At 39.9% G+C, this 144,179-nt stretch overlaps 1 long non-coding RNA gene across 1 annotated transcript; it reads right to left on the bottom strand.

Annotated features, from left to right (window-relative positions):
- Positions 1-69,051: 69,051 nt before the first annotated feature.
- On the bottom strand, positions 69,052-139,029 carry LOC127682670 (uncharacterized). The gene is made up of 3 exons (XR_007977414.1): positions 138,949-139,029; positions 69,370-69,436; positions 69,052-69,183 (listed from the first exon to the last, which is right to left on the bottom strand). It is a non-coding gene; the product is annotated as an uncharacterized LOC127682670 (long non-coding RNA).
- Positions 139,030-144,179: the final 5,150 nt, after the last annotated feature.

The following is a 144,179-nucleotide window of genomic DNA, read 5'->3' as shown; positions in this document are numbered from 1 at the left end:
TTGACGTTAAGAGATATTAAGGAATAGTGATTATTACTTCCTGTCATTTTCGATGTTATTTTTATATTTGAGTGGTTATCTTCTTTTGGGTTTGAGGAATGAAGGTAACTATGTTGCTTTTTCCAGGGTGATGTTTCCCTCCTTGTATTGGAGTTTTTCTCCTATTATTCTTTGTAGAGCTGGGTTCGTAGAAAGATATTGTGTAAATTTGGTTTTGTCATGGAATATCTTGGTTTCTCCATCTATTGTGATTGAGAGTTTTGCTGGGTATAGTAGTCTTGGCTGACATTTGTATTCTCTTAGAGTCTGCATGAGATCTGCCCAGGATCTTCTTGCTTTCATGGTCTCTAGTGAGAAGTCTGGTGTGATTCTAATAGGTCTTCCTTTATATGTTACTTGCCCTTTTTCTCTTGCTGCCTTTAATATTCTTTCTTTGTTTAGTACATTTGGGGTTTTGATTATTATGTGACGAGAGGTATTTCTGCTCAGGTCCAGTCTGTTTGGAGTTCTGTAGGCTTCTTGTATATTCATGGGCATCTCTCTCTTTATGTTGGGAAAGTTTTCTTCCATAATTTTGTTGAAGATATTTGCTGGCCCTTTCAGCTGTAAATCTTCACTCTCATCTATACCTATAATCCTCAGGTTTGGTCTTCTCATTGTGTCCTGGATTTCCTGGATGTTCTGGGATACAAGCTTTTTGCATTTTGCATTTTCTTTGACTGTTGAGTCAATGGTTTCTATGGTATCTTCAGCATCTGAGATTCTTTCTTTCATCTCTTGTATTCTGTTGTTGATATTTGCATCTATGGCCCCTGATTTCTTCTCAAGGTTTTCTATTTCCGACGTTGTCTCCCTTTGTGATTTCTTAGTTTTTTCTACTTCTGATTTTAGATCCTGGATGGTTTTGCTTAGCTCCTTCACTTGCGTGTTTAGTTTTCCTGTAATTCTTTAAGAGAATTTTGTGTTTCCTCTTTCATGACTTCTGCCGTTTGAATCACTTTCTCCTGCATTTCTTTAAGTTTGTGTGTGTGTGTGTTTCTTCTTTATTGGCTTCTGTCTCTTGAGCCTTATTCTCCTGAATTTCTTTAAGTGATTTTTGTGTTTCCATTATATGGGTTTCTAGCTTTTTCATGTTCTCCTGTATTTCTTTAAGAGATTCATTTATGTCCTTTTTGTGTTCTTCTGGTAGCATCATGAACAGTGATTTTAAATCCAAATCTTGTTTTTCTGGTGTGTTTGTGTAACCAGGACTTGCTGATGTTGGAGAGTTTGGTTCAGATGCTGCCATATTGCCTAGATTTCTGTTAGTAGCGTTCCTGTGTTTGCCCTTTGCCATCTTGTTATTTCTGGCGTTAGTTGGTCTCGTCTCTGGCTGGTGTTTGTGCCTCCTGTGAGGCTGTAGGGCTATTTCTGCAACACTGGATGGCTGGGTTTCCCCTGTTACAGATTGCTGATGTGCTGTCCTCCTCTTGGGTGTCCCTGCAGCCCTAGTGTGCCTTGCCCCAGATTGTGTCTGTGAATCAGGTGGTGTCCGTTTACTCCTTCAAGGAGTGTTGATGGTGTATGCTGTGGGACCCTTTCTGAGTGCTGATCACTCTGCTGGGCAGCTGATCTCCCAACCGGGTTGGTGCACACAAGGCTAGCCTAGCTGCTCAGGCCCTGAGTCTAGGCAAAACCTGGCAGGCCAAGGCCCAAGCAAAGTTCCCCTTGGGCTATGACTGTTAATTGGTTCTGTCAGGTGGCCAGGATGGTGGCTTGCGGTGCGCTCCCTGAAAGTGCAGGGAGAGTCTGCTAGGCTAACAACCTCCTGGCTGGGTTGGCACACAGATGGCCCCCCAGGCAGCCCAGGGCCTAGGGTCAGTCCAAGGCCTGTCCGACTTAGACTCCAGCTATGTCTGCCTCGGGCTATGACTCTTAGCTGACTTTGCCTGTTAGAACTCTCTGGCGTTCCATAGCCAAAATGGCGGCGCACGCACAGGGCCGGGCAAATAACCTCCTGGCTGGGTTGGCACCCCGATGGCCCCCGAACAGCCCTGGGCCTGGGTGAAGGCCAATGCCTGTTGGGCTTAGACCCTCGCGATGTTGGCCTCGGGTTATGTTTGCGTACCTCAGTCTGTCTGATCTCTCTGGCGCTCGAGATCCAAGATGGTGGAGAGACTCTCATAACTGACTGGGGGAGGCAGAGTTCTGATGTGGCTTCTGTGTGGTGAAAGGTGCCGTAAATCCTCCGCTGCTTGCAGCCTGGCTGGCCAGCGAAGTTCAGTGGTAGCGGGCGCAGGGTCTGCCTGGACCCTGTCACCTTGGTTCCACTGCTGATGGCCCTTCCGCTGGACCAGCTGCTGCTGCTGCTGCAGCTGCCCTTTTTTCTTAATCTTGTATCCAGCCACTTTGCTGAAGATATGTATCATCTGTAGGAGTTAACTGGTAGCACTTTTGGTGTTGCTTAAATATTGTATCATTTCATCTGCAAATAAAGTCACTTTAAATTCTCCCTGTCCAGTCTGTATCCCCTTGATCTCTTTTAGTTGTCTTGTTGCCCTAGCTAGAACTTTAAGGACTATATGAAGTAGATATGTAGAGCATAGACAGTCATGTCTTGTTCTGGATTTTAGTGGGATTGTTTTGAGTTTCTTTTCTATTTATTTTGATGTTGGCTATTGGATTGCTATAAATTACCTTTATTATGTTCAGTTATGTCCACTTAAGGGATGTTGGATTTTGTCAAAGGATTTTTTAGTATCTAATGAGATGATCATGTGTTTTTCTTTTAGTTTGTTTATATGGTATATTACATTGATACATTTTCATATGTTGAACCATCCCTGCATTGCTAGGAGCTAGAAGGGATAAGGACACCACAAGAAAACCCACAAAATCAACCAACATAGGTCCATAGGGGCTCACAGAGACTGAGCCAACAGTTAGAGAGTCTCCATGTGTCTGACTTAGGTCCTCAGCATGCATATTATGATGTGTAGCCTGGTCTTCTTGTGTGACTTCCAACAGTGGAAGCTCAGGCTGGCTCTGACTCTTTTGCTTGCTTTTGTTGAAATAAAAAAAATGTTGGATGTTGCTAAAAGCCTTTTCTGCATCTATTAAAATGTTCATGTGATTTTCCTTAGATAATATAGTAAATTTACTGATTTGTGTATGTTGGACCATCACTGGAATGAAGTCAACTTGATCACTTTGAAGGATCTTTTATAAAAATGTGGTTTTGTGTGTTGGGGGCATGCATGTACCATGGTAGTATGTGGAGGATGGAGTCCAACTAACGAGTCAGCTTTCTCATTCCATCAGTTGGATTCTGGAGTCAGTGCAGGTGGTCAGGGTTGGTGGCAAGTACCCGTGTCAGTCGCGCTGTCTCACCAGCCATGTGTGACTTCATTTCAATGCAATTACTCCTTTCCTTTCTTCATTTAGATTGCATGCGTCTGAGAGTTTTAACTGCATGTATGTCTGCGAACCACATGTGTGCAGTGTCTGAGAAGGCCAGAGGATCACATTGATCCCATGAGACTGGAGCTAAAAAACATTGTGAGCCAACATACGGTTGCTGGGAAACAAAGGGGTCTTCTGGAGGAGCTGCCAGTTCTCTGACCTCAGAGCCATCTCTTGTTCTATGGTTTCTAGTTTTCTTTTTCTATTTTATCTTTGATTTTGCCATCAGGGTAATAGCAGTTTCATAACAGAAGTTAGAATGCTTATATTCCTATTAAATTTTGTGGAATAATTTGAGAAGAATTGGTGTTGGTTCCTTTTGAAGGCCTAGTAGAATTTTGCAGTGAAGATTCACCATTTAAAAAAAAACACTAAAAATATGCATATTTAATACTATAGTGTTTATATGCTCTAGTTTCTATCATTTTTGCCCTCCCCTACTCTCTTTTCCCCTTCTTTAATTCATTATTTTTCATTCATTTCCCCTTCTTTTAATTTTGAAGCAGATTTCCATGTAGCTCAGGATGTACTAAAGTTCACTATGTGCAGAGGTTAGCCTTGAACCCCTCAGCCCTGTCCAGGACTAGAGTTAGAAATATGCAGCACTCTGCCTGGATTTTTTTAGCTGATTTTTAAGTGATATTTATCATTTTCAAAGCACTTCACAAATACTTAACATTTCTTGCTGATTACAACTCTAGGAGGGACTTTTAAAAATTGCCTTTTTGCATAAAAGTTGAATCATTTGCCTGGACTCTTGACACTAATTTAAGCTACTATTTGCCTCTTTCCCTCCCTCCCTCCCCATCTCTCTATCTACACACACACACACACACACACACACACACACACACACAGTGTGTGTGTGTGTGTGTGTATTACCATTTTATTTTTCAAACAAAGCTGATTAGTCTGTGTCTGATATTTTCTCATTTATACAGTGTGAACTTCCTTTTCAGTAGGAATTATGAAAAAAATTACTCAATATCATAATCCCTTTAAACAGTGAACATGTGACAAGTTCCTAGTTTTTCTGTTTTTTGTTTGTTTGTTTGTTTTTGTAAATCGATTTGTACTTTTCTTCCCACCCTCCCTTTAAGGTGATCTTTCAGTATCATTTTTCCAGATAAGCTTTATTTCCTCACAACTGGTGAAGTGGGGCCACTCTGGCTTCTCAGGACGGCTGGGCACAGATAAGGGGACAGATACGTCCTTTGCTTAAACAGACTGAATGAAAAGATGATTCGTCATGCACTGATAATTACAGCACAAAAGACATGTGACTACATTTAAAGCTCCATTTTCCTTTTTAAGACCAGAAGCTTCCTAACCTCTTATAAAAATCCATTCACCTGATGTTAAAAGCTTCGTTCCCTGTACCGAACGTCCCGTCCGTCCCTCTCTGACCTGGAGCTTATAATGGCAAGTTCTTAGAAGATGATGCAGCCCCGGCCACAGCGGAAGCCTTTGTTGTTCTCACTTATCCTTGCACGCAGACATCTCTGAATAGACAGGCAGGTGCTGCTTGGTAAAGAGAAAAAGAAAAAAGAAATCTGGTCCCCACAGTAAATGTGGATAGCACTCTGAGCATATTTACATGCTTTTTCTTCCTCCCTTCTTTCTTTCCTATTTTTTTTTTTTTTGTAAAGGTAATGTTAGATAAGTTTGGAATTGTAGAATCTATAGCTCAGCACTCACCCTTCAAGATCGACTGATTCTACTATTTTAAAGCTGTGCTCCGTTATTAATTCATGTAAGTTGTTAAGATGCAGACATCCCAGTACATGGCCAAACAGTGGTTTCAGGGAGGATTCTGGAGGTAGATGGGAGGCTGTGCCTGCCTGTATATCTCCATTTCTCACTATCTGGAGAGATTCTCTACAGTCCTTCTTTGCAGACACAGCAAATTCATTGGCAGGATTAAACACTTTGGAGCTGGATTGCAGATGAAAGTGTTGTTGCCTGCATATCAATGCCAGCCACAAATCAGCACCAACAATTGTCCCCATCATTAGCAAAGCCTGCGGCCAGGAGTGGTCTTACTCTTCAGCCTGCTGGTGCTCTCCTCAGATTTCTTTGACAAGATTGCCTCCCGTTAGTTACCTTCTCGATCTGTTCTGCCTTATCGGCACACAGGCTGACAGACTTTTAAATTCACATTTAGAAAATCTGAAAGCAGTTTGGAAACAAAACAAAACAAAACAAACACACCCAACCCCACTGTTGGAAAGAGTAATGCATCAGCCGCCTCCATTTACACTGCCAATAAACAATGTTTAGCCACTGGGAGCAAATAATATGATCCACTTAATTTGAGGAGTCCTGGAAAGGAGACCTGGATTCTGTTTGGTTTAAACATGTGGAATTGGCCCTCTCCATCATACTTCTTTTAAATGGCTAGACATTATATGAACTCCCACCTACATAGGAATAAAAAAAAGGGTTAATATTTGGCAGGGCTTTGGTCCTCTGAGATGAAAGGTGCTGAGGGAATTCAAAGGCCATTAAAATTATATGCATGGCAAATGCCGTTATCATTCTGTTCAGACACATGAAGCAGCTAGCTGCATGCACAGTAAAAAGTAATAATGAGAATGAATTCCTGTTTAATGAGTATTTATCACATGCTGGCCATGTGTGAGCTACTTTATAGTAGCTTTGGCTTTTAATTCCCACAACACCGTGATTATTTCTGTTTTATGTGCACACGACTTGTGTAGGATCACACAGCTTAAGGTCACATATTTAAACCAAGGCCCACTTGTCTCCAAAGCCTGTGCTCTATACCATGGTGTAATTTGCAGGCTACTGTCAAGGTCACATTTTCTGCAGCCATCTATAATAATCTGTGTCCTAAATCACATATGTTCTACACTGATGCTTTTGATTGGCTATTTCTTCCTCACCAAGAAAGCCCTAGGTACAGATACCTTGTTGATCTCAATAACTACATCTATTCCAACAAAACAAAGAAGACCTTAACATTTTTGGGCTCTTAACAGACATCTGGAAACCAACCTGGTGGTTCCTCAGAAAATTGGAAATAGTTCTACTTGAGGACCCAGCTATACCATTCTTGGACATATACCCAAAAGATATCCCACCAAGAACATGTGCTCCACTATGTTCATAGCAGCTTTATTTGTAATAGCCAGAAGGTGGAAATAACCCAGATGTCCCTCAACAGAGGAATGGATACAGAAAATGTGGTACATTTACACAATAGAATACTACTCAGCTATGAAAAATGAGGACATCATGAATTTTTCAGGCAAATGGATGAAACTAGGAAATATTATCTTAACTGAGGTAATCCAAAAGGACATGCATGGTATGTACTCATGATAATTGGATATTACCCCAAAAGTACAGAGTGCACACTATACAACTCAGACTGTAAAAAGTTTAACAGGAAGGAAGGCTCAAGTGAGGATGTTTTAATCCCACTTAGAAGGGGGAACAAAATAATCACTGGAGGCAGAGTGAAGGAAGGACCAAGATTAGGGAGAGGAGGGGGAGGGGAAAAGGGGAACAGGATCAGGTAAAGGAGGGGAAACAAGAGAGAAGCCCAGAGGGCTAGGAGAATGAATGGAAATAAGGAGCCTTGGGAGGTGTGGTGGGATGTGGGGGGATCCTGTAGAAAGTACCAGAGACCCGAGAGATGGGAGACTCTCAGGACCCAATGGCGGTGACCTTAGATGAAACGCCAATCGGTGGGAAAAGGGAACTTGAAGAATCTACCTCCAGTAAATAGACAGGGCCTCAAGTGGAGTTATTAACCCACAGTCAAACTTACTCAGAACTATTCTTGTCTAAAAGAACTGCAGGAACAAAAATGGAGACGAGACTGAAGGAAAGGCAGTCCAATAAGCAGCCCAACTTGGGATCCATCTGATGGGGCCAGGGGAGGAGGCGCACTAAGGCCTGACACTATTACTGATGTTGTGATCAGATGGACCAGATGGGAGCCTGGCATGGCTGTCCTCTGAGGGGCCCTACTAAGCAGGTGACTGAGACAGATACAGATACCTATACCCAACCAATGGTCTAAAGTTGGGGACCCCTATGCTTGAATCAGGGGAAGGATTGAAGAAGCTGAAGGGGAGAGCAACCCTATAGGAAGACCAGCAGTCTCAACCAACCCAAAGCCCAGGGAGCTCCCAGAGACTGAGCCACCAACCAGGCAGCATACACGGGCTGGTCCGAGGCCTGGTACATAGATAGCAGAAGACTGCCTGGTCTGGCCTCAGTGAGAGATGTGCTTCATCATGGAGAGACTTGACACCCTAGGGAAGGGGGATGACTGGTGTGGCGGAGTATCCTCTCTGAGGCAAGGGGGAGGAGGAATGGGATGAGGAACTATGGGAAGGGAAATTGGGAAAGGGAGGGCAATAGCTGGAATGTAAATAAATAAAATACAAATAAACAAAGCAAAAGAACAACAAAAACCAGGCGTGTTTTCCGCTTTGCCTTTTGGGTTTTAAGGAGAGACATTGTGTCATAGCCCTCAATGCCCTAGAACTCACTCTGCATCTCAGGCTATGTTTGAACTTTTGCCAGTCTTCTTGAGTCTTATAGGAGTTTGCCACTGGGCCTAGGTTAAAAAAATAGTAAGAGTTGTAAGGATTTTAAAAGACCTTTATGTGAAATTAACAGTCTGCTTTCTTCCATCCTAGCAACTGGAAAGTTAGCAGACTTGAGCTGTCATTTTCTAGACTCAATGTATATAAGTACATAGGGCATTCAGGCTCCTTTCTTGTTGACTAGGGATGAGTTTGATACAGTACTTATAATCAAAAGGTCTACAACAGAGGGAAAATAGTTTATTATCACCGCTCAAAACAAGCTGGTATTGACTAATAGGGCACAAAAGTCATTATCTTTTAAAATTGATATCACAGGAAATATTTTTTGTTAGAAATAAAATAGCTTGACTCAAAACTTGCTTTATTCTGGAGTCAAAGTCCATTTTGTAGATGGAATTCTTTTTATTAAAAGATTTATTTATTTTATGTGAGTACACTGTCACTATCTTAGACATACCAGAAGAGAGCATCAGATCTCATCACAGATGATTATGAGCCACCATGTGGTTGCTGGGAATTGAACTCAGGACCTCTGGAAGAGTAGTCAGTGCTCTTAACCATTGAGACATCTCTCCAGCGCAGCGATTCTTAAAAATAAAATAAGTTTCTGCACCAAACAAAAAAGCCTTTCTGCTAATTAATGACATCTGCATGGATAAACTACTTAACCCTTGTGGGCTGCAGCTTCCTGGGAAGGCTCGACAGCAATTCCTGTCTCAAAGAGCTAGATGGACCGAGAGCGGAGGTCCTCCAGACGTACCTCGCATGGAGCTGTGGGTGCTGGTTTCATCCTCCCTTTCTGTACAGGACCCATTTTTCCTCTTTCTGAAGGAAGGATAGATGTATCTTAGTAATAGTTATAAAAACAAAACACACTTGAGGCTACCTCTATAGGCGATAATTATACTTTATTTTCTTCCTTGTGCTATTTAGGATAAGTAGTACTTAGGCACAGTCTCAATGAGAAAATAGAGTTGTTTTAAAGCAAGGGGTTAGCCTACATGCCAGTCCAATTTCATAGGGAATATGGGACACTCAGGGGCTCTGCTTGGTATTTCCAGGTTTGCTGCAATGAACATAGAACTTGGCAGTTGCTAGGAACTCATTTTTCATTGAGCCCAAAGTAGGCCTTTCTTTGTACATGAACTTGCAGTTCCTCCAGGAACCTATGAGTAAAAATTGAAGAAATTAGAATATGAGTCCAGATCACCAACATCGCCTCTTTCCACAGGCGTTGGCTCCCCAGTCATTATGTTCACAAGGATCCCCTGTTCACCTTTCTGCTCTCTTTCTAGGAGTTCCTACCAATAAATGGTTTAAATGCTCATTTCCTTTCTGGAGTCTGTTTCTCAGAGAGAATTGATAAAATTCATAAAAATATTGCTAGATCAGATAGTGAGTTAGGGCTTATTCATACTCAACTGGAGACCTCAGTCTGGTGCTGCTTACCCTCTCAGAGAGGATTTGTGGAAACATAAGGATGGGAATCACACTTGCAGGTGTACAGAATCACACTTGCAGGTGTGCAGAATCAGTGTTTGGAGGATGTGGGACAGAGAGCAGAAATACTGCTGCCCAACGAGAAAGGGAAACCAAGTAAGGCTCATTAACAAGTAAAGGCTGTATTTGAGAGGCAGAACACCTGCTTGGTAGTTTATATTGAGGTCCTTTTCCCCTGTGTGAACAGCTCTTCTGAAGAATAGGCAGGACCTGAGAAATAGACTTCAAATACCCTTACCAGGAAACTGATGGAGATGCTTGGAAACACCCCTCTTACCAGTTGAATTCTGTCGTCACCATGAGTATTAAAGCTTTACATTTGTGGTCCGTTCTTCCACTGTACGAGTTGCCAACCTGCACATGTGGGAAATCATCCTTATGACTTTCAGCCACCTGGCATTTTTGTGACATTTAAAACTGTCCAGGAGTTAGGATCACAGGAGAATATATCCTGTGGTGCTATAGCTGAAATGCTGCATGTTGCATTCCTACTACAGGACGGGAAGTGCAGCCACCGGAAGTTCTCCTTGTGGTTTAGAGACACCCATGTTCTGGCCCATTGACCTTGTTCCAAAGGATGTGCTAGCATTTGCAAGATAGAAAGGGCTCTGAAGCAGGTCTGGGATACAGTGTGTTCAAAGTTCTTGAGCTACTGATTGAGGGTGCCAGCAATGTTCATGGTGGGCAAACGTGAGTTTGTAGGTGACACTTAAGGAAGAGATTTGGAATTCTGGAGCAAGATCATGTCATCTGCAGTGGAAAGTTATGTGTATCTGAAAAGGAAATCCTGAACAGGATTGAATCTTACAAGAGATAGAACTCTTGTTTATGAGGTGCCAGCTGAGTTATGAGGCATCGTTATGAGTTAATTTCTGTTTCACTGGTCAAGTTGCACATATGGATAGGACTGGCTGCAATCTATCATTGAATAGAAATGAAATCCAGACACAACATCAGCAGAGTACACAGGAAAGTTGCATGAGCAGCTATCTCAAATACCCATGTTCCACATCACATTGCATTAATGATGTTCCCAAAGATTGCACTGGTTCATGCCTGAGGGTGTGTCCTGTCCTATCACAGAAGGAGAAAGAAACCCAAGCTTAGTTGGTGGATGGATTGTCTCTGTGAAATGGAAACTTACTGTAAAACTATTCTATTCATGTCAGGTACAGCTCATCGATAATATTTTAATAAGCTCGACATTTTAAAAGTTCAAATATTTCTTTCTTAAGATTTTTAGCAATGAAAGTAGAATTTTAAAAATCCAATAAACTTATAATTTAAGTAGGTTATAGTTATATTAGCATGCTTTCCCTCCCTGACCACCTAATTTAGTATAATCAAGTTCTTAGAGCTTTATTTAAACATTTCCATCTGTCTAGCAACTGGAGTCCATCTGGAATAAGGTATTTTTATCAAATTCTATGGGTAACTCAAACCAGGATCATTGATCTGAAAAGAAAATGGTGGTGTTTTATAAGTTTCACACATGAGCAAATTGCTCTATAGCTGTGCAATGAATAATAGTGTTATTTGACTATACACTTAGGTGAAAGTCTTAGAAATTATATAGTTGAATATTTTGCATTATTATTGCTATTTTCTTTGCATTTCTCTTTGGGAAGGACTTCTTCCTTATACTTTTTCTTCACTTTTTGTCCATACTAGACAATAAAAGGACAGTCTGGTCTCTAAGGGCGTGATGACGAGAATGCCTCCCAAGGGGGATCTATAAGCTGGAAGTCATCACAGCGTTCTTCAGACCAGTGACTGCATCTCTGGCTAGAGAAGATCATCCCACAACATGGGGTTCAGGATAACTGGGTCACACTGAAAGTAGTTTCATTAGTCTCTGTCCTTATCAGCATATGAGACCAAAGTCTGGAATCTTAGTGCTGTGCTGTGCTTGATTACTTCTTCCTATCTCTACTGGCTGGTTTTGTGTGTCAACGTGACACAGGCTGGAGTTATCACAGAGAAAGGAGCTTCAGTTGGGGAAGTGCCTTCATGAGATCCAGCTGTGGGACATTTTCTCAATTAGCGATCAAGTGGGCAGGGCTCCTTGTGGGTGGTACCACCTTTGGGCTGGTGTTCTTGGGTTCTATAAGAGAGCAGGCTGAGCCAGCCAGGGGAAGCAAGCCAGTAAGAAACATCCCTCCAGGGCCTCTGCATCAGCTCCTGCTTCCTGACCTGCTTGAGTTCCGGTCCTGACTTCCTTTAGTGATGAACTGCAACGTGGAAGGGTAAGCTCAATAAACCCTTTCCTCCCCAACTTGCTTCTTGGTCATGATGTTTGTGCAGGAATAGAAACCCTGACTAAGACACTATCTAAATGCTGAAGCCCTTGGAAGGCATTTAACAACATATGCCTTAACTTCTCCATCTGCAATACAAGTGGATCCAGTAGGTTCTGGATATTGTCTTCCAGTTCTGATTTTTAATTTTGGGAGAGTTTTAGACTCAGTTAAGGCTCACTGAAATGACTATTAGTCAAAAGAGCCTACTTTCGATCACTTTCTTAAGTTACATACATAGGTCAATATATGCATTGTGAGTCTTGTTTAGTGTCTCCATTGTTCATGCGCTATTCACTCTCCAACAAGACATGTCCCATTACAAAGTTTAATCTTGTTTTTGTTTTGTTTTGTTTTGTTTTTTTTCTGGCAGACTTTGAGAGATAGTAATCAACTCGATAAATGATCTATGCTGACATGTATGTGATATAGCTCACATAGAAACTCTTGAGAGATGATTGAACAGGATTTCAATGGCACTTTCTATTTTCTATACTTTACCCAGCTATAACAGTTGTCTTGTCTCACTGCTTGCCTAAGTTTTTTTTTTTAAACTCTTTGCATTTCTGGTCATTTTTTTCCAAGTAATAAATTACATGTTTGCAAGGAACTACTTCCTGATATTTGCCTAAAACCTGTGTCTTAGTTGGGGTTTCTATTGCTGAAAGGAAACACCATGACCAAAAGCAACTTGGGGAGGAAAGGGTTTATTTCATTCAGGGCTCCTCATAACAGTTCATCATTCAAAGCAGTTAGGGCAAGGACTCAGACAGGGCAGGGACCTGGAGGCAGGAGCTGATGCAGATGCCACGGGAGAATGCTGCTTACTGATTTGCTCCTCGTGCCATGGTCGCTGCTTCCTTGTAGCACCGAGTACTACCGTCCCAGTGGTGACTCAACTCACAGTGGGCTATGTCCACCTGCATCAATCACTAATTAAGAAAATGCCCTATAGATTTGCCAACAGCTTGATCTTATGAAGATAGTTCTGCAGGTGAGGTTCCTTCCCTTCAGATGTCTTTAGCTTGTGTCAACTTGACATAAAGTTAGTCTGCACAACTGGCTTTGGTCACTTCACCCTAACATATTTCAGTGTTCAGAATATCCACAGACTTGAGGGCACTTAAAAAGATCTCCCCGGTGGTTGTTAAATCACCTTCTTTTGAAAATATACCACGGACATAATAAATGTCTTTCTGAGGACTGGTGCTTGGAAGGCTTGAGAAACCAGAACAGTGCTGCTGTGACCTTCAGAGGCACGCGGATGAGATGGAATTACTTTGTGGCTCATAATTCCTCCGAGAGTGCCTTTCCTGGAGGAAACAGTAGATGCTGACTGAATATACAAAGAGACTAAATTAGAACAGAAAATATATTTTTAAAGCTCATTGCTGATGGTGATTATCAGGCAATGCTATCATCTCAAACATTTCCCTTCCCGCCGATGTTATCTTGCCTCTCTCTTAATTTGGGAGATTTTATCATGTCTAACAATGGTACTGAGGATTAATATCTGGAACAGTTTCACTGGTTATAAGGCACTGAAACTATTATAATTTGCACTGCCTAGGCCCTCCTCCTTCTTGAGAGAGACGTAGACATTTGCCTTTTGTTTGGTTGTTGCACAGAACAGTATTCCTGCCTCGGCTCCTAAGTAGAAACTTCACATGCGAGGCTTGTTTCACAGTTGATTCCATCCTTTGGCTTCCTGTTTTCACAACGTGCCAGCCAACCAAATGTATCTGTGGTTTTAAAGCACGTGCCAATGGAACAGATATCAGGCAGAAAATGCATATACACATCCCAAAAGACCTCTGTTAAAATCAGTAAGATTGCACAAGGCAGGAACCTCGGGAACCATTCTACGAGAAGTGAATGGTCAGAAATTAGTTCATTCAGTGTAGTGTCTGAGCCTTAATAAACCATTCCTTATCTCTTTGGGCCAGTGGGTAGCTTCTAATTGGTAAGGGTCCAAGGTAAGGCAAACACACGGAGGGGAACCTCTCTGCCTGCCTTTATACATCAGCGAGATAGCCCTATCATACATCAACGGACAGCCTTCAAGTTGACAACAGGAAAAATGTGACTCAGCTCTTACAAAGGGGAAGTCCTGTGCTGGGCGCAGACAATGGCTCTGTCATTTTACTGTGTTGCTGGGCTGTCGTCTTTGTGAAGATATGCAGGGCCGAGGACTCAGCCTTCTCCTTTGGGACAGAGCATGTTAGCATCTAAGTTGGAGCAGAGCAAAGGAAACAGCAGGAAACTTATGATCAGGATGGTAAAATGATACCTTTACACCAGTTGTACTTCATTTAGGGATGAAAACAGGAAAGAGCCAGCACTGAAACAAAAGCATAAAAAAAACCCAAAAATCAAAAACCAAAACCCCCACCTCCTTTGAATGATGGAGTTTGTAGAATAATAAGGAATGTATTCTGTGAAAGAGTCACTTATGTTTTTTTTCCTCTGATATTTATGTATTTGCAATTCCCTTTGTAGAAGTACCAGCCTGCTTATTGATGTAGAACACACATCACATGGCACTAAACACTGTCTACATATGGTTCACATGTTATCTTGTGATCCATATCAGAGTTTTGGGGGAGACTTTTATTTGAGACTTATAAAGCTGAAGAGAATGTGTTTTTTTTCTCTGTTATCTGAGTACTTCCAGCTTACACAAAACACCACCACCAACTGGGTAGACCACAACTATGGTGTTCATATCAGAAACCATGCTGCTAACTTGAGCCGCTTTTTGTGTGTGGTCCTGTGTGTGCACCCATTGACACTGCTTTTCTCTAGTAGATGACCAGCTCTTAATTGCTGCCTCTAGGCATTTTGTCATATCACCTTTCCCCGAGTCTCATTTGTGTGAGTCTGCATTCTCTTCTGCTTCCACAGGTGAGGAGACTGTGGTGAAGGTGCCCATTAGGCCCCCAGTGAGACACTGAGATAGATATTAACAGCAACGAGAAGATTACCAAAACTTTTCAGGTCTTTAGAATTTGGTAGGAAAGACATTTACAACAATGGAGTAATCATACATGAAAACATGGCTTCTAAGTTTCAGTCTTTCGAAAAGAAAAATAGTGTTCATTTTTGACTGAATTGGTTAGACTCTAGAGAGTAACAGATCTATTTTACTATGATCTTGTAATTTGTGGTTATTCTGGTATGGGTTCTTGTGTAGCCATGTCACTGTAGCTTGTTAAGGACAGTGGCCCCTCCCCTTCTGTTACCAACTTCACCTTTGTGTCCTTGGTACAGAATGCCTGAATTGTGTCAGTCATGTTGGTATCAGGCTTAGATCACTCAAATTTACTAAAGTGGAGAATATTTAGGAAGTAGGGTGAGTTGGGAGTTTTTGCTTTGTTTTGTTTTTGTTTTTTTGTTTTGGCAAGGTCTGGCTTGGCTGGTCTGGAACTCTTCACAATGCTGGCCTCTAACTCCTAAAACTCTGCCTGTCTCTGCTTCTTCCTCTCCAATGTTGAGATTAGAGGCACATTGCTGCCAGGCCCCACAATGCTTATCTCTTTTTTCTTTTCTTTTCTTTTTTCTTTTTCTTTTCTTTTTTCTTTTCTTTCTTCCTTTTTTTTTGTTTTTTTTGTTTTTTTTTTTGTTGTTGTTGTTGTTTTTAGAGACGGGGTTTCTCTGTATAGCCCTGGCTGTCCTGGAACTCACTCTGTAGACCAGGCTGGCCTCCACCTCAGAAATCTGCCTGCCTCTGCCTCCCAAAGTGCTGGGATTACAGGCGTGCGCCACCACTGCCCGGCAATGATTACCTCTTGACTTAATTCTACCTACAGATTTCCAGAACCTTCCTTAACTCTCAGATTGGAGAGAAGGCCCCTGCTCCTCACCGTTCCCCACTCTTCAGTGTGGCCGAGCCTCTCCTTGCTCTGTTCCTGTTCTCACTCTTCATGTCCCATCGCAGTAACAAAATGACTACAGCTTTACTCACCAAAGCCATTGTGTGAGTCAGAAGCAAATACTCTGGCAAGTTAGGAAATTTACCACATCTTCTGAGCCCTATGGTAGCAAGAATTGCAAACCTATAGAGCTGGAAGAAGAACGTTATGCATGCCTTCTTAAATACCCACTTGGCTAGCCCCATTGCTTGAAGCAAAAATGGTCAAATTTCACCTTGTCAATAGTACTCTGACCATTCTCTTTGGGCTGAGAACTGCCCACACTATATACTGGAACTCCCAAGCTCATTCTATTGTTTCTCCCTTTCCTATGGTATATGTCTTCTAACCAAGGCTTATTTTCTTGTGTAGCTTTTCTGTTCACGCTTTGTACTTGAATCTAAGGAAAAAGGATCTTAGTTGGCTTACTAATACATCTTAAGCTCCAAGGAGTGCATTCTGCCTGCATGAAGCTCAAAATTTGTAGAAACAAATTAACTAATCCCCATCTATTATAGTCTTCCCTTTCCTAGACCTCTGACTGGAGCCATACAAATCAAAATGCATTTTCATGAGGCCCAATAGAGAATTATTCCCAAATACAACCGAGTTTTGTTCTTACCCTGTGTAACTGATCACAAATGAAATATGAAGGCACCGTTCAAATAGACTCAAGATGTTTAAAATGCCTACTCAGATACAGGTCTATGATGGGTGCTGGGAGACAGGAATGAGTTTGCTGTTACTTCTGTGAAGAGTTATTAGGAGGCAGGGATAAAACATGCCCTCTAACATAGTTTGATGGATACTAAACTAGGAATAGAAATTCGGAACAGTATGATGGGAAGCTCCATCAAACAGACTGGTTCTATTCTACAAACACTGAAAAGCAGACTGCAGGGAAGTGCTGATGAGGAGGGAGGGAGTGGTGATGAGAAGATACCTCAACTGCATGAGCAGTTTCCCCTTTCCCACCAGCTTAGTTTTCTCTTTAGGACTATTTCCTGCTTCCAGGGTTCCACACCGAGCCATCATGTAGAGTGGAAAGAATAAATTGGTGACCCGGGGCTCATCTGTTGAGGCTCTTACATTTTAGTTCTCCTTCCCTTTTCCATACCAGTTGCTCTAGGCTTGGGTTTCAGGAGCCTGTGTGATGTTTGTGCAATGTTCAACATTTGCTCAGTGGTGTTCTGAATCAGCTTGGCTTCCTCCTGATAGCGTCTCCCAGGTCTCACTTTACTTCATGCCTTCTCTAACTGCCTGTTTTGTACTTTCCTGGTATTGCCTCACTCCCAGCTTCCTGTACCTTGACTTATCTTTTTTTTTTTTTTTTTTTTTTTTTTTTTTTTTTTTTTTGGATGAAAGGCAGTTGGCAGATGAGTCACCAGTACAGTCATTATGACTTTTCTTTGATGCTCACAAGAATTGCAGATTCCTGGCCTCAACGGTTTGTGCTTCTGCCTCAGATGAGTCATATAGTTTTAGGTAATGGATAAGAGGCTCTGTTTTCTCTTCTCGATGGTTCTGAATGTTCTCCAAGGTTTGATGAGTGTTTCTCCTAAGAGAAATGATGGACAGGATGCAGCCAGGCAAAATAGGAAGAGAGTACAAAGAGAAAGAAGGTATACTAGGGAGTAGTTCCTTCCCAGAGGGAAGCTGTTTGGTGATATCCTATTTTTAATGGTTGCCAAAAGATTGCTCAATTGATGATTACTTTAAACCTTTAAAAGCCTCCAAACACTTCAGTGGGTGAAGGTTTTAAGCAGTTCTCAAGTATCTGCTCTATTTTATTCTCCCTGGTTTGAGAAAGACAGAAACAAATTAGTTATATCTCCCATAAAACCATGAATAATTTCTTAAGATAGAGGCAGGAAGCACAGAAGGAAAATAATTAGGTTTCCAACTATGATAGGTTAGGAAGACATTTAGGTTATAGTTGTCCTTTCTACATCTTGGAACATGGGGCTTCGTGTACTGTGTTAGATGAGTCAGAAAGTTGTGGGCTAGAGAAGGAACACAGGGGTTGATTTGTTTCATAGTGTGAGGTACAGCATGGAAGCTGGCTATCCTATTTGCTTTCTACTGCTGTAATAAACACCACAATCAATAGCAAATGGGGAGAGGAAAGGGTTTCTTTCATTTTACAGCTTACAGTTTATCATAAAGAGACATCAGGGCAGGAATAAAAAACAGGAACTTGTAGAAACAGAAACCATGGAGGTAGACTGCTTACTGGCTTACTCTCCAGGCTCAGGTTCAGCTACCTGTCTTATATCCTAGGACCACCCGTCTGTGGGTGGCATCACCCACAGTGGGCAGCATCCTCCCACATCCATCATTAATCAAGTTCTCTGTAAACTGGTCTGCAGGCTGATCTGATGGAGGCGGTTCTTGAATCCCTCTTCCCAGATGACTCCAGCTTGTGTCAGGTTGACAAAAATTAACCAGCACACTGTTAATCCAGTCTTTATGTCTGTGTGTGAGGGGGAACATTCTGTTCATGAACTACCTACTAATGAAAAGCATTGAAGGGCAAATTAAGCAGCTGAGATCTTTAAGCTCAAGGCAGTGGGTAGACCTTGCACTTCCTGAGTTTAGAAGAAGGGAAGATTCGTGAAAATTGCACTGAATAAACAACATCCACAGAGGATAAGTTGAGGACTCTTAAATGCCTCTCATTCTCCCATGATTTTACTCCTCTTATATTGGGAATAATGCCCATCAGTGGATTTTTGCCTTCAAATTCAGGTAATAAGTATTTTTATACTGTTTTTAAGCAGTAAGTGAGGTAAGGAGAAAATAGTAAGCATTTTCTCAAACTTTCTCCTTTTTAAATTATTTTTTTATGGTTTGAGAACATCATACATGCACAGTATACAATTGAATGCAATCTATGCCCTTTCTCTTCTAATTTCTCTCATATTCCCATGCATATTTCCTTCCTACATGTCAAAACATATTTTTAGTGTTTACTCATATGTTAATACTGTGTTGACCTAATTTTCTCCCCTTCTTTCTTCTCATTCTGTCTCTTCCTGTGTGACTCTCATGCCTTCTCAACTACATGGACTCTTGTGTGTTAGTTAATTATCACTGTTCATATCTATTATGAATACAACCCAATGCATCCATTCAGTGTTGCTCCTATGTGTATGTATTTAGAGATGGCCACTGGGATTGGATAAGCTATCAGGGGTCTTATCCCTGATCTTCTTCTCTCAGCAACCATTAACTGCCAATTCTTTTTCATTTAACAGTGAGCCCTTTTGAGATTTCCCCCATCGACCATCACAAACAGTCACAACTGGTCAAAAATGCAGAGAGCAACTGGCCATGTGGCACCCATTCATGGTCAACATATGTACAGCACAAACCCCTCAATCTAAAACTCAATCAACATTGAGGAAGAGAGGGCAGAAAGATTTTGGAAACTGAGGACCAGGACATCTGCTGCAAGATGGCGTCTTCTACATATGACAGCAAAAGGGCACATATGTTTTTTTTGTTTGTTTGTTTTGTTTTTTTTGTTTTTGTTTTTTTTGTGAACTTACCAAGTCTACTTAGTTGCTGCCTGTGGGTCAGTGGATGGACTTTGACACCTTGGTTTGTAGCATGCAGGTGTAATTTTCCAAGTTATAGTCTGTGGATTATTTTCCTCTCTACACCCAAACCTCAGAGGTCATTGTTTACACCAACACTTAACCTACTTTATTAATAGTGTTTATGACTGCCTGAAATCATATGCTATTTTAGTCATTGCTATCCATGTCTACCATGGAGAGTGGAATCTCTTAGAGTTCATGGCCTTCTCAGAAACACAGAGTAGAGAAAAACAGAGCATAGCTTATGCCATGTGCTCTGCAAACACCTTAATAAATGAGATTCCTTGATGTGAAAAAGATTTCTGTGGACAAATTCATTTGGAGGATGTCGAATTAATCAACCATTAACATTTTCATCTACTGCAGCTGTCAACATTTTTTTTTGTTTTTTTTTTGTTTTTTTGAGACAGGGTTTCTCTGTATAGCCCTGGCTGTCCTGGAACTCACTCTGTAGACCAGGCTGGACTCAAACTCAGAAATCTTCCTGCCTCTGCGTCCCAAGTGCTGGGATTAAAAGCATGCACCACCACTGCCTGGCTCAAGGAACATTTTAATGTATAAAATATTATGAGTGTCTGTATGGAAGGAAAGTATTTTGTGCGCTGCTAACTATTTGATTGTTCTGGTGGTATCTGCCTGAGGTAATGAGTGTATTCCAGTGGAAAGTCAAACTACAGGAAATAGAGGAAGTCATGGTTCTCCAGCAGGAAGGCACACCACATCCTCTAGGGGGTTCTTCATTGGAGTCCCTAAAATCCAGGTTCAGGAGAACTGGCTTTGGGCTGAGATCAGGGAATAGAGAAGACCAGGAGCAGGAGAGGAGTAGTGAGAGGAAGGGCTTACAAAGATGGCTTTGCCTTGCCTTCTCTTGAGAGAGAGGAAAAGGCCACACAATGGGACAAATACAATTTAGAACACAGAACTTTGGGTCATGTACTAAGAGCATATATATTTTCTCCCTTAAGTAAATGCATATATACTGAGAGTTGTGAAGCCATGTGGGGGATATGGTTGTTTTGTACAAACTAAGGACACTCACATAGCCAGCAATCAAGGCAAAGCAAAGCAAAGCAAAACAAAACGCCATTTTGCAGCATTACCATAGACCATGACTGATTTTAGTCTTACCCATGGTATTGCTTATTTATCTTTTAATTTGTTTTTTGTTTTTGTTTTCATTTCAGACTTTAAAATTTTTAAATTTGTTCCATTTTGTACTTGATTTACGATTTGAATGTCTTGGGATAAAAACAAGCACTGCTTTTCTGTCGTGTAACAGGTGCACTCAGAACTACATATTTATACATTTCAATTTCTGGCTTTTGAGATGGGACTCATGCTATGTGGCTTAGGATGTGCTCTGTCTCCTGTCACTCTCCTGCTTCAGTTCCCCAAATCCTGGGATTATAAGCACATGCAATTGAGCATGGCTTTGTTTCTAAGTAATTCTTATCCTTCATTCCACATAATTTATTTGTTTAGACAGGCTCTTACAGTGTAGCCCAGGCTAGCCTCAGACTTGTGCTCTTTCTGCCGCAGCCTCTTAAATACTAGAGTTAAATACTAGGTAAATACTAGGTAAGCACTATTGCAATTGGATTTGCTTTATGTATTTTAGTGTTACTAGATTTATACAAATTTAGATTCCTTCCCCCAAAGTTTTGTGATGCTGGGAATCAAACTCAGGGAATTTGGGGCTAGTGATTTACCACTGAGTCACACCCTAATGCCAAATTTTAGGATTTGTTATCATTTTTATGTTAAGACACCACTTTAAAATGTTCTTCCAAAGAACTAGTAATATATTCTCCATTTTTGCTATGCTACAAGTTGCAATATTTCCTCCATATCCTTATAGCTACAATGTTTCCGCCATATCCTTATAGCCACAATGTTTCCCCCATATCCTTATAGTTACAATGTTTCCTCTATATCCCTATAGTTACAGCGTTTCTTCCATATCCTTATAGCTACAATGTTCCCCCCCATATCCTTATAGTTACAATGTTTCCTCCACATCCCTATAGTTACAATGTTTCCTCCATATCCTTATAGCTACAATGTTTCCCCTATATTCTTAGAGTTACAATGTTTCCTCCATATCCTTAAAGTTGCAATGTGTCCTCCTTGTTCTTTTAGTTACAACATTTCTGTTACAAGAAGACCATATATGATTGTGATTTTCATCAAATGTTGTCAGTCTTTGATTTTCAATTGTAATTAACTACTCTCTTATTGCTTTATCTAGCCACATACTTGTTCATGCCTGGTGTCTTCTGTTTCTTTTCCCATGTATGTTTTTTGATTTTTCCTTTTTTCTTCATGGCTGACCCTTTATGGTTTTATTTGTTTGATTTCTGAGACAGTCTCACCGTGGAGTCCTGAATTTGCTATATAGACCATGGTGGCCTTGTACATACAAAACTCTGTCTTTTGAGAGCTGCAATTAAAGGCATGCCTTGTCACACCAGACAATTACTGCCCCCTTGATTATTACAATTGTTACATATTACACATATCTTATGAATGTAGGATTCTTATGGGATATGAACTTTGTTTCCTGTATCATTTAGCCACCATATTTTATAATTGTTCCCATAGATGATATAGAATATATATAAATAAAAGTTTTGACACATTCTAAACAATCTTAAGACAATTGAAGACCTTAGTTGTATTTGACTCCTGCCTTTTGTGTAATTTTCATCATTTACTTAAATTTTGCATGTGATCAAGACTGCACAATGTGTTAGTGGCATTTTAGGCCAATATTAATTGCCACCCACATTTCCATCTCTCTTTTTCCTTACATTTATTTTATAATACATGTATTTATTTTAAAACTTCATAGTGTATTGTCACTGCACATATAATTTTAGTTTGGCAGACATCATGGCACTGTTCCCTGGCTCTCATGGCCTCTGCTGAGGATGCAACTATCATGCAAGTCTCCTTTAAAGAAAGCCAGACATTTCTACTCCCCTCTCTGCTTCAAGATTTCGTGTTTCAGCCATTAGCATTTAGTTTTCTTTTTCTCCCCCTCAATATTTTGAAATACAGGATATTAAGCCTGGAAACTTGTTCATACTAGGGAAATGCCTTACTACCAAGTTGGATTCCTAGGTTTAGGATTAGAAAACAAAATAAAGCCAAAATGTCTATAATTCTACTCTGTAACTGCCTTAGAAAGGGCTGCATACCAAGACCTGACAATGACAGTATCAACAGACACCTTAACTTAGAAGGGAGAAAAATCTCATAGGGTTCCACTGCTAGACAAAGAGCTACTGGGTGACTAATGACTTTGAGTGCTTACACACACACACACACACACACACACACACACACCAAAAGTGAACTCAGCAGGTTGTATTTATATATTTGTTTATATATGTGCTTTTAACAATAATAATCAAAGAAAAAAGTATCAGTTTAAGAAGTGGGGCACAGGAATGGCAAGGAGAAAGGAATGTAATTAAATTTTAATTATTGAAATTAAAAATGAATAAAAAACTGAAATGCTGATGGATAATTAACATTGTTCAATCCAGAAAATTCTCTGAATCTTTAGATTGATGTCTTTTGCTGATTTTGGAAAATTCTTTACAATTAAAATGTTGTCTTTTCACATGATTACTAGATTTCCTTTATGCTTATGGGACTCTATGACACATGATTAGGAAAATTTTAATATATGTTGCTATCAGTTTTGGTTAAAAAGTCTCCATTTGCAAGGATATTTTCCTTTTCTTGATGTATATTCATTTTTCAGTGTGTATGTGTGTGTATGTGACATGTATATATGTTCAGGTTTCACAATGTGTAAATGGTTCTGTTACTTTTTTCTATTGCTATTGCTACTATTTCTTGGATGTATGGAAAGTACTAAATTAAATAATGGGCACTACATAGGAGCAATTCTAAGTATCTAGATCATATCATAAAGGAAAGGATAATTTTATCTGTAAGCAGTTTTAAATGTAAAAATCTGTCACCTAATTAAAATAGGATATAAGAGGGCTGGAGCTATATGATGGTGGTTGAGAGTACACATTAGTCCTGCTGAAGAGCTGGCTGAGATTCTCAGCACTTTGGCGTTCATGGGCACCAGGCACATATAATGCACAAACAGACATGTGGGCAAAATACCTGCATACATTAACTAAGAATAATAAATCTAAATAATAATAATAATAATAATAATAATAATAATAAGGTCGCAAGGTCTTGTGAGTTGGCTCGGCAGGGAAAGGCATTTGCTCTTGAGCCTGATGACCTGAATTTGATCCTGGGATCCATACATTGGAAGAAGAGGATGCACTCCTGTGGGCTGTCTTCTGAGTTCCACAAGCACATTGTGGCACACGAACATGCATCTCTCTCTCTCCCCCCCTCTCTCTCTTTCTCTCTCTCTCTCTCTCTCTCTCTCTCTCTCTCTCTCTCTCTCACACACACACACACACACACACACACACACACACACAAATAAAAAGCAAATAAATGGGAATAGGATGTGCAGGATCTTGAAGCTGGATCGTTTGGTGTGAGAGTTCCTTTGCCCCTGTCTTGGTGCCCTCACCATGTGCCCTGTAGTGTGTTCATCTTAATATCCTGGCTGCTTGCTCAAAGTCTTCCCGCCTGGTTAGTCCTGAACTTCAATGCTTGTTTCTTGTTTTCTCCAGTCCACAAACTACTCCAGTGACTTCCTCACAGGTGTTCAGGGGGGGTCTACTGAGCGCTGAACCCACATCTTTGGGGTGCACCTTTCACTGAAATGTTGACCACTCAGACTCTAGTTACTTTCAAGACCTCCAACTTTAGGTTGTTTGTTTGTTTCTTACATTTCCTTGATGATGTTTGGTGTTTTATTGTTTTCTCCTAGTTGCCTGCAGCGGTCTGAACTTTGACAGGGTTCAAGAACATGCAGAACAACAAATTGTATTTCTGTGGCTCTTTATACCAGCCTCCTCATGTCCCTGTTGCTTCTGCATCTCCTTTAGGTCATCTGATATTATCTGAGGTTCTTAGTTTCTTAGGGGTGATCTAATGTAGCTTCTCTATTATACCAATAAATATATTCTTTTTATCCTTGTCATTGATTTATTGAACATTTACGTATGTGAAAGAATTTGAAATGCACTTGAATATAGTCACTCATTTATTAAGAAGATATTTTTTTGATCACAAGGAACTTTTTGAACATAGAAATTACTGTCCATAAACAACACATACATCTGTTCCTGTGTATCTTTAAATTTTTTATTTACATTTATTTCCTGTGCATTGGTGGTTTTTATTTATTCATTCATTTTTTGTCTATATGTATGAGGGTGTCAGAACCTTTAGACTTGGAGTTATAGACAGTTGAGAGCTGCCACGTGGGTCCTGGGAATCGAACCTAGGCTCTCTGAAAGAGCAGCCCTTGCTCTTAACCACTGAACCATCTCTCCATGTGTTTCTGTGGCTCTCTTCTTTATACCAGCCTCCTCATGTCCTGGTTGCTTCTGCGTCTCCTTTAGGTCATCTGATATTATCTAGGGTTTTTATCTGGGCTGTAGGGGGTGTCACTTAACTACAACCTTACAGCCTCGGGAATAGAGAAAGCAGGACCACCATTGGCTGTTCTGGTGATTTTCATTTGTAACATGACACATCTGGAAGAAGGAACCTCAGCTGAAAAAATGCTTCCATTTGATAGTTCTGTGGACTTGTGCATTTTCTTAACCACTAATTGATACAGGGAAGCTCAGCCCATCATGGGCAGGTTGACCTGGGCTGTAGAAGAAAGGGATCTGAACGTGAGCTTGAGAGTGAATCAGAGAACAGTATTCAGCCATGGGCTCTGCTTCTCTTCTCTGCTCCCAGCTTCCTGCATTAATTCCTTGGATATTTGGCTGTCATTTGAAATCAAAGGATGAAAAAAAAAAAGAATCCTTTCTTCTCCATGTTACTCTTGGTCATGATTTATCACAGCAAAGGGGCAGCAGACTAGTACACTGGCTGCAGAGTAAGTTTGAGAGACAGCCCGGGCTTCCACACTGCTAAAGCAATAACATTCTGTCGATCTATATTTAAAGACGAAATAACTGAATTACACAGAGATTCTTAGCTTCTTGAGGGTAACAGATTTCTTAAGTTGCCTAGGGTCCAACAAGTGGTTAGAGATGACAGTAGCTCTGCAGCCCCCCCCCCCCCCACACACACACAGCCTGCAGGATGCCATATGAAAAATACAGAATGGTTACTTGAACTTTCCCAAGACCAAGAATCTTGAAAATAGTGAAAATAGTCAAGTTTATACATCTTGAAAATAGTGAAAAAAAATGTCTATATGAACTCAAGGTGCTGTTTGTAAAATGGGAGTTGCCTTTTATAACTAATGTTGTAGACAAGTGTCTGGCGTGGGCTTGAGACTTCGAATGGATCTACACATTTTCAGGACCCAGAAGTGAGGTGAGGGCTAGCCACTGGGAGGAGTAGCATCGTTTTTTTTTCCCCCCTCCTGGAAGGCTCTCCATTGCGTTTTCTGGTGCCCAAGCCTCCTTGTTGTTTCTGGATCTATTTTCTGTGATGAGAGGCCTGGATGACTTGCCTCTAGAGCAGCCCTCAGGATGTGCATTCAGGTTTTGCCTTTTAGCTTTGCACAGGCGGGAAGCCGGGTCTATGCCACTTTCCACCATTGTGACTGCCCCCCATTTGTAATTCAGCTGTTCAGTAAGTCCATAAGTCACATTCTTTGCAGTTGAGCTCTCCTTGGCTCTCTAGGCACACACAGTAAATTGTTTTTTAATCTGGCATTTATTCTCACTTGACTCATTTTAAAAGTCTTTTTCATTTTTTTTCTTCTGTTCATTTATAACTCTATTAGCTTGGAGACACCACTCATTTTGTAAGCAGGCTTTAAACGCATTTCATCTATCAGGATTAATTTTGCTGTATGCACCACCAAATAAATACATTAAAAACAATTGTAACACTTCATTAATCAAAATGTCAACTTCCACAGGAGTGAAATGTTCCCCACCTTAAAAATTCACTCTCTTTGCTTGGGAGTGCCTGTCTATTTAGCTAAAATGTAGAAAGTGATGTAAAATTCCATCATTCTGTTAGAATCTGTGTGCAAGACTTAAAGATGTAATCCATTATAATTAAGGCTAATTAATTATTATATGGTCAAATGAGCAACAAATGCACATGCAAAATCTAAAATGTTAATTCTTTGAAAATTGGTTAATCAATTGTGCAGTCAAATGAGCATTTGTTCCAGCATACAGACGTTTGCTCTTCTACAAGGGATTAGTATGAATATAAAACACTGAAGTCAAACTCTGTTCAAGCTGTGTCTGATCCCCAAGGAAAGAAAATAAATTAAGATGAAATGGATCTGGATTTTAAGATCCATACCAGTTTTTGTAATAAATAATCTTCAAAAGAAAAAAATGAATGTGCATAACAAAAAGAAATCGGGACAGATCACTTACTTCATCAGAGGTATTTAGCCTGGGTATAATTAAAAAGAGATCTCTCCATATTTAATGGTCTACCACTTACATAAAAACCCCCGAAGGACAATATCCAAATAGAATTACTATTTTCTTAAAAATAAAACTAGACTCATATAAAGATAAAGATGAGCTAATCCCCCAGCTTGTGATGTGATTTCTAGCAAATTTCTTTTATCCTCTAATTTTCCAAACAACCTATATTAAAAAAAAAAAAAAAGAGCAAAGTCACTCAGAGATGACCAGTGTCAGGAGCAATGAAAACCTTAAAGAAGAAGGAGGGAGAAATAATTCATTAAAAGAGGCAGAAAAAGAATAGCTGGGTGTATGGAGAGGGCTTAAGCCAGGGGATGGGCAGCTGTAGGCTGGCATCCTAGCAACAGGGATGGAGAGTGGGCCTTCAGGTGAGTGCTGTCAGCAGAGTCTAAAAACAGAGTTAAAGTGAAGACAGTCAGCATTAGGAGATGAAGGAGAATGAGATGCCGGCAAAAGGACACAGGAGTCATGAAAAAGATACAAAGTTTATTTTGTTTGTTTGCTTTTATTTGTAGTTTTTACTCTGCTGTATTTTTTCTTTTCTCTTTTTATGGTGGTTAAGTTCATAACAATGTAATTGGTAACAAAGATCTTAAACCCTACAAGAAGCTCCAGGTGAAGCTTCAGAAAGCCAATCTAACTACACTCGAGTTCACGGAGAAGCATAGAGTTTGAAACTGGGCAAGGGTTTCGGTGGTTTCCTTAACCTCTTTGTGTGATGTTTTTATGTGAGAGTTCATGATGATAAAGTTATTTTATGAGCAACGTGTTGCTCTTGCAGAAGACCTGGGCTTGGTACCTAGCAACCCCATGGCAGCTCACAAACCATATGTAATTCTAGTTCCAGGGGCTCTGAAGCCGTCTTCTGACTTCTGCAGGCACCAGCACACTTGTGGTACACATACATACATGCAGGCAAAATACTCATACACATGAAAAATTTAGACATTTTTTAAAACTTCTTAATAAAAGCACTGAAGTTGGTTCACTCAGCCCTGTCCTTCCCTTTGGTTTTCTTGTAAAACTTTCCCTTAGCGTTGCTTGTAAATTGTGCTAATTCCTCCCAAGCAATTGCTAACTCATTTTGCCAAATGAAATTAAGCCCTGAGTTTAAGATCAGTGGGAAGACCGTGGGTCCTTCCTATTCTCTAGTAGCTTCAGTGGCCCATGTTGTGTAACCCCACATCGTGTTTTGTAAGAAAAATCTAACTATCTGCAGTAAACTCTTTTATCTTTGTTGCTGTTATACTTTACAGGATAATTCCCAACAGACAATAATTCTGAGCTGTGGTCATTGTGAAACACAGACAAATTGAACAGAAGATAAATAGAAGTTCCTAGAGAAAGAAGGGCTAGATGTCTAGGCCAGCCGTCTCCAGTCAGACTAGAAATACTATTCAGTTGCATTCATTCTTTAGCAAGACCTGATGAATATGGAGACCTTAGATGTTAGTAGAGAATATTCCAAACTGATAGTTTTCCTCAAGGGAATTAAGCACATAATGAGAGAATGTGAGATCTGATTTTGTGTGTGTGTGTGTGTGCAACTCTGTGTGAGTACATCTGTGTGTGTTTATGTTGTGTGTGCATGTGTGTCTTGTGTATGTATGTCTATGTTTGTGTATGAGTGTGTGCACTTGTGAGTATGTGAAAGTCTGTGTGTGAGAGGGTGTATATGAATATGTGTGTGGGAATGTGTGTGTATGCACATGTATCTTGTGTGTGTCTATGTGTATGTGAGTGTGTATGAGTTTGAGTGTGTGAGTAGTGTGTGTGTCTGTATATGTGTGTGAGTGTGTGAGAGAGAGAGAGAGAGAGAGAGAGAGAGAGATGATGATGATGATGATGATGATGATGATGATGATGAAACTCTAGGATGAGCAAAGACCATCCTGGAAGCCAGTTGCAGGAACACTGTAATGAGCTGTACCACTTGCAAAGCTGGATCCACACAGGCCTGTTCCATTTCTGTGCTCACTAGGAAGATGGCTGCCCCCTCTTCCTTTTCTAAGAAAATACATAAAAATAACCCGTCCCATCCCCTAATGTTCAAGGAAAGAAAAAACATGCCACCATCATGGCCAAAAGTAGAATTTGAGCATTTATCTTTAAGTGTGATTAGTTTCAAATAGAAAAAGAAATTAGTTTTGGAAAAGCACAGCTTTACAGCATGCATCATAGTATTTTGGTTTTTTGTTTGTTGTTTTCTGTAGCACCGTAGGCTATAATATATATAGCCTATATATAAATATATATATAATATATATATATATATATTTAATATAAGCACTAATCACAAGGACATAAGTTGTCCTGTGCAAGAAAGGAAAAAGATCCCAAATGTCACATCTTCAATTCTAGGACAGAGTACAAAGTGTATTCGTGTATTTTGATACATGAAACAGAATCTAGAAGTTTATAAAAAACACACATAGCATTTGTAGGAACAAAGTTTTTAATTATTGAAAGAATAAAACTCATTTGGATTAACCAAATTGTCAAACATGTATGTACAATTAAGACATTAAAAAATCTGAAGAACAAAACAAAATAAAATAATAAAAATTAAAACAAACACTGCAGATCTTAGCTAGAAACCAGTCCAGAGAGGAAAAGCAAAAGTGGAAAATAGCAAAGATTAGTGAAACCATCAAGAGAATAAATAGGACAGAACGACTGTGTGTTCTCCTTCATATGGGGTTGAAATTTTAATATGAGAAACATGAGATAAAGGGAATGATTAAAGATACTGTGGCTGAGAACTTTTCTAGAAATGACTCAAGATTTCAGTACAAATGCACAATTTCAGTCAGTTGCAAAAAGAGCAGTTTTAAAATTTTACAGCCAGTGCATCACAATAAAGCACAAAACCCGTTAGAAGCAGCCAGGGAATTGTGCTCTTATTGAACAATATGCTTTCGTCCAGTTGACGCACTGAGATGCAAAACTGTATGGAATTTCCTGCCCATCGCAGAAGGTCCCTCTTCTCAGACCTGTATAGTTAAATTAACTCTCAAGTTCGTCAAATTTAAACTCATCTGGAGTTGAGCATGAGGACAGGGCAAAAGCCAACTCGCTACATAAGCAAGCAGCCCACTGAACCGTCTGTTATCACAGCAAAGTACTCTAAGCTCACACTTTTAGTTGTGTGACATTCTTTCCAATAAGATAACTGAGGAAAGAAAATCCCAGGATTCATGAGTGGGTGGCATTATCAGGCTGGTACCTGTTCCAAAGGACAGCAAATGCAGTACGTCTCTATTTTGTGACCTTGAAAGAGAGAGACAGCATCCATTAGACAGAGCTTTAAGTAACACATTTGATTTTCTGTTTTGGTTGGAAGAGTCTGCATGTGTTGTGGTAGACAGTTCATCTGGATAGTCAGTGGCTTCTGGGGATGGAGGTCTCTGAGCAGAGACAGAGAGGTATGGAGTAAAGGCTCAGGAGTCAATGGATGGCAGCAAGCACCAAGTTCAAAAGCCTTCATGTGATTTATTAAGTAAGACCCACCAGAGAGCAATCACTTCAGGAGAGACACTAAAATATAAAGCAGAGGAGAAAAGTTGTCTGTTGATATTAAATAAATAAATATAAAGCTATTATTTGTCACCTGTCACCCTGGAACTAGAACAATAGGCTCCTGAGCAAAATGGCCTTGAGAGGAGGAAGCAAGTTCTACATGAGGCCTTCAGCTTGGACTCCCACTTAATAAAGCGAAGCTCGCTATTGCTGCCAATAATGATAGATTTCTGATCTCTCAGCAATGGATCCCAACAGTGAGCCTTTAATAGGATACTATTTCTTGCTATACCATAAATTAGTATTTTTATTAAAACATTTTTACTTTTTATAAAAATAAATATTATTAATTTATATTATTATAACTCACAGTTATATAAATACATATAATATGCATTATATGATATATAATGTGTTGTGTTATAGTATACTATTATATTTATAAGTATAAATATTATAATTAAACTATATTATATTTTTATGTTTTGCTAGTATTTACATTTTATTAAAAAATTTAAAAAGCCATAGGTGTGTGGGTTCATTTCTGGATCTTCAATTCTATTCCATTGGTCCACTTGTCTGTCACTGTGCCAATACCATGCAGTTTTTAACACTACTGCTCTGTAGTATTGCTTGAAGTCAGGGATACTGATTCCCCCAGAATTTCTTTTGTTGTTGAGAATAGTTTTAGCTATCCTGGGTTTTTTGTTATTCCAGATGAATTTGAGAATTGCTTTTTCTAACTCTGTGAAGAACTGAGTTGGGATTTTGATGGGGGATTGCATTGAATCTGTAGATTGCTTTTGGCAAGATGGCCATTCTAATTATATTAATCCTGCCGATCCACGAGCATGGCAGATTTTTCCATTTTCTGAGGTCTTCTTCGATTTCCTTCTTCAGAGACCTGAAGTTCTTGTCATATAGATCTTTCACTTGTTTGGTTAGAGTCACACCAAGGTACTTTATATTGTTTGTGGCTATTGTGAAGGGTGTCATTTCCCTAACTTCTTTCTCAGCCTGCTTATCCTTTGAGTATAGGAAGGCAACTGATTTGCTTGAGTTGACTTTATAACCAGCCACTTTAGTCATTAGGAAAATTCAAATCAAAACAACCCTGAGATTTCACCTTACACCAGTCAGAATGACTAAGGTCAAAAACTCAGGAGACAGCAGGTGTTGGCGAGGAAATGGAGAATGAGGAACACTCCTCCACTGCTGATGGGGCTGTAAGATGGTACAACCACTTTGGAAATCAGTCTGGCGGTTCCTCAAAACTGGACATGACACTTCCTGAGGACCCTGCTATACTTCTCCTGGGCATATACCCAAAGGATTCCCTGGCATGCAATAAAGACACATGCTCCATTATGTTCATATCGGCCTTATTTATAATAGCCAGAAGCTGGAAAGAACCCAGATGCCCCTCAAAGGAGGAATGGATACAGAAAATGTGGTATATTTACACAATGGAATACTACTCAGCAAAATACTTAGAAACAATGAATTCCCAAAATTTTTAGGCAAATGATTTGATCTGAAAAATATCATCCTAAGTGAGGTAACCCAGTCACAAAGAATACACATGGAATGCAATCTCTGATAAGTGGATATTAATTAGCCCAGAAGCCCTGAATACCCAAGGCACAAATCGTATAACAAATGACTTCCATGAAGAAGTATGGAGAAGGTCCTGATCCTGGAAAGGATTGATCTAGCATTGGAGGGGAATATAAAGACAGAAAAAAAAAGGAGGGAGGTCATTGGAGAATGGATGGAGAGAAGAAGGTTTATGGGACATAAGGGGAGGGGGGATCTGGGAAAGGGGAAATCATTTGGAATGTAAACAAATATAGAAAATAAAAATATTTATAAAAAAAATTTTAAAAAGCAAAACAAAACTTTCAGTCTCTTGTGTGCTGGCCAATTATTCTTGGACATTGTTGCTGTTTCAAAGTATGGTTGATATACCCAGTGACATACCATTGAAGAAAGCTACTTGTTTTCTTCCTAGGAGTTACAAATAGCTTCTTGATTAGGGATAGATTTAGTAACCTCTTCCCCTTCTCCCCTGCTGTGAGTTTTGTCTGGTTTAAACTTGTACAGGACTTGGGCATGCTGCTACAGTCTATGGGGGTTCATTTGAATGAAATCATTTCTTGAGACACTAACTAGTGAATGGTAGCTAGTTAGGTATATATCCCGCAGCATTTTTGGATGAAGTGTAGGTCATTTTCCTCCCTGGATGACTGTGCCAGTGATAACTGGAAAATGTGTTGGGCTTTCTATTTCACTCCCCCCTCCCCAGACAGGGGACTCTCCATCTTCTATCTGCTATGGGTGAAAATAGAAACCCTGTGGGGAGAGAGATTGACTTTTCTCAGCCCCCAAGGGGCCACATTTCCCCTTATTTCCAGACTTACAGCTATAATGCAGGATCAACCCATAGAAACTAAAGGTGGAAGACTTCCCACAGCACTAATGATTGATGGTAAGTTTCAGTTCCTTAAGTGATGTCCTCCCACAGTGTGTGAAATGGTGCTCCAAAAGGTTGCATATTATTTTTGTTATGACTATCAAGAAGAAAAGTACACAAAAGGAAAAGGAGTATTAACAGCTTTGTAGAAGCATGAAGACTCAGTAAACTATGTGTGTATGTTAACACATGTGTGAGGTTTCTGATTCAGGCATGGGCACAATATAATTAATCAGTGATTAGTGAAGTTCTCAGATCTCATCAGAGAAGTTTGTGAGGTGGACAGGGATTAATGAAGAAACTCATAGCTGTTCAAAATGTAGAGAATCAGTTTCAGCAGAGTCAGACACAAATGGGACATTGTGGTGGTTTGAATAGGTTTGGCCCCCATAGACTCATGGGGAGTGGCACCATCAGGAGGTATGGCTTTGTTGGAGTAGGTATGGCCTGGTTGGAAGAAACAAGTTATTATGGGATGAGCTTTGAGGTCTCTATGGTCAAATTCCACCTAGTGTAGAATTCCAGACCCTCTTCCTGACTGCCTGAGGAAGACAGTCTCCTCCTGGCTGCCTTCAGATCAAGATGAGGAGCTCTCAGCTCCTTCTCCAGCACCATGTCTGCCTGCATGCTGCCACATGCTTCCTGCCATCTCAATAATGGACTGAACTTCTGAAACTAAGTCAGACCCAAGGAAATGTTTTCTTTATAAAAGTTGCCTTGGTCATGGTGTCTCTTCACAGCAATGAAAGACTAACTTAGACAGACATCTATATCAGATCCCCTGCTCAAGGCTCAGGGTCATCACAGATGAGGGGATGGTAAGATTGTAAGAGCCAGATGTAGTAAGGACAAGAGAAAACTGGTATTTTCTGGATATAATAGGACTGCTGCTCTCATGAGCTCGCTGCAGCTGCGGTTGCCTGTAGAGGACTTGAGCAAAATAAAGGCATCCAGCATTCTATCACTGGTCTCAGGGGGTGCTGATGAGCCCCAACCCTAAGAGCTACTGGGGGAGTTGGCAGTTGATGGCTTGTGGGCTCTGGTAGTCAACCATGCTCTAGCGGTGGTCCCCACACCCATGGGTATATATATGGACAACACAAATTGGACTTCATGATGGGGCGGGTGGTGGTGGTGGGAAAGACAGACAAGAGAGAGAGAGAGAGAGAGAGAGAGAGAGAGAGAGAGAGAGAGAGAGAGAGAGAGAGAGAGACAGAGAGACAGAGAAGGGGAGGAGGTGGAAAGGTCAGATAAGAGGTGGAAGACTGAAGGCTCAATTGGATCAAAATACATTGTATAAAACTTCAAATAATAATAAAATATTATATCAAAAATGAAGAACAAAGAACAGATCTGACAACTGTGGATAGGCCAAGGATTTAGACAGTTACAATGATATAAACAGAAGAGGAAAATAAATTCTAGAAATTATTTTCTTTCAGAAAAATAGTACAATTACATAAAGTTAGCTCAAGAAAAGTTGTAATGGGCTATTACTGAGTGTTGATTACAATAGAGGCAATAATATTATTTAATTTTTGTCAAGAGCTAGTGGTAAGTTCTAAGGTGCAGACTTTTTTGATGGATTAGTGGTTGTTTTAGAATGTGTTTCTTGGTTATAGGCCACACTTCTGCTTTGTCCAAATGTCTCAGAATGTTTTAGGTATGCGAGACATCTTGTATAAAATATCAGACCTCATTAATTAGGTAATGTCTGGCTTCCTGAAGGACAGGATCATTATTTTTGTAGACAGCAGGTGTGTGTACTGTCTCTTATCAGTATCTGGATTGTGTTAATAGTCCTTATCTATTATATTGCATTTATATATGCCTTTTTTACTAGTTCAGAAACTTTTTGATGGCCAAGTTGACTTGAAAGCTACTTAGATAGGGTTGGCTCAGAGCGCTCACGGCTCTAGCAGAAGACCCAGGTTTGATTCCCAGCATGTGAGCATAGTGGCACACAACCATCTGCAATTCCAGCTCCAGGGGATCTGACCCTTCTCTTCTTTTCTCTACAGAATGGTGCAAAGACATGCAGGCAAAACACCCATATACACAATGATTTACAAGTAAATATATTATAAAAATAGAAATCTGGTTTAATAAATATGTCCAATGGGATTTCATTTTATTTTATATGTCTGCAATAGGAAAGAAAACTCATCATAGTATCTTTGAAATCATTCTGAAAATTATTAAGTATACCATCCTAAAGTGTTTTATTATTGTTTATGATAACAGCATGCTTCTATTTCAGTAAATCTCATTGGAAATTTTGCTTCCTTTTTTATCCTTTTCTGTTACCATTATCTGCAATTAAGAGTCCAGACTCATAATCCAGGTTCAGCTGCCTGAGTGCTCTCCTACAAAGAACTGATAATGCTGAGGTAGTGACATAATGCCCCGAGGAGTCAAGGTTGGAGAGGGCTCAGTGGTTAAGAGCATCTGCTGCTTTTTTTGAAGGACGTGAGTTCGGTTCCCAGCACCCACATCAGGTGGTTCCCACTAGCTGGTAACTCAAGTTCCAGCCTACCTGATACCCCTGGTTTCTGAGGACAGCTGTACTATGTTTTGGGGGCATGGCTTTCATTTGGTTTTAACTACCCCAACCCATTACTATCTGCCAATATTATGAGCAATGCCAATATTGCCAATATCATATTTATGTAGTCTTCTCAGAAATAAAATTTTGAAAGTGTAACTTAGAAAACAACATGTCTGATTGGTGTTGGTGGCTCAGGCCTTTAATCCCAGCACTAGAGAGGCAGAGCCAGGAAGATCTCTGAGTTGGAGGCTAGCCTGGTCTACAGAACAAGTTCTAGGATAGCCAGAGCTACACAGAGACCCTGTCTTGAAAAGCCACAAAAGAGAAGAAAAGAATACATTAAAATAACATACACAACAATGGATTTATATTTAAAAACCCAAAGTTAGTTTTTTCTAGCTAATGATATGGGTTATTCTTCATATTGGTATAAAACACTCAGGGGCCAGGCAATGGTGGCACATGCCTGTAATCCCAGCACTCTAGGAGGCAGAGGCAGGCAGATTTCTGAGTTCGAGGTCAGCATGGTCTGCAGAGTGAGTTCCAGGACAGCCAGGGCTATACAGAGAAACCCTGTCTTGAAAAAAAACAAATCCAAAAAACAAAACAAAACAAAAACAAACATGCAGGGCTATATTTCTTCCAAAAACAACTCACATTATCTGATTTTTTTTCATGTAACTCTTTAGTATAACACAGCAATTATAGCCACAAACAATATAAAGTATATTGGTGTGACTCTAATCAAACAAGTGAAAGACGTGTATAACAAGAACTTCAGGTCTCTGAAGAAGGAAATCGAAGAAGACCTCAGAAAATGGAAAACTCTTCCATGCTCTTGGATTGGCAGGATTAATATAATAAAAATGGCCATCTTACCAAAAACAATATACAATGCAATACCCATCAAAATCCCATCCCAGTTATTCATAGACTTAGAAAGAGCAATTCTCAAATTCATCTGGAATAACAAAAAACCCAGGATAGCTGAAACTCTTCTCAACAGTAAAATAACTTCTGGGGGACTCAGTTTCCCGGTCCTCAAACAGTACTATAGAGCAATAGTGTTAAAAACTGCATGGTATTGGTACAGTGACAGGAAGGTGGATCAATGGAATAGGATTGAAGACCCAGAAATGAACCCACACATCTATGGTCACTTGATCTTTGACAAAGGAGCTGAAACCATCCAGTGGAAAAAAGATAGCCTTTTCAAGAAATGGTTCTGGCTCAACTGGAGGTCAGCATGCAGAAGAATGTGAATTGATCCATTCTTATCTCCTTGTACTAAGCTCAACTCCAAGTGGATCAAGGACCTCCACATAAAATCAGATTCTAATAGAAAAACTATTAGAAACTAATAGAAAAGAAACTTGGGAAGACCCTGGAGGATATGGGCACAGGGGAAAAGTTCCTGAACAGAACACCAATAGCTTATGCTCTAAGATGAAGAACTGACAAATGAGACATCATAAAATTACAAAGATTTTGTAAGGCAAAGGACACTGTCAAACGGACAAAATGGCAACCAACAAATTGCGAAAAGATCTTCACCAACCATACATCTGACAGAGGGCTAATATCCAATATATTCAAAGAACTCAAGAAGTTAGGCTCCAAAGAGCCAAATAACCCTATTAAAATGGGGTACAGAACTAAACAAAGAATTTTCACCTGAAGAACTTCGAATGGCTGAGAAGCACCTTAAAAAATGTTCAACATCATTAGTCATTAGGGAAATGCAAATCAAAACAACCCTGAGATTTCACCTTACACCTGTCAGAATAGCTAAGATTAAAAACTCAGGAGACAGTTGGTGTTGGTGAGGATGTGGAGAAAGAGAAACACTCCTCCACTGCTGGTGAGAATGCAAGTTGGCACAACTACTCTGGAAATCAGCCTGGCTGTTCCTCAGAAAACTGTGTATAACACTTCTGGAGGACCCTGCAATACCACTTCTGAGCATATACCCAGAGGATTCCCCAGCATGCAATAAGGACACATGCTACACTATGTTCATAGCAGCCTTATTTATAATAGCCAGAAGCTGGAAAGAACCCAGATGTCCCTCAGTGGAGGTATGGATACAGAAAATGTGGTATATTTACACAATGGAGTACTACTCAGCAATTAAGAACAATGAATTCATGAAATTCTTAGGCAAATGGTTGGATCTGGAAAATATCCTAAGTGAGGTAATCCAATCACAAAAGAACACACATGGAATACAGTTGAATAAGTGGATATTAGCTCAGAAACTCTGAATATCCAAGACACAATTCACATATCAAATGACTCCCAAGAAGGAGGAAAGAGAGCTCCCTGGTCCTGAAAAGACTTGTTCCAGCATTGTAGGGGATTACCAGGACAGAAAAGTAGGAGAGGGTTGATATGAGAATGGGCAGAGGGAAGAGGACTGAGGAAACCTATGGGTAGGGGGAACCGGGAAAGGGAAAATTTTTTTGAATGTAAACAAAGAGTATTGAAAATAAAAAATTATAAAAAAGAAAAAACCACAACAATTATATACATGTATATGTGTTTGTGTGTGTGTGTATTTTTTGAAGCAGATACTAAGATTTTTGAATAAGAGAAAAATATATTGCCATTACATTTGAACCACAGGGTTTACCTTTGTTTCTTTTAAATCTACACTAGAAATTCACAATTTCTGGCTGGTCTGTTTGGCTGTACTTGATTCAAGGCTATGTGACTATATCATTCTCTCTCTCTCTCTCTCTCTCTCTCTCTCTCTCTCTCTCTGTGTGTGTGTGTGTGTGTATGTGTGTGTCTTCCTTCCTTCCTTCCTTCCTTCCTTCCTTCCTTCCTTCCTTCCTTCCTTCCTTCCTTTCATCTTGAGATGGGCTACATAGCCCATCTGAGCAATGGAATTAAAGGTATGAGCCACACCACACTTGACTCAAAGTGATTTTCTCACATGGAAAAATAGCTAACTAAGCTACTGTTATTTCCCTCAATCATCAACAGAATGACAAATAATTGATTTGGGATGAGAAGGAGGTCTTTCTTACACTGGAACTTTTCTTTTAAATCGTATCTGTCTCTTAATGATGAGCACAGAAATTCCTCTAGCAATTACAAACTCCTATAGATGACTCTCATAACTTACAGCTTGCCAGGAGCAGCTTCAAAGTCATATGTGTGTAATTCATTCTCTTGGCTCAGTTCCATTAAATGTTCACCCTGGTTTGACAAGTCCCTCACCAAGAATGTATGTGTTCCTCCAAGCCATGCAAGCTCATGACAGAGCACACCATGGCCTCTTTAGATTCATTTGAGTGGAAGCTGAGGATGTTTCTGGATAATGTAATCCCACTGATAAGCTTCACACTTGTTACGTAACCACTGGTTCCAGGTATCATCCTGTATATCAGAGTTTTTCCTCCCCATCCTTTATGCTAATGCTTCCGGAGCTAAGGGAGAACATGGTAGTCAATGAATTTGAAAAGAAGCAATGGGTGTTCTCCTCCTCTCTCATATAGAAGAACCAGGAATCGAGTTGCATTTGCTGATGAGTGGACATGGCAAACACTGAGGGGCAGGTCAGAGATCAGAGCCATGTAAAACTTAGAAATATGGGACAGTTTGAGACATAGTAAGAAAAAAAATGAACTACCCTAATATCTTCCTCCTTGGTGTTCCACACAGGGGAGGGGCTCTCTCTTCTGTAGGACAATAGGTCAAAGAGTTCTTTCAAAAATTTATCATCAAGCATTTGAGCAGTCCTGACTTCTGGAAAGTCTCACAGTCCTCACAGGGTGGCAGCCCTCTTAGATGAGTAGCCTGGTGTCTGCATGGTAGGCTGGCTATTCAAAAGGAGTAAATGTTATTTTCCAGTGAACACCCAAAATATTGTAGCAAGGAATCACTTTGAGAGTTAAGCACCTGTTTGCCTTTGGGCTGTCCCATGTGTCAGAAATCCATACATGTTCCAGGTTTTAGATTCCACAGACTGGACACAATGCACTGGATCATCCTGTAGCTTCTGGTGACACCACTTTGGCTCAGCTGAATGACTCTGACTGGAACCCACTGGGTGCCCTGCACTATGGGGCAGGGGTATCGTGATATGGAAGGAAGCAGAGGGTATCATATGAAGGAATTAGGAGAGCAGGAAAATGGCTTAGCCACCTGTTGTTTTCTGCCAGTGCCAGAGCTGAAGGAAGATACCCTCATCGGTATCTTCCCACCTTCCTTTTGCCTCTCATGCCCTAAGCGCCCATTGCTGAGGTGAGGAGAGAGTACCAAGGTTCTGCTCTTGTGATAGACATGGTTGATCGAACCTTGAGCAATGCTGGGGCTCTGGCTATGCCCTTGCCCAGTGTCCTAACAGCCAAAGAAGGCCACCAGAAATAAATGAACCAGGGCCAGCTGTATTCTGCTCCTGCATGGGAACTAGACATATGTCCTATCTAGAGCTCAGTGACGTAGCTCTGAGAGGCCCACGCCCAGGCAGGATTTCCCCTGGAATCAGTAGAGAGGAACGCCACAGATTCTTCCACTCGGTCTACAGGGTTCCTGTTGCTGGCCACCCCATCTTGTTCTCTGATCATGCAAGCGTGAATACCACGAAGTGGTTGCTGTGCTTCTTATAACCCTGCTTCCGCACACTGAGTCAGGGTCTGTACCATCACCTTGCCAGGAAACAAGAATTTCAGACATTTCATCATTGTTGGTACTGGTAGTACCAGAGGCCTTTGATTTCACACACAGGACTTTTAGCCAGGGGAAGCCTGAGCCCAAGGAAACACAGTTATCCAACAAGAGCGCCACTCCAATTGCGTGAGTGTCCACACAGGAAGAAAACTCCACACCCCCTGCTGTCCACACAACCTCACTATGTGTGGCTGAAGCTTCCCCAATATTCCTCAGAGTGGTTGGCACCCTCAGTGGCAACACACATAGAAAGATGTCCAAGAGAAACACCATGCTGCTTGCCTGCCTGCCTTTATTTCTTGCTGGGGAGAGTATCTATCCTGTTGCTATTGTGGCTGGCAAGAGAACCCAGTCTTTTATTCCAGTCTTCCAGAGCAGACTGAAGAATGGCAACTCTCTAAAAATTTTGTTGACCTTCAGCATCAGATTCGAACTACTGAGGGACCCAGCATTGTGGACTGAACAGCTACTGGCTTGTCCTTCTCTCCAGGATGCATGTGGTCACTGCTAGCCCATCCATCCCTTATCCTGTAATCTAATAAATCTCCCTTTATAATAAATACTCATCCAATTAGTTCTGCTCTTTTATAGAAGCCTGCCTAAGAAAGACACCAATTAAAAGCACAATAGCTATGCAGTAAACTGGAAAATTTTAACCGCGGTGTGCTCTGTGGCCGGCAGGTTCCAGACATCTGCCTGGCTCTGTGTCCTCAGTATAATAGGCTGGGTAGCACCACACCTAGCACTGGGGATGGAAAGTCAAGTCTTTGTGCCTACACAGCAGGCACTTTACTAACTGAGAAATCTTTCCAGCCTCTCCACACCTGGCATTTTTATTTGAAACAGAACCTTACTATATAACTTTGACTGACCTGGAATTCACTAGGTTGCTCGGGACGGGCTTGATGGTGTACTGTGACAGCCACTTTCTGTCTCCCAAGTGCTTAGGTTACAGGTGTGTACCACTGTGTCTTGCTACATTTGGTGACTAAAAGGACTTAGTGTGTAGTGGGTACTCATGGCCCTGGCTTATTACACAGAAGAGCAGCAAACACAACAGCAAAGGGAGAAGGCTCACAGAACCATGCTTAGGAGAAGCAGGCAAAACCTTCAAATGTCCTGTCCTGGAGGAATTGCTCACAATATGAGTATGTCCCTTAGCAATGGGTCTGCCAGGCCTCTTCTGGTCCTGTGATCAACCAGGGCAGCTCATTAGAATGACAGCTCCCACGCTTTTGGTTTTAATCTAGTGTTTGATTATGCAATTCCCCTCTGCCTAACATCTGGATTCCAGACTCCCAGGAGGAAAGCAGATGTGGAGGATAAAACCACACCATACACAGTTGAGACACAGGGCGAGACACTTACTAGTTCTAGCAATGATGGGACGCTCTTCAAATGAACATTCCTAGACATCCAGGAGCCAGCCAGAGGAGCAGGTCTTTAAAAGGCCAGCCACTGGATTTGCTGTCTCAATGTTTTGTGTGTGTGTGTGTGTGTGAGAGAGAGAGTGTGTGTGTGTGTGTGCACGTGCAGGTCACCTTTATTACACACCACATAGATGCAGAACACAACCCCTCTTTTAAACATTCTCAAGGTCTTATTTCTTCACAAGCAAAAATTCTAGCTTCACATAACCCTATCTGCTTTTAAATAAAGTAATCCCAGGACCATTGCTTGTTTATAAGGAAGGATGCCAAGGCACCCCAGACTTCTATCCCCACTCTCAAGAAAACAAACCAGTCTCCATGTGATTCCTATCAGAATGAACATGGGGCTTCTATTTATGTAACATTCACAACCATCTATCTCCTCACAGCTGCCTCAGCATGAGAGCAAAATTTAAAAAAATAAATTGGATACAAGCTTACAGAGCAAGCTTAGTTTTCAAAATTGTGTTCACTGTATATGTAAAACATACTAGTTTCTTGCCTATTGTCCAGTAATTTAAAACACTATTTCCAAAAGAAATAATCTGTGTTCCTCTTAACTATGAAGAATTTACTAGTAAATATTCCTTTGTGCAGGCCACTCTATAGAACAGGAGGCTGCAGGTCAGAAGAGCTCTAGGACCACCCCCCCCCCACCCCGCACCTTTGCTTTGTTTAAGTTTCCTATGGAAGTGTGAAGACAATTAAAGGCATCAGAATGCTTGCTTAACTGTATGCTGAGGATTTGTCCAGGTTTTCATAAGGTTTCATAATTAGTTTCAAAGATGAGTATGAAATCAAACGGACGAATTGCCAGGATCCTTTGCATGGTAGCCATGCTTCCTGGGAGAGTGAGGTTTCCATAACCGTATTCACTCATTTGTTACATGGTGTAGGGACAGTCCAATCATCACTTTCTGAGTGGTAAGAGATAATGCAGTTAGCACACAGCTCTCAGACCTGCACTGGCTCATAACATAATCTCAATAAATTTCGGCTTTTACTTTAGCAACACAGCACATCAGTTGTTATTGCAACCATCTGAGCATCATCAGGGAACTGGTATTTTTTGTGTGTGTTTCATTCCTATAATCCCGGCACTTCTGTTACTGAAGCAGGAGGATCATCCATGAGTTTAAGGCATATATAGTGAGTGAGATCCTGTAGGAAGGAAGGAAGGAAGGGAGGGAGGGAGGAAGGGAGGGAAGAAGAAAGGAAGGAAGAAAGAAGGGAGGGAGGGAGGGAAGAAGGAAGGAAGGAAGGAAGGAAGGAAGGAAGGAAGGAAGGGAAGAAAGAAAATATATTTGACATTGAATCTCTTTTTAGATGTCATCTGTAATTTATGCATGAAAACCTTATCTGTTCCTATTAGTTCAAAAATAATTGGCACAAAGACCTACTAAGTTTAAGTGCTGTGACTGGGCAGAAATTCATCTTTTCTAAACCACTTACACTGTCTATTTTTTTCAGCTACATGGTCCTCTACCTTCAATCTGAGTCTCACCCTGGCTTGCTCTGTTCCAAGTGTGTCCTTATGGTGACTCTCTTGGCAGCCTGCTCATCAGGCCTCCTGGACCCTCTGCCTTGTAGCCACCTCTTGGTCTCTCCACCTGATCTCTCTAACATCTTTTCTCCTTTCCTCATGGCCTTCCTCTACTTCCCTCTCCATGACCCCTGACTGGCACTGGAAGTTCAGGCTTCCTATCTCCTCTGACCAGTCATAGACTGATGAGCTCTTTATTAACTAATCAGAGATAATTGGACATCATTCTTTACATAACACTGATACAGAAGATGGTTCAGTAATCATGACAATGATAGTGTCCTTGCTGTAACCAGATCTCTAGGCACAGAAAACATCTGAGTATATAATGCACCAGACCAACCTCCAACATTTAGGTAGACTACCACTGTGGACAGGACAATCAGAAGCTGCCCTATCAGTGCAAAAGAGTTTCACAGGCAATGAAACAGGTGATATAATTAATACCTGGTAACTACCACAAGAGCAAAAGTCAGAAGCCAATTGAAACAACTCATAAGTCACTAGACTATATCACTGGGATAGACATCAGCTTTGGTGTCTAATCAATTTAATTTTTTATTACATTATATTTTTGTTCATTCTTTGAGAATTTCATACACAGACACCATGATCATATTCACCCTCAATTTTGTACCTAACTCCTCCCAAATCCACCCCTCATTTCTTAAGTCTTTCCCAACTTTGTGTCCTTTGAACAAAGTTTTATTTACTTATTTTTATAATATACTGAGTCCAATTTGTGCTGCTTATATACTCTTGGATGAGGAGCTGTGGACTTTAGTAGGTCAAACTACTGGGGTCCAGACTCTCAAAGAAACCTGACTCTGTCTCCTCCAGAATTCATCAACTCTCTGTAGTTCCTCAGCTAGGTATGGTCATGAGACTCTCTTCCTCAACGTTCCAGGCTGGAATGTTGGCTGCCCTGATTATGTGTGGTTTTTGTGAAGGTGCCAACAGCTGCCTTGAGTTTGTGATGGTAGACATGTCCTATGTAGAGACATGACTCTTAAAATCTATCTGCCTCTCTTCTATGATGGTCCTTGAGTCTTGAGGTATGGGGTATGCTACACTCAACATCTATGGTTGAGTACTTCACGGACATTTAATTTCTACACCTTGACCAGTTGTGTTTTGTGAAAATAGTCACCAATAAAACTAACCCTATAAATAACACACACATACACACACACACACACACACACACACACACACACGCACGAATATATTTTCTCACATAAAAGAAAAGAAGTGAAAATTATGTTTTATTCATGGTGTTTTGGTACTTTATTCATCCCCCCCCCCCGTAGATCCATAAAGTTAAAATTTTTTGAATTTTTTGAGTTCGAGTTCTCTCCATGTAGCCCAGACCATTCACTATTTAGATATCACTCTGTGGTATCCACCTCACAGAGATCCTCCTGCCTCTGCCTCCTGAGTGCTGAGGTTAAAATTTTGCACCATACTTGCCTCCTTTGAAACTTGAAATTTTTTAAAAGTTTAAAACATTCAAAATTTGATATAGGTAAATGACTTCAAAGGTAACTATGCCTATGCTAATAAGAAATTACACATCTCTTCATCTCATACAGAAGAAACAGGGTCTAAAGAGAACTCTAATGCCACCTGGATCTTGTAATGACAGGGTGTAAACACTGTTGTCAGCTCCTAGATTATGGCTGAGATAACTAGCTGGATGCATTTATCTTCCTGCAGACCCTAAGAGAGGGAGAACGAGCTCAAACCCAGCAGCTGCACTTTGACTTTGGAGCATTTTAAACTTAGGCATGCACAGTACAGGGGAGGAGACAACTATGTGACAAAGGGCTCAGAAAGACTATATTTCCATGGAAGCCAGGCAGGTATCATTCATTTGTCAGCGTCTCCTCTATAGCAGGCAGGTACTTGTTAAAAGCTGTTAAGACAGAGATATCACCATGGCTGATCCATGTCTGTGACCGGCTGTTGATCTAACCTCTATTCACTCCTCCTTGGAAGCTGACTCCTTTTTTCTTACCCCCTTGCATTTCAGATATAGTCAATGAACTCCAATCAGGGTGACTCTGAGCTCTCCAGTGTCTACACAGCCTCGGTCATTCTACCTCTCTCCTATTCACTGCCTCACACCAAACAGATCTATCTCATGGAACCAATGACCCACACCCCCTTTTCTGTCTCTGCTACCCTCATGCCACTAATTTGCGTCTTCTCTAGCTCAGATTCCAATCCCATTTCTGTAAGAGACTGCCCAGAAGCCTGGCCTTCTCAGTCAACTCCGTTGAAACCCGGGGTTTTCCTGTGATTCATTTCTTCATGTTAAATTGTCACAGATGTCGGTGGGTTTTGAGTATAGGGTATTCTTGAGAATTTGTCCTACTTTGAACTGGGTCAGGATGGTGTGAGCTCTGGCATCTATGTTACAACAATGAATAAAAAGTTGTCAATATCCTTAAGATGTTGGTTTTCTCCACATAAGCCAGCTAGCTACTGGACCAGAGACAAACATTGCATTATGCAAACCAAAACCAAAATCAAAGCAAGCAAACACAAATCAACTGAACAAAACTCCCCTGAGACGTAAGAGACTCTTAAGTAATGTGTCATTCAAAACTGATTGATGTACAGAACTGGTGTAATTTAAACTAATAACAAAACAAAAGAGAAAATACCCAAAATATCCTGCTGCAGGCATTTGGGCAAGTTGGTGATGTTTTAAGAAAGGAAATTTTAGATCTGAATTTTCTAATCACTTTCTTCCGACTGGAGGGCCATAGACAACCATTTCCTCCTTTGGACAATTTTTTAAGACTCAATCCACAAAGGCTCTGGTAGGGATGTCCACTGGTCCCAAGTCATTAGCCTCCAAGTTCAGTGCACACCAAATATGTCTAATCTTGATCTACTTTCAAAATATTCTAATCAGAGTTAGATAAAAAATAAATTGAGTCCTGATTCTGGAATCATGATCTGGGGTGTCATAAAGTCACAGTTGCTCTTGTCATAATTCATGTAAGGGCCTTTGGTGGTCCACACTATAATAAAATTTGGGGTACAGAAATTTATTGGGATCAACCTCCATTAAAAAGAATGTGGAAAGTGTATGATCAGTGCTGTGTGTCTAACTAGTCTCAGCCAAGTTGGGGGTAAATGAGACGCATGAGAATCCTGCATGGTCCCAAACCCAATGGTGCATCTCACTTGGTCACCTCAAGTATACAATTCTGGGTAAGTATGGGGTATCCTCTCCAGGAAGAGGGGTTCTTTTCAACTGAGGCAGAGAGGAGCTTTCAGATAGCAGCTGTGGACTGACTGAATTCTCACAGTGGGGCAGATGGTACTTTCTGAAGGCACAGATTGGATAGTGCACCCACCATATCTACCCCCAACAACCATGGAGAACACTGTCTGCAACAAGTGAGAATGAGCCCTATGAACTGAAATAGTGAGAGCCTGGGACTGGAAGAGGAAGTCCAACAGCAAGCCTCAGGCTCATGTCCAGGTGTACCTGGGAACAGAGCTGTCTTCACTCTCCTTAGTTGAGCCAGCATCCTCTCTTGGATTAACTGTATTAGCCATAGTAGCCATATCAGAAAGGCACATTTAACAGAATGGTTGTTTTAAGAGTGTGAATGATAGACACCTCACTTTGTAGGTGTTGAGGAGACTGGATGAGAGATGAAGACAGATACAGTTGTCATGAAAATAAATGTTACATGAAGGAATCAGCTGGCTGTAAAGATAGTTTTTGTTTTCTTTTGTTTTTAAGTTAGGGTCTTACTATATATAACTCTTGCTTTCTTGGAACTTACTATGTAGACCAGGGTGGCCTCGAACTCACAGAGATCAATGTGCCCCTGTCTCTGCTTCCTGACTGCTGGGATTAAAGGTGTGCTCTACCCCTGGCCTCCTCTATGCCTGGCTTCCTAGAGACAGATTTAAAGGGGAATCAGAGCAAGAACTTTCAGACAGCTGTATAGCTTTTTGTTAGGTAATAAGGGAGGGTAGAGAGGCTGAGTAATTTGTAAAGAATAGTGATGTGTTTAGCTTGTGGTTCAGGGGGCTCAGAAGTCCAAACAGGATTCAAGCATCTGAGAAAGGGGCTCCTTGTTGGAAGAGACTCTAATGAGTTACAGGATACCACAGAATGCTGTGTCCTAAAGGGGTTTATGAGAGATGCCAAAACTGACCTCTGTTCCAGTCCTTCTCTGATGTTTATTATTCCACCTCTTGATGATGAATCCAGGAATGGCTTAATCCATCATGAAGTCAGGCCTCTACCTTATGACCTGATGACTTCTCCAAGACCCCATTTCTAAATATAAGATTTTGAAGATGAAGTTAATAACATATGGATTCTTATCATAGAACTTAAATCATAGTTCAGTGGCTATTTATGGAGGTAAATTTAAGTCAGAAATTTTCTTGAGTCAGGATAGAATGAGTGAAATCATGCTGTTTAATCGTTGCATAGTTGTAATGCTCATCTTGACTACAAGAGTACACTTGCCAAGATGACTGGGTTATTTTTCAGCTGGCTTGGTACCTAGTCCCTTGGATGGCAGTAGTAAAACTCCATAGCTATGTGTAATCATGTACAACTAAATAAAAGAAAAAGGAAACATATGCAGTATACATTAATAATACACACTTAGGAAAGCAAAGAAAACCATTGGTCTATCATGCCTGCAACACCATTTCTTTCAGTTTTGCCTTTCTGACTACAAACTCACTGAAGACACCATTACAAGATGGCAGGTCAAGGCAGACAGGTGATGCAAATATTTAGCCTCTGTGAGCAGCCATGTCATTAAGCTACATGAATTCCCCTGCACTGGGGCTGTTGCTCATACAGAACAAGCACCACAGCTGCCCTTTCCGACTTCAGAGCAGACACCACACAGGTGGAGTGCTTTCCCACAGGAGCACAGCGCAGCCAAGATCACTTTCATATGCTCATGCACCTAATATGACTCCTCCCAGCACAGCATTCTCTTAGCTGCAGTTCATTAGTTGGACTTGCCATGGGAGTTGAAAGTAATAAGCTATCTCCTTTGTTTATTCCCTAGCATTTTGTTCTTAAGTGAACGTGATGGGCTTTAAAACAGGATACAAAAAGATTCCCAAGTATCTTAGTTAGGGTTTTACTGCTGTGAACAGACACTGTGACCAAGGCAACCCTTAAAATGATAACATTTAATTGGGGCTGGCTTACTGGTTCAGAGGTTCAGTCCAGTATCATCAAGGTGGGAATACAGCAGCCTTCAGGCAGGCATGGTGCAGGAGGAGCTGAGAGTTCTGCATTTATCTGAAGGCTGCTAGCAGAATACTGACTTCCAGGAAGCTAGGATGAGGGTCTTAAAGCCCACAACCACAGTGACACACCTACTCCAACAAGGCCACCCCTACTCCAACAGGACCACATCTTCTAATAATGACACTCCCTGGGCCAAGCATATATAAACTATCACACAGAAGGTAAAGAAGTATAGTTATGAAGCAATGAATCTGCCATGGTAGAGAAAACGGGTTTGAATTCACTTTCTACTTACTGTACGTGTGATCTTGGGCATTATCACCTAACTTTCTTGACACTTACATTTTCATCTCCGTGGAGAGCTGACTGCGCCTTTAAGATGGCGCTGCCTGAGCCTGGCCACCTGGAGTAAACAAGTCCGTATAAGGCTGGGGGCGTGGATCACTTGGTGGCCTGATCTCACGCCTTGTGGCTCGACCAATGGCAGAGTGAAACGTCATCTCGGACCATGGGCCGTCCTAGCGAGGGTATATCAGTCGCACTCAAGGGAGATTGGGGGCACACTCAGCAAGCTGTAACTTGGCATTCATTCTGAGTAAACTCTCTCAGGAAGGAACTGGTGTGCTAGTCTTTCTTCCCTGCTGGTCAGGGAGATCGGCGCGGCACACATCTCAATAGCTAAATAATAGCATTTTTTGTTTCAGAATCACAAATCCTTAAAAGTACTAGATATGTTTGCTCCAGACTTTGGTACATGTTAAGTAGTCAAATGAACTCAACATCATCTGGAGGTAATTATCTTGTATTATTACCTTAATTTCTGCGTTTGTAATTTTTTTTTTTGGCTTCCCAACAGTCTTGATTTCATTGTTCCTTGTATTTCAAATAGGATCTTGCAATACTGCCTGGTATTGTCTCAGTTAGGGCTTTATTGCTGTGAGGAGACACCATGACTACAGCAACTCTTATATAGAAAAACATTTAGTTGGTCCTGGGTTACAGTTTAGAGGTTTAGTCCATTATCATCATGGCAGGAAGCATGGTGGCATGCAGGCAGATGTGATGCTGGAGAAGGAACTGAGAATTCTACATCTGGAACTGTAGGCAGCAAGAAGAGTGGGCAACACTTGGTCTGGCTTGAACATTTGAAATCTCAAAGCCCATCTCCAGTGACACACTTCCTTCAACAAGGGCACAAGTACTCCAACAAGGCTATGTCTCCTAATGGTGCCATTCCCTATGAGCCTATGAGGCCATTTTTATTCAAACTACCACACTCAAAATCCTAGGATCAAGGGATTGTCCTATTGCAGAAGCTAGAGTAACTGAGACTAAACACATGTGCCACCACATCTAGAGTGGTTTATCTTTTTGGAAGAGAAGATTGATTCCATGCTAGTTTAAAAAATAGTTTTACTTCTACGACAATTTCATATATGTATATAATGTATTTTGATGATAGTGAGTCCATTCTTCCATTTTATCCCTCTTCCTCTCCCACAGAAATCTCTTTCTTCCCAGCATGCCTTCCTCCTACCTTCACATCTTTAAAAAGGAAAAATCCACTCAGTTTAATTAGCATTGCTGTCATGTGGTGGGTGTGGGATATTTACTAGACCATGGGTGATGTATCAGTGCGTGACATTATTTTAAATCCTTTTAAATTCTACCAGAGGATTGACCCCCATAATAATTACCATATGAATGACTTAGTCAATTCACTTATAAACTTTTAATTACTTCCATAGTTAAAAGATGGGTTTGCCTTGGTTAAAATAGTCATCAGATACAGGCTGAAGACTTTTCCATGAAGATATACCTCAAAGATCTGTAAGGTTGAACTGACCAAACTTCTAAACTCTTTGTCTATGCATCTTAGAGCGCTTTCTGTTTCCTGTTGTTCTGGTTGCTGCTTAGAGAGAGAGAGAGAGAGAGAGAGAGAGAGAGAGAGAGAGAGAGAGAGAGAGAGAGAGAGAGAGAAAAGAGGGCAACATGGCAAGGGCTTGGGGGATAGACAGTTTCACAGGAAGATGCTAACAAACAGGGAGGGAAAAATACCAGAAAACTGGAAATTGTTAAAATAGGATTGTTTGGGAATTGTCAGAGTTAGCAGAAATGCATGCCTCAGTAGGAGAGCACAGACTGGTTGAGGAAGATTCAGAGCTCAGGCGATCAGCTTCAGGCTTCCAACTACTTTCAAGTATATTTGATTCTATATTTTAAAAGTTAACTTTAACAATTTTTTAAAATAAATTTTTAATGTATTCTTTGAGCACTTCATAGACATGTTCAATGTATTTCAATTATAATCTCCAACTCTTCCTGGATCTTTCCCATTTCCCCCTCCTCTTCTTTTGCTCTTTTCTCATTTCCTACTGAGTTTAAATAGTGCTGCTCCCTGTATATGAGTTAACACAGGCCACAGGGACATGGACTGTTCTTTGGAGCATAGTTAACGCGCCAGGGATCACAGTCCTGAAGAAAACTGGTTCTCCCCCCATTGATGTGTCAGTAGGTCTTCAGCTAAGAGTAGGTACTCACGTGTCTGTGCCCATGCACATTGGAATGTGGATTGGCTTACAAATTCAACTAGCTGGGAAAAAGACTTTTAACATATAGGACATTTTGTGATTATGAATCAAAATTCAATTCTATTAAATATTTTTAAATAAATACACTTCTAAATGAAGTACAATAATTTAAAAAAAAAAATCCAGAGAAAAGCTTATTTTTCCAGATTTAAGGACCAGAATTCCTTGCTTTAATGACAATAGTTGCCATGGTTCCCCCTCTCTCCCTCTTCCTTCTTTATCTGTGCCCTCCCTTTCTCTATTCTCCACATTGCATCAAGTAAAAATGTTCAAAATGTAAATCTTGGTTCATTGTTTAAAATACTCTCAGCCAGCCATTGAACTGATCACAGGGTTTCCACTGGAGGAGCTAGAGAAAGGACTAAGGAGTTGAAGGGGTTTGCAGCACCACAGGAGGAACAACAGTATGAACCAACCAGTACCCCCAGAGCTCCCAGGGACTAAACCATCAACTGAACAGTACACAAGGAAGAACTCATGGCTTCAGATGCATAGGCAGCAGAGGATGGCCTTGTTGGACATCAAAGGGAGGAGAGGCTTTTGGTTCCTGGAAGGCTCAAAGCTGCAGTGTAGAGGAATACTAGGACAGGGAAGTAAGAGTGGGTTGATTGAGAAACAGGGGGAGGGAAGATGGGTTATGGGATTTGTGGTGGCGGAGGAACCAGGAAAAGGGACAACATTTGAAATGTAAATAAAGAATATGTCTAATAAAAAATACAATGATGAAAAGAAAATACTCAAGTACTTCAAATTCTGCACCAAGTTCAAACCTCCTACCATGGCATATTGGGCCCATAAAATCTATATAATATTCTGTTTTATTTTATCATTTTATCATCCGTGTTATCACTCACTATTCTTTTTTTTAATTTTCTCTATTATTTGTTTACATTCCAAATGATTTTCCCTTTCCCGGTTCCCCACTCCCCATAAGTCCCAAAAGCCCTCTTCCTTCCACCCGGTCTCCAATCAACCCCCTCCTACTTCTCTGTCCTGGCAATCCCCTACAATGCTGCACCAAGCCTTTCCAGGACCAGGGCCCTCTCCTTCCTTTTTCTTGGGAATGATTTGACATATGAATTTTGTCTTGGGTATTCAGAGCTTCTGGGATAATATCCACTTAACAGTGACTGCATTCCATGTGTGTTCTTTTGTGATTGGGTTACCTCACTTAGGATGATATTTTCCAGATCCAACCATTTGCCTAATAATTTAATGAATTCATTGTTTTTAATTACTGAGTAGTATTCCATTGTGTAAATATACCACACATTCTGTATCCATTCCTCAATTGAAGGACATCTGGGTTCTTTCCAGCTTCTGGCTATTACAAATAAGGCTGCTATGAACATAGTGAAGCATGTGTCCTTATTGCATGCCAGGGAATCATCTGGGTATATGCCCAGGAGTGGTATAACAGGGTCTTCCAGAAGTGTCATGCCCAGTTTTCTGAGGAACCGCCAGACTAATTTCCAAAGTGGTTGTACCAACTTGCAATCCCACCAGAAATGGAGGAGTGTTCCTCTTTCTGCACATCCTTGCCAACACTTTCTGTTTTCTGAGTTTTAATCTTAGCCATTCACCTCTGGTGTGAGGTGAAATCTCAGGGTTGTTTTGATTTGCATTTCCCTAATGACTAATGATGCTGAACATTTCTTAAGGTGCTTCTCAGCCATTCAAAGTTCTTAGGGTGAAAATTCTTTGTTTAGCTCTGTAACCCATTTTTAAGAGGGTTATTTGGCTCTCTAGAGTCTAACCTCTTGAGTTCTTTGTATATATTCGATATTAGCCCTCTGTTGGATGTAGGGTTGGTGAAGATCTTTTCCCAATTTGTTGGTTGCCATTTTGACAATGTCCTTTGCCTTACAGAAACTTTGTAATTTTATGAGGTCCCATTTGTCAATTCTTGATCTTAGAGCATAAGCTATTGGTGTTCTGTTCAGGAACTTTCCCTCTATGCCCATGTCCTCAAATCTTCCCCAGTTTCTTTTCTATTAGTTGCAATGTGTCTGGTTTTATGTGGAGGTCCTTGATCCACTTGGAGTTGAGCTTAATACAAGGAGATAAGAATGGATCAATTTCTAACTCTGTGAAGAACTGAGTTGGGATTTTGATGGGGATTGTGTTGAATCTGTAGATTGCGTTTGGCAAAATGGCCATTTTAACTATATTAATCCTGCCAATCCACGAGCATGGCGGATTTTTCCAGTTTCTGAGGTCTTCTTCAATTTCCTTCTTCAGAGACCTGAAGTTCTTGTCGTATAGATCTTTCACTTGTTTGGTTAGAGTCACACCAAGATACTTTATATTGTTTGTGGCTATTGTGAAGGGTGTCATTTCCTTAACTTCTTTCTCAGCCTGCTTATCCTTTGAGTATAGGAAGGCAGCTGATTTGCTTGAGTTGATTTTATAACCAGCCACTTTGCTGAAGTTGCTTATCAGCTGTAGGAGTTCTCTGGTGGAGGTTTTTGGGTCACTTAAGTAGACTATCATGTCATCTGCAAATAGTGATAATTTGACTTCTTCCTTTCCAATTTGAATCCCCTTGACCAAAATGTGGTATATTTACACAATGGAATACCACTCAGCAATTAGAAACGATGAATTCACAAAATTTTTAGGCAAGTGGTTTGATCTGGAAATTATCATCCTAAGTGAGGTAACCCAATCACAGAAGAATACACATGGAATGCAATCTCTGATAAGGGAATATTAATTAGCCCAGAAGCTCTGAATATCCAAGGCACAAATTGCATAACAAATGACTCCCATGAAGAAGTATGGAGAGGGTCCTGATCCTGGAAAGGATTGATCTAGGGTTGGAGGGGAGTATAAGGACAGAGAAAAAGGAGAGAGGTGATTGGAGAATGGATGAGGAGAAGAAGGTTTATGGGACATATGGGGAGGGTGGATCTGGGAAAGGGGAAATCATTTGGAATGTAAACAAAGAATATAGAAAAAAAAAAGAATGGATCAATTTGCTTTCTTCTGCATGCTGACTTCCAGTTGAGCCAGCACCATTTGTTAAAAAGGCTATCTTTTTTTCCACTGGATGGTTTCAGCTCCTTTGTCAAAGATCAAGTGACCATAGGTGGTGGGTTCATTTTTGGGTCTTCAATCCTATTCCATTGATCTACCTGCCTGTCACTGTATTTGCTTTGTAGTACTGCTTCCCCAAGAAGTTCTTTTACTATTAAGAATAGTTTTAGCTATTCTGTTTTTTTTTGTTTTTCCAGATGAATTTGAGAATTTCTCTTTCTAAGTCTATGAAGAACTGGGCTGGGATTTTAATGGGGATTGAATTGAATCTGTATATTGCTTTTGGCAATATGGCCATTTTTACTATATTAATCCTGCCAATCCAAGAGCATGGAAGATTTTTCCATTTTCTGAGGTCTTCTTCAATTTCTTTCTTCAGAGACCTGAAGTTCTTGTCATACAGATCTTTCACTTGTTTGGTTAGTCACACCAAGATACTTTATATTGTTTGTGGGTATTGTGAAGGATGTCATTTCCCTAATTTCTTTCTCAGCCTGTTTATCCTTTGAGTATAGGAAGGCTACTGATTTGCTTGAGTTGATTTTATAACCAGCCACTTTGCTGAAGTTGTTTATCAGCCGTAGGAGTTCTCTGGTAGAGTTTTTTTTTGGGGGTCACTTAAGTATACTATCATATCATCTGCAAATAGTTTGACTTTTTCCTTTCCAATTTGTATCACTTTGACCTCCTTATGTTGTCTAATTGCTCTAGCTAGAACTTGAAGTACTATATTAAATAGGGAGAGAGGGGGCAGCCTTGTCTAGTCCCTGATTTTAGTAGGATTGTTTCAAGTTTCTCTCCATTTAGCTTGATATTGGCTACCAGTTTGCTGTCTATTGCTTTTACTATGTTTAGGTATGGGCCTTGAATTCCTGTTCTTTCCAAGACTTTTAGCATGAAAGGATGCTGAAGTTTGTCAAATGCTTTTTCAGCATATAATGAAATGACCATGTGGTTTTTCTTCTTTGAGTTTGTTTATGTAGTAGATATCATTCCGTATATTGAACCATCCCTGCATCCTGGGCTTCAACCCATTATTGTTCAGTAGGTTCCAGCCACTCTGAATTTTCTGCAGTCCCTATGAACAAGAGTGGCAGAGGTCTATTGAACTTCTGGCTTTCCCAAGCCTTTTTCTTTTCCTTGATTATTTCACTCATTAGCTTTGGTGCTAGAACAAAACATTTCAAAGACATTCTTTAGATCTTGTTTGCTGGTGTGTCTTGTGGGAAAGACTAGCTGTGTTTGGTGTAGTTATTCCTGTATTTCATTGCCTGTGCTTCTATCTCCCGATACTCCAGTTTCTCTGAGCTCCTACCCCGAGGACAGGGACCACATATATCCCCCTACGCTCTGTAGGACCCAATGCACAAAAACTATGCAGTAAATTTTGGTAATAAACAAATGTCTGCCGGAGTCTTGGTTGTGAAGAACCAAGCTGACTTCAGGTACTCGGCAGTGGCACTAGAGGTCAGGCAGCCAAGCACCTGACAGGGATGACAAGGGCTCTCTGGTTATATTGAGTATTTGGGGACATGGTTTTGAAGAGACATAAAGACGCAAGAAAAAAATTTTTTTAAAAAAATATTTATTTATTATATGTAAGTACATTATAGAAGTGTCTTCAGATGCACCAGAAGAGGGCATCAGATCTCATTACCGATGGTTGTGAGCCACCATGTGATTGCTGGGATTTGAACTCAGGACCTTTGGAAGAGCAGTCAGTGCTCTTACCTGCTGAGCCTTCTCTCCATCCTGCCAAGAAGATTTATATAAACATTTTATTTATTTTACTGTCACTTGACTAAAACCAGATAGTTGCTCATTTCATAATTTTTTTAATCTCAAGTTCCTATCAAAATAACTAATTTTCTCAAATGTAGGACAGTTTCTAACACTAAATAGTTTACAACACAAAATGGGTAAATGTGTTAGTGATGGGCCGGCACTGTCAACTGATGTGGATTCCACATTGTCTTTTCCTGGTTAACATTGTGCAGAGCCAGTATTCATATTGACTCCTCTACTGAATTCTATGGGTTTAAATGCTTATAAATATATTTATAGGATTGAAATATAAAATCAACTAAAAATTAAATATATATATAAGATTTAAATATATGTATAAAGACTGTTTTTAATTTTGCAGATGATCCATGCAGTAAAGATGAAGTATTTGTCTTATTACACGCTTCATGCCATCGTAGTATCATACAACTCAGATGCATTAAAGATACTTAGTCATACCTCCTGGGATTCTGCCAAACAGCTCTTGGCTGTAACATGGTATTGAAGTCATCTTGAATTTCTTTCTCTTTGTGACCTAGTGGTGGAAATAGTAAGAATGTACCCATTCCAACTTTTATTTTACCCCATTTGAAAAGAAGTCCTGTCATACCTCAAAGGAGCCACCAAAGTATATACTCATCAGCCTCACTATATTCAATAATCTGTTCCTCACTGAACTAATGAAGAAGCACAGTGGAGACAGCTGTTTGTTGGCTTGCCATTGAATCTTCTCATGTGTAACACAGGGCCCCGCAAATATCAAACTGGAACGATTTAAATCCCTGGATAAATGCACTGACTGAACATTTTTATTGTGGCATGTTCAGATTTTTGTCTAGAGTAAAAATCTCTCCAATATTCTGGATAGAAAGATGTTGGCCCCTTGCCATGGGAAAGGTATGGATGAGGGCTGGAAGCTTCCTTTTCAGCAGATCTGAAAAGGCAGGACAGCAGGGTAGCCACTGATTATGAGCCTAGTTGCAGGAGCACTTCAGAGAGTTGTTCTCAGGAGGGCGGCTGTGGCCACTGGACACGTTTGCTGATGATCTCAGAGCCTGCTTATAGCAGGTGATTCCTGGGAGATGTGTTGGCAGCCAGGCAGTGCAGCCAACAATGATCTCATCTGCCTGCCAACAGCTGCTCCGAGAAAAGTGACTTCTCTTCCAAATGTTATGAATGTCTCATTGGCACAATCTATTTTTGAATGATACTGAGATGGGATTCTGGGAAATGGAGGTTTTTTTTTAGTGTAGATAACTGAGTGTAATAACAGTTGATAAGCTGCAATCCAGCCTCAGAGCATTAGCTGGGAGGTGTTTGTTTGTTTCTGATATTTCTAGACAGAGAGCAAGAGAGTTTTACACACACACACACACACACACACACACACACACTTGCTCAGGGTCTTACTACGTAGTCTTGGCTAGCCTGGAACTTCCCATATGGACCGGACTGGACTGGACTGGAACACACCTATCTCTGCCTTCTGAGTGCTGGAATTAAAGGTATATGTCTTTAGGTTATAAGGAAGGTTAGAAGGAAGCTCTTTACTGAAGTAAGACTCAATCTACAGCTTCCGTGAAGTGAAAAGAGCCACTCTCCCATCCCTTTTTCCGTCCCTCCTCTCTTTCATTTTTCTTCAATGTCATTATCATTATTCTTACCGTTTCAACTTAGAAAAATTTAAACTGTAGTTACAGACGTGGTGAGCTGCCTTATAGGTTAAGGGAACTGAACCTGCGGCCTCTGCAAAGGCAGCACTATTAACTGCCGAACTCTTTCTTTAGCCTTCTCTAGTTAAAGTTTTCTGAGCCAGGTTCCCATAGCTCACAGCCCAGAACTCCGCCCCCTCGCCCCACACACATTCTTCTATATCCATTTCCATACCTTGCCACACCTGGCACGGAGGAGTTTTTTTATTTTAGAAATTTGTTTCCTGTGCCTGATACTCATGGAGGAAATGGCTGGCTTAGCAACACAGCCCCCTCCCACACCAACAGCACAGCGTTGTTTCTGAGAGGCAGGTACCTGGCTTCTTCCCCTGCTTCCCCTGTTTTCAGCTCGAACTGGATCCTGCCAGTGATGTGCAGGGAGTGATGGGTCTTCCTCCTGAGATGAGGTGGCTAACTGTTGGGCATTCTACTTTCCACAGCATGTGTGAGGCTGAGTGTAGGGCGTCTAGAGATCCACTCTAAAGAGATCCCCAGAGGCCACAGCGTCACTCACGGAAGCATCACGTGGTCACTTGGGCAGAAGGTGCTAATCAAGAGTATCTGATGGACCTCTGTAGGAAATCAGTCTTCAAGTATACATGCGAAAAGTATGGGGATTGCTTGTTAAAGTAGTTGGTCAAACCTAGCTGAATAAGAAATATTTGAGAGTAAATTCATAAAGTCACGTGACTTCCATGATCTCATAATAATGGAACCGTCTGTCTATCCACAGATGATGCATAAAGAAAATGTGGTATATATTCACAATGGGATTTTTTTCAGTTGTAAGTACTAGCATTATGTCTGCTTTACGAAAGTAGATGGAACTGGAGATGAAGATTTAAAAAAAATAAATTAATGATTCCATTTGTTTACATCTCAAGTGATAGCCCCCTTCCCATTACCCCTCCACAACTCCCCCATCCCATTCACCCTCTTCCTCCTCCCTTTTGCCTCTATGAGGGCACTGCCCCACCCACCCACCCACCCACTTCTGCCCTACCTCTCCATTATCCTCTTATGCTGGGGCATCAAACAGGACCAAGGGCTTCCCTTCCTACTTATGTCAGACAAGGCCATCCTCTGCTACATATGTATCTGGAGCCATGGATCCCTCCAGGTATACTCCTTGGTTGGTGGCCTAATCCCTGGGAGCTCTGGGTAGACCAGCCAGCTAACGTTGTTCTTCCTATGGGGCTGCAATCCCCCTCCTCTCATCCAGTCTGTCCCCCAGCTCCTTCACCGGGGTCCCCCAGCTTCTTCACCGGGGTCCCCCAGCTTAGTCTGATGGTTGGCTGCAAGCATCCTCATCATCATTGGTCAGGTGGTGGCAGAACCTCCCAGGGAACAACCATACCTGGTGTCTGTCAGCAAGTGCCTCCTGGCAACAGCAACAGTGTCAGGGTTTGGTGTCTGTAGACAGGATGAATCCCCAGGTGGGGCAGTCTCTGGATGGCCCTTTTTTCAGTCTCTGCCCCATTTTTTTTGTCCCTGTCTTTCCTTTGGACAGGAACATTTCTGGGTTAAAACCTTTGAGATGGGTGGGTCCCCAATCCCTCGACTGAGGACTGTGCCTAGCTACTGGAGGATGTCTCTACAGGTTCTATCTCCCCTTCACTGTGAATTTTGGCTAAAGTCATCCCCATTGGGATCTGGGAGCCTCTCTCTTCCCTGGCATCTGTCTGGGACCCTCAGTGGCTATCTCCAGTTCCTCATCCCCCACTGCTACATATTTTTATTCAATTTCCTGACCCTCTGTACTTCTCTCCTGTCACCACCAAAACCTGATACTGCCCCCTTTCCCTCTTCCTCCTTTCTTCCTCCCAGGTCGCCCCTCCCTTCACATCCCATGATCATCCTGTTCCCCCCTCTATGCGGGACTGAAGCATCCACACATGGTCTTCCTTTCTCCTAATCTTCACATGGTCTATGGATTGTATAGTGAGCATTCTGAACTTCCAGGATACTGAAAATTATTCTCAACAATAAAAGAACTTCTGGGAGAATCGCCATCCCTGACTTCAAGTGGTCCTACAAAGCAATAGTGATATAAATGGCATGGGATTGGGACAGAGAGAGACAGGTAGATCAATGGAATAAAGTTGATGACCCAGAAATGAACCCACACACCTATAGTCACTTGATTTTTGATAAAGGAGCTAAAACTGTCCAGTGGGAAAAAACACAGCATTTTTAACGAATGGTGCTGGTTCAACTGTTGGTCAGCATGTAGAAGAATGCAAATTGATCCATTCTTATCTCCTTGTACAAAGCTCAAGTCCAAGTAGATTAAAGACCTCCACATAAAGCCAGATATGCTGAATCTAATAGAAGAGAAAGTGGGAAGAGCCTCCAATACATTCGCACAGGGGAAGTTTTCCTGAATAGAACAATGGCTTATGCTCTAAGATCAACAATCAACAAATGGGGCCTCACAAAACTGAAAAGTTTCTGTAAGGCAAAAGACACTGTCAATAGGACAAAACGGCAACCGACAGATTGGGAAAAGATCTTTACCAACCCTTTATCTGGTAGAGGACTAATATCCAAAATATACAAAAAACTCAAGAAGTTAGACTTCAGAGAGCCAAATAATCCTATTAAAAATGGGGAACAGAGCTAAACAGAGAATTCCCAACTGAGGAAACTCAAATGGCCGAGAAGCACCTAAAGAAATGTTCAACATCCTTAGTCATCAGGGAAATGCAAATCAAAACAACCCTGAGATTCCACCTCATACCAGTCAGAATGGCTAAGATCAAAAACTCAGGTGACAGTAGAAGCTGGTGAGGATGTGGAGAAAGAGGAACACTCCTCCTTTGCTTGTGGGACTTCAAGATGGGGCAAAACCACTTTGGAAATCAATCTGATGGTTCCTGAGAAAATTTGTTCTACCCAAAGACCCAGCTATACCATTCCTGGGCAATATACCCAAAAGATGTTCCAACATATTACAAGGACACATGCTCCACTATGTTTATATCAGCCTTATTTATAATAGCCAGAATATGGAAACAACCCAGATGTCCCTCAACAGAGGAATGGATACAGAAAATGTGGTACATTTATACAATGGAGTACTATGCAACTATTAAAAACAATGACTTCTTGAAATTCGCAGGAAAATGGATGGAACTAGAAAATATCATCCTAAGTGAGGTACACAAAAGAACACACATAGTATGTACTCACTGATAAGTGAATACTATCTGAAAAAGTCAGAGATTAAGATTTTTAAGGGAATCAAGTCAGGTCCAGAAACTCAAATATCATATGCTCTTTCATTTGTGAATACCAGGTTTTCTTTAAATACATGAAATCACGTATGGATATAGAGTGTGGTATTGAAGCAAAGCTGTCTAGGGGAGAGGACTGGGCTGCTAAGAGGGAAGGAGACAAGGAATGGGGGAGGGATGTGGAGGAGTGTACTTAGAGTACATGTTAAAGTTGTGAAAATGTCTTCATGCACAAGAAATGTACATATGTAAAAGCATACATTTACATGAATGAGAAAGAGAGAGACTTGCAGTATCACTTGAGTGTCCCGGTAAGCAGACTCCATTGTTACAGGGTGTGGGTGTCATTTTCCCCCCCTGATTTATTTGTTTATTCACTTTACATCCTGATCACGGGCCCCCTCCCTTCTCTCCTCCTAGTCTCACACCCCTACCCTCTCCTCCTATTTCCCCTCACCTTTTCCTCTGAAAAGGGTAGGCCTCTTATGGGTACCAACCTACCCTGGCACATCAAGTTGAAGCAGGACTAGGCACATCCTCTCTGTGGATGTGTGCTTAAGAGCTGTTTGCATGGCCACAATATAGTGAGTATGCACTCACTAATAAGTGGATATTAACCTAGAAAACTGGAATACCCAAAACATAATCCACACATCAAATGAGATACAAGAAAAACGGAGGAGTGGCCCCTTGTTCTGGAAAGACTCAGTGAAGCAGTATAGGGCAAAACCAGAACAGGGAAGTGGGAAGGGGTGGGTGGGAGGACAGGGGGAGAGAAGGGGACTTATGGGACTTTCGGGGAGTGGGGAGCTAGAAAAGGGGAAATCATTTGAAATGTAAATAAAAAATATATCAAATAAAAAAAATTTACAAAGAAAAAAATATTGCTCAAAATCATGGCAGGCAACCATGACAACACTGTCCAAAATTAAAGACTGTAACAACTTTCTGATGAAAATTTGAAGAACAATCACTAAAGGGGTTAATAGGAGCATGCTTCTCCTCCCCCTCTGTCTCTGTCTCTGTCTCTCCTTCTCTCTGTCTCTGTCTCTCTGTCTCTCTGTCTCTCTCTCTCTTTCTCTCTCTCCTTTGCTTTTAAAACCAGAGACCATTTAATTAGGTTTGATTTCCTGAGTGAATAGTGGTATTCTGGTCTTTTTCAGTAATTAGTGCAACAAAAGGATTTTCTGAGGAATTTTGTTTGCAGTGACCTTAAGCTTCAGATGAAAAACCACAAATGCTTCTAGGGGCAAGCTTCCAAACATAAACATAAAATCAGCTTGGGATATTAGTAAAATATCTCTTTTCTCTTTTTTATTTATTTTTTCATGTGACTGAATATTTTGACTGCATGTATGTCTGTGCACCATGTGTGTGCCTGGTGCTGGAGGAGGCCAAAAGAGAATGTCAAATCCCTAGAACTAGAGTCACAGGCAATTGTAGCATACCACAACAGTGCTAGGAATGGAACTGTATCCTCTGGAAGAGAAGCCAGTGCTCTTAACCACTAAGTCATTTCTACAGCCCAGTGAAATGATTCTCTATATTCTCTTATACAACTATACTTGCTGATGTGAAAGTGATTTTGTATCATTATGTGGTCATCATAATTATTTATTGAATGTCTGTTATTTCTATATACCACCAGGAAGAAATACTTTTGAAATATTTTCATTATTTGAGAATTTCAAACCTGCATATAATGTATTTTGACCATATTCAATCTTACTTTTTCCTCATCTCTTCCTAGATCTGCCCTCTCCACTTCCTCAAAACTTATATGGTCTTATTTTTATTTATTCTTCTAATGCACTAAGTCCAATTCATGCTGCCCACAGTCTTACTGGTGTGGTGTCATCCACTGGTGCACAGTTGACAGACTAAGAGTCACACCTGTAAAGAAAACTGACCCTTCCTCGTCCAGAAGTCATAAGCTTTTTTTTTTTTTTTTTTGGATTTGGTTTTATTGAGACAGGGTTTCTCTGTATAGCCCTGGCTGTTCTGGAACTCACTTGGTAGACCAGGCTGGCCTGGAACTCAGAAATCTGCCTGCCTCTGCTTTCCAAGTGCTGGGACTAAAGGCATGCACCACTACCGCCCCAGTGTCATAAGCTATCAAGAGTTCCTCAGTTTGGGGTGGGAGCTCAAGAGCTCCTCCCTTCTCCTTGCTAGGATGTTGACTGACTTGATCTTGTATAGCTTCTGAGCAGGTAACCATGTCCATTGGGCATTCGTAAGTGTAGTGATTCTGTAATGTGTAGAACATACTGTTTTGCTTTCGTCCTTGCAAATCTCTGGCTTAAACTATCTTCTACTTTCTTTCCCATGATTGTCCCCGAATCTTGGGAAATTACTGTCATATAGATATCCTACTTGTGTCTGGGCACTTCACTGATGCATATTCTCTGCACTGTACCTACTGTAAATTTCTGCATTAATTGTCATCCAATGCTCTAGGATGTCTGAGGGCTGTACCAATCTTGGGGTATTTAGATACAGATTTAAAGGCCAGTTAATTTCCATTTAGTAGAATAAGTGTGGTAGATTCACCCCTAGCGTCTGTGAATTCCCCAGCGATGGATTCTTGACTAGACTTACATTACCAAACATATGTTTCATCCTGTGCCCTTAAATGACACTGTTGCACCCTTAAGCATATCTTGTCATGCTCCCCCAAATGCTAAAATCATTAAATAAACAAATAACCCAAATAAAAAAAATAAGGATATAAAACTAAACAAAGAGCTCTCAAAAGATGGAAAACACAAATGCGTAAGACACTTAAAAAATGTTTAACATCCTTAGCCATCATGGAAATGCAAATTAAAACTACTTTGAGGTTCCATCTTACTCCAGTCATAATGGGCAAAATCAACAGACAGACAGACAGACAGACAGACAGCCATGCTGTCAAGGATGCAGGAAAAGGAGGAATATAGATTCATTGTCAATGGGCATGGAAACTGATATAGCCAATATGAAAATCACAGAGATAGCATTGATCTACCACAGGATTCAACTATATCACTCTTAGGAATAGACACCAAAAACTCTGTGTCTTACCGCAGACATATTTACTTATCAGTTTTCATTTATAATACTAGATATTTATAATACTAGATATTAGAAAGCGACTAGGTGTTTCTCATCAGGTAAAGGGTAATGAAAATGTGACACATTAGCACTGTGGAATATCATTTGGCTGTCAAGAAAAACGAAATAAGAAGGTAAATGGATAAAACTAGGAAAAACAAAAACAAAATGATCATCCTGAGAGGAATAATCCAGACTGAGAAATGCAAATGTTGCATAAGTTTTCTCTGATATGTGGATTTTCACTTTTAAGCTTTAGAAATGTGTGTTTTATTTAGAGTATCTACAGATGCTAGGTAGCTAGTAATGAATCATGAAGGAAGAGGGACCCTTCCAAGGACAGGTAAATACAGTATGGTGTTGTAAAGATATGAAAGGGAAACTGGACTGAGAGGGTTGATTGGCAGAGGAGAGGGCGGAGCAGGGTAAAGGCAGGAGATGAGGAGTGAAAACAAACACTTGCTGATTTTTATCTTACCTCATAGGGCTCACAGCTGAATAGTGCTGGTGGTCCCCACAATCCCAGCAGCCTACATAGCACCTTCCAATAGGATGAAATGTAGCCAGCAGGGACAAAAGCCTCCTGGCCAGTATTAGCTTGAGTTCCCACGTTCTGCAACTAAAGTTATACTGTGACTTTAGCAAAAGAATATTTTTCCCCTTGTTCTTTTTTTTTTCTGAGAGTGCTTATTTTATCTGCTTGTTTGATTGTTTATTTATTTAAATTTATATATATTTCAAGTGCTGTCCCCTTACCTGATTTCCCCATCTCCCAGAAACCCCCTGTCCTATGCCCCTTTCCCTTGCTTCTATGAGGGTTTTCCTCTACCCACCCACCAACTCCTGCTTCCCCACCCTCAATTCTCCTACACTGGGGCATCTATCAAATCTTCATAGGACCAAGGACCTCTCCTCCCATTGATGCCTGACAAGGCAGTCCTCTGCTACACATGCGGCTGGAGCTATGTGTACTTCTTGGTTGGTGGCTTAGTACCTGGGAGCTCTGGAGGGGTCTGGTTGGTTGATATTGTGGTTCTTCCTATGGGGTTTCAACCCCCTTCAGTCCTTTCTCTAACTTCTCCACTGGGGACCCTGCACTCAGTGCAATGGTTGGCTGCAAGCATCCAACTCTTGTAAGGCTCTGGCAGAGTCTCTCAGGAGACAGCCATATCAGGCTCCTTTCAGCAAGCATTTCTTGGCATCCACAATAGTGTCAGGGTTTGCTGACTATATATGAGATGAATCCCCAAGTGGAGCAGTCCCTGGATGGCCTTTCCTTTGATCTCTGCTCTATACTTCAGCAAATAAATCTTGCTACGAAGTTACAGTGGCCAATTAAGACAAATGGCAATAGATTATATTGTTTTGGAAGGGGGGTGGTCTCTGGGACTCCCTTGAGCAACTACTTGAGGTGATGGATCCTATACTTGGTGGTATTGTGTTCTATTATTAAAAAAACAATAATCACCTGCACAGAGTTGACATTTCAACATGCCATCGGGGATGGGGAGGGACTCCTGGGTCTTCAACTACTCCTAGGCGGATGCTATAGACAGCTAATGGATGCTGTAAGCAGGGGGAGTAATATTCCTCAGGGCTATAGTCACTTGTAAGTTGCACTTGTTCAAATACATAACATCTTATTCGTATTCATGCAAATATAAGGTTCATGTTCTATTGCCAGAAAAGGAGGGTCACAGGAACCTAAGGGTTGAGGAGAAATTGAAGAGTTGATGCTAGATGTCACTATTACTCTAGACAAAGGATTCTGGGTAGGTAGCCAGTGGTAGGTCCCCAGGAACTTTCTGGTACACACAGGCTATACACAGACAGGCTGCACACAGGTCACATGGAAATAGGGACATAGACCTACAGGCAAACACACAGCAGGTTGGTGAAGGCAAAGTGGTAGGCCTGGGCCTCTGACCTCAAGGCTAGGTTTTGTATTGAATCCTACAAAGTGGGAGCTCTACCAAAACAGTTCTGGCACGGGTCACTCCCCCTGCCCTGGCTGGGTCTATTTTCAGCCCTGCAATTTCAGTATAGGATAAGAGCTACAGTCGTGTTTCAGAGGTTTGGACCATCAAGAATGACAGGATGTCCTTCAGCTGGATGAGGAATCAAGGGCTTTAATGAGAACACTGGATTCCAGGTCCGTGTTGTGGTGGGCTCTTGATGGGGACAGTATTTTAACTGTGGGAATGACTAGATTTACATGGTGTAGCTTATAAGAACCATCTGGGATGGAGTGGAGGCTTGTGAAACCTACACAGCCTTAAAAATTAAACCTCACAGCACATCCAGAGTTACTTAATGTGGGGACAATGGGGATAAGGTATTTCAACAGGGATATGGTCATATGTTATAAAGCTCATGGCAGGGGATGGGGTGGGAGTAGGGGAGGGGGAGGGGCAGGCGTCTAATGTGATTTCAGATGAGAGTTTGGGACCAGGAGAGTAACACCAGTTACGGAAAGACAACAACATATGGAATGCTCCTCTGTGCAGTGGACCCAAAATATGTACCCTGGGGACAAGTGCAGACTGTCAATCATGTGGGTAGTGCATCAGCTATAGGCATTAGCATGAGTGGCTGGGGTGACAAGCTGGTGTCCTGTGATAGAATGCTAATGCCAGCTTCCCTCTAGACTTCCCATGCCTAATCTAGAAGTTTCCGCCTAGTTCCATCCAGTGTACTTAATGCTCTTGAGGTGTGGGAGGAGAAGCTAATGAAATCTTCAGAGCATCGCACTTGTGCCTTTACTATACCTTGCAAAGCCACCATCCAATGCCTATCAGTGACCCGCTGGATTGATATTCTCAGTCCCTTAAGCTTATTCCTGGTGGCGCCTTCTCTGTGGAAGAGGAGAGCTAACCAGCAGATAGACAGTCTCTGCAGCTGGGTTCCAGATGTAAGCAGATTCACCACTCAGATGTACACCCATGAGATCAGAAAGAAATATGCGGCCTGGCCATGCTCCTGGTTCTGGCAAACCTCACCCTGACTACCTACCTTTGTGGTAGTCTTAAGTATGAGGTGTCAGATGCCAGTTTTTTTCTTTTTTAGGGAGGTTCCAGGTCACGGTTCAATACTTTCGTTCACAGTCCGTAGTTGATCACACTCATTCTGAAAACAGCACCTGCAGCTGGATTATCTGGTTTTCTCATGACTCTAACAACCATCTAATCATGTTTTAAAAAGTCCCACTTTACTGGGATAGGTTTATTATCCATTGCACTTTGACCTGGGTGGATGCTAATGTACAAGTCTGGTGTGTGTGTGTGTGTGTGTGTGTGATGTAATTTTGAAAATCTGCTACCATCCTGCCATATTTTCTTGAGATCTGTTTATGCTGTATTTTTAGTAATAAAATCTCAGAGACTTGCAGTCCATGCTTTCTTGTTTCCTCTCATTGCTGCCTCTGGGAGTCTGCTTGGGGAACGAGATGGCAGATAGCCTGATGTTTCCTCTGTCCTTTGTCATCTTCAGAGCTGTGCTTCTGGTGCATATCCTACTCATTGCTTAAGGAGCAGACAGGAGCTTCTTAGAACATTCTCCTTTACTATAGACTTTGAATGAAGATTTAATTGTACATTCCTCTGGTGTTCTTGACATTATGAGTGAATCTTTCTTTTTCTTCTCTCAAAAAATGTTCTTTGTTCAATTTGGACAGTATCCATTTTACTACTGTTCCTCACTCTGTCCTCACTGGGTTCAGAGTGAGACTAATAAGCAGACAGATGCTCTCTCTGTGTTTCCTGTGTTCAAATCTATGGTATGCAATAGAGTCTGTAGAGAGGATAGGAAGTTCTACTTACAGCAGAACTTTCTTTTGAGAGCAGGAAAGAGAGAAAGCCTGGAGACGTGCAAATACAGTGACCATTCCCATTCAAGGCTTTGGATTCTATATAGCTGACGGAAGCCATGGAAGAAATTTTAGCCAGTGAGCGACAGACTCAGGTTTGTGTATAAGATGTTTGCATTTTAGAATGGCACAGAGTAATTGCCTTTCAGTCACATAAACACAGGAAGTGTTTTAGCATTTGTTAATGTATATTTTCATTCTTCTAAAGTAAGGAAATTATAATTAGAGGTAACTGTAAACAATTCGGCTAAATATAATCAGTAAGTCAGGACCAAAGGAAAATCTGTAAAAATTAATGTTATTGTTTCTTTGATGCACTGTGTATTTATCTCAGGTTTACTATGGAGGCCCTGGGCAGAGCAGCTGTTAACCTCAGCACAGACAGGGATGATGACAGTGGACTTGACAATGATGTCTTTGTATATCCTAAATATTAACCCTCTGTCAGATGCACATAAAGACTCCCCCCCCCCAATTCTGCAGGTTGACTCTTTGTCCAAATGATGATATCCTTTGTTGTACAGCCTCTGCTTAGTTTCACATGGTCCCATGAGAAGCTTCTTTATGCAGTAGGTGGCAGTTAGCACAGGGTCTCACAACTGGTCATTGTACAAAAAACCAGAGGCCTCAGAGTGTTTATCCCTGAATGGGAGGTCTACATCACAACTCTCTCCATCAAGGCTAAGAGAACTTGGAGGAAGGTGGGAATGGAGAGGCTGTAAAAGCCAGAGCTGGTGGATGACTACAAGGAACAGTGCTTTCCAGACACAACAGGAAAATGGCACATATGAACCCTTGGTGATTGTGACAGCATGCACAAGACCTGTGCACACTCATGCCAGACACAACACCAGCATGGAGGTGTAGAGCTGGATGTGACTCCCTCCCCCCCCCCCAGCTGAGGAGCTCTTGGCATTTGGTAACTTCTGGGAGAGAGAGAGAGAGAGAAAGAGAGAGAGAGAGAGAGAGAGAGAGAGAGAGAGAGAGAGAGAGAGAGAGAGAGAGAATCACTGTTCTTTAACGGTGTGACATCTGGTATATTGATCATACTCCAGGGTGGTCTCCACACTTGAAAATATTTTGGAAATACAAACTAGACTAGATTTGCTTTTCAAGAGAGGATGAGAGAGATCATGACATTGGGTGGATATGAAGGTAGGTGTAGATCTGGAGACAGCTGAGGTGTAGTAAATATGATCAAAATACATTGTATGAAGTTCTCAAAGAATTAATAAAAATATTTCTAAAAGCAACAACAGCAAAGAGCCCTAAACATTTTCCTTAGAATGCCTTTGAAAAGTTGAGGTTTAAATAGTTAAATGTAACTTTTTGACTTCTTTTTTTTCTTTTTTAAAGAAAGACCTCATCTTTTTAAAAAATATTTATTTATTAATTATATGTACATACACTGTAGCTGTCTTCAGACACTCCAGAAGAGGGCATCAGATCTCATTACAAATGGTTGTAAGCCACCATGCAGTTGTTGGAATTTGAATTCAGGACCTTTGGAAGAGCAGTCAGTGCCATGGTAACACAAAAATCCCTTAAAGAAATACAGGAGAACATGGGTCAATAGGTAGAAGCCCTTAAAGAGGAAACACAAAAATCCCTTAAAGAAATACAGGAAACCATAAACAAACAAGTGAAGGAATTGAACAAAACCATCCAGGATCTAAAAATGGAAGTAGAAACAATGAAGAAATCACAAAGGCCAGGAGTATGAGCTCACCTTGGGGCTGGATTTAAGACTGTTATGAGCCACCTGATGTGGGGGTTGGGAGCCAAATTTAGATACTCTGCAAGAGAAGTAGGTGATCTTAACTGCTAAGTCTCCTCTTCAGTCCCCTCATTTTTATCTCTTAACAAGAGACCCGTTGCTAGACATCAGGCAGGGTTTTGTTGCTAAATGTGAATGCTGGATAAGCAAAAGCAAAGAAGACATTGATGCGTCAGGCAAGCCTTTTCCCTACATCTTTCTCTCACGAGTTGTTACTTTTGTGATTCTACTAATGCTGCTCAAGAGAAAAAGACTTTTGAAAAGTCCTCATGGATGATGGGATACTTGAGGGATAGTTAGGCTTACAGAAGAAAGGGGATAATAGCTTAGTACTTAGAAGTACTAAGAAAGCTGAGAGATGTGTCTCAGAAAGGTTCTTCTGAGCAAAGAGGGAGTTCATCCTTGCTTGGCAAATGAAGATTCTCAACTGACCTAAGTCAGAACTGCTCTTTTTGTAAGCGTCATTGTGGACACATGAGCTTTGAGCATATGTAGTTCAAGTGAATGAAGGCAGTTTCTCCTGAGTGGTGGCAAGCTGAGAATCACTTAGTATAACCTATTTCACATTGATATAGAAAATGTAATTTTGGCTATTTTTATGTTCCAATCGTATACTAGTTCTCTTTTTAGCTGATCAACACTGTTGAAATGTACTTATTTTTAACCTATAAATGTTAAATATCTACTCATTAGATCTGAAAGGAATTCTCAAAAGGGGCAATTCAAATGGCAAGAAAAAACACTTAAAGAAATGTTCAACATCCTTAATTATCAGAGATATGAAAATAAAACACTACTTGGGGATTTCATGTTACACCTGTCAGAATGGCTAAAATCAATAAAATAAATGACAGCTCATACTGGGGAGGAGGTGCAGTAGGAGAAACATTCCTCCATTGTTGGTGGCAGTGTAAACTTTATAGCCACGGTGGAGATCAGTGTGGTGGTTCCTCAGGAACACAGGAATCAATCTACCTCAAGAGACAGCCATATCACTTCTGGGCATACACTAAAAGGATGCTTCATCCTATCACAGAGACACTTGCTCAATCATGTTCATTGCTGGTCTATTAAAAATAGCCAGAAACTAGAAATGACCTAGCTATGCCTCAACAGATGAATGGAGAAAGAAGATGTGGCACATTTACAACAATGAAATATCGCTTAGTCATTAAAAAGGAAATAAAATCATGCAATTTTCAGGTAAATGATGGAACTAGAAAAAGACAATTCTGGAGTGAGATAATTCAGACACTGAAAGAAAAATATGATATGTAATCACTTACATGTGCATATTACCTGTTAGGTCAATGATTACCAAGCTACAATCTATAGAACCACAGAGGTAGAGTAAGGGACTGGTGGAGGGGAGGGAAAGATAGATCTCCTTAGGAAAGAGAAAGAGAATTTATAGTTCTAGACCTGAGACTAGAGACAAGATAGCCCAGGGACCGAGGGTAAAGGCAAATACTGTGTTGTACTAAAGGAACCCAGTAATAAAATGACTCCTAATGACTTTCTGGTATACTCATATGGATGGTGGAGTGCTGGGATGGGAGAATCAAGCAGGGAGGAAGAGACAAGAGGGGAACAAAGGAGGGAATACTGGGAGAGACAGCTAAAATCGAGGGGTAGCATGGATACCTAATACAGTAGAGAGTTTCTTAAAATACATACTTATATGAAGGTGATCTAAATGAAATTGTCAGATAATGGAAAAGACAGAGCCCCAACTGGCCATTTCTTGTCACCAAATGAAATTTCCAGTATTGGTAATGGTTTACATCTAATAGAGTTGTTGGCCAAAGGGGTTTCATCGAACTCCCAAACAACCCAGACTATCGCCAAGGCTGTAGATTGCTCTCCACAAACTGCTGTCAAGGCCTCATTGCTGAAAACAACATCTATGTAACTCTTTGAACATGGAGAAAGTCAAACTGATACCTACATTGAGCCTTCACCCCTACTTGCTAGTGTTTTTGGTACAGGAGGGCATTCTGCATGCTACCGAGGAGAAATGGAAAGAGCAACTGCATTGGTGTCCTGCCTGCAAAACACACCAGTGCAATGGTAGCACAGAGCCACCAGTGTGGGAGTAACAAACCAATGTCTGATTTGACTGAAGGTCCATATACAACACACGAGGACCTGAGACTAGAGACTAGATAGCCCAGGGACCGAGGGTAAAGGCACTACTGTGTTCTACTAAAGGAGCACAGCAATAAAGTGACTCCTAATGACATTCTGCTATACTCATAGATTAGCGCCTTACTCGGCCATCATCAGAGAGGCTTCTTCTTGAAGCATATGGGAACAAATACAGAGACTCGCGGCTAGATATTATGCAGAAAGTGAATAATATCTAGCTCTAAACAGGGTGTCTCCACCAAATATTCATCTCCCTTCCACCCCCCAGAGCTCAGGGAACCTTAAGGAAGCGGAGGCAGAAAGAGTGTAAGAGCCAGGGAGGGTGAAGGACACCAAGTAAACAAAGCCTTCTATTCACAGCAGGACAGACGTGCAAAAGGAACTCATAAGAACTCTGGCAGCATGCACAGAACCTACACAGATCTACACCAGAGAGGGTCCAGCAGCTGAAAGGAGAGGTGGACAGATAGATAGATACCCTTAGCCTTAACCCAGAAGGGTTGAAGAAAAGGGTAGCATTTTTCCCAATTGACAATCACTTGTAAATGAACATTTATTTTTCTCCAAGAGAGTCTCATTGGGAAAACAAACTACATTCAAGGGTAGGCAGCACTTGAACGTCAATAGAAAATAAACTCAACAGCATCTATGTTGATTTTTCATTTCAGGTTTTTAAACATGTGAGGTTTAAAAAAAGTCTTTCTTTAGTTATATTTTAAATTTTATTCTCTCTGTCTCTGTCTCTCTCTCCCCTTACAGGCCTTTTCATATATATTATATTACTTATAATATATTATATTACATATATATATATATAATTATATGAAAATATATTTTCAATAAAAATAAAATTGCATGATTCAGGGATCCATAAAAGGTTCAGAACTCACAGTGCCCTCCCCAAGGTTCTCTAGGTAGTGACTTGTTGCTGGAGACAGAGTAACTCTTCAGGAGGGACACCTGCAACTTGGCCATCAATAGCTCATGCTGCCGTAGGTAAGGTCAGTAAAGCCATTGGTTCACAAAAAGAAAACAATTCTTTTGGTTTTAATTTAAATGTAGAGAGACTGATTCACAAGTGCACAAAGAAAATTTAAGAATTTTCATAGAAGAAAAGAAGCTGGTAGCTTTGACTCTTTTGAAATCTTATAGAAACCATTTTATCTGTATCTTAGAACTGCAAGCGGAAAAGCTGTGTTATAAATTTAAGCAGTTTTTTAAAAAAAAAATACTTCATATGAATTCTTGATAATGAGATATGACAGTGAGGATATAATTTTCTTGAAAAAGTGTGTTTTTCCACAGGAAAATTTGCATGAAAAGCATCTTCATATTTTTCTCTGAATGTTATGCTTTCCCCAGAAACCAGTCATTTCATTTTAGTATACGAAATCAACATTCTTCTTTTTCTATCAGCTGTTGATGCTGGGACACTTGAACTTGAAACTCCATTTCACCCTATAATGTTGAGGTGAGCATGCTTCACAATGAGGCAAGCCATCCTTTGGACTGGGAATTAAAGTGTTGACTTAGTATCAAAACACTGAAGAAGAAGCAACATCGCTACAGGATGACACAAAGAATCCAAAGTGAGAAGATGTTCAGCAAGAAAAGACACAGTGAGGACCAGGCCCTGCAGGGCTGTCATTCAAACTAGAAATGACTTGCAACAGCTCCTGTGAATAAATGTCCTTTAACTCTCTCAGCTTTTAACAAGAAGGAGTGTTGCTGTTTCTTTTTAAATTTCACTGACAATGTAGATACACTCTATTTTTTTTCTAATAGCTGGCCACTGCCTTGGGTCATTGAGCCTGAATTTCTAAATGTGGTATTGTTTTGTATTGTTTTATTTTTCAAGATTTTAAAATGTATATTTGACTTATACATGGAAACATAAAAAATTGGGTAACAGAATGTTTCAATACATTGTAGATGATTAAGTTGAGTTAAATGTGTCTCTTTTCATTTATCTTTTGATGAAAGTTTCAAAAAATCCTCCTAGCTTTCAGAAATACACAATAGAAATATTTCTGTACAATAGGTACATTTCAGAATGTAAAATCTGCCTACGTCGCTATACACCAGAACTACTTCTACTTAATCTAAAACGCTTCTTAATTTCAATTAAGGTCATTGAAATTAAAACATGCCTGTGCACTAAAACATGTTCTTTCGAGAAACAGGACTTCTTAGTTTCTGTTCCTTTGTTTTGCTCAAGCAGAGTTCTGAGATTTTTCTCTATCCTTTTTATAAGCCATCTTCAGTTTATCAGCTGACAGTCATCTCTTTCTAATTCTTTCTCCCCCACTTTCCTTCTCCCTTCCCCTCTCTTTCTTCTCCCTCCTTCCCTCCCCCCTTCTCTCTTTCTCTCTCTCATCAGGGTTTCACTGTATATAGCCCAGGTTGGCCTTGATTTTCTCAGTGCAGTCTCTTGAATGATAAGATTTAGCAAGCATGGATCTTCATAAGGAAGGCCCTAAGCTTTCGTTCGCCCTAATGCTCTTGGACTTTGTACTTCTATTATTTTGACATTTTTTTTCCTCCTCTCAAAATTGCTGCTTTCTCATTTGCTTACTGTCTCTTTCCTCTTGGCTTCTGTTTCCAGTTGGATCATCTTCCTTCACTCAGCTAAGCAACCCTGCTCCCTCACGGTTTCACAGCCTGGGTCTGCCCACTCCTTCACAGCGGGACTGCTGTTTGAGATCTTGAAGGCTTGGCTCTTGCCTGGAGAGACTTCCAGTCTTCTATTAGCCCTGCCAAATCCCTGTCTGCATGTAAGATGCAGTGTGAATTTTGCCTCCTGATGAAATGTGGAAATGGCTCTGATGGACCTTGAATTCTTGGCATCTTGAGAATACCAGTTACTCTTCCCCAACCAAACGAGACCAGCCTTTAAAATTAAAGGACATATTTCTAGAGAATATGGCTTTGCTTTGCAAATTTGGCAAGCTTGCCCTGCAATGACTTTTAAATCTGTGTGAAGACAAAGGAAATCATTTTGAAAAATTTCCTTTGATCTCTGAAGTTTCTGAAAGCTTTGTATAAACACTAGAACTTCAACGTTAACACTGTTACATTCCTTTACAATTTTTAAAAGCTTTATTATCATGTAATAATTATATATGGTAGTATGTATACTTAGTATACATATTACTTTCTGTCGAAAGAAATACTCAATTATCTGCATAGAATTGTGCTATTGTATTATCTGCAGCAATGGTGGAAAGATGTGAGGTTACTAATTGGGAATATAAATTATGAATCCAGAATGAAAATTAGGTATGAAACTATTTGGATATTAGCAAAATATATGTAGTAAAAATGAAGCAGGCAGTAAGTATTTCTCTCTTACTTTTGGTTGAATTACACTTGAAATATCATGTTTACTTTTGTAGATCTTGGGTTTGGAAAAGAGTTAGACATTTGAGTATTTCAGGGGAGGATGCAGGATAAAGCTGTGTGAGCAACAGGTAAAGTAATTTCTTAGTCTGCCAAAAAGTGAATTTACTAGGGCCTAACCAATGATTTCTAATCCCTTCTGGACTCTTGTGTGGAAGATACACGCCCTCATGCTATAGATCTGAATGGGAATGTTTATAAAAAATATAAAGGGGAAAATTATGCAAAACGTTTGATCATGAAAAAGTTTATTTCCGATGACCTATGAGTTCATGTAGATTTAGTAGGTTGTTATTTCCACTTAATTCATAATTTAGTAAGTGGACCTGCTAATTATGTTAAAGCAATATCTATAATTGTAGCTCATTTACTTCTTGGTTCCAGTTTCCTTTGTATGTCCTTTGTAATAAGATATGTTACCACTGTGCTCTCTAGCAAAAAATTAAAGTTATGTCGTTAGTGCAGTCTACTGAATTAAATGTTTTTAACTGTTCAGTGAAGGTTGTTATGGTGAAGACCTGAGCTAATTGTATAATATTCTTGTTTATACATATATAAGTTTAATGATTACTTCAATGCATCCAGATTTTCATCTAAGAGCCTATTTCTGGTTTCTTAGTACTCACAACAATCAGAGAAATGAAAGTAGTTATTGCCATGTGTGGAATAGTTGACTAACTACTCTTGTATGCATTTTTAATTTTATTTTTGTGTGTATGTATGGGTACTTATTTATACATGTATGTCTATACATGTATGTGTATGTATGTATTATGTGTGTATGTATGCATGTTTGCATGCGTATGTGTGTATGCATGTGTATATATATCTGTATGCATGTATGTGTGTGTGTAAATGCACATATAATGACATGTATATGGAAGTCAGAGAAAGACTTTGTGGAGTTGCTTTTCTCCATCCATCTTTATGTAGGCTCTAGGAATTGAACTCATGGTATGAGGCTTTCACATAAGTGTCTTTACCCACTGAGCTATCTTCATGGACCCACTGACTTACTTTTGGAAATGGGGACTTTTTGGTGATTCAGCCATGCTTGTTAGCTAGCACTCTCCAAGGACACTCTGTCTCCCCAGCATGAGGCACGACAGGACACACAACTGTTTCTGGATTATACAGAAATACTGGGATCCAATCTCAGATCTTTGTGCTAGCATGGCAAGTATTTTACTGATGGAGCCTTTTCTCTATTTCTTATTCATGACTTTTAAAACTTCACAAAGAATTTTATAATTGTTTACATTGAAAAATAAAGCATCAAACAATATCCAAATAGATACAGAGAAAGCATTATATATACACCCATTTATTTAATCTTTTTGAGATTTATTCATTTTTATGTGCATGGGTGTTTTGGGATATCATCACATCCTCTGAAACTGGAGGTGACAGTTGCAAGCTGTCTTGTGGGTAGTAGGAATGGAACAGAGCTTTTCTGACAAAGCACCAAGTACTCTTAGCCATGGAACCATTTCTTCAGCCCTGACTTTTCAGAACCTTAATTTGGTAATGTTAGTTTCATGGTTCTGAGATCTTGATTTAACCTATCTGGTAATTGCTGACCTTCCACAATCTTTCCCCCAGTGGTGAAGAATGTACTTTACAATGGACTGAAAACCTATTAAATGTCCCTTCCCATGGTATTTGGCATTCCTCAATAGCAGTGGTTCTGCATTTCATCCTGTGGTGTGTATCCATTTGGTACATTTATCCGTCAAATTCCTGATGATTGCAGATCAATGTAGTCAGTCAGTTATCCTGTCTCATGAAAGCTATTCAACAACATCTCTTTCCACTTACTTCACTTTCCTTCAAATCTCTGGTGTCCTCCAACCTTGGCAGTTGGGATCCTCAAAGCTTATCTCCATCTTTGATGACATCCTCACCTTCCTCCACCTCTGCACTTCACGCTTAATTTTTCTAGTTTGGCAGAACTCTTTACTTTTCCCTGATTTTGAATCCATCCATTTAGTTCAGGCTTTCACTGTCTGGCATGGCTGTTATATATGGCTGGATCTAGCCTCCTCAGAGTGTCAGACCTCCAGTCTCCAGAGCAGCATGCTTTAGCCTAGCAGAATGATATCTCCTGTACAAGGCCTCATGAACCTGCCATTTAATGCCGCACATATAAAAGTCAACCAGCTCTAACATGCCAACTGTTGAACTTAAAACTTAATATCATTTTGGGGGGTGTCTGAAAAGAATAATTTGATTATTTTAGTGTCTCTGGATGACATTTGAGAAATTCCTTTGCTGGCCTAAGAACAAATTTCAAAATGGTGAGAGAAACCTCATTTGAGGCTAGAGTCAATAGAAAGATGCAAAACTGGTCCAAGTACTGAGATTAAAAGACTAAGGGATCAGCCATAAGTGGGACACCCCTCCAACAAGCTCAGGGGATGTTATAGATGGGGAAAAGAAAAGAACATCAGAGCTCAGAATGGGGAGGGTGCTGTGAATCACTGTCCTCTGGACCACATTACTACAGTACATAGGATCTCACAGAGCTGTGGTTCTCTGTATAAGACATATACAAGACCAAGCCAACCAAAATCCCAATATAGATTAGCTGATCTCAAGACTTCACCCCATATCAAGGGGCTATGGGCAGTGCATAGTTGCTGAAGATGGGAGAATTATTGTTTATTGAGCATGTGATCACTAGATAGATTTTTCTCCATGGATAGCTTTGTCCCCATGCAAATATGGACAGAGTTAACAGGACTTTGTGGTTTATCAAAAAAAATACATGAAGTAGGAAGGCAACTTATTGGGGAGCATTTTGTAATTATAGAGGGGAATGGGTGGATATGATAATGTCATGCATATTTGTGTAAAATTTCTCCAAACAAAAGAAATGAAAAAATGCAAATATAAGATAAAGTAGAAAAATCGTCAATATGTCAAATTTATTATTTTTCTGTTTTTGTTATTGTTGCTTAGACTAAATTTAACTATTAAAGGATTTTGTTTTTGCTTTTGAGATAGCATCCACCTCATTATGTAATCCAAACTGACTTTAACCTTGTTATAGTCCTTCCCCAGCCCTTGAGTTCGAGGTTTAAAAATGCTCACCAGCATACCTGGCCTTTAAAGTTTCTAATAAAAGGGTTAACTTAAAGAAAGAATTACATACGTAGAGACATTGTCCAAGTGATATATAAATAGCTATCACCCATATACATTTTCTGGGACCTCCTAGGGAAAATTCTTGTCCTCCTTTGAGGTCTAATTTAATTTCACAAATTTCCATGAAGTCTCTGGTGTCAAAGCAGTTGGAGGGAAGGCAACATAATGATCTAGAACACACGTTATGAACACTGGTAGTGCATGAACTCAAAGTTTGGTTGGGCAGTGCTGGTGTAGATGTTAAGGCGGAGTCGGGACAGACATGGACAGGACCTGGTGTAGATGTTAAAGCAGGGTGGGGACAGACAAGGACAGGACCTGGTGTAGATGTTAAGGTGGGGTGGGGACAGACATGGACAGGACCTGGGAGAACACTTCAGCTGTGTTCAGCTGAAGTCTTCCCGGAAGTTGAACAACTGAAATAGAGGGACACCATCATTATGACTGCGGAGCATCATGGCAACAGCCCTACTATGCTTCTGTCAGCCCTTCTATGTTTCTGTCTTCTGTTGCTATCACCATTTCATCCCTATCTGTCATCCTGTATCTCTGAATGGAGCCCAGGCACCAGGAGCCAATCTGAAGTTAGCAGGGAGTAAGACACACATAGACTGGAGGCAAGAATTAACATGCCAAGTGCCAGAGACAGGCGTAACTTGTGTGATGCCTTTTTTACACCTGGAAAACCAGTTCTCCAGCACCTCTGACGAGGAAGTCCAAAGTAGCAATTAGTGTTATTTATCTTCCTCCCACTCCAGAAGCCTGGGCCGTTCCCACAGCCAAATGCACAGTGTTTGTTTGATTTTTCTCCCTCTGGGTCTTGAACTCTTCAGTTGCCAAAGAATGCATGGCAGTGTGTCCCTCCACTTAACAGGGTGCCAGTTTTGAGGAATGGTTCCCTTTCCTCATCAAACTGGATCAGTAATGGTCAGAACAGGTTTCACAAATTTCTTATAAAATCACTGTTCTAGTGGTTTTTAGTCTTGCTCGAACGTGAGGCAATCCAAGTGAAATCAATGTATATGTATTAGTGACAATGCATGTGAGGCTGGGTGTCAGCTCTGCCCCGAGCAAGCTGCAGGGTGGGGTGCAGCCTGATTCCTTCACAAGTAATGTGAAAAACTGGGTTAGACAGCATTATCTAGTTCTCCTGAACTAAGTAAGTGTGAAGAATACCTTTGTCGTAAATTTTACTGCAGTGCTTCCTCTTTGAACCCCTACTCATTCAGTGATGTGAGTTCTATTTAATAGAGGGGTGGTTAGGTTCAATATAACTGTGTACAGTACTCTTGGCACCAACAAAAATATGTAATAATTTTTCTTAGTTCTTAGTTTGAGTAAGAAGTAGTCATTCTTTTGCTGAGTTAGGGCAAGAGAGACACGGTCAATGAATAATGGGCTGTAGTAATCTTTCGTTTGGCTTTGTGAACATCTAAACAACAGTTATGACATTCGAGCTGAGATCAGAAGGAAGTTAGCAGTTTATTCTGCTGACTTGGGAAGGTTTTATGTGAAATCTCATGCTGAATGTCTCTGGCATGAGGCAGCTCACAAATATAGATCCTCCAGTCTTGGTTCTTGATGATACTGCAAGAAGTTTCGAGTGTATGGTGTTCTCCAGAGAACTGAAAGGCACTCTGGGTACATATTCCTATTTGTGTAGTGGAGAAAGTTTGCAAGTGACATTTTCATAGAGGCTTAGCTTTCAGTTTAAGGATACTTTGTATGCCATTTCATACGCTCATGTGACAAGTGCCAAATGCTTTGGGGTGATAATATCCACTTAATCATTTCATATATTTTAATGTAAATAGGAGACACTTGGAGATAGTCTCTTCTTACAAAAACATGGAATTGGTAAAAGATCCAGATGCGATCTCTTGCGGACCTCTTTACTGGTGTTGAGTGTATGATGTTCAGCTCAAACAAGAGATTCACTCCAAGAACACAGGAAGCACAAAAGGAAACTTTTCCCCTTTAAAAAAATCATATTGTAAATGTTCTAAAATAAGTTTTAGGGGAGAACATATCAAGAGCAAGAAGAACAAATCTGGAAACCTCCTCACACTTCCTTACTTCAAAATATACTCCAAAGATATAGTGACCAAAACAATATAGCATTAGCTTAAAACCACATATGTAGATCAGTGGGACATAAAAGAGAACTCAGAAATAAATCCATGCATTTATAGTTCATCATTTTCAATGACTAGGCCAAGAATACACAAGGAGCAGTATTGCAAAAACTAGATGCCCATATGAAGAAGAATGAAATTAAGTGTCATCTCACACATATATAAAAATTAACTCAAAACAAACCAAAGACTTAAATTTGAGACTAGAAATTTGTATGATCATAAAACCATAGGAAAAAACCAAAAATAAGCAAATGGATTTTATGAAACTAAAACACTTCTGTACACTATGAGACAATATACAGAATGATCAGGACACAATGATCCAGGAAGAAAATATTTTAAAACTGTGAAGGCATTATTTAAAATACACAAAATCCTCACTTCAGCTCCATTCCTGGACAAACATAGAGAGAGGACCTTAGTACCTCAGGTTGTCCTCTGACACCTCTATGCACACATTCCTACATGACACACAAATATAAATAAGTAAATGTAATACAATATTTCTTCACTTTCTTTCAAACTACATCAGCAAGATCTTGATCTCTTAGAAGGATAAATAAAAGAAGACTCCTTTTTGTTAAATATAAACACAGTATTTTCACCTAAATAACAAAAGGTAGCACATCACCAATATTAGAACAATTTCTACTTAGAATAATTTATTTACTTTCAGCCGCTTTACACGTCTCCTTTTCTTTATTTCAATGGATAACCAAAATTAATTGAGTAAGTACCAATGCCAAGAGATGGTTAACAACATTTTGGTCTGTTTCTTTGTGACTCCATTTTTTCTGTTTAAATGCATGTACATGTATTTACTTATACAAATAGCATCATATATTTACTTATAGTACCATATATTATGCATGCTTATTGTATATAAACACACACATATTTCATAATCTATTTTTATTGCTTGGCAATAGACGTCTTTTATGATAAAAATGTCATTATATATAATTTATGATGGTTGTATTTATTTTATTGAAAAGTATAAAATATTCATTTAAAATATTAAAAAAATCTTAATTCGATCACCTAATGATGACTTGAAAATTGAGCAAAGAACCTGAATGGATCTCAAAAGACGTCATCCATATGGATAAAACCTGTGGGACATCCACTGAGGACTCTGAGTTTGACCTTTTAGCTCATGCAATCCTGTGAAATAATTCAAAGGACAGTAATTTTTATTTTGTAGATGAAGAAACTGGAAGGTTGCGCGTTCAGCCCAAAGCCATTGTATTAGTCAGGGTTTTCTAGAGTCACAGAATGTATGGGCAATCTCTATATAGTTAGGGAATTTGTTGATGACTTACAGTCTGTAGTCCAACTCCCCAACAATGGTCAGCAGCAGCTTGGATTGAAGTCCAGGGATCTAGCAGTTGCTCAGTCCCACGAGGCAAGCAGGCAAGGCAGGCAAGGAAGAGTAAGTAAGTCTTCCTTCTTTTAATGTCCTTAAGTAGGTCTCCAGTAGAGAGTGTGGCCCAGATTAAAGGTGTGTGACACCATGCCTTTAATCCCAGATGACCTTGGACTCAGAGTTCTCCTTGTCTTAATGTTCTGGGATTCATAGCCACTATGTTTCAAGATCTCCATGCCAAGATCCAGGTCAGAAACTTGTATCTCTCAGTCTCCAGATTAGGATCACAGTGAGTCTCCCATTCTATATTGTAGTTCATTCTAGATACAGTCAAGTTGACAACCAGGAATAGCCACTACAGCTATACACAAAGTGAATGTAACATTTCCTATACTGCACAGAGGCCTAGAAATTGTTCTAAAATTGGTGATGTGCTACATTGTTAAATTATCTATGTGAACATACTGTGTTTAAGTTAAAACAAAAGGAGTTTTCTTTTAACTATCTCTCTATGAGGTCAAGATCTTGCTGATACAGCTTTGTGCACACTTAGCACCTGTATCAACACACACATGTACACATACACACATACATATGCACACACATGTACACACATTTATTCACATACACATACATGCATGCCCCCTTACACACACAAGCACACACACACACACACACACACACACACACACACACACACGCAGGCAGAGAGGGAGCTGTGAAAAACAGAAGTGTTTCTGGATCATAGCAATAGCCTCCTCTCTTAATAGCAATATATCTATGAGTTGAGAGTTACAATCAAATCCTTGGGATATAAGAATGTTGCTTTGGTTTAGAAATTGGGATTTTGACTTTTGATTTACTTAGTAAAACCAATATGGGTGAAATACTATTTTTTTTATAGTGCTTATCCTTAAGTGTGCTTTTTGTGCCCTTTAAAAATGCATCCCAGGGAGAGCCAAGATGGCAGGTTAGAAGCAAGCAGTCTCTATCAGCTTCTCAGTGGCTCAGAATTGAAATAGCCAGAAAACAGCTTCTTACTGTTTGACTAAAGGAATGCATTTAGAGAGATTCTTTGTATTGAAACAGAGGGCAAGAGAAAAAAAAATCCCTCAGCCTGGCGCTCATAGCAGCCTTGCTGTGCAAAGAGGAAGAAAAATGGAAAAGCAAGGGGAAGACACAGGGACAAAACAGGCACCGAATGGGCGAAGAGCAGAGAGGCAGGCTGCACTCAGCTGATCTGGCTGCTACTTACTCTCTAGGCTCTTTAGATGTGATTTGCATTTCTTAGTGTAAAAGGGAGATGTGCCCAAATGCGGAGATGCTGCCCAAGCTTGTTGCTGTGAGAAACAGTGTCTTTTCCCCTTGCCACTCTTATTAGCTTAGTGGCCTAATGTGACCTTGGCAGATGACACTGAATAAAACTCATTGAAAAATATGTATGGTATGATTTGGGTCAGAGACACTGAATACAGTAGATATGTTCTGTTTATGAGTAGCAATGGACCACAGACTAAGCAGCCACGTGCTGAACAAATTCGAAACTAGGCCTAAGAAAACTATGGCCAAGGGCAGTGAAAAGAATGGAAACTGCCGTGCCTTTTCACACAGCCTTGTCACCCTACACTCTATGGGGGTTTCACAGAGATGCTTGAGACCCAAAGGTGCAGCAGAACGTGATGTTAGTCAAGCTAATCTATCAAGGGTAAACTGCAGTACCAAGCTTGGTTCCAAGCTACAAGTTTTAGGTAGCGGGATAGTAGAAAGCCATTCCAATCAGCTCTAGTTCCCATCGATTTCGGCAAGTGGGCAACAGTCATGCAAAGAAATGTAACGACTGCCTGCTCTTTAGTGGTCACACCTCAAGAAAACATGGGGAAAATAGTGACTGTGGCGGTCCATATCTACCCTCGTTAGCACAACTATCTCAGCTTAGACAATCATTGTGTTTCTTACTTTTTAAAAATCATGATCTCCCTCTTTTAACTAATTGATCAGCGTATTTCTTGGGTTACTCTCACTATGATGAACTATTATGATCAAAGCCCAGGGAGGAAAGGGCTTATTTGCCTACCTATTACAGCCCATTACGGAGGAATGTTAGTACAGAAACATGGAGGCAGAAACTAAAGTGGAAGATTTGGAGGGGTGCTGCTTACTAGCTTGCTCACTAAAGCTTGCTTAGCCTGCTTTCCTACACTATCTAGAACTGACAAGGATGGCCCTGCCCAGTCAGTTGGGCCCTCCATACCAAGCACCAATCAAGAAAATGCCTTACTTGCCAAGAGAACACTGTGATGGAGATATTTTCTTAATTAAGGTTCCTTCTTCTCAGAAGACACTAGCTCATGTCAACTCAACATAAGCAGTAGCCAGCACAGTCTGCGTGTATTCTATACTCTTTGTTTCTTTCTTTTTATTATTATTCTTTCTTCTTCCCTTACTAGAATTCTCTCCCTCATTACAACCTTTCTTATTCCATATTTTTTCTGGCCTTTCTCTTTTCTTTTTTGAATATTCTATTCTAAGTTATGCCCATTTCTCTTTTGCTTTTGATTTCATATACATATATACATTTATTTTTATTCTTTATATGCAGTGCTAGAGATTGAGCACGGCACTTCAAAAACCCCGTGTAGATGCTGGATCTCTGAGATATCCTCCCTGAGTAGCTACAAGTCAGTTCATGTTGCTCTAGATATAACCTAGCCCTGCTCAAACTTCAGTGAATAACTCAAAGAATGAGAGAGATTAAAAACCCCAAGCTAATGATAAAAAAAAACATAGATATATCTAGTGATATCCTGGGACCCCACTTCTGGACACTGTCTATCAGAATCAGAAAGAAGCATCAAAGCATCCCTGGAACATAACACACTGTTATCACACTCCTTCTGACTCTATATTGCTAACAAGACTAGAGAAACAATCTCATAGGGAGTATCTCCTCCATCTACAACATGTCTAAAACATGAGAGATTCCTCATTTATGAGACCCGTAAGGAAGGCTGGACCTTCATGTCCCAATGCGCTGTTCACTGCTACAACAAACTATTCCTCATTAAAGAAACGATGAAAAAAAAACCTATAATATTAAAAGGTGACTGGGCCCATGTTCATCATGGCACAAAGTCTTACATCTGAGGGAACATTGTTAAGAGAAACTGTTTTGTTCAGGATATTCTCACATAAAAATGAGAGAGTGAGAGCGAGAGAGTGAGGGAGTGAGAGAGAGAGAGATCTAAATAAGACATCAAAACAAGACATTTTTGTCAGCATAGAAATGCAAGCAATTTTAAAAACAAGCAACAACACTGTTCCAAAAGTTGAGGTGCTGAAGCAAGTAATTCTAAAGTATAGTAGATGAAAAGAGAAAATAATTCAAAGGTGAGCTGTAGATTGTGTATGTAGATTATGGTTCAGTGGTTAAGAGAGCTAGCTGCTCGTGCATAGGACTATAGTGTGGTTCTTAGGACATGTATCTGGCAACTTACCACTGATTATAGTGCAAGGGGAACTGACATACTTTTCTCTGGACACCCATACTCATGTGTACACACAATCACAGACATACACACATGCACATTATTTAAAAATAAAATAAATTAAAAAATAAAAAAAAGATTTAAAAAAAAAAAAAACTCAAGGAGCTCCAGGAAAGCCAACTGTGCAATACAATACAGGGTATGAATGAAGAGTGCAGTAATCTAGATTAAGAATAGGCAAAGATTTCAGCGTGTGAAGATGAAACTGCTCAGTAAGAAAATCCAGACACTAGTAAAGAGGAAAAAAAGGACTGGCTTTTGGAATTTGTGATCATAACGCCAGCATTGCATAAGGTATTTGAAGATATTTTACACAGAAATTACCATCAAAACACAGGAAAAAAAATTCCATGGAGAAAAGTAGATATGTAAATTAGAATTAGGAAAGATTCAATTTTAGAAAAACAACAAAATTATAGGAATTTGTGCCTATCTATCCATTATAACCATTAAAATAAATTGTGTTGGTTTACTCATTAAAAGAATTGGACTGTAGCTGCCCAGTAGTTGTGGTGCATGCTTTAAATCCCAGAACTTGGGTAGCAGAGGCAGGTGGTTCAATGTGTTTGAGGCCAGCTTAGTCTAGTGATTTCCACAACACCCGAGCTTCACAGAGAAACCTCATCTCAAAATCAATCAGACAGCTCTACAGCCTTCAGTGCACTGCCTGCCAGGAGAGAGTGATCTCCCAGTAGCGCTTTCACTTTTGAGTGCAGAGGTGAGATCTCTACCTTCTATCAGGAGGGAAACAGCTAGGCATATGATCAATGGAGCTGCTGGGACAGGAGTCTTCTGGTCACCATTTGCACCATGGAGCCAGGTGGCTCCACAGCCTTCTGTGCACATACCCTGCCAGAAGAGAGTTGGTCTCCCAGGAGTTACAAGCTTACAGGCCCACAGGAGGGACAAGCTCCAGTCAGAAAAACGAAGGACAACTAACACCAGAGATAAACAGATGGTGAAAGCAAGCACAAGAATCCTACCAACAGAAACCAAGGCTACTTGGCAACATCAGACCCCAATTCTCCCAGGACAGCATGTCCAGGAGACTCCAACACACCAGAGAAGCAAGAGTTGAATTTAAAATTGGATCTCATGATGCTGATAGAGGACTTCAAGAAGGACATAATAACTCACTTAAAGAAATACAGGAGAACATGGGTCAATAGGTAGAAGCCCTTAAAGAGGAAACACAAAAATCCCTTAAAGAATTACAGGAAACCATAAACAAACAAGTGAAGGAACTGAACAAAACCATTCAGGATCTAAAAATGGAAGTAGAAACAATGAAGAAATCACAAAGGGAGACAACTCTGGAGATAGAAAACCTTGGAAAGAAATCAGGAGTCATAGATGCAAGCATCAACAACAGAATACAAGAGATGGAAGAAAGAATCTCAGGTGCTGAAGATACCATAGAAAGCATTCACTCTACAGTCAAAGAAAATGCAAAATGCAAAAGGCTTGTAACCCAAAATATCCAGGAAATCCAGGACACAATGAGAAGACCAAACCTAAGAATTACAGGTATAGAAGAGAGCGAAGATTTCCAACTTAAAGGGCCAGTAATTATCTTCAACAAAATTATAGAAGAAAACTTCCCTAGCCTAAAGAAAGAGATGCCCATGAACATACAAGAAGCCCACAGAACTCCAAATAGACTGGACCAGACCAGAAAGTCATCCCAGCATATAATAATCAAAACACCAAATTTACTAAACAAAGAAAGAATATTAAAAGCAGTAAGGGAAAAAGGGCAAGTAAGTTATAAAGGCAGACCTATCAAAATTACACCAGACTTCTCACCAGAGACCATGAAAACTAGAAGATCATGGGCAGATCTCATACAGACCCAAGAGAACACAAATGCCAGCCCAGGCTACTATACCCAGGAACACTCTCAATCACCATATATGGAGAAACCAAGATATTCCATGATAAAACCTAATTTATACAATATCTTTCTACAAATCCAGCCCTACAAAGGATAATAGATGGAAACTGCCAACACAACGGGGGAAACTATACCCTAGAAAAAGCAAGAAAGTAATCTTCTTCCAACAAACCCAAAAGAAGATATCCACACAAACATAAAAATAACAGGAAGCAACATTCACTATTCCTTAATATATCGTAACATCAATGGACTCAATTCCCCAATAAAAAGGCATAGATTAACCTAAGTATTTTTCATGTAAATCTTATTTTCAAAAAATGTTTGCAATGACTAACATTTTATATGTAGAATTTTCCATGATAATCTTCAATTTCAACATGTTATTCTATATATTTGTTCAATGGTATCAGAGATGTTTTCCATGTAAGTCTTCAATTTTATCAGAAAATGTTTATAATTCTACTTTTATTTTTTATTTTTTTATTCGATATATTTTTTATTTACATTTCAAATGATTTCCCCTTTTCTAGACCCCAACTCCCCGAAAGTCCCATCAGCCCCCTTTCTTCCCCCTGTTTTTCCACCCACCCCTTCCCACTTCCCCGTTCTGGTTTTGCCGAATACTGTTTCACTGAGTCTTTCCAGAACCAGGGGCCACTCCTCCTTTCTTCTTGTATCTCATTTTTTTTTTTTTTATTATTCGATATAATTTATTTACATTTCAAATGATTTCCCCTTTTCTAGCCCCCCCACTCCCCGAAAGTCCCGCAAGCCCCCTTCTCTTCCCCTGTCCTCCCACCCACCCCTTCCCACTTCCCCGTTCTGGTTTTGCTGAATACTGTTTCACTGAGTCTTTCCAGAACCAGGGGCCACTCCTCCTTTCTTCTTGTACCTCATTTGATGTGTGGATTATGTTTTGGGTATTCCAGTTTTCTAGGTTAATATCCACTTATTAGTGAGTGCATACCATGATTCACCTTTTGAGTCTGGGTTACCTCACTTAGTATGATATTCTCTAGCTCCATCCATTTGCCTAAGAATTTCATGAATTCATTGTTTCTAATGGCTGAATAGTACTCCATTGTGTAGATATACCACATTTTTTGCATCCACTCTTCTGTTGAGGGATACCTGGGTTCTTTCCAGCATCTGGCAATTACAAATAGGGCTGCTATGAACATAGTAGAACATGTATCCTTATTACATGGTGGGGAGTCTTCTGGGTATATGCCCAGGAGTGGTATAGCAGGATCTTCTGGAAGTAAGGTGCCCAGTTTTCGGAGGAACCGCCAGACTGATTTCCAGAGTGGTTGTACCAATTTGCAACCCCACCAGCAGTGGAGGAGTGTTCCTCTTTCTCCACACCCTCTCCAACACCTGCTGTCTCCTGAATTTTTAATCTTAGCCATTCTGACTGGTGTAAGATGAAATCTTAGGGTTGTTTTGATTTGCATTTCCCTAATGACTAATGAAGTTGAGCATTTTTTAAGATGCTTCTCCGCCATCCGAAGTTCTTCAGGTGAGAATTCTTTGTTTAACTCTGTACCCCATTTTTTAATAGGGTTGTTTGGTTTTCTGGAGTCTAACTTCTTGAGTTCTTTATATATATTGGATATTAGCCCTCTATCTGATGTAGGATTGGTGAAGATCTTTTCCCAATTTGTTGGTTGCCGATTTGTCCTCTTGATGGTGTCCTTTGCCTTACAGAAACTTTGTAATTTTATGAGGTCCCATTTGTCAATTCTTGCTCTTAGAGCATACGCTATTGGTGTTCTGTTCAGAAACTTTCTCCCTGTACCGATGTCCTCAAGGGTCTTCCCCAGTTTTTTTTCTATTAGCTTCAGAGTGTCTGGCTTTATGTGGAGGTCCTTGATCCATTTGGATTTGAGCTTAGTACAAGGAGACAAGGATGGATCAATTCGCATTCTTCTGCATGCTGACCTCCAGTTGAACCAGCACCATTTGTTGAAAAGGCTATCTTTTTTCCATTGGATGTTTTCAGCCTCTTTGTCGAGGATCAAGTGGCCATAGGTGTGTGGGTTCATTTCTGGATCTTCAATCCTGTTCCATTGATCCTCCTGTCTATCACTGTACCAATACCATGCAGTTTTTAACACTATTGCCCTGTAGTATTGCTTGAGGTCAGGGATACTGATTCCCCCAGATTTCCTTTTGTTGCTGAGAATAGTTTTAGCTATCCTGGGTTTTTTGTTGTTCCAGATGAATTTGATAATTGCTCTTTCTAGCTCTGTGAAGAATTGAGTTGGGATTTTGATGGGTATTGCATTGAATCTGTATAGTGCTTTAGGCAAAATGGCCATTTTAACTATATTGATTCTGCCGATCCATGAGCATGGGAGGTTTTCCCATTTTTTGAGGTCTTCTTCCATTTCCTTCTTCAGAGTCTTGAAGTTCTTGTCATACAGATCTTTCACATGTTTGGTAAGAGTCACCCCAAGATACTTTATACTGTTTGTGGCTATTGTGAAGGGGGTCATTTCCCTAATTTCTTTCTCAGCCTGCTTATCCTTTGAGTATAGGAAGGCCACTGATTTGCTTGAGTTGACTTTATAACCTGCCACTTTGCTGAAGTTGTTTATCAGCTGTAGGAGCTCTCTAGTGGAGTTCTTTGGGTCACTTAGGTAGACGATCATGTCGTCTGCAAATAATGATAGTTTGACTTCTTCCTTTCCAATTTGTATCCCTTTGACCTCCTTATGTTGTCGAATTGCCCGAGCTAGTACCTCAAGTACAATATTGAAAAGATAAGGAGAAAGGGGGCAGCCTTGTCTGGTCCCTGATTTCAGTGGGATTGCTTCAAGTTTCTCTCCATTTAGTTTGATGCTGGCTACCGGTTTGCTGTATATTGCTTTTACTATGTTTAGGTATGGGCCTTGAATTCCTGTTCTCTCCAAGACTTTAAGCATGAAGGGATGCTGAATTTTGTCAAATGCTTTTTCAGCATCCAATGAAATGACCATGTGGTTTTGTTCTTTGAGTTTGTTTATGTAGTGGATTGTATTGATGGATTTCCGTATATTGAACCAACCCTGCATTCCTGGGATAAAGCCTACTTGATCATGGTGGATGATCGTTTTGATGTGTTCTTGGATTCGGTTGGCAAGAATTTTATTGAGTATTTTTGCATCGATGTTCATAAGGGAAATTGGTCTGAAGTTCTCTTTCTTTGTTGGATCTTTGTGTGGCTTTGGTATCAGCGTAATTGTGGCTTCGTAGAAGGAATTGGGTAGTGTTCCTTCTGTTTCTATTTTGTGGAATAGTTTGAAGAGTATTGGTGTTAACTCTTCTTTGAAGGTCTGGTAGAATTCTGCACTGAAGCCATCTGGTCCTGTGCTTTTTTTGGTTGGAAGACTTTCTATGACTCCTTCTATTTCTTTAGGCATTATGGGACTGTTTAGATGGTCTAGTTGGTCCTGATTTAATTTTGGTATTTGGTATCTGTCAAGGAAATTGTCCATTTCCTCCAGATTCTCCAGTTGTGTTGAGTATAGGCTCTTGTAGTAGGATCTGATGATTTTTTGGATTTCCTCAGTTTCCGTTGTTATATCTCCCTTTTCATTTCTAAGTTTGTTAATTTGGATACTTTCTCTGTGCCCTTTGGTCATTCTGGCTAAGGGTTTATCTATCTTGTTGATTTTCTCAAAGAACCAGCTCCTGGTATTGTTGATTTTTTGTACGGTTCTCTTTGTTTCTACTTGATTGATTTCGGCCCTGAGTTTGATGATTTCCTGCCTTCTACTCCTCCTGGGCGAAATAGCTTCTTTTTGTTCCAGGGCTTTCAGGTGTGTCATTAAGCTGGTAATGTATGCTCTCTCCATTTTCTTTTTGGAGGCACTCAGGGCTATGAGTTTTCCTCTTAGCACTGCTTTCATTGTGTCCCATAGATTTGGGTATGTTGTGTTTTCATTTTCATTGTGTTCTAAAAAGTCTTTAATTTCTTTCTTTATTTCTTCCTTGACCAAGGTATCATTGAGTAGAGTATTGTTCAGTTTCCACGTGTATGTGGGCTTTCTGTTGTTTCTGTTGCTATTGAAGACCACTTTTACTCCATAGTGATCAGATAGGAGGCATGGGATTAGTTCGATCTTCTTATATTTGTTGAGGTCTGTCTTGTGACCAATTATATGGTCGATTTTGGAGAAGGTACCATGAGGTGCTGAGAAAAAGGTATATTCTTTTGTTTTAGGATAGAATGTTCTATATATATCTGTTAAATCTAATTGGTCCAAAGCTTCAATTAGTTTCATTGTGTCCCTGTTTAGTTTCTGTTTTCCTGATCGGTCCATTGAGGAAAGTGCAGTGTTGAAGTCACCCACAATTATTGTGTTAGGTGCAATGTGTGCTTTTAGTTTTAATAAAGTTTCTTTTACAAAAGAGGGTGCCCTTACATTTGGGGCATAGATGTTCAGGATTGTCAGTTCTTCTTTTTGTATTTTTCCTTTGACCAGCAAGAAGTGTCCCTCAGGGTCTCTTTTGATGACTTTGGGTTGAAAGTCAATTTTATCTGATATTAAAATGGCTACTCCAGCTTGTTTCCTGAGACCATTTGCTTGTAAAATTGTCTTCCAGCCTTTTACTCTAAGGTAGTGTTTGTCTTTGACCCTGAGGTGTGTTTCCTGTAAGCAGCAAAATGTAGGGTCCTGTTTACGTATCCATTCAGTTAGTCTGTGTCTTTTTATTGGGGCATTAAGTCCATTGATGTTAAGAGATATTAAGGAATAGTGATTGTTACTTCCTATCATTTTTGACGTTATTTTTTAAATTTGAATGCTTAACTTCTTTTGGGTTTGATGAAAGGTTACTATCTTGCTTTTTCCAGGGTGAAGTTTCCCTCCTTGTATTGGTGTTGTCCTCCTATTATCCTTTTTAGGGCCGGGTTTGTGGATAGATATTGGGTAAACTTGGTTTTGTCATGAAATATCTTAGTTTCTCCATCTATGGTGATTGAGAGTTTTGCTGGATATAGTAGTTTTGGTTGGCATTTGTGTTCTCTTAGAGTCTGCATGAGATCTGCCCAGGACCTTCTAGCCTTCATAGTCTCAGGTGAAAAGTCTGCTGTGATTCTGATAGGTCTTCCTTTATATGTTACTTGGCCTTTTTCTCTTACTGCCTTTAGTATTCTTTCTTTGTTTAGAACATTTGGTGTTTTGATTATTATGTGACGGGAAGTATTTCTGTTCTGGTCCAGTCTGTTTGGAGTTCTGTAGGCTTCTTGTATATTCATGGGCATCTCTCTCTTTAGGTTAGGGAAGTTTTCTTCCATAATTTTATTGAAGATATTTGCTGGCCCTTTAAGTTGTAAATCTTCACTCTCCTCTATGCCTATAATCCTTAGGTTTGGTCTTCTCATTGTGTCCTGGATTTCCTGGATATTTTGGGTTACAAGCTTTTTGCATTTTGCATTTTCTTTAACTGTTGAGTCCATGGTTTCTATGGAATCTTCAGCATCTGAGATTCTTTCTTCTATCTCTTGTATTCTGTTGTTGATATTTGTATCTCTGTCCCCTGATTTCTTCCCAAGGCTTTCTATCTCCAAAGTTGTCTCCCTTTGAGTTTTCTTAGTTGTTTCTACTTCTGATTTTAGATCCTGGATGGTTTTGCTTAGCTCCTTCACTTGCATGTTTGTGTTTTCCTGTAATTCTTTAAGAGATTTTTGTGTTTTCTCTTTCATGAGCTCAGCCTGTTGACCAAAGTTCTCCTGTATTTCTTTAAGAGATTTTTGTGTTTCGTCTTTCATGACCTCAGCCTGTTGAGCAAAGTTCTCCTGTATTTCTTTAAGTGTTTTTTGCATTTCCTCCTTGTTGGCTTTTGTATTCTCCTGGATTTCTTTCAATGATTTTTGTGTTTCCCTTGCAAGGGCTTCTACCTTTTGATCCATTGTCTCCTGAATTTCTTTATGTATGACCTTCATGTGTTCCTGTACCAGCATCATGACCAGTGATTTTAAATCCAAATCTTGTTTTACTGGTGTGATGGGGTATCCAGGACATGTTGGTAGAGGAGAATTGGGTTCAGATGTTGCCATATTGCCTTGATTTCTGTTAGTGACATTCCTGCGTTTGCCTTTTGCCATCTAGATCTCACTGGTGTTAGTTATCTAAGTTGCAAATTGGTACAACCACTCTGAAAATCAGTCTGGTGGTTCCTCAGAAAACTGGGCACCTCACTTCCAGAAGATCCTGCTATACCACTCCTGGGCATATACCCAGAAGATTCCCCAGCATGTAATAAGGATACATGTTCCACTATGTTTATAGCAGCCCTATTTATAATTGCCAGAAGCTGGAAAGAACCCAGGTATCCCTCAACAGAAGAGTGGATGCAAAAAATGTGGTATATATACACAATGGAGTAGTATTCAGCCATTAGAAACAATGAATTCATGAAATTCTTAGACAAATGGATGGAGCTAGAATTTTAACCTGTTTTTCTACATATTTCTTCAATTTTATCAGAGATATTTTTCTTGTAAACCTTCAGTTTTATCAGAAAATGTTTATAATCCCACTTTCAATCAACTTAGAAATATTTTTATGCCTACCATTTTATCTGTGTAATTTTCCATGATAATCTTCAATTTTAACATGTTATTCTATATTTTCTACAATTTTATTAGAAATATTTTCCACATAAATCTTCAGTTGTATCATAAAATGTTTTTACTTCTTTTTTCAATTAATTTAACAAGGTTCTTTATGTCTGCAATCTTACTCTCTAATTTTCCATGCAAATTGTCAATTTTAACATGTTTTCTTTTTATTTTTTCAGTTTTATCAGAAATATTTTCCATGTAAACCTTCAATTTTATCATAAAATAGTTTTACTTCCTTTTTCAATAAAAATAAAAGATCATCCATCCATCAATTAATTAGCAGTAAAAAAGAATTAAATTGGTTGATTAAATTATAAAGCAATATACAACTCTTTGCTGCCTTCAAGAAACACACATGCTAGCAAAGGCATGCATAGACTGAAACAGGCAAGGTAGAAAATAATATTCAAGGTAAACAGACTCTGAAAGTTAGCAGGAGTATGCATAGTAATATCTGACAAAGCTAACTTAAAGTCAAATTATAATTGGAGATTACACAAGAATATTTAATGAAAAGACAAAAGGAAAAGAAATGATGTAGACATGCACATACCTAATATTTTGGTGTACTCAATTTGATTGATGAAATTTTACTGGACAAAAGGAGCAGACAACCCCTAATACAATAATAGTGGGTAACTTCAATATTGTAGTTTTACAATAGATAGGTCATTTGGACAAAATAAAAAATCAAGAAGGAAACTTAAGTAACTATATTACAGATCAAATGGAGTAAACATATCTAGTGAAGTATATATAATTGAAGACTACACAGAAACTTTTCATCAAATTTTATTTTAAGCTATAAGTGAAACATCACTAAATACAAAAACTGGAAAGAATTTTCTGCATCTTGTCATAATAGAATGGAAGTGGAAATGGACAGCAAGGGACATTAAAACAATACAGATACATGGTGATACACACTTTTCAAAGATGGGGGGGGTTAACTGATGAAATCAGGAGAGAATAAAAACATTGATAAAATCAAATGAAAACAGAAACACAACTTAAGTGACTCTGTGAGATGAAGCAAAATCAGCTCTTCTTTTTAAAGATTTATTATTATTATTATATGTAAGTACACTGTAGCTGTCTTCAGACACACCAAAGAGGACATTCGTTCTCAATATGGATGGTTGTAAGCCACCATGTGGTTGCTGGGAACTGAACTCAGGACCTTTGGAAGAGCAGTCAGTGATTTTTTTTTTATTATTCGATATATTTTTTATTTACATTTCAAATGATTTCTCCTTTGCTGGCTTCCCACTCCCCCAAAGTCCCATAAGCCCTCTTCCATTCCCCTATTCCTCCATCCACCCCTTCACAATTCCCTGTTCTGGTATTGCCCTATACTGCTACACTGAGTCATTCTATAACCAGGGGCTACTCCTCCGTTCTTCTTGGACATCATTTGATGTGTGGATTATGTTTTGGGTATTCCAATTTTCTAGGCTAATATCCACTTATCAGTGAGTGCATACCGTGACTGATCTTTTGAGACTGGGTTACCTCACTTAGTATGATATTCTCCAGCTCCATCCACTTGTCTAAGAATTTCATGAATTCATTGTTTCTAATGGCTAAATAGTACTCCATTGTGTATATATACCACATTTTTTTGTATCCATTCCTCCGTTGAGGGATACCTGGGTTCTTTCCAGCTTCCGGCTATTATAAATAGGGCTGTTATGAACATAGTGGAGCATGTATCCTTATTACATGCTGGGGAATTCTTTGGTTATATGCCCAGGAGTGGTATAGCAGGATCCGCCAGAAGTGATGTGCCCAGTTTTCTGAGGAACCGCCAGACTGATTTCCAGAGCGGTTGTAGCAATTTGCAACCCCACCAGCAGTGGAGGAATGTTCCTCTTTCTCCACATCCTCGCCAACACCTGCTGTCTCCTGAGTTTTTAATCTTAGCCATTCTGACTGGTGTAAGGTGAAATCTCAGGGTTGTTTTGATTTGTATTTCCCTAATCACTAATGATGTTGAGCATTTTTTAAGGTGCTTCTCAGCCATCCGAAGTTCTTTGGGTGAAAATTCTTTTTTTTAACTCTGTACCCCATTTTTTAATAGGGTTATTTGGTTTTCTGGAGTCTAACTTCTTGAGTTCTTTGTATATATTGGATATTAGCCCTCTGTCGGATGTAGGGTTGGTGAAGATCTTTTCCCAATTTGTTGGTTGCCAATTTGTCCTTTTCATGGTGTCCTTTGCCTTACAGAAAATTTGTAATTTTATGAGATCCCATTTGTCAATTCTTGAGCTTAGAGCATAAGCTATTGGTGTTCTATTCAGGAACTTTCTCCCTGTACCAATGTCCTCAAGTGTCTTCCCCAGTTTCTTTTCTATTAGCTTCAGAGTGTCTGATTTTATGTAGAGGTCCTTGATCCATTTGGAGTTGAGCCTAGTACAAGGAGATAAGGATGGATCAATTCGAATTCTTCTGCATGCTGACCTCCAATTGAACAAGCACCATTTGTTGAAAAGGCTATCTTTTTTGCACTAGATGTTTTCAGCCCCTTTGTCGAGGATCAAGTGGCCATAGGTGTGTGGGTTCATTTCTGGATCTTCAATCCTATTTCATTGATCCACCTGCCTGTCACTGTACCAATACCATGCAGTTTTTAACACTATTGCTCTGTAGTATTGCTTGAGGTCAGGGATATTGATTCCCCCAGAATTTCTTTTGTTATTGAGAATAGTTTTAGCTATCCTGGGTTTTTTGTTATTCCAGATGAATTTGAGAATTGCTCTTTCTAACTCAATGAAGAATTGAGTTGGGATTTTGATGGGTATTGCATTGAATCTGTATATTGCTTTTGGCAAAATGGCCATTTTAACTATATTAATCCTGCCAATCCATGAGCATGGGAGATTTTTCCATTTTCTGAGGTCTTCTTCCATTTCTTCTTTCACTTGTTTGGTCAGAGTCACACCAAGGTACTTTATATTGTTTGTGGCTATTGTGAAGGGTGTCATTTCCCTAATTTCTTTCTCAGCCTGCTTATCCTTTGAGTATAGGCAGGCTACTGATATGCTTGAGTTGATATTATAACCTGCCACTTTGCTGAAGTTGTTTATCAGCTGTAGGAGTTCTCTGGTGGAGTTTTTTGGGTCACTTAGGTAGACTATCATATCATCTGCAAATACTGATAGTTTGATTTCTTCCTTTCCAATTTGCATCCCTTTGACATCCTTATGTTGTCTAATTGCCCCAGCTAGTACCTTAAGTACAATAATGAAAAGATAAGGAGAGAGGGGGCAGCCTTGTCTAGTCCCTGATTTTAGTGGGATTGCTTCAAATTTCTCTCTATTTAGTTTGATGCTGGCTACCAGTTTGCTGTATATTGCGTTTACTATGTTTAGGTATGGGCCTTGAATTCCTGTTCTTTCCAAGACTTTAAGCATGAAAGGATGCTGAATTTTGTCAAATGCTTTTTCAGCATCCAATGAAATGACCATGTGGTTTTTTCTTTTCTTTTCTTTTCTTTTCTTTTCTTTTCTTTTCTTTTTTTTTGTGGTTTATGTAGTGGATTTCATTGATGGATTTCCATATATTAAACCAACCCTGCATCCCTGGGGTAAAGCCTACTTGATCATGGTGGATGATCGTTTTGATGTGTTGTTGGATTCAGTTGGCAAGAATTTTATTGAGTACTTTTGCATCAATGTTCATAAGGGAAATTGGTCTGAAGTTCTCTTTCTTTGTTGGATCTTTGTGTGGTTTTGGTATCAGCGTAATTGTGGCTTTGTAGAAGAAGTTGGGTAGTGTTACTTCTGTTTCTATTTTGTGGAAAAGTTTGAAGAGGATTGGTGTTAGGTCTTCTTTGAAAGTCTGATAGAATTCTGCACTGAAACCATCTGGTCCTGTGGTTTTTTTGGTTGGAAGACTTTCTATGACCCCTTCTATTTCTTTAGGGGTTATGGGAGTGTTTAGATGATCTACTTGGTCCTGATTTAATTTTGGTATTTGGTATCTGTCTAGGAAATTGTCCATTTCCTCCAAATTCTCCAGTTGTGTTGAGTATAGGCTTTTGTAGTAGGATCTGATGATTTTTTTGAGCTTCCTCAGTTTCTATTGTTATATCCCCCTTTTCATTTCTAATTTTGTTAATTCGGATACTGTCTCTGTGCCCTTTGGTCAGTCTGGCTAAAGGTTCATCTATCTTGTTGATTTTCTCAAAGAACTAGCTCCTGGATTTGTTGATTCCTTGTATGGTTCTCTTTGTTTCTACTTGATTGATTTCAGCCCTGAGTTTGATGATTTCCTGTCTTCTTCTCCTCCTGGGTGAAATAGCTTCTTTTTGTTCCAGGGCTTTCAGGTGTGCCATTAAGATGCTAGTGTATGCTCTCTCCCGTTTCTTTTTTGAGGCACTCATGGCTATGAGTTTTCCTCTTAGCACTGCTTTCATTGTGTACCAAAGATTTGGGTATGTTGTGCCTTCATTTTCATTAAATTCTAAAAAGTCTCTGATTTCTTTCTTTATTTCTTCTTTGGCCAAGGTGTCATTATGTGGGTTTTCTCTTGTTTTTGTTGCTATTGAAAACCACTCTTACACCATAGTGATCTGATAGGAGGCATGGAAAAGTTTGATCTTCTTATATTTGTTGAGTTCTGTCTTGTGACCAATTATATGGTCGATTTTGGAGAAGGTACCATGAGGTGCTGAGAAAAAGGTATATTCTTTTGCTTTAGGGTGTAATGTTCTATTAATATCAGTTAAATCCAATTGGTCCAAAGCTTCAATTAGTTTTACTTTGTCCCTGTTTAGTTTCTGTTTTCCTGATCAGTCCATTGAGGAGAGTGGAGTGTTGAAGCCACCCACAATTATTGTGTTAGCTGCAATGTGTGCTTTGAGCTTTAGTACCGTTTCTTTTATGAATGAGGGTGCCCTTGCATTTTGTGCATAGATGTTCAGAATTGAGAGTTCTTCTTGGTAGATTTTTCCTTTGACCAGCAAGAAGTGTCCTTTCATGGCTCTTTTGATGGCTTTAGGTTGAAAATCAATTTTATCTGATATTAAAATGGCAACTCCGGCTTGTTTCCTGAGACCATTTGCTTGTAGAATTGTCTTTCAGCCTTTTACTCTAAGGTAGTTTTTGTCTTTGACCCTGAGGCTTGTTTCCTGTATGCAGCAAAATGTAGGGTCCTGTTTATGTAGCCAGTCTGTTAGTCTATGTCTTTTTGTTGGGGAATTGAGTCCATTGATGTTAAGAGGTATTAAGGAGTACTGGTTGTTTCTTCCTATCATTTTTGATGTTAATTTTATACTTGTGTGGTTATCTTCTTTTGGGTTTGATGAAAGAAGTTTAATATCCTGCTTTTTCTAGGGTATAATTTCCCTCATTGTAATGGTTTTTCCCCTTGTTATTCTTTGTAGGGCTGGGTTTGTGGAAAGATATTGTGTAAATTTGGTTTTGTCATGGAATATCTTGGTTTCTCCATCTATAGTGATTGAGAGTCTTGACTGGCATTTGTGTTCTCTTAGAGTCTGCATGAGATCTACCCAGGATCTTCTAGCTTTCATGGTCTCTGGTGAGAAGTCTGGTGTAATTCTGATAGGTCTTCCTTTATATGTTACTTGGCCTTTTTCTCTTACTGCCTTCAATATTCTTTGTTTAGTACATTTGGGGTTTTGATTATTATGTTGCGGGAGATATTTCTGCTCTGGTCCAGTCTGTTTGGAGTTCTGTAGGCTTCTTGTATATTCATGGGCATCTCTCTCTTTAGGTTAGGTACGTTTTCTTCCATAATTTTGTTGAAGATATTTGCTGGCCCTTTCAGTTGTAAATCTTCACTCTCATCTATACCTATAATCCTTAGGTTTGGTCTTCTCATTGTGCCCTGGATTTCCTGGATTTTCTGGGTTACAAGCTTTTTGCATTTTGCATTTTCTTTGACTATTGAGTCAATGGTTTCTATGGTATCTTTGGCATCTGAGATTCTTTCTCCTATCTCTTGTATTTTGTTGTTGATATTTGCATCTATGGCCTCCAATTTCTTCCCAAGTTTTTCTATCTCCAAAGTTGTCTCCCTTTGTGATTTCTTAGTTGTTTCTACTTCTGTTTTTAGATCCAGGATGGTTTTGCTCAGTTCCTTCATTTGTTTGTTTGTGTTTTCCTTTAATTCTTTAAGAGAAAAAAGGTTTTTGTGTTTCCTCTTTCATGACTTCTGCTATTTGACTCACTTTCTCCTGCATTTCTTTAAGTGTTTTTTGCATTTCTTCTTTATTGGCTTCTATCTGTTGACCCATATTCTCCTGAATTTCTTTAAGTGATTTTTGTGTTTCCATTATATGAGTTTCTAACTTATTCATGTTCCCCTGTATTTCTTTAAGAGATTCATTTATGTCCTTTTTATGTTCCTCTAGCAGCATCATGACCAGTGATTTTAAATCCAAATCTTGTTTTTCTGGTGTGTTGGGGTATCCAGGACTTGCTGTTGTTGGAGAGTTGGGTTCAGATGCTGCTATATTGCCTAGATTTCTGTTAGTAGCATTCCTACGTTTGACTTTTGCCATCTTGTTATCTCTGGCATTAGTTAGTCTTGTTGTTACTCGCTGGTGTTTGAGCCTCCTGTGAGGCTGTAAGGCTATTTCCACAACACTGGATGGCTGGGTTTCCTCTGGCACAGCTTGCTGATATGCTGCCCTCCTCTTGGGTGCCCTTGGAGCCCTAGTATGCCTTGCCCCAGATTTTCTCTGTGAACCAGGTGATGCCTGTTTGCTGCGGGGACCTTTTCTGAGTGCATTCTTCTGGGCAGCTGATCCCCCAACCAAGTTGGTGCACACATGGCTAGCCTATCTGCTCAGGCCCTGAGTCCAGGCAAAGGCTTGACAGGCTTAGACCCGAGCAATGTTTGCCTCGGGCTATGTCTGCTAACTGGTTCTGTCAGGTAACCAAGATGGTGCTGTGCATCCCTACAAGTGCTGGGCAGTCTGCAGGGCAGACAACCTCCTGACTGGGTTGGTACACAGGTGGCCCACCAGGCTGCCCATGGCCTGGGTGCAGACCAATGCCTGCCGGGCTTAGACCCAAGCTGGCGGGAGGCAGAGGTTTAATGTTGCTTCAGTGCAGTGAAAAGCACTGTAACTCACAGCTTGGCTGACCAGCGGTGGCCAGTGGTAGCGGGCGCAGAGCCTGCATGGACCCTGTAGCCTTGGTTCCACTGGTGGTGGCCTTCTCCGCTGGACGAACTGCTGCTGCCACTGCCATTGCTGCTGCCGCACCCCCCCACCCCTGCTGCCAATAGCTCGCAGTCAGTGATCTTAACCACTGAGCCACCTCTCCAACCCGCAAAATCAGCTCTTAAAGGAATTTTTATAGTCATGACTGCTTACATGAAAATAACGATAAAAACAGAGATCTTAAATAAATAACCTAACATCCCATTTGATTTCATAGACAAAAGTCATCCACAATGAACAGCAACTGAAGAAAGAGATAGTAAAGATCAGAGCTAAAATTAGTAAATCAAGTCTAAAAGCACAATACAAAGGGTCAGAAAAAGTTATTGGAAAGATTAACAAAACTGTTCACCGTTAGACCAAGCAAATGAAGAATGAACCAAATTAATAAAATCTAAGATGAAGGAAGAAATATCACATGACTTACTGCTACAGTGCCTGAGTGTACTAAGGAATATTTTTAAAAACATATATATCCCTAACTTTGAAAAACAAGACGAAAATTATTTCTTTTAGATACATAAGACCTACCAAAATTGAATGAGGAGGATGAAGAAACCCTTTACAGAACTGTGAGACTGGCAAGGTATTAAGATGTCTCCTGGTGAAAGAACCCCCATTCCAGACAGATTTCCATGGTACATTTATCAGAGCTTAAAAGAATAACTACACACATGCCCTTCAAACTGCTCCAAGAAAAGAAAAAGGGGGCATCCTTATGAACTCATTGTATAAAACCAGTCTGTGATAAGACTATGAAAGAAAACCATGGACTGGTCTCTTGGATGAAAATTTCTTAGTAAAATACTTTCAAACTGAATTCAATAGTTTAACACTATAAAAACATTGCACATGATGTTGAAGTCTATTCTATTCTAGCAATGACATATCCATGCGCTAATAAACATGATAAAACATGTGACCCAGCGGAGGCTGTGGAGAGATAGTGGAAGATGTAGTTCTCAAGATATGGTCACTGACCTGCACTGCTAGAAAAACCCTTCAAGCAGTTTCCAACAAAGAGGAGCCGATATCAGGTTCATCTAAGAAGAAACCTGAGGAAGTAAAATTCTGAGGTAAACCAGATCACACTACAGAGCCATAAGAACTAAACCGGCATGGTATTGGCATAAAAATGGATATAAAAGTCAGTGGAGTAGAATCCAGAACTGCACATAAATCAGCACATCTATGACCATCCTATTCTCAGCTAAGATAATCAAAACACAAAGGAGACAGAGACTTTACAAATTTTTACTTTAAAGACAAGATCCCTCTATGTAGTCCTAACTCTTTTGGAAATTGCTAGTAATAGATCAGACTGGCCTCCAACTCACAGAGATCCTCCTGCCTCTGTCTGCCTGGGCTGATAGCCCTGTGTTGTATAAAAAAAGCAGGCTGAGCAAGTCATAGGGAGAAAGCCATTAAGAATTATTCCTCCATGGCCTCTGTATTAGTTTCTGTCTTCAGTTTCTGTCTGGGGTCCCTGTACTGACTTCCTCTGATAACAGACTGAGGTGTAAAACTGTAAGCTGAAATAGCCCCTTTCCTCCTCATGTTGCTTTGATCATGTTGTTTTATCATAGCAATAGAAACCCTACCAAAGATACCATGGTTTATCCCTTTCAATTTAGAAAGATTACTAAATAGAGATTTTCTTAAAACTTGAGAAGTACCTGGGTACTTAATATATAATCTTCTTGATACTTCTGCCATTCTTTTGTGTCAGGTATGAGTGTGTAGAAGATAGTAGCCAATCAGACACGATTCGGAATATGTGCATGTAATACTCAGGTGGATACAGTCACGATTGGGTTGAGTACAGCTCCAGCTGCCCAGGACTGGAATCTATGGAGCGTATCTGTGTGACTCAGAAAGGATCAACTGTACTACGGTTGCAGTTCTCCAGTCAAGTGTAGGCCCTTAAGCTATTGGCACACCTTACGTTCACATTTGTGGGTCACTATGCTCACGGAGTGGCATTAAAGACATCAGCATTGCTAAGTTCTCTTGATCTTTCATTTTGTCAAAGACTGGGTACTGTGACAGAACTTTATTCTTGTATGATATTGTCACATGTTGTTCCTGGACCTACATCTAGCTGCTCCCTACTTGAGAGATGAAGATTATTGGGAAGAAAATAATATGCTTACCTAAGCGTTAGCATGTTAGAAGTCTGGGGGAGCTACCACCTCACAGCCCCATCCCAGGAAACTCAGGGAGGTGGCGAGGCTCTTGCATGCGGGCACAGGAGTGCAGGGAATGCTGGGAACAAAGGCCCCCCAATGGGCGGGTCTTCTCCATTTGCACCTGTGCCTTCCCAGTCCTCAGAACATCACAGTGGTCTTTGACCTCCTTGAGCTAATTTATGGGATTATTTAGACAAACAAATTACTTTTCAGAAAATTAAGCATCATAGAGAATTACCTTTTGTGTTAGTTGATCAAGGAACAAGAAGAGAGTGTTACACAGTCCGATGCTACATGAGACTCACACACATTCAGTCTCTAATTATAAAGAAAGATGGCTCTCAGCTAACATTTTAGTGACTTGGGTGTGGGTCTTTTTAACTGACAGTTAAAGGAGAGGAAGAAACTCGAGAAAGGACAGCTTGCAAAGGATCAGCACTGTCATAATACTAACAAATAATGAACATGACTCGTTTTTCCTAGGTCCTGGCATAAATGCTTCTAAAATTGAAATTCTGCAGGTAAGGGAGGTTAGAGTTACATCTCTTGTTGTTTATAATGTGTCCTTTGGCCAATTTTGAGCCACATAGACCGAGTGATTTGTGGGGAACTTTTACATGGCATCAGCATGAGGACTGGCTTCTTTCCTTTTTCCTTTCTATTTGTTTTGTTTTGTTTTTGACACAGGGTCTCTCTCTATAGTCCTGGTTGTCCTGGAACTCACTCTGTAGACCAGGCTGACCTGCCTCTGCCTCCTGAGTGCTGGGTTTAAAGGCATAGACCACCCCCCAACCACTTGGAGAACGGTTGGTTTCTGAAGAACCTGGTTATGTTATCTTTCCATCACTGTGACAAAAAGCATGACATAAGTCATTGTGCATGAAGAAATATTAACTTTAGATGATGGTTTCTAAGGTTTCAGTCCTCTCTAGCCTTAGCTGTGTGACACTCTTCCAGGATAGACATGAATAGATATCTATTCATACTGCACAGGGAACTGACAATAGATCCAAGTTAGAGCAAAGTTACCACACAAATCCAACTTGGTAAACCAATGAGGATTTTTTTTAGGTTTATTTACAGAGACATAGGTGAGGGTAGTAATGAACAGAAATGATTCAAAGACAATTTCGTCACTAATCCCACCCCAGTATAAGTGACAGTCACAAAATTTGGTAATCTGGAGGTCACTGCGAAACTTGGCAATAGGTCAACAGGGTGGAGTATGTCTCTTTGATGAACTCAGTTGGTCTTTCCCTCTTCTAGACAGCTCATCTTACAGTATCTTAGAGCCTTTACTGACATCCTTCAAGGAACTGGGATGAATAGGTACCATGGGTCCGGCTCTGCCAAAATAGCTCTTGAAGGGAAGTGAGGGGGTTTGGGCTGCCTGCACAAAGCAGATAGCCAGGGTCCTGGGTCTCACATACTCTTGGCATTGCCACTTTCCAGTGGCTGGGGCTTCCCCTAGTGTTACAGATCAGTAAAACAAACACTCTCAGATGATTCTTGGTGAAATAACCTGTGTACTTTATTTCATGTAGACAGAGACTTTATTACTGTGTGAATATTATTTAATATTGTGGGTTAGGGTAGGATTTAGAGGTAAGTTTTTTCTATTAGCTCAGTTTGAGATATTATTGATGTTCTATCTGAACTGTGAAGTACTCCTGGTATTTTTCCCCACATGACTGATTGTCATGGTCCTTAGTGGGGTGTTGAGATTGTGTGCTCTAGAGAATTGGAAGTAGGCACTGAGTAGGTAGGAGGATCCACTCCCACTGCTCTTAATTCTGAGATTTATGGGGTTTGAGGTCACTCAACCTTACCAGTTCTTCTGTCTGGTGGTACAGTCCTCTTGCTGCCTATATAAACTTCGAGATGGAAGGATCTAGTGAGTCTGATAAGTTTCATGAACTACTTAAAGCTATTGAATCATTAAATTCCTTAATCTTATGGAGATTTTTTTGAAAGAATGTTTCACTACACTTTAGAATAATATGAGTCTTAATAAGCTTCTTTCCAAGGTAGAACATTTGATTTTGGAAAAATTGCTACACAACAGGGCCCAAGATGAGGCAGAATATCATAGTGAGAAGCACATGGTGGAACAAATGTGTTTACTTCATGGTATCTAGGAGAAGAAAGAGATGAAGATGAGGAAGAGGAGGATGCAGATAAAAAAGGAGGAGGAAGGAGGAATGAGGAGGATAAAGGGAGGAAGGAGAGAGAGAGAGAGAGAGAGAGAGAGAGAGAGAGAGAGAGAGAGAGAGAGAGAGAGAATAGGAGAGAGAAAATGTCAATGTTAAGATACAACCTTGATATGCCCCAGTGACTACAGTTTCAACCTAGGTCCTGGTCCTAATAGCCTATTCAATTAGGGCCTGACAAATGGAGTAATCAATTGATGAACTTAGCACCCTCATAATCCAATTCTGATCATTTATTTTAACCATAAAATTTAGATACATAGTATTATATGATTTTTATAGTGGAAAGGACACCTGTTAAATATCCTTCTCTTTCATGATCAATTCACAGTGTTATTCTTATGTGGTTCATAATAAATAAAATGTAGAGAAGATGAAGAGGATGGTATTGTGTGACTAAGTCCCATATAATTCATATAATCAAATATAGTTGCCATGCAGACTGTCTTGGATGGGATGAGTCCTTACAGAACAGGAATGGGAGGCTGCCTAACCCTCCCTTTGTTCTGCCCTATGAAGACAGAACAAAGTATCCACCACACACAGAGTACCAGTAATTTGACTTTTGATTGTTCATTTTCCAAAGATGTAAGAAAGAAAACACACCTTCTGTTATTTATAAACTACTCAGTCTAAACTATGTAGCTACAGGAGTAAAATGGATATGACAGTAGATGGTAAGATGTTCACATAAGAGAGCTAAGAAGAAATGACCATATTCAACTTGCACTTCTTAAAGTTGGAACATCTTATTGAATTAACTGGATACAGGGTTTATAATCTTTTTATGTGGTGCAAAGCAGGAAACTTGTGGAGCATGGTTTTACTCAAATAGGATATAGAGAAAATATGCAAGTAAGAAATTTGCCAATGTTTCACCTTGATTCCCAACCCACCCACAGGATGCCTGCATACCCTTTCTGAAGAAAGATTTGCCAATTAGAATTGTCCCAGCATGGATGGGCTGTGCCTCTCAGTTGTCAATGATGTTATTGGAAAGACTGAGATTAGAATGCTGGGGGAAGAGACTCCAGCTCCTGTGAAAGTAAGATGTGGGTTTTCTTTTGAAGAAATAATTGCCAAAGAAAGTTGTTTCCATATTTATGACCCACAAAACTGTGCTGTTCTATACATAGCAAAAAATATACATTTTCCCCAGTGTGCACTTAATCTTTGAGGAGCAAAAAGATGGGAGTCTTATAGCCTGGGTTATGGGATGGGTGTTTATTGGGACGATGCCATTAAAGGTAGCATACAAAAACATACAGTCAGAATAATTAAAGCTCTTTCCTTTTCCCTGCCTCCTACATTATCTGAGCACTCAGGCTACAGAAATGATCCATTTGTGCACTGTTCAAGAAACGGTATCAATGTCGACTACTTCCAGTAAGACTTTTGAAACAAAACATGTACGTTATTTTATTCTGTTGTGGGCTTTTAGCACACATTCATCATTACATAATATGAGATTTGGAGTTCTTTCAAATGTGTTCATGTCCCAGGGCTTTTTGTAAGAATGAGCTTTTTTTTTTTTTTTTTTTTTTTTATGGTGCCTTCTTAAAATCAGAAAAAGCCCGGTGATGGAATGCAAAGAGACCGTCATTTGTATTCTTTCTGTAAATTCACGGACCTTTATTTTACTGCTACTTCTAGACCAGCACCTGCCTCTTGTCACATCTGAGAGTAATTAAGGAACAAGGCTGAAGATATTAAAGACACTTGTGTGTGTCTGGTGGTTGACAGTCACATATAGCAGCATGAGGGATCAGAAAAGCAAATTGTATAAGAAAATCCCAGTCCAAACTGCATTTCCTTAGAATAAGTGTAACCATTTGTTTCCTTTGAATTCTAAAGCACTCCCTTAGTTTACTTTTTACTCACACAACTTCTGATTAAGTGCTATAGTCTATATAAGGAAAAGGCTTATTTATTTCTCCTTTGTTTTGTTTTTGCTGCCTAGCAAAGGCTGGTCCCAAACTTGCAGTGATCTTCTGGCTTCTGCTTCCCAAGTGTTGGAATTACAGGTGTGCAACATCATTCCCAGCTTGACAGAGGAAATTCCAAGCACAGGCAGAAGGAGGTATCTTAAGGGTATTTGATGAAAAGATGTTAACATGATTTGACTTAAAACTGGAACATAAGGGTCAAATTGTATTTCACTACAGCGGAGGACACAATACGAGGAGAGATGTTGGATGAACAAGTAGAGAAGGCAGACAGACTGGAGGACCAGAGCCTTGACATCTTATCCTGAATGAAAGCCTAAGTTTGCTGACTGAGAGAGATGGACAGAAATCTTGAATGAAATCAGAAAGGAGCATTACTTTTGTTGTGGGAAGTTGTGTTAGTTTAGTTTTCTGTCATCTTGAGAAAAACTAGAGATACCTGGAAAATGAAATATCAACTGAGCCATTTCCTCCATCAGACTGTTCTCTAGGGGCAACTGCTTTCTTTAAAAATATTTTATGTGTATGGATTTTTGTCTGCATTTATATGTGTGCACCACATACCTGCAATTCCCACAGAGGCCAGAAGAGGGTGCTGGATCCTCTGGATCTCCAGTAACAGATGACTGTGAACTGCTGTGTGGGTGTTGGGAATCAAACCTGGGTCTTCTGGAAGACCCAGCATTCCTCCATGGTCTCTGCTTCAGTTTCTTTCTCTAGATTCCTGCCTGCATTCTTGGTCTGGTGCTCTGTGGCCCATAAGTGCAATTCACATAACCGTTTCTCTCTTAGGTTGTGGTGGATGAGTTCATATGTGTGGCTTCCCTGCTGTGTCCCAAAGCCAATATGTCTTTATCACAGCAGCAACAACCAAAGCACCAAGTGTGACAGTGGCCAATAATGACTCTTCCATTCTTATTCACAATCCACCTTTCTAAAGCCCATGCTTTCTGATTTAATGCTGGGCACGTGGTATTAAACAGTGAAGTGGCTTCAAGTGCTTGCAGGTATTTTTTTTTAAGTAAGTAATGAATGAATATAGACACCAACAGAGTTGTTGGCACACCCAATAAGGTATAGAAATCTACACCATGAATGAACATGACAGGATAACCTGAGCCAATGCTTTCTGTTAAAGAGACTGTGTCATTTAACAGGAGATGAAATATAGATGCAGCAGAATCTCTTGCCTAAATTTTGTTTTTAACATTAAAATTTTTACAAAATTTAAGTAGAAATTAAAAATTTATAGAATTCATATAAAGGAGAATAAATAAAATGTCCGTTTTCTATTAAATTATATCACGTGGGTCTAAGGAGATGGCCCAGTGGTTAAGAGCACTGGGTGCTTTTCCTGAGGACCTTTCAGTTCCCAGTATCTGCATAGCAGCTCATGACCCCCTGTAACTTCCATTTCAAGGTGTCCAACACCCTCTTCTGATGACCTCAGGTACCACATGTGTACATGGTGCATTTACATATAAGGAAAGCATCCATATATATAAAGTAAGTAAATAAGTATCTCTGTTAAAGCTCTATCATGTTATAATTTTCTTTTGTTACATTTTCATTGCCATTTCACATTGTTTCATTTTACATTGTCATTCGGGCAATTCTATAAGCTCTGTGCGCTGATGCTCACCTTCACCGCCAGGATTTGTATCACATTATTACAAATCATTGTGGTATTTATGTTCTATTGCAAATACAGGAAGGCTGGGTAGTGCTCTATAGAGACTATCAATATTTTAAAGATTTATTTATTTATTTTATGTATGTGAGTACACTGTAGCTGTGCAGATGGTTGTGAGCCATCATTGGTTGCTGGGACTTGAGCTCCAGCCCAAAGATTTATTTATTATTACATGTAAGTACACTGTAGCTGTCTTCAGACACACCAGAAGAGGGCAGGGCATCAGATCTTATTATGGATGGTTGTAGGCCACCACTATGTGGTTTCTGGACGAACTCAGGACCTTCAGAAGGGCTGACAGTGCTCCTCTCCAGACCTGACTATCAATATTTTAAAATTATTAGTTTCTTCATAGTTACATTCACATCTTAATCACATACACTGACCCTTCTCAATGCTCTGCAGTTCCACCCTGTCTTCTCTCCCCACCCCTTGTAAAATAAAACCCGAGAAGACCAATTTGCACTCCACAAATATTCTGGAATGTATGGTCTTCCATTGGAGCATGGTTTACTTACTAGGGTTTATTCTCAAAACAAACTGTTTCTCTCCTCTGTTAGCAGCTAACAATTGTCAATGTTCCCACAGCTAGGCTTGGGAGTATGTGTCAAACTGTCCTCTTCACACCAGGATTTGGTGTGGCTTGGGCTTGCATAGTTTTTATGCCTGACGTCACAACTGTGGTGAGTCCATATGTGTGGCTGCCCTGCAGTGTTCCGAAATATGTTTTTATAGTCATCCACCGTCCTTGACTCTTATGCTCTTCCCATTCAGTTTTATACAATAATCTCTGAGTCTTGGGAGGGTGTGTGTGTGTGTGTGTGTGTGTGTGTGTTATGTTCCCTTCAGACTGAACATTCTGAAGTTCTCTTCTTCTTTATACTTTGTCTAGTTGTGGACTTTCTTTTAATCACCATCTACTACAAAAGAAGCGTCTCTAATGAGGGTTGAGAGCTGCAGTGATCTATGCATAAAATTATAAGTCAGGAAGAAATTATAACTCCTCCACTGCTGGTGGGGTTGCAAATTGGTACAACCACTCTGGAAATCAGTCTGGCGGTTCCTCCGAAAACTGGGCACCTCACTTCCAGAAGATCCTGCTATACCACTCCTGGGCATATACCCAGAGGATTCCCCACCATGTAATAAGGATACATGCTCTACTATGTTCATAGCAGCCCTATTTATAATAGCCAGAATCTGGAAAGAACCCAGGTATCCCTCAACAGAAGAGTGGATGCAAAAAATGTGGTATATCTACACAGTGGAGTACTATTCAGCCATTAGAAACAATGAATTCATGAAATTTTAGGCAAATGGATGGAGCTAGAGAACATCATACTAAGTGAGGTAACCCAGACTCAAAATGTGAATCATGGTATCCACTCACTAATAAGTGGATATTAACCTAGAAAATTGGAATACCCAAAACATAATCCACACATCAAACGAGGTACAAGAAGAAAGGCGGAGTGGCCCCTTGTTCTGGAAAGATTCAGTGAAGCAGTATTCGGCAAAACCAGAACGGGGAAGTGGGAAGGGGTGGATGGGAGGACAGGGGAAGAGAAGGGGGCTTATACGGGACTTTCGGGGAGTGGGGGGCTAGAAAAGGGGAAATCATTTGAAATGTAAATAAAAAATTATATCGAGTAAAAAAAAGATAAATAATTCCATATAATCATCTTAAAAAAAAAGAAATGACAAAAAAAAAAGAAAAAGAAAAGAAAAGTGGGCACCTCACTTCCAGAAGATCCTGCTATACCACTCCTGGGCATATACCCAGAAGATTCCACAGCATGTAATAAGGATACATGCTCCACTATGTTCATAGCAGCCCTATTTATAATTACCAGAAGCTAGAAAGAACCCAGATATCCCTCAACAGAAGAGTGGATGCAAAAAAATGTGGTATATCTACACAATGGAGTACTATTCAGCCATTAGAAACAATGAATTCATGAAATTCTTAGGCAAATGGATGGAGCTGGAGAACATCATAATAAGTGATGTAACCCAGACTCAAAAGATCAATCATGGTATGCACTAATACGGGGTGTTAACCTAGAAAACTGGAATACCCAAAACATAATCCACACATCAAATGAGGTACAAGAAGAACGGAGGAGCAGCCCCTGGTTCTGGAAAGACTCAGTGAAGCAGTATAGGGCAAAACCAGAACAAGGAAGTGGGAAGGGTTGGGTGGGAAAACAGGGGGAGGGAAAGGGGCTGATGGGACTTTCGGGGAGTGGGGGTCCAGAAAAGGAGAAATCATTTGAAATCTAAATAAAAAATATATCGAATTAAAAAAAAAAAAAAAGAACACAGATCCAAATGCCCTTTGAGGAAGCCAGGCCCTCAGACATTAACATGGCTTTAGGTGGCAGTGCAGACCATCCCTGGCAATAGCTCAGCCTCAAACTCATCAAATTCTGCCTTGCTCCACCTCCAGGTGCTGGGATTAAAGGTGTGTGCCACCATGCTAAGGAAGAACGTTTTAATATAAATTATCTATTGAAAAACTCTGTGCCAGGCATCAAATAAATAATAAAAATATGTTAACTGATTTTGCCATCAGAACTTTGAGAAGATAATGTTACTGTTTCTTTATAAATATTATAGATTGTAAGACTGATAATTAGGGCATGATCTAGGTTAGATCAGAGAAAGAAAAAAAAAATCACAGAATCACGAACTTTGTTCAACTGAGCACCTAACAGAAAGTAGCTTTTCAGCATCTGATGTTGACTCTGTTCTAAGTAGAGGAGGTGGTCAAAAAGAAAAGACATGGAGAAGGGATTATAAAGGATAGAATTGGTGCTCAGAGAACACAACAGAGGCCACAAGGATGGTTCATAGTTATATCTTCCTCCAACTTCAGGGATTGTCACTTTGCTAGGTGCATGGGTACCTCACCTATATGTGGGGTGTTGAAGGAGGAACTTGATGACATAGAGATCTGAATGCTGCCATATCCCAAAATGTGAGCCAGTAAGTTAGGTGCATAGCCTATAGTAGTATCTGCCCCTCCCAGGTTCAGACCATGAAACCTACTTGCAACACCATTTCTCTTTGCCCAAGCAAGGCTACTTTGGAAAAATTCGTGGAAGTTTATTTCCAACTTAACTATGCTGGCATGCTACAGTTTCACCACACAAATGTTAAGCAATAGTTAGGGTCACACATTTAATAAGTGATAGGGCCAGGAGTTATAACAAGTTCTACCTAATACCAGATCTGGGTTATAATTAACCAGAGTCCAAAGGGCTTTATTGCCTTTTAATTCATAGGCGAAGAGAGTGTACTCAAAAAGTAATTAATTCATCAGCTATAATTCTAGAATATTCTTATTGTTGGGCATTAGATAGAAAATCCCCCCCCCCATTCATTTTACTTTGAGAGAAAATTTTAGAAAATGAAAAAAAAAAAAGAAGAGACCCATTAGGGGAGCTCCTTGGAGAAGGACGGGGAAGAGCACTGGCAGTTATGAGGAGATGGCTTTGTCCATGCTCTGGTGTTTACAGGGGTGAACAATGGGCTAACCTTGTTTCCTCTTGTTTCTGATGTAGATGCGAGTTCACTTCAGAAGGAAAGGAATGTCTGTGCTGGCTCCATTTGGGACTCATCCTTGGGTATTGACCTATGCTTTCTGCGGTGGCTCACTGCATATTAAGAAATCGTTTATTTGTTCATTCTAAAGCTGGGGCTTCTTATACTTCACTTGGAATGCCACAGAAAAATAATATAAACTGAAGGTTCTAAACAAGAGGAATTTCTTTCTTACTGTTCTGGAGGTTAGAGAACAGCATGCTGACAGATTCAGTGGCCAGTGAAAGTTTACATCTTGGGTCATACAAAGTACTGTCTAACTGAGTCTCACTAGCTATTTGTCTGAAATTTCACTTACATGTTTATTCTCTGTTTCTTGAGATTGAGACTAGGGGCATGTATGTGAAAGGTGAGTGCCCTACCACCAAGTTACAAGCCCCAGCCCTATAGTCCCTGTAACAAGGGAGTTACATCCATGAACTATTTACTGTTCTGATCTAATTGCCTTTCCAAGATCTCTAATTCCACCATCACGTAGATTTAGTATTTCAACATGTGAGCTTTGTGATTATAAACAATCAGCTCACGCTAGAACCCTAAAGCTTGGGGTGCACACACCGTGACAATTCTCAGGGAGGTCAGCACTTCCTTCATGCCAGTATTTTCTCTGAAAATAATAAACCATGGTCTTTGGAGTGAATTCTTTCTGAAGCATTACAGCTGTGTGGGAGCCTCAGCATCTGCATTGTTATTCAGCAGAGACACCCTACGAATGCATAAGAAATGTGCCACTTACTCGCTTCAATTATTTGCATAGAAAGGGAGACCGCTTTAAGAATTATGACCATTATATGGTGACCTCTTTTTAAGTATTTTGTAACGTTTAACTTCTATACAAACAATTCAATGGATTGAATTTTAATTCTCAGTTCTTTGAGTTATGGGAGGAATGTCTTATGCCACAAGACAGCAGATCATTTCTTTTATTGTTATTTACTGTTGAAACATGCTTTGTCAATTAACCTCATTTCTCTACTAACACAACTTAGTGTGATTTTCGTCTGGCGGATGGTTTTTTCCCAGTTCTCATCACTTGTATTCTATCTAAAGAATGGGGTTGGTATTTTCTTTCTTTTTTTTTTTTTCTTTTCTCTAAAAGATTTATTTATTATATGTACACTGCACACTATAGCTGTCTTCAGACACTCCAGAAGAGGGCGTCAGACCTTGTTACCGATGGTTGTGTACCACCATGTGGTTGCTGGGATTTGAACGCAGGACCTTCAGAAGAGCAGTCCGTGCCCTTAATCACTGAGCCACCTCTCCAGCCCGGGGATGGTATTTCCAATGCTGTTATTATTTTACTATCATAAAGCTATATGGTAAATGTTAGGAAGAAAGTAATTTAAATGCATTAATAAAACCATCTCCTTTAAGAGTTATGTGCCCAATGTAGTTATAGGCTCTTTAACTTCTACTTGGCAGTTCAGATAGCTACTATTTTCTGCCACTGGTCAGTCAGAAATTAAATGGCACTTTGTTTTGGCTTGTTGTGATCACAATGGACATTTCCAACTAGGGATGTGAAGTGTGAACTAAGATCTGGAAGCAGTGTAGTGTGTCATCAACACTTAGGGACCACTGACATTTCCTACATTTTGTACTTGTGGCAGAAATTATCTCTTTCATTGGGAGGAAGAGGAGCGAAGGCACACACAGAAGTAGCTCACCAGAAAGCACTGGAAGGGAGACCAGCTTAAGGGAGTCACAGCACAGCTGGGATCTGTTACCGTGGCAAGATACCTAGTCTGCAAATTATTTGAGCTTCCATAGTTTTGTGGCTTTAACACCAGAGTCAAGATCAGTTAGGACAAGAGAAAATATCTCTGCCTGAGAAGCAAACTTTGGACATATGGAAATTCTGAGAAGCCTGAGTCTGGTAAGTTTGGAATAGTTCTTTGATATCACAAGGTAGACATTAAAAGAAAGAGTTTATGCACGCTTGCATATATTCCTAAATGAATAAATACAACATGATTAGTCTATATAATATCCCTTGTATGTTTGTTTTATAACAATGAGACGAGACACCATGAATTTGAAAGAGAGTAAGGATTAGTTTATGTGAAGGTTTGAGGGGAGGAAAGTGAGGGGAGAAGTGACATAATTATATTATTTGTTTGAAACTAATAGAATAAGTGCCGCATGAATTCCAGGATCATGATCTGGTGTTAAGGCTGCTTTTGTGAATACAGCATAGATCTTTTCTTAGTAGTAGAAAGGTTGGTTCTTCCTTAACCCTTATGCTTTGTGATGTCTCACCAGAGAAGTGTGAAGAAGCCCGTCTCTGAATCGCTGCCTCACCTCTCCTGAGACATGGTAGCTGAGACTGAGGGAAAAGTCTACAACACAACACACGAGACAAAGCCCAGGCCCCGTGAAAGGTGCACTTTCCGTATGTAGTTTAAGGTCTGGAGGACTTGTGGGGCCACCAGCACAAGCCACTGGGCTTACAGATCTGAAAGAGGTACCAGTCTGAATACAGATATCTCTAAAGGCTTTGTTAGTCCATTCTTCCTCGTAGACCCGCAAAAATAACTTTTAGCAGAGTTTGAGTCGTTGTTTGTTGTCGTTTTTGTTTTGGAAGAATTTTAATACAAAAAAAACCCCCCAAATACCGTCCCAAAATATGCACACACACACACACACACACACACACACACACACACACACACACACACACACACACACACACACACCACAAGCAAAAGACCGATAAGATGAAAATAAATAAATAAATAAAATAAATCAAAAAGTCCAGAATGTGTCTTCGGCAAAGCACGGAGGCTACCCGTGGGCAGGTGCAATTTAGACGCTTTTTCTTGAACTGTGAGCCTGGGGATGTTGATTTTCGGCAGAGCTCTTCTGTGGCTTAGCTTGCTTCTTTGAGTAAATACAGCACTAGTTAAAATGCATGGACCCTTTCTTTCCTGGTTTAAAAAAAAAGCCAAATATCTTGTACTTGTTTTTTTCTATATTTCATCTGTTTGTTAGTTTAATGTGAGTGCGTGCTTGCCTGCATTACATATATACACTACATACTGGCTGGTGTGCATAGAGGCCCAGAGAAAGCCTCGGCACCACTACAGCTCAGCTGGGGTTACTGACAGTTATGAGCTGTCATGTGAGCTTTGGGAACCAAATCCAGGGTGGTTGCAAGAGCAGCAAGTATTCTTAACTACTGAGCCACCTCTCTAGTCCTCACAGCCCCACCCCATCCCCATATTTCTTGACTATCAATAGAATTTCATTGTTAAATAGCCTTTTTTGCTTTTTTTCCCCGAGAAAAGGCATTCAAAACAATTAATTTAGCCTAGCATGTGGAGTTCAAAATATTACTTTCTCCTTACTGTTTACAAGGTCATATTGAGAAGTTATAAATAGTACAAGCTTGCAAAATTGTAAGTAGTGTGAGAGTAATTACATCATAAGGAAAATGAAATTCAGAACAACAAGGGTTAAAAACAAAGTAATCCTTCAATTAGTACATGAGTGGATTCTACAGAAATCCCTCGGATTCATTCTCAATAATTCTTGTAGGGGCATGTAGATTTTACTCTTTCCATGTGCCACAGAAATTGTGATATAATGCCTTGCAATTAGCATAAGCTTGAAGCCAAGTAGCTGGAAAAACATGTTCCAGGACATTGCAGATCAAATCATAGTTCTATAAAAAGAGTCTGCTGGGTGTTCCACAGACAGAACATCAAGCACAAAAGGATGGTTTAATGGATTCAATCATTATCGAAACACAGAATCCCTCGGCCCTGTTTATGTGCCCTGTTAATAATATGCTGTGAACCCAGTAGGAGAAAGTAGGACCTAAAGGTCCCAGGACATGTTTTCCTTTTTCTGAGATTTGAACTGTGGTATTTGATTTTTGAGAATCACTGAAAAGCCATGGCTCCGCAGAGCACTTCTATGGGAACAGAGAGCTTTTAGGGGATGTAGACAGCGCTACTGCAGAAGAGCTGGAAGACAGCAAATGCTTTGTGAAGCCATTGAAACCCTTGCTTTGGCTACCACTTAAAGTCAGTAGAAGAGCAGAAGCTATGGCTAGGGGATTCATAGCACCTGCAGTTCTCACAGAGCACCTGGATTGCCTTCCAGAGCCTACATGGTGGTCCAACCATTGACTCCAGCCCAGGGAATTCAAGGGCCCCTTCTGCTTTTGAGGGCACCAGGCATGCATGTAGTACAGATATGCACGTGTAGGCAAAACACATAGCATAAGATAAAATAATCTAAATAGAATAAAAATCATTCTAAACATGACCTAATCCAGGGGATTAATTTATATCTATTTGTGTTAGAGTATGCTTTTGTGTATTTTTTAAGTTAGCAGTCACACCCTAAAATTTAAATGATGCTAAAATGGCCCAGCTGTTCCCTAAACTATCTAAAGCCAGTCTTTGAAAAATATTGAAGAACTGACATATACATTTTAAAAGAGCATTCATTAAGATAGATTGTTGCAAAGATTAGGTAGGGGATTATGATACAAAAAATATCACCACTAGCACTCTGATCAATATACCATACTATCTGTCAGACTGATATCCGAGAGGGAAACCATTTCTTTATACCACTAAAAGAATCTAAACTTACAAATAACCTTTGGGAATATTCAGAAACTTGATGGAGTAAATTATAAAACTCTTCATGATAGTATCATGGGAAGATTTGAGGAATCAGACAGGCGTACCTTGAAAAATAAGATTAAATGCTTTAAAAGAAGTCATTTCTCGTTATGTTTTTTTTCTATCTGCATTAAGACATCAATAAAAGATAAACTCTATTTCTAGTGGATAGTGTAAAGAACCTGGCGAAGCACTCTAAATTCCACTTTGAAGAATTTACATTGTACAAGAGCAGCTGAAAGAAACGTAGAAAACAAAAAAAAAAGCGTAGAAAACAAAAAAAGGTAGAGGGAAGAGTGCCTTAACAGATGTGAGGATGTGTTGTTTAATGCTGAACAAGAGTCAGGGTATGGATCCTCAGACCCAACTGTGGTCAGGGATCTCACCCAGTTGGCTTTTGGATCAATTGGATTTTAGAAATATAGCATGTCTAGCACATATGTGAAACAATGTCTAGTGTGTAATCAGTCATTTGAGAGGGAACGACATTCCTACAATGCTCTTTGCTTTTGGCTTATTTATATTATTTAAATTAAAATTTTTATGCCGTGTACATTTTGTGTATAAGCATAAAAATTTATTTAATACTTTTTAGTTTTTGAAGATAGATTATAATTACAGCACTTTCACTCTTCCTTTCCAAGACTCCCCTGAACTCTAACTCCCCTGAATCCTGCCTTGCTGTCTCTCAAATTCATGATGTCTGTTTCCTTAATTGTTTGATAGCTATATAATATAATTATATGAATAAATTATATAAATAAAGAAATAATGATATAAAAAGATGTAATTATACTTACAGATACATACATGCAATTGTTCAATCCTTCTAATGTTACTTGTATGTAATTAATTTCAGGCATGGCCACCTAGTACTGGATAACTAGTTGAGGAGGCTCTTCTCTAGCAAAGACTTTCTCCTGATCTCAGCATCTCTTGTTGCCTGTCGTTCTTTGTCTAGGGCTGGTGCCTTATAAGCATTCTCCTTTCCATGTTAGCATGTCTCACACTGTTTTCCCTGTTCAGGTCCTGTCTAGGGAGCCATATTGGTGAGACCTCATGGGGCAGCTTCTCCGACATTTATTTATTTATTTATTTATTTATTTATTTATTTATTGACTTTTTAAATTTTTTTTTCCGAATATCGTCTTCATTTACATTGCCAATGGTAAAACCTTTCCCAACATCCCCCCTTCCCTGAGACCTCCAACTCCTTTCCCTCCTACTTCCTTCCCCCTGTCTCCACATATATGCCTCTCTGCCCAACACACTTCCTCCCCCCCCCTCACTTTCCCTTTGTTGGGGCCTCTGTTGAGCCTTTACCTGATCAAGGACCATTCCTCCCACTGATACCCAACAAGGCCTTCCTCTGCTTCATTTTTGGCTGGAACCATGTGTGCCCTTTGATTTATGGTTCAGTCCCTGGGAGTTTTGTGGCTGAGAGATGGTCTCACTGCAAACTTCCTATTTTTCTGGCTCTTACATTTCCCCAATTCCCTCTCCTGCTGTGATGCCTGCACCTTAGGTAAGGGAGTTGAGTTGTAAAAGTATCAGATAAGAATTTACTTTTAGGAAAAGAGCCACTAAGGAAATCTGTCTGTGATTTCATCCAGGTGTTTTCTTAATTAATATGAATATTAATTCATGTTTAATTAATTAATCACATGTGCATAAAAAGTCTTGACAAATTTGTGGTGAAGTTAGCTTTTTTGGTGTAATAGTCTGTTTTTTCTCTCAGTGATTGTGTAACTTGGCTAAAGCTTTCACTATTTTGAGATTTGTTAACTTTTTGTTTTTGTCAACTTAAATACCTTGTAATACATTCTATATCTTTATATGAAATGTGGGCACTGTGGGAGTTGTTTATTACAATTACAAAGTTGCTCAGACATTTATGAAAGAAGGCACATGGGATATATCTAGAAAGAGTTACACACATGCTATGGAAAACAAGGAGAGTCAGGCCCGTGTTCCTTTCCCATGGAGAAGAATAAAGATGTGGTGTTTCATTAAAGCATGTTAAGTAGAAGGTAGGGTCATCATAACTCTTTGACATCTACAAGCAATCCTGTATAATTGTGGAGACAGAGTTAACCCAGTAGGAACCTTGACTTAAGCATGGACAGAAAGTATAGACGACGTTGTAATTAAAAACATCTGGTGATGACTAACTCCCGATATTGTCCATGTAAATGCATTTTTTTCCTTCAGGATTCCTATAAGGGCTGTTTTTCCTCCAAATCCACTAAAATCTGTTATTTTTTTAATAGTTGGAAGGTAAGCAATGCAGCATGAATACAGAATGTTTGCATAAGATATTAATGCTATGGGTCAATGATTTGACATTTCAAGTTACTTCAAAATCTCTTCAAACCCAATATTCCTGTCTCACACTTGTATTCTTCAATGTGATTCCTTATTATCATGGAATGCAATCCTTTTTTGTGTTTTTAATTTTGTATTTGTGTGTGTGTATGTGTGTGTGTGTGTGTGTGTGTATGTGTGTGTGTACACCTGTGCAATGGTGCACTTATGGAAGACAATTTGTTTGCAGGAGCAACTTTACTCCTACCATGTGGGTCATATGCCCCAAACTCAGGCCTTCAGGTGTGGTGCACATAGCTTTACCCACTGAACCATCTCACCACTCTTGTGAATTATACTTTGCTTGGTTTCTGTGGTTTACAGATGATTCACTTCAATTTTCTGTGACCTATTAATCATTTGAACACATTTTGTTACAGCTAATGGGGGTGGATGTTCTTAGAGAACTTCAGGGATAGTGACATTGCAGGTGTGCCCGCCCGCAGTCAGTCTCCTGAGGAGTCCTTTGGTCTACCTGGATAGACATAATAGATAGGTTAGAAGCTCTGCAAATACTAGTTTCCAGTCTTTCATTTTCATTTTCCTTATTGATAGGCAGCAGTGAATGATGGCATTAGGTACGAATAAATCATAGCAGTCTGCACCCACTAACACTACAGTCCCTGTACATGCGTTGGGTGTGTAGATCATTACCTGTGGTTCCTATAATGACCCCAGCTTATCAGGACCTTTGGACCCACAGGAGGCACACCCTCTGCGTTTCCATGCAGGTTGGTGCTACTGGGACCCTTGGCTCTTGTCAATGGCAGTTGTTGCTCTCAGCCCTTGGTCTAAAACTCTTGGCCCCGAAGAACTGGTTAGAAAACCCTCTAAGAAATGATGTCAAAGAGTGACTTTGCTCTCTGGAGCTTGAGTATGGTTGACAGAGAAGGTGTCAAAACCTTGCATTGGGGCTTCACAGTGTGCTGAGGAATGCTGATGAACCCTCTACCCAGCTAAAAATAAGCCATAGGCTTGTTCAGTTGTTTGATAGGGCATGCTCCCACCCAATTTAAGGTTATCTGCCTTTAAATACCTTTTAAATAAAACCATACATATATGAGCCCATTTATCTTGGATGACTGAGTAGGAAAATATTGCATGTCATTTCTGTCACCATGCATGTCTAATTGATCTAGACTGTAATGTGATGGGATTAACATTTAGATACTCTGCTGGTTGTTTATGTGATGGTGTTTTTGGATCTCTTAAAGTCTTAGAGTCCCTAAGATGCTCCAATTTTAGGAGATAGGTAGATTGTTTTATGCTGCATTTACAAGAAATCAAGTAGCAGATCTGGTTTTCTCTAGATTATATCTATTTGCTAATGTGAAGTGCTGGTGAAAACATTGAAGGTGTATGTGTGTGCTGTGTGTGTCCTATATGTGTTATGTGTATGCATGTGTGTGTGTGTGTGGTGTGTGTATGTGTGTGTGTGTGTGTGTATGGTGTGCTTGTGTGTGCGTATGTGTGTGTGTGTATGTATGGTGTGTGTGTGTGTGTGTGTGCATGTGTGTGTGTGTGTGTATGTGTGTGTGTGTATGTATTTCTGGTTTTAGGGATAATTTTGTCACATGTGGCTGCTTGCTTTGCTGGCCTTCGATGCTTTCTTATGGGAAATGTTCATTAGGTTTTAAAATTTTCTCTGAGTTTTCCTAATGCACTGACTGCATTTTCCAGTGTGTCAACATGCCTTCCTCTCTGGAGGATGTCTGACAAGACAGTCTCCTTTGCAATGTAATCCAGATCCTGGAAAGAAAATATTTTGGTTATTAGTTATGTGAGTAATGACAAAGATTCCCCCTATAATTTATCAAATTAAAGGGAGTTTACATTTTTTTTTACTTGTGAGTTTTGATCACAACAAAATATCTGAGTTCAGCACATTGTTTTGAAGTGTAGTATGTGTATTTGGCTTTAAATGGAAGTTTCTTTTTTTTTTTAACTCATTGTGTGAGTTGATGGAATGGTAGTGTTTAGGGATGAATCTAGCTGAAGTGTTTTGTTGATGTGTACATATGTATCTGCCTGAGTGCATGTGTGTTACTTGCATGTAGGTTCCTTTAGGGGGTAAGAGGGTATTAGGTTCCTCAGAACAGGAATTATAGTCAGTTGTGAGCCCCTAATGTGGGTGCTAGGAACTGAACCCTGGTCCTCAGCAGAGCAGTAAGCACTCTTAAACACTGAGCCATCTCTTAAGCCTCTGTTGTTGTCCCCCCCCCCCATTTTATCTATGCACAAGTGGGAGTTACCAACTAACAATTTATCACAGGACAAAAAAGTATTCACTGCAAGAGGGCTTGGGGATATAGCTCACTGGAAAAGTACTGCCTGTACTCCTGAGGAGGCCTTAAGTACAATTGTCCACCAGCCCTTTAGAATTGTTTTGAGACTAAGGGTTAGACGTTCTCCATGTTTTCTTACAATGTGATAACTTATAAACCAGAGCTTTTAGACAGACAAAATTAAAATATAAATGAAGAAGTAGCTGGTATACTTTAATTATATTTTACTTCAGAAATAAGTATTTTTAAAATAATATTTTACTGTCTAATATTTGAAGTAGATACTGATATTAGGACTTCTTCAGGTAAATATGTATGCACTTATGTGCGTGTGTGCGTGTGTGTGTGTGTGTGTGTGTGTGTGTGTATGTGTGTGTGTGTGAATATTTTTGGAGTCACAGAAGAGAGAAAATGTGCAATATTTGTCTTTATGAGTCTGACTTTTCTCACTTAAATTCTTTTAAAATTCTGATTATTAGTCCTCTGGTAGATGTATAGTTGGCAAATTTTTCTCTCCTATTTTGTAAGCTGTCCTGAACTACTGGTGTCATTTGTAGATAACCCTTGCTTGTGCCTAAGTTGGAATATTTTCTCTGTTTTCTTTTAGAAGTTCAGAGTTTCATGTTGTGCTGGTTAGTTTTTCTATCTATCTATCTATCTATCTATCTATCTATCTATCTATCTATCTATCATCTATCTATCTATCTATCTATCTATCTATCTGTCATCTATTCACTTTACGTTCTGAGTCTTTTGTGTTTTTGTATGACTTTTAGGTTTTTTTTGTTTGTTTTGTAGTTCTGTGGAGAATATCATTGGTATTTTGATGAAAATTTATCAAATATTCAGAGGAATAATTTCACTAATATAGATGTTTTTTCACATTATTAATTCTGCTAATCTTTTTTCACAATATTAATTCTGGCAACCTATAAGCATGAGTTGTTTTTCTACCTTCTAATGGACTTTTCAGTTTCTTTCTTCATTTTTTCAGATTCCATTTACTTCATTGGTTGGGTTTATTTCAAGATATTTTAATTTCTTTTATTTTGAAGGTGTTGTGAGTAGCATTAATTCCCTGACTCCTGTCTCAACACACACACACACACACACACACACACACACACATATATATATATATATATATATATATATACATAGTTGTTGTTATAAGATGTAATTTTTTTTCTGGTGTAATCATTAGAATCCTTTAAATATGGAACCATGCCATGTGCAAGTAAAGGTAACTTAGAGATATCCTTTCCAACTTGTTTCACTTTTATTTTAGTTTTAATTCTTATTTCTTTAGCTAAGACTTCATTCAGGAAATTAAAAAAAAAATTGAAGAATATAGACATTCTTGTTCCTGATTGTTGTGGGAATGCTTTTAGTTTCTACTCATTAAGTATAGTGTTTGGTATAAGTTTTGCATATACAGCCTTACTACATTGAGGTATATCCCTCCTATTCCTGGTCTCAGGACTTTCATCATGAAGAAATGCCAGACCTTGTCATAGGCTTTTACTGCATCTATTGATAGGATTGCAACAATTTCTGATTTTGAGTCTGCTCATTTGAAGCATTTCATTTATAGTCTTGAAATTGATCGATCTTTGTACCCATGGAAAGTAGCCAACTTGATTACAAGAAATGAGCTCACTGCTGTATTGTTGAATTGGGATTGCTTGCATATATGTATATATGTATGTACATCTGTATGCCTGCTTGCCCGCCTGCCTGTCTGTCCGTCTTTCTGTCTGTATGTCTGTAGGTATTTATGAGAAAGGGTCTCTCTTGCATTTATCTCTTGCTAGCCTGATGGTCTTAAACTCAGAAATCCGCATGCTCTGCCTTCAAAATCTTGAGATTAAAGGCATGAACCACCGGGCTTTGGTGTTAGCATTTAAAAATTTAATCTATTTTATGTATATGGTGTTTTGCCTGTGTTATGCCTGTGCACCTTGGCTGTGCCTGTGGAGGCCTGAAAAAGGTGTTAGATTCCCCTAAGACTGGTGTTCCAAATAGTTGTGAGCTACCATGTGGGTGGTGGGACACAAACCTAGGTCCTCTGAAAGTGCAGCCAGTCTAAGAGACATTCCTTAATCACCGAACCATCACTCCAGCCCCATGCCAGTATTTAAAAACAAAGAATTTGTGTGTTCATTTTTATTAGGGAGAAAGGATTACTAGTCTCTTTTTTGTGCTGTCTGTTTCTCTCTCTCTCTCTCTCTCTCTCTCTCTCTCTCTCTCTCTCTCTTTCTGTTTGCTTATTTTGTTATCAGTGTAGTACTATATTCATAAAATGAATTAGTTTTCTATTTTGCATTTTATGAGAGGTAGGCATCAGTTATATTTTTTTGAGTCTTGTCGAATCCATCTAAATCACTCAATATTATTGTATATTTTAGATCTATTTTTTCATTTCTTCTTGATTTAATTTTGGTAGGTCATACATGTCTAGAAATTTATCCATTTCTTTTAGATTTTCCAATAAATTAGAATATAGGTTTTCAAATGATTCCCTAGAAATCTAAGGTTCATTGGCATCTTTTGAAATGTTTTCCTTTTCATGCCTTATTTCACTAATTTGGGTCTTCTCTCTGTGTTAGCAAATTTCCCTGCGGGTTTGCCATTTACTCTGTCACTTCACAGACGTTGCTATTTGAGTTACTGACTCTTTTCCTTGTTCTTTGCATTTTCATTTCATTGATTTAAGCCCTGATCTTTCTTTTCATCTCCTGATTTTGGGTTGGGCTTTTTCTTATTTTTCTAGAATATTGTGAGGCATTATTAAATTTTTTATTTGGGATCTTTCTAATCTTCAAAGCGTCACATGACTTAGAAGTTGAACAAGTGGGCCTTTTTGTTTGTTTGCTTGTTTGTTTGTTTGTTTTTCAAGACAGGGTTTCTCTGTGTAGCCCTGGCTGTCCTGGAACTAACTCTAGACCAGGTTGGCCTCGGACTCAGAAATCCACCTGCATCTGCCTCCCAAGTGCTGGGATTAAAGGCGTATGCCACCACTGCCAGGCTGGATCTTTCTAATCTTAAAAGTGCATACATTTTAACAGATAATCTATCTATCTATCTATCTATCTATCTATCTATCTATCTATCTACCTACCTACCTAATCTGTTAAGTCTATTAGATTTATAATGACATTTAACTCTAATGTTTTTTGAAGATCTATGTATTGGTGAAAATGGGATATTCTAGTCACCCACTATTACAGTGTTGAAGTCAGTGTGCACCTTTACATATAGTAATGATTTTATTTGTCTTTATTTTTTAAATGAAATTTGATTTACCGATGTTCCTTTAATCACTATGAACTGATTCTCTTTGTATTTTCTGACCAGCTTGCAGATTAGTTTGAAGACTAATTTTTCTGTTGCTTATGTGTTTACATCTTGTTGTTATTGTCTGTTTTTTCTACTTCCATTTCCTCAGTGGGAAGAGCTTGAGTGTTGAGCCCATCCACGGCTGCTGTTACTTTCTTCCGTACCCTTGCTTTCCATGGGTTTTCTCTCTTGGCTTGAGCCCATGAGGAATTGAGTTATTACTTTCAATCTACATTGCGACTGCTTGGAGTTCAAAGTTTACAAGCTATCTTGAAACTGTTCATTCTCCAGTATCAGTTTGGGTTTAACAATCTCCTGCCGCTAAATGTCTTCAGAAGAGTTGCAATGTTTTCTGAGTAGCAAGGCTAATGATGATGACTATTTTTCAACACCAAAATGGCAGCTTAGGTATTATCTCCTGGCATTGTTTCTTGTTGACCTCAAAGCACACCTGACTATCTTGGATGATTCATTCTTTATGCATAAAACTCTTATTTTTGCTTCACAAGGAAGTAGAAAGCAAACCATAGATAAAGTCAGTGAAACATCCCAGTCTTTCAGCAGATAAATATCATTGTGTCATTCACAGTCTTAAAGGATAACCACCACAAGAGTTACTGGGCAAGGGAACACCAGTGGGTATCAATCAGGCACAGTGGAGTCTAGATAAATGGTTCCCTTTGGAATTTTCCAAATTAGGCCTTCATGGCTTCATGCTTTGGCTTTGATTGCCATTCAAATGCAACTATTTCCTTTGAGTTTGCTTTTCTATGACATTCACACACACACACACACACACACACACATCTTTACACATGGCATATTATATACCCATATATTGAATGTTTGTGTCTACCTATAATTTGCATATTATAACTCTGACCATCTATGTAATAATGCTTGAAGTTAGGACCTTTAAAAATGTAATTAAGCCTTCAGGATGGAACTTTCTCAAAAGGGAACAATGTCTTGTAAGAGGAGGTATGTATTTCTTTTTGTTTGTTGCCATGTGAGAACACAGCAATCTATAAAACTTTGAAAAGGCTCTTACGAAATCCAGTTATGTTGTCATCTTGGTCTTGGACTTTCAGCTTTCAAAACTTTAAGGAAAATTCAGGATTCACTCAGTCTATCCTACTGATTCTATTCATAACAACACAGAAGGACCATTTTACTTCTTATTTTAATGGTTATAAAAAAAAAACACAGAGATTGACTAGGGGTAATTTAAACCAAGTAAGATGTCAACAAAATTCTCATGTGTGATGAAGAATATATCAGTGTCTGGCTAGGTCAAAGGCTTGCCTGGTGTGTAGGTCTGTGCATCAAGGGACGGTTGATTCAGGTTCCATGAGGACTCTTACTCAGAACCTGTCTGAGCTGTGCCATGTGATATGCAGTTTGATAACTGAAGTGGCTGTGGGACTGAATCCAAAGAGCAAGGACAAAACCCAGAGACTGCCAAGTGTGGGAGGCACTGAGGAGGTGCTTTTTCAGGTCACATCAGGCAGGGACATCAGCTCCCCACCACTCATCACTTCACAGTAACGCAGAGGTTCTTCAACAGTGACTGAGGACAGTTGCTATGGATACATAAAGCTTACAAGAGAATATTTAGTTTTGAGTGCATTAGCAAGATACAAACAACTTGTTATTGATTAAAATGGACATGATGGGAATAATTAGAAATACAAGGGTAAAGAATTAAAATTATGTATGGAGACTTAGAGTTGTCCTTTGAAATTTACTGTGGTGTGACTGTGTTTGTGCATTGAGTTAGGAATGGGTATGGTGTTATTTCCATATTCATAACTATTGGAAATATGTGAATCCTTATATTGGGATGCTTTTTTAAATAACTAAAGCCTTCTTTTAGAATTATAACTTTGAATAACTTTAGAATGCATCATTATGTATGTGACAATATATTTTCTAAGGTGCTCCAAAGGTGAGTGTGGTGGTTTGAATAACAGTGGTTCTATTAGGCTCACATAGTTGAATGCTTAGTCCCCAGGGAGTGGAAGTGTTTGAAAAGATTAGAAGGATTGAAGGCGTGGTCTTGTTGGAAGAAGTGTGCACCTGTGGATGTGCTTTGAGATTTCAAAAGCCCACGCCAGGTTGAGGATATCTTTTCCTGTTTACTAACTGAAGGTCAGGATGAAAACTTCTCAGCTCCTTTTCCAACACTGTGCTTGCCTGCATGCCTTTATGTCCCCACCATTATGATAAGGGACTATACTCCTCTGAACCTGAAGGCAAGCCTCCAATTAAATATTTTCCTTTATATGCGTTTCCTTGGTCGTGGTGTCTTTTATACCAATAGAACAGTGACTAAGACAGCAAGACACATGAAAAGACAAATGCAGCATATCATAGTCTCTAGTCTCCAAAGCAGGACTTGAGTGTACATACTGAACAGGTACCAGAATAAAGAACTAGAGTCAGAGTGACATGATCAAATTCTGGTTTTATTTTTCTATGTGACATTTTTTTCTTTTTTGTTTTTCCAAGACAGTTTCTAGGTAACCTTGGCTGTCCTAGAACTTGCTCCTTTGGACTCACAGAGATCTTCCTACCATTGCCTCCTGAGTGCTGAGATTTTCTATGTGACTTTTTTTTTTCAAATTATTTAAACCTCTTGAGTCTACCTTGCCTTATCTCTAAAGGTGATATTCATATTTTTTGCAAGATACCTGTGAGGATTAAAGAAGGTAATGAATATCAAATAATCAATATGAGGTAGATATTGTGATGTCTTTTGTGGTAGTAAATTAATTTTGTAAGGTCTCATTTCAGCATGATTTAAAGTCATTCTATTAATACAGCAGTATGCTAAGGTACAGTTGTTGATGGTTTTTTTTTTTTTGAGTTTTAAAGGTCCTTCCTATTTCAAAGAAATGCTTGAAGATTTCAAAACAACCTTGTCCTGTGCTGCCATCTTTCTCTCAGTATTATTGCACAATTGTTGGTTCGCTGTGCTGTATTTGGCTTTTTAAAAAAAGCACTAAAAATACATGTCAGAGCAAATATTCTTTGCAAACAAATTGGATTTATATTTCTCAAAATGGATTTATAGAATAAATATTTATCTCAATCTTGCTTTTTTCAGTTTAAGTTTACCCATATATGTTAACTAGGTCTCCAGATATAACCTAGGAAAGATGATTATAATAACTATTGGAAAACAAATTTATCTGGGTTCATAGGACAGAGGTGGCCATTGACTTGACATCTATGAACAAATTCATATTATGAAGAATCTTTGGTTTTTATGTCAGATTTTTGATTAGTTGAAAGGATAGTTTAGCATTGAAATACTGAATAGTATGTTTTCAATGAAGATTTATTACTATATATTTCAATGCTTTAGTTAACATATGCATTTAGATAAATAAAAGAGAATTCCATCTTCTTGCTAGAAAATTTACAAACCCATCATAAAGAAAAAGAAACTTAAAAGTTCTGCACAATCTTACCATCAGTATGTATTCTGCCTTTCGGAAAATGCTTTGACAGTTATACACACATGCAAAACCTCAAACATATCTCAGTAATTTACATCTTCCAACCAAGTAATTTATTTTAAAGGTTTGCCCTCTTACAATGCGTAACCTATAATGCGTAATATCCCCTTACATTTAATGTCCATACAGAAGGCTGTAACATGAGCCACAGTGATCCAAACCCTGTATTTCTTGTGATGGCACACCTCATCCATCTTTGTTTCTGATCAAATTGTTGGTTGATTGCAATATGCACAATGTTTGGAGTCTAACTGTAGACTGTTCTCTCTAGGTTATAAACTCGCATTACTTTCTCTAGTCCTTCAATGCATTTTTCTAATTCCTCAATGTTTCTTATTAATCTTGACAATACTCACTTGTCCTTGATTATAAGGATTTTTTGTGAACTAAATGTGCTGCTTACTTTCACTTTTTAAAGCATGTGAAGGCTTTGCTTTTCCCAAGTCCTCCCTGTACCATGCCTTAAAGCTCTTCATGTGATGTCTTTATATCTTAAATTACAAGGGCCACAAAATTCCTTTTCCTTGGAACTTCAAATGGTAGATGAAATCTATGATTTATGCTGTTTAGGACGGGCCTTGCTGACATTCAAAATGCCATAAACATAGATCACCTTACACTCTCCCTACCTTTCATCAACATATTACAAGGAACTAAAGAGGAAAAAAATGTTAATATTATTCATCACCATTCAGAATCCCACCATCATTCAGAATGGTTGCAGGAAAGGGCTTTCAAGTTCTAATATGGCATCCAATAGGTTTACAGAGAAGAAAATTTGACTTCATGAGGCAACTTGATGTAGTGGAAGGCCTTTCGACTTTGGCATCTTGGGTCAAATCCTGTTTCTGCCACTTACAAATGTAACTTGCTGGGAGCACTGGCTTTGTCATCTTCCTCAAATATCAATGCTTACTAGTTTATTGGAGGAGTTTCCCTCCTGTCCTCCCACACGGTTCCCAGCGTCACTTGTAGTTAACTGGCTGGAGAAATTGACACAGTAATTTGTTTTTTGTCATATGCCTACTTTCTTATACCCTGGTTCCTTTTAGAGTCAAGGAATCTTGCCTGGAGTGCCTGAGTGAGTACTGTTTCAAAGCACAGTACACTGCAGATATTTGGTTAATGAGGAACACAGAATCCTTTCTCTGAGATCACATCTAGTGTGATCAGCACTAAGCACTAACTTCTTGGAATCCTGTTCCTTTTTATTTCTCTGGGTCATTTGCTTTTTTTCCCTCTTTTTTAAAAATTAGATATATCCTTTGTTTACATTTCAAATGTTGTCCCCTTTCCTGATTCCCCCCTCCCCTGAAAATCCCATAAGCCATCTCTCCTTCCCCACTCAATCCTTTCCCCTGTTCTGGTATTCCTCTACACTACGGCATCGAGTCTTTCCAGGACCAAGGGCCTCTCCCCATATGGTGTCTAACAAAATCATCCTCTGCTGCTGATGTGTCTGGGGCCATGGGTAACTCCATGTGTATTCTTTGGTTGATGGTTTTGTCCCTGGGAGCTCTGGGAGTACTGGGTGACTCATATTGATGCCCCTTCTGTGGCGCTGCAAACCCCTTCAGCTCCTTGCGTTCTTTCTCTAGCTCCTCCATTGGGGACCCTGTGCTCAGTTCAATGGCTGGCTGAGAGTGGCCCCCTCTGTATTTCTCATGCACTAGCGGAGCCTCCCATGTGACAGCAGTCAGAATGGCTAAGATAAAAACTCAGGAGACAGCAGGTGCTGGAGAGGTTGTTGAGGAAGAGGAACATTCCTCCACTGCTGGTGGGATTGCAAGCTGGTACAACCACTCTGGAAATCAGTTTGGTGGTTCCTCAAGAAAACTTGGCACAATACTACCAGAGGACCTGCTATACCACTCCCGGGCACATACCCAGAGGATTCTCCAACATGTAATAAGGACACATGCTCCATGATGTTCATGGCAGCCCTATTTATAATAGCCAGAAGCTGGAAAGAACCCAGATGTCCCTCAACAGAGGAATTGATACAGAAAATGTGGTATATATACACAATGGAGTGCTATTCAGTCATTAAAAACAACGAATTCATGAAATTCTTAGACAAATAGAGGGAACTGGAAAATATCATCCTGAGTGAGGTAACCCAATTACAAAACAACACACATGGAATGCACTCACTGATAAGTGGATATTAGCCCAGAAGCTTGGAATACCCAAGACACATTTGCCTTTTGAAATGTATAGGAGACCTGTGCTGGAAAAGATACTACAAATAATGACAGGCACCTAAGGACTGCTGAGAGATTTGGCCTCTTCAAGGGATGAGACCTTTATTGGTTGTCTAGAACAGATTGATCAGCTCTGAAACCATATACATACAGCAAAAATGGTCTCAGCAGCTTGTTCTAATATATTTCTGAATATATATACATATATATTCATATAAATACATATATGCACACATGTATATATAACTTATTTTTAAGGAAAGAGAGGCTATCAGATTAAGAATAGGGAGGCTTGGCAAGGGTTGGAGGGAGACGACCTGGAGGGATTGACAGAAGGAAAGGGAGGGAAAGTGATGCAATTCTATTTCAATTAAAATATGTTTATATCCAATGGAAAAAAGATAGCCTTTTCAACAAATGGTGCTGGTTCATTTGGAGGTCAGCATGCAGAAAAATGTGAATTTATCCATCCTTGTCTCCTTGTACTAAGCTCAACTTCAAATGGTTCAAGGACCTACACATAAAGCCAGACTCTCTGAAGCTAATAGAAAAGAAACTGGGGAAGACCCTTGAGGACATCGGTACAGGGGGAAAGTTTCTGAACAGATCACCAATAGCGTATGCTCTAAGATCAAGAATTGACAAATGGGACCTCATAAAATTACAAAGTTTCTGTAAGGCAAAGGACACCATCAAAAGGACAAATCGGCAACCAACAAATTGGGAAAAGATCTTCACCAACCCTACATCAGATAGAGGGCTAATATACAATATATACAAAGAACTCAAGAAGTTAGACCCCAGAAAACCAAATAACCCTATTAAAAAATGGGGTACAGAGTTAAACAAAGAATTCTCACCTGAAGAACTTCAGATGGCTGAGAAACATATTTAAAAATGCTCAACTTCATTAGTCATTAGGGAAATGCAAATCAAAACAACCCTGAGATTTCACCTTACAACAGTAAGAATGGCTAAGATTAAAAATTCAGGAGAGAGCAGGTGTTGACAAGGATGTGGAGACAGAGGAACACTCCTCCACTGCTAGTGGGGTTGCAAATTGGTACAACCACTCTGGAAATCAGTCTGGCAGTTCCTCAGAAAACTGGGCACGTCACTTCTGAAAGATCCTGCTATACAACTCCTGGGCATATACCCAGAGGATTCCCCAGCATGTAATAAGGATACATGCTCCACTATGTTCATAGCAGCCCTATTTATAATAGCCAGAAGCTGAAAAGAACCCAGTTATCCCTCAACAGAAGAATGAATGCAAAAAGTGTGGTATGTATACACAATGGAGTACTATTCAGCCATTAGAAACAATGAATTCATGAAATTCTTAGGCAAATGGATGGAGCTGGAGAACATCATACTAAGTGAGGTAACCCAGTCTCAAAAGATCAATCACGGTATGCACTCACTAATAAATGGATATTAACCTAGAAAATTGGAATACCCAAAACATAATCCACACATCAAATGAGGTACAAGAAGAACAGGAGGAGTGGCCCCTTGTTCTGGAAAGACTCAGTGTAGCAGTATAGGGCAAAGCCAGAACAGGGAAGTGGGAAGGGGTGGGTGGGAGAACAGGGGGAGGGAAGGGGGCTTATGGGACTTTCGGGGAGTGGGGGACCAGAAAAGGGGAAATCATTTGAAATGTAAATAAAAATGTATTGAATAAAAAAAACTAAAAAAACAAAATATGTTTACAATTATCTACTTTAAAAACAAACAATTAAGTAAATATCTGATGCAAAAAAAAGTTTAAACTACAGTATTAGAATATCCTTGACCCCCATAGCTACAAAGCAATTTCTTATTTTACATGTGGTCTCTATTCTTATATTAAATATGACCAAAGGGAATAAATTAACAGTAAGTAGCTCCTAATGGGAGGATCTGGGGTATTCTCAAAGATTATTTCCAGAGGGATACTTAAATTATAGCTAATTGACTACTCAGTGTAAGGATGTCATGAAGATTTCCAAATTGTGGATTAACAAACATTGTTGGATACCTTCTTGTTTCTTTTCTTCCTCTTCCTCTTCTTCTTCCTCCTCTTCTTTTTCTTCTTATTCCTCCTCTTCTTCATCCACCTCTTTTTTCCTCCTTTTTCCCTCCCCTGCTTCCTCCTCTTCCTCTCCCTCCTCTTCTTCTCTTTCTCCATCCTTCTCTTCTTTATCTACCTCTTGTTTGTTATCCTCTCCCTTCCCTCTCCTTCCTCTTCCTTTTTCTTCCGTATGCTTTTCTAATAGCACAGAAGGTATTCCATTGAAATACATATGAAGCTTTTAACTAAAGCTCTGGCACAAATAAAAAGAATAGGTACTGGATCATAAGATCATTGTCAACTGATGGTGTGTGTGAGCAGAATGACCTAGAAGGAGTCTGGGATGTTCTAGAGCTTTGTCTTAGATTATTGTGGGCAAAGGTTTGGATAGCAGAACACTGCAGTGAAGTTTTCCATCAGGGTAGCATAAGATGAATGCTAGAAGTTTGGGGAAAATGTTTGGAAATGAGACATATACCAACTTTCAATATTGATATGATGACTGAAGTCAATTGCAAGGAAGGAGAGTAGATTAAAATTAACAAGACGGTTTTGAGATTGAAAATCACGTAATTCTACTAATTAATGCTATGGTGGGCTGGAGAAATGGCTTAACTGTTAAGAGCACTGGCTGTTCCTGCAGAGGGCCTGGGTTTAGTTTCCAGTACTCACATGGCAGATCACACCTGTCTTTTATGCAAGATTCAGGGATGCGAATTTCTGGGCACTTGACATAGGTGTACTACATAGACATACATGTAGATAAAACACTTATACACATAAAAATAAAAAGATAAGATAAAATCATCTGGGAGAGTAGAATCTATGAGAAAGTAATTGTAGTTAACAGCTAGAAAGAAGCTAATAACAGAAAAGGATAGGACATAAAAATAAAAAGAAAACACTTTAAAGAGTTTTGAAGTGGTAGAGCCAAATAATGCAAAGAAGTCAAATTAGAACTCGGCATTATTAGATTTTAGAACTGAGATAATTTGCTGTGATTTCTGAAGATAATATCAATGTAGGATTCATGTAACATTTAGAATAATGTGTGAGACATCTTTTAATTTTATAGATGGAAAAACAATCAAAAGCATTCAAACTTGACTAAGATCAAGAGTAAATGCTAGGGCTGCAGAGATGGCTCAGCAGGTAAGAACACTGACTGCTCTTCCAGAGGTTCTGAGTTCAAATCCCAGCAACCACATGGTTGCTCACGGCCATCTGTAATGGGATCTGATGCCCTCTTCTGGTGTGTCTGAAGAGAGCTATAGTGTACTTACATACAACAATAAATAAATCTAAAAAAATAAAAAAAATAAAAGGGTAAATGTTGGAGCTGGCCTGAAACCCTTGTGATGATGGCCATGTTGGTGGAAACCTTAGAAACCCTAGAAAGCTAAAAGGAAAGAGGACAGGACCAAGGGAACCAGTCCCCTTCAAGCATTTGCCTGTACCCAATGTCATTACTTAAACTCATCCATTTCTTCAAACTGAATATGAAAATCGGGCTTAAGTGAGATACTAACTGAGATGTAGGATTGACTATAGTTGTGATAAAACGTAAGAACAGAAAGCTTGGTGAGGGCAAGATGGCTTAGTGGGCAGAGTGCTTACTATGTAACTGTGAGAATCATGAGTGCTCTGTAATTCTTAGAGACAGAGGCAGGTAAAGTCTAGGAGCTTGTTGATCTGTTAGTCTTGGAAACAGTGAGTTCCAAGATCTGTGAGAGACCTTGTTTCTAATAAGTAAACAAACAAATAAACAAACAAACAAATAAAAGGGTAGACACCAGGAGCAGACATCTTGGTGTCAATCTCTGTTCTCTACCATATACTAATGGGAGAACATATCTTCACACATGCACACACATGTGCATGCTCACACATGGACACAACACACACACACACACACACACACACACACACAAGGCTTCTTGACATCACATCATAAAACATTTACTACAAGGGAGGAAATAATAGAGATGTAACACAACATATGCTACAAATTTTCTTTCTGCAATTCCCTACCTACCTCAGCTTCCTTCTTTTCTTTCTCCATTGTCAGCTAGCTTTCTCCTACTGTAACACATACTGGAGAGAAAAGGCTTATTAAGGTTCACAATATTGTCAGCTTCAATCAAAGGCTTACTGACCATGTGGTCACCTCATGGTCAGAAAGCTAAAAGGAAAGAGGACAGGACCAAGGGAACCAGTCCCCTTCAAGCATTTGCCCCTAGTGCTTTGAAGACTTTCTTTTCACTTACATGAGTTATGGGGTTTCTAAGGTTTCCACCAACATGGCCATCTCTGGACAAAAACTCAACAGATAAGCCCTCTGGGGACAGTTAAGGTCCAGCTACAGTATCATTCTTACTCCTTCTTTAGTTGATTGATAATATTATCAACGCCAAGTGAAGCTTTAAAACATCAATGGACATGTCAGAGTTATATTTTTCAAAACAAGAGTCTTTTATTTTTAGAACTACAGGCAGTATCAATCTTCTAAAATAGTGTCTCCATAAAACTATAATCTTTAAGTTGACTGATAGAACCTTTTCCTGTCTTATAAAACATAATTGGCAAGATCAAAGGCACCAAGAGTTTAATAGTCACCTTCACATTTACCACATGCCTTGTTAGCAATGCAAGATTCTAACTCTAATGCCAAACACGCCAGAGCAGAGCCAAACACTTTAAAGAGACTCAGCCTACAATTCTCTTCTAATAAACACCGAGGTTCGCATCACCTAAATGCTGTCAGAGAGCAGTATTTCAGAATAAACTCTTTGGCAAAGGAAAGGAAAGGCGTGTAAGAACCTGAGAAAGCACACACTCTAGTAAGTCAAAGCATCTGTGAATCTCCTGTAGAAAATTCAGCTGGCTTTTGTACAGTGGAATTTTGTATTAAACAAAGGAAAGTAATTGGCACCACTTGAACCCATTGTTATTTATATTTACTGCTTTCATATAAAGCCATATTCTTAGCATCTATTGACTTTCTAGCCTAGAGTTCTGGCTATGATATTTTCATTTACATATATTGCTTTTAGAGTTAAAGGACATCATTATTTGCAACCCCATTTTAGACGACACACAGTAAAAAAAATACATAGAGACAGAATTATTAAACGAAGGCCTTAATACTGCCCTATTTCACAGCACAATTCAGTGTTTATCTCCTTTGCATTACTATAGCAACAATACTGTTGAAGTTACATATTGGCAGACATTCCTTGGTAGAACAGAAAAGAATTTCTTTTGTCTATGCTGTATTGGTGAGCTGAGAAATGACTTTTATGCAAAATAACTTGTTATTTTTGCTATTTGGAGACAGGGTTTCATGTGGCCTCATACTTACTGTGTAGCCAAGGGTGTCCTTGAACTCCTGATCCTCCTGCTTCTGCCTCTTCAATGCTGAGATGACAGGCATGTGTCACCAATCACAGCGTGTAAAACAGCTTTTAAAAAACCTTTTACCTTCTCTGGAAACATGGCTCAGTTGCTAAGAGCATTGGCTAATCTTCCAGAGGACCCAGGTTCAATTTCCAGCACCTACCAGGTGGTTCAAAACCATCTCCTTTTCAAATCGAGAGGAAACAAACGGAGGCAGAAACATTTAGCATCAACCTGAAACATTTGTGCTATTTTAATGTTGTCTATATGGAGTTTTACATCAAATAAACAGAAAAACTTACTTCTTATTTACCACTTACACACAACAAGAGCTAGGATTGCAGAAGATGCTTTGTAGTTTAAAAGAGAAACTAGCTAGAGCTTGACCTGAAGAGAGTGCAATGCTTATAATCCCGAGTCTCAAGAGTTAGAGGGGACAGGATCAATCAAATGGTGCCCAAGAAGAAGGAAGGAGTGGCCCCTGATCCTGGAAAGGCACAGTGCAGCAGTGTGGAGGAATACCAGGACAAAGAAACAGGAAGGGGGTGATTTGGCAACGGGGAAGGGAAGAGGACTTATGGGATTTTTTGGGAGGGGGATCCAGGAGAGAAGATATCATTTGAAATATAAATAAAGAATATATCGAATTAAAAAAGAGAGAACACACACACACACACACACACACAAAGATCAGCCTTGACTTCATAGTAAGTTCAAGGCCAACCTGGGTGACATAAAACACTGACTGGAAGAAAAAAAAATTACACATGCATAATCCAAAAAGTCAGATGTTAGTAATGTACACTGATACCTCAGAAATCTAAGGAAAACAGCAGCAACAACAACAACAACAACAACAACCCCACCCCAACCCCCCCACCTGTCCATCAAAGCCAAAGCTAGGGAGGTTCTCATCTCTCATCTCTAAAGCAAGGGACTTGTTTATAGCAATTTTTAGATATTTTGTTTCACTGTTTTCATGAACACTTTGCTTGATCTTATTCCATTTTATTCATTGTGGACCTAGGACTTGAACCCAGGGTATTACATTGCTGGGCAAATGCTCTACCACTGAGTCATAACCATCCCTGGAAGTTAGCCTATTCTAACTATGGATCCAGAAACTTTCAATGCTTTCTCCTCACAGTATTGAGTCTCTGCAGAGATACACATTTCTGGTGAATATTTTTTCAGTCTCATAAGATAGCACGGGAGTGCTAAACACCTGAATTTCTTCAGGTTTGTGAAAAGATTTTAATAATGGGTTAGGGGAGATGGTCCAGCAGTTAAAGCACTTGCTATTCCTACAGAGGACTGAAGTTGGATTTCCAGCACCCACACAGGGCTCAAAGCCATTTGTATCCATTTCCAGGAGATCCAATGTTCTTTTCAGCCATACTACATGCTGTGGTTTGGTCTTCCACAGACATCTAAATCAAAGTAAATGAACAAATAAATCTAAAAACCTCATTTATTTACAATCACAATAAAAACAGGAAACTTGTACACTCATTTTAAGCTATTTGCTTCTAAATTAAAAAGATAATTTTTAAAAGAGATTTTATGGGTGAATGTCTTGCCCACACGTGTATAAGTATACCACATGCATATGTAGCTTCTTTTAAAAAATGAACAGGTTATTTCTGTATATGGGAGAAATGACTCTAAAATTTTGGTTTTTGAAGTTAGAATAGTCTTCGTCTCTAGTCAATACAATTAGCCATAGTCATACACGTGTGCACACATGTCTGTATGCTCAGCTTGCAAAATGTTGAGTCCCATATTATTACTTAAACTACATTAAAACAGGGAAGTAAATCTTCATCTGCTGAGTTAAACAAATGTTCTCTAATTTTATGTTACTGAAAATGTTGAACAAGTATAAACTCTGACACAAGTTGACATGCAGAACCAAAGTACTCAGAGCTCTTGAGACTTCACGACTCATTCTTACTCTAGCTATCAAGACTATTTGATTCTATAAAAATAAATACACAAACAAACCAAAATCTGAACGTCAATGAATTACAAAACCCTCTGGTTAACTGGGTTGGGGACAAAGATTGTTATTCCATTAGCCACAATTCTCGGAAAAGAACCCAAAATGTCAGGTTGACCTCTGAATGGCCACAGGGTGACTACCAAGGTTCAGTGGTTTGTTCTTGATGTGCCGCCAAACTATGGGTTGCAGTGTGCCATTTGCTATCTGTGAATCATTATGGTGAATTCAGAAGTAGAGTGACAGACAGTAAATACAAGCGCTGCTTGTGATGCATTTTTGGAAGAAAGGGGTGGGAAATGCGGTGGGTAGCATTTAGGGCTAGAACAGTGCTAGTAATGAAGCCAAGCAGGGTCTCTCTAAGGAAGTGAGAGCTGTAGAAAAAATAGCCGAAAGAAGCACCTGCAAACCTCCTACATTAAGGGAACAGAAAGTGTAGAGGCGTGAGGTGAGAGGAACAGAACCGAGCCTTAGAAAGGGAGCCCGTTAGCTCTCTCGTGGGAGCGGTTTTTTTTTTCCCTAAATTGCATTACCCAACTTTGCTAGTGCTTTCCTATTGAATAGGACAAGCAAGGGTATTGTGAAGTAACAGAATCTCCCCAGCTCTGCCCCTTTGATCACCTGGATTTGCCACTCACTGTTCATGGCTGTCTCAGGCCGGTGCGCGCTGTATCTCTAGCACTCCAGGACCCGTGCTGACGGAGCAGTTTCCGTGACAGACAGAGTGAAACCAGAAAGCATGGCAAACTGCTTGCAGGCTCTCTTAATGCTTCCACATGTGACACGTCACTTCCACCCACATTTCATTGGCCACAGCGGTTACTTATCTCAAATCATCAAGGAAGTACAATTCTGCAGTGTGCCTGGAAAGGGAAAGGGATAGTAGATCGGGCCAACCTGACCAATGGGACAAATGGTTGAAGTAGGTGTGTGTGTGTGTGTGTGTGTGTGTGTGCGTGTGTGTTAAGTCATTGTATCCAGAAAGAAAGTCCATTATTATTTTAATAAAATTCTCAGGGGACCTGGGATAATGATTAGCAACTGCTGGACCAGAGAGAACTGTCATGGGAGCAGATAATTATTTTTACAAGGCAATCTACATCCTGAGAAAGAAGCTAAAGTGATTCAAGAGTTGTGTTTTTCATGGTGTGACTGGTGATGAGTGAAAAGTTGAGAAAATGGATAGATTAAAAGGTAGGGGCCAGAGTGCATAGAGTAGCGTCTTAAAGCTATCCCAATCTGAGGGGAAGTGGTTGTGTAAGGAGATTCTAGAAGACCCCTGGGGAAATGGTAGCTGATGCTCTAGAGGAGTTGGAATGTTGGGCCCTGGAGTAGGCAATGCTTCTCTGACGTAGGAGATAGGAATGGAGAACCAGGTACCCTAATGGAGCCATTCACTTGTGAAGAAAAAGGGTAAGACCTCTGCTTTGTCTGTTATTTATGAGCAAGGTCATAGTTTAGCTGAAGACAATTGTACTGCACTTCAAAAGCCTGGAGTGGCTACAGGGGGGACGTGAAATGGATGTGGAGTGAGAGAAACATAGGACTTCCCTCAGCACAGGGGCTAAGCAAGTGTTGGCATTCCAGTAACTGGTTGTAATGTAGATGTGTCTGCATGTCAATAAACAGAATTCTGTGAGTTCTCTCTATCCAAGGAAGCAGCTGAGAAAGTATTTAGATCAGTCTAGGTCAGAGGATTAGCAAGGACAGGGAGAACAGCATACTTTATACATAACCTGAAGTTGAAGACTCTCTGAAGAAACAATTTCATTTTACTTAGAGAACTAAGTTGGGTATATGGGTTTAGCTCAGTGGTATATATAAGCTTTGTTTTACATGTGGAGCTCCTACGTTTGGTCTCTAGCGTTGTAAGAAATTCAAACATAAATGAAGTGAAAGTTAGTCAATAATGGTACAAAGAGGCTAGCTTCATCTGCCTATATCCTGGTGTATCGTCCATGTACTACAGGGTTTACTCCTTGTACAACTTGCCTTGAGTAAATGATTGATGTAGACAGTATAACCCTGGGTAAGGATGAGAGCCTTAACTTTTTCTTACTGCTTAAGTAAAATTAATCATGTTTAATCCACATGAGATTTTTATATGCTACGAGTACTCCCTTGTTCACTAGTCAAAAAAAAAAAAGAAAAAGAAAAAAAAAGAAAAAGAAAAAAAAAAGAAATCTGGCATAAGAAAAGTAAAAGAAAAAAAAAAAGAAAGAGAAAACTCTAAAAATATAATTACATAGCCAGACACAGAATTGCTTAGTTAGGCATCTTGCTATTAATTAGTATATTATAAATCTTGCTGCCTTGGCTGATACCAAGACATGGTATTTAGAGGAACCATTAATGAAGACAAAAGAAAAACATCTGGAGTACCCCAGCTCCAGTATAGACCCTAGGCTGAACTAACATTATATTGCATTTCTCTCTTCCCCATTTGCCTGCCAAATCCCTGAATTAATCCAGTACCCCCCCCACCCCCCACCCCCCACCCCACTTCGGCAGGATTACATCATAAGCGGTTGACACAAATGGGATCACTCTTCATAAAGGCTGTGGATACATGCTGAAGGGATGCTCCATTAAATAGTGATGCTCGAAATCTCTCATTTTCTTTTCTGTTTCTTTTGAATGAAGGTCTGACCTCTTTTGCATCTGTAGCTTATTGGCAGGTGAAGCTTGCAAGTCACACCTGATTATTTGGACTCGTGTTTGAGGCTGAAGTTAAATGCAACTTCTTACACACTTCCTTAGCAGAAAGAACTGAGCAGGAGGCAAAGCAGTTTAGGCTGTAAACCGAGACTGTTGTTGCGAATGGCTTTTCCCCAGAAGACCCTCTCTCTCAGAATCGCAGTTGTTGATAACTAGCAGGTTTTATCTCCAGGAACTAAGATAGTTTTTCTCCTCGCTTCTGGTCTGCCAACTTGTAGACTTGTCTTCAGCGGAGGCAAAGGCTGCCAGATTGAATACATGGAGAATCTACTCAAACTCTATTTATTTCAGAGTATGATAATTTGAGGGAAAATTTAAATTGTCAGTTTTCCATTACACCCTGCAGCTCCCGGGGCTGGCTATCTTCTCAGACCTAAAAACATACTTCTGTGGGAAATTGTGTAAACAGATGGAGAAGCCAAGAAGAGAGAAGGCTGATGTCTTACCAGGGGCCACACATTCTGCTCAGGGAAGAGCGAAGCACCTAAGCATGCCTGCTCTGTCTCCAGGTCTTCCTCCTTTAGTTGCCTAGAGTATGTGGATGGTAAGGTCCCATAGCAAACACTGAGCAGAGGTTTGAGCATACAGGGATCAAGAACTATCATCTTGAGGTAGCCACATATTGATCTATGGTGAGTAGGTCCAGAGAGGCTCAGGGACTTTGAACATTTTGAGCAAAAGGAATCTGTTCCGTTCATCTTTGCAGATGTGGTGCCATGTCCAGTGTCTGATACCCAGTCTGTGGTTAATAAACTCAGAATATACCCAGGTCACTGCAAAACAGTACTAGATAATATCACTTCTATCCTCAAAATGTTCAACATCAAAGCCCTGACAGTGATTCTTGCTGCCTGTATGGTGGCTTTCTCTCTGGATCCTGTCTACTCTTACTCCTACATGCCTCCTTTGCCTCCTTTCTGGTATCTTAGTAGGTAGCTCCTTACAGTGGCTTTCTTTATATGCCTGGACTCACACTTGGCATACTTAAGGGACCACCCTCCTTTTTTGTTACAAGACAATATTCAGCTGTCACTTTTCATGCCATGGTCCCTTTGACCCCTTTAAAATTGAGATGCGCTTTCTGTTCTCTGCCCACCCACACTCTGAACTCCCCTAGCCTGCACTATTTCCTCTGAGGTACTTATCCCCCTTTCAACTGTAATTCAGTATTTAATTATTCACTGCATCAATGGTGTGCTGCTGCTTTCCGCCTTGCTAGCCTGTAAGCCTGTGAGGAGGAGAACTCTCTTGACTCTTATTCATTCATACTTCTAGCATTTCCTCCAATACCAGACACATCAAAAATGCTTCCTAAATGATGGCTGAATGAATAACTAGATTAAGCTGAATTGGTGAATCAAATAAGCAGATGAATCCAAGGGCAGAGGAGATGAACTTTTAAAGCTAGCCATGATGATGAGGGGACCACTCTAGGTGTGATGAATTGACAAGCCAACTTTTGTTTACATAAGAAGAAGCCCCTTCAGTTAATGATGAATTTTGGCCAATGTCTAGAGTCAAGCCTGTAGACTTCTAGCCTGGATCTGTCAAGCTGACTTGTTAACTGTGTGGTTCAGCCACGGGTGAAATCAGACAGAGATCTCAATGTGTGGGTTGGTGTTTCACCATGTGCTGTGTGAGTGTCCTCTATTAAAGTACGTGTTAAAAACTCTGGTGCCCAAGCTCTACCTGGCTTCTAATGGCTACTAAGGAGTAGATCCCCTGGTGGCTTGAATGCATGCCAAAGCTCAGGAGGGAGGAGTATTCTGAAACCTCCTGAAGAGGTGGGGTGTAGTCGCATGGGACTTTCCCTATGCTGGTGCCAAGGTTTCACAGGAAGTTCGTAAGATAGTACTCTGTTGATTAATTAAAGTAACACTGAGTAAGATTGTTTTGGTGACAGTAATCTCCAGAACCTTTAAAAGGCTGATGTCATTCTGAGTTTCCAGGAGTGAGGCGTGGTAGGCATCGTCTCAAACATTTTACTGTACGCAACTCTTCAGGTTCCTCTTACTTTTGGCAAAGATGTCCTTTGCTTTGTTTTATCTTTAAAGGGAATGCCTGTAATAGGTAATCCTTATTTTAGCTCCCTACAATTCTATTTTCTCTCTTATTAATTTCTCATTAGCTAATGATGTAACTAGGCCCTTTGCATCCCTAAGAAAGAAACATGAAATAGTATTCCTATGTGTCATAATTTCTGGTGTACATAACTGCAAAAGAGAAATGTTTCTTGGTGTGTGTGTGTGTGTGTGTGTGTGTGTGTATTTGTGTGTGCAATCCAGAATATGATACAAAGAAGCCTATATAGTGTACCTGAGCAAGGCTACTTGCTAAAGCAAAATCTGGTGGACTTGTGAGAATTCTGTCTGCTGTATGAAGCATTATGAATTAGTAGGGTGCACACACATAAATATTTCACTGGTGCAAGCACTCATGCTCCCTGATTCTCCCATATTGATTACCACTAATCTATCCCTTATGTCACTTTCCATTCCTGTGGAAATAAGATAGGTATGTGCCTGGAATAAATAGCCTTCTCCCCATTTGGAAAGCATGCAGGGTCTAGAGCACATTACAACCTTCCCTATAATGGAAGTACCCATACGCTGGCAATTGCTGTCTACAGACGTAATGAACCAAGAGGGAGGTAATGAGAAGTGACTGTCACGCCATCTCTGGGGCCCAGTTTCTCCTGCTGCACAATTACACTGTGACCCCAGAGAAACTGAGAAGAGTGAAACATTCTCTCCTTTTCTAATGATCTTAAAATCAGCCTTAGCTTATGGGATGCATGCGGAGGGGCCATCCGCATCATCCATTTGGCAGTCCAGAGGCTGTCCGGGGAAATGTGTGATTGCCGCGGAGAGGAAGCTGTCCGTATACTTCTGCTTTTCTCTCAGTGCGGACGTGGTCTCTGGCTGGAATGATGCCAGCTAACGGGACGGTCCTTTCCTACTTTCCCTGGTGCATCTTTGCAGGCCCGTGACTTCTTCCAGAAGAGGAGAATGTATGAGGGAAAGTGTTACACAGAGCCACATTTATGCTGCAGAGATATGCGGTGCAGCTTTAAGAGGCAGAAAAAGCTTTTAAAAATAATGGTAAGTGTAGTGAGAGCAGTTGCTGGGCTCCACGCAGCCCCAGGCCCATC

Source organism: Apodemus sylvaticus, chromosome 4, assembly GCF_947179515.1.
Source record: "Apodemus sylvaticus chromosome 4, mApoSyl1.1, whole genome shotgun sequence".
Lineage (NCBI taxonomy): Eukaryota > Metazoa > Chordata > Mammalia > Rodentia > Muridae > Apodemus > Apodemus sylvaticus.
Note: the sequence above shows the minus strand (reverse complement) of the source record. Positions and strands in the feature narration are given on the sequence as shown.